At 44.7% G+C, this 144179-nt stretch overlaps 1 protein-coding gene across 1 annotated transcript; it reads right to left on the bottom strand.

Annotated features, from left to right (window-relative positions):
* Nucleotides 1–57978: 57978 nt before the first annotated feature.
* MFSD11 (major facilitator superfamily domain containing 11) lies at nucleotides 57979–126983 on the bottom strand. The gene is made up of 14 exons (XM_069752109.1): nucleotides 126881–126983; nucleotides 124987–125145; nucleotides 116683–116738; nucleotides 114537–114644; nucleotides 114302–114381; nucleotides 102179–102275; nucleotides 101430–101488; nucleotides 90119–90266; nucleotides 87404–87444; nucleotides 87256–87321; nucleotides 66509–66634; nucleotides 66251–66425; nucleotides 62671–62806; nucleotides 57979–58719 (listed from the first exon to the last, which is right to left on the bottom strand). The coding sequence occupies exons 2-14, from the start codon at nucleotides 125080–125082 to the stop codon at nucleotides 58555–58557; spliced, it is 1353 nt and encodes a 450-aa protein (XP_069608210.1). The 5' UTR covers nucleotides 125083–125145; nucleotides 126881–126983; the 3' UTR covers nucleotides 57979–58554.
* Between the last annotated feature and the right edge of the window lie 17196 nt (nucleotides 126984–144179).

The following is a 144179-nucleotide window of genomic DNA, read 5'->3' as shown; positions in this document are numbered from 1 at the left end:
TAAGTATGTACTGTTTGTTTTTTTTTACATTTACAATGGTAACCAGGGTAAACATCGGGTTACTAAGCGTGGCCCTGCGCTTAGTAACCCGATGTTTACCCTGATTACCCGGGGACTTCGCATAGTCTGTGTGACAGCTTTCCAGCGACCACACAGCGACGCTGCAGCGATCGGCATCGTTGTCTAGATCGCTGCAGCGTCGCTAAATGTGACGGTACCTTTACTGAATGGATTTACCTTTTCCTATAGTTCATCTTGGTGCCATGACGTTCCCAAGTAAGAAACGGACGTGCATTGATGTGTCCACCTGAAGGAAACAAGACATTGTTAATCAGATTAGGCCACCTTCATTTGCTTAATTGTCCAGTTCTGATGCTCATGTGCAACCGCTGTGCTTTACGGCCGGCCGGCGCTCACAGTCAGTGCGGGAAGCTGACAGCGAGGGGACAGACACTGGAATGTAAGTATGTACTGTTTGTTTTTTTTTACATTTACAGTGGTAACCAGGGTAAACATCGGGTTACTAAACGCGGCCCTGCGCTTAGTAACCTGATGTTTACCCTGGTTACCAGTGAAGACATCGCTGAATCGGCGTCACACACGCCGATTCAGCGATGTCTGCGGGAGATCCAGCGACAAAATAAAGTTCTGGATTTTCCCCAGCGACCAACGATCTCCCAGCAGGGGCCTGATCGTTGGTCGCTGTCACACATAACGATTTCGTTAACGATATCGTTGCTACGTCACAAAAAGCAACGATATCGTTAACGATATCGTTATGTGTGACGGTACCTTAAATCTTTCAGTAAGTCAACAAGTCGTAAACTTGGCCTTCAAATTTTCCATATCTCAGCCCATAGGAACATTATTTGAATGTGCTGAAGAAATAAAGCCAGATCCATAAAGGTGCAACATCGCAATGTACAGGACTTAAATAATTTGCTGCTATTGTCATGGTGCCTGATATCACAGGACATCTTCAGAGGTTTTGTAGAGTCTTTGACAAAGTTGTTTATATGGCAGAAGAAGGCCTTTTCTTAAGGAGAAAGTTGATTGGTTTATGTATAATATTTGCTGCTCTAACCCCACAAAGGGGACAATTGCAAACTTGTTTGTGTTCCCCTTCAATATCAGATGAACAGAATATCTCCTTGACAATAGAACTTCTTCAAATGTTTCACAAGACATGTCAGCATATTTCCTCCTGAAACAACCTGACAACCTAATGAAGACTTCTTGACAGTTCCGTTTATTTTTATTACCTAATGAGCCAGTGCCACCTCCATTTGCAGTTACCCCACCTCACCTGCCTTTATAGCGTTACCCTTCAGCAGCAGAACTGTGAAGATGTGCACGGTATTGGCTCTAGAGAATAGACTGGTACTTTCATCTAAACCTCAAGAGATTACCTTTTTTTTCTCCACACTTATAATTGTGAAGCATTTCAAACTCTCATAAATCAACATGATTGCAGCCTGTAACCTCAAAGGGAAAAAATGAGAGCGAATATGCCTTTCACAGTCGGGGGAAAAAAGATTCACTTATCACAACTGCTGCTTCAAGAAAACTATAGCCCACTCTCAGATCAAAATGATTAAACACAGAGATCACATTATTATTTACTTGACTAAGAAGTGACACAGATATGGATGAGTGTTTATATTGCATTATTAAAGAGCTTTACCCTTAAAAAAAAAAATCCCATCAAATTATGTTCCTTCAGTCGTAGCCTTCTGACAAGCTGTTACAAAAATCTCAGCTACAGAGTTGTCAACCAGCTTTCCAATACTTATTCACATGAGTCTCCACTACTTCTTGCATGCGTGTACTTTAGATACTTTAGTCCAGATTACAAAACAATTCTAGAGCATACAAATAAAAAATATTGAACAGGTCACCAATTTTCGAAGAAAATATATTTCTAAAAGTGCTACAAGTGTGAAATTATCACCAGATGTCGGTAACAACCCATCCATTCCATGCAGGAAAAAAAAGAAACATAGATGTCCATAAACTAAGTTATGTTTAATAATGAGAGAGGAGACAGGGAACAAGTATTGCACACGCTTACTGAAATGTAATTAATACTTCATACTTTGTTGGTAATGACAGCTTCAAGATGTATCCTGTATTGAGAAACTAGTAGCATGCATTGCTCAGGTGTGATTTTGGCCCATTCTTCTGCACAAACATTCTTCAAATCCTAAAGATTCCTTGGGCTCCTTCTTTCCATAAATGTTCTATTGGATTCAGGTCAGGTGACTGGCTGAACCTTTCTAGCAGTTTTATTTTCTTTCTTAGGCTGGTTTCACATTTGCGTTTTTTTTTTTTTTCGTTTTTGCGGTAAAAAAAACCCACAAACCCCAACCCTAAGGGATCCTAACCCTAACCCATAGGGTTAGGATCCCTAGGGTTAGGGTTAGGGTTAGGGCTTGTGTTAGGGTTTGTGTTAGGGTTTGTGTTAGGGTTTGTGTTAGGGTTTGTGTTAGGGTTTGTGTTAGGGTTTGTGTTAGGGTTTGTGTTAGGGTTTGTGTTAGGGTTTGTGTTAGGGTTTGTGTTAGGGTTTGTGTTAGGGTTTGTGTTAGGGTTTGTGTTAGGGTTTGTGTTAGGGTTTGTGTTAGGGTTTGGGATAGAGTTTGGGTTAGGGTTCGGGTTTGGGTTCGAGATTGGGTTAGAGTTTGGGTTAGAGATTGGGTTAGAGTTTGGGTTAGAGTTTGGGTTAGAGTTTGGGTTAGAGTTTGGGTTAGAGTTTGGGTTAGAGTTTGGGTTAGAGTTTGGGTTAGAGTTTGGGTTAGAGTTTGGGTTAGAGTTTGGGTTAGAGTTTGGGTTAGAGTTTGGGTTAGAGTTTGGGTTAGAGTTTGGGTTAGAGTTTGGGTTAGAGTTTGGGTTAGAGTTTGGGTTAGAGTTTGGGTTAGAGTTTGGGTTAGAGTTTGGGTTAGGGTTTGGGTTAGGGTTTGGGTTAGGGTTTGGGTTAGGGTTTGTGTTAGGGTTTGTGTTAGGGTTTGTGTTAGGGTTTGTGTTAGGGTTTGTGTTAGGGTTTGTGTTAGGGTTTGTGTTAGGGTTTGTGTTAGGGTTTGTGTTAGGGTTTGTGTTAGGGTTTGTGTTAGGGTTTGTGTTAGGGTTTGTGTTAGGGCTTGTGTTAGGGCTTGTGTTAGGGCTTGTGTTAGGGCTTGTGTTAGGGCTTGTGTTAGGGCTTGTGTTAGGGCTTGTGTTAGGGCTTGTGTTAGGGCTTGTGTTAGGGCTTGTGTTAGGGTTTGTGTTAGGGTTTGTGTTGTGTTAGGGTTTGGGTTAGGGTTTGGGTTAGGGTTTGGGTTAGGGTTTGGGTTAGGGTTTGGGTTAGGGTTTGGGTTAGGGTTTGGGTTAGGGTTTGGGTTAGGGTTTGGGTTAGGGTTTGGGTTAGGGTTTGTGTTGTGTTAGGGTTTGGGTTAGGGTTTGGGTTAGGGTTTGGGTTAGGGTTTGGGTTAGGGTTTGGGTTAGGGTTTGGGTTAGGGTTTGGGTTAGGGTTTGGGTTAGGGTTTGTGTTAGGGTTTGTGTTAGGGCTTGTGTTAGGGCTTGTGTTAGGGCTTGTGTTAGGGCTTGTGTTAGGGCTTGTGTTAGGGTTTGTGTTAGGGTTTGTGTTAGGGTTTGTGTTGGGTTAGGGTTTGGGTTAGGGTTTGGGTTAGGGTTTGGGTTAGGGTTTGGGTTAGGGTTTGGGTTAGGGTTTGGGTTAGGGTTTGGGTTAGGGTTTGGGTTAGGGTTTGGGTTAGGGTTTGGGTTAGGGTTTGGGTTAGGGTTTGGGTTAGGGTTTGGGTTAGGGTTTGGGTTAGGGTTTGGGTTAGGGTTTGTGTTAGGGTTTGTGTTAGGGTTTGTGTTAGGGTTTGTGTTAGGGTTTGTGTTAGGGTTTGTGTTAGGGTTTGTGTTAGGGTTTGTGTTAGGGTTTGTGTTAGGGTTTGTGTTAGGGTTTGTGTTAGGGTTTGTGTTAGGGTTTGTGTTAGGGTTTGTGTTAGGGTTTGTGTTAGGGTTTGTGTTAGGGCTTGTGTTAGGGCTTGTGTTAGGGCTTGTGTTAGGGCTTGTGTTAGGGCTTGTGTTAGGGCTTGTGTTAGGGCTTGTGTTAGGGCTTGTGTTAGGGCTTGTGTTAGGGCTTGTGTTAGGGCTTGTGTTAGGGCTTGTGTTAGGGCTTGTGTTAGGGCTTGTGTTAGGGTTTGTGTTAGGGTTTGTGTTAGGGCTTGTGTTAGGGCTTGTGTTAGGGCTTGTGTTAGGGCTTGTGTTAGGGCTTGTGTTAGGGCTTGTGTTAGGGCTTGTGTTAGGGCTTGTGTTAGGGCTTGTGTTAGGGCTTGTGTTAGGGCTTGTGTTAGGGCTTGTGTTAGGGCTTGTGTTAGGGCTTGTGTTAGGGTTTGTGTTAGGGTTTGTGTTAGGGTTTGTGTTAGGGTTTGTGTTAGGGTTTGTGTTAGGGTTTGTGTTAGGGCTTGTGTTAGAGCTTGGGTTAGAGTTTGGGTTAGAGTTTGGGTTAGAGTTTGGGTTAGGGTTTGGGTTAGGGTTAGGGTTTGTGTTAGGGTTTGTGTTAGGGTTAGGATCCCTAGGGTTACTAGGGATCCTAACCCTAACCCTAGGTATTTATGTTTATAGTGGGTTTTCTAGTTGATTTTGATGATTGGCAGCTGTCACACACTTCTCATCATGCGTTTCAAAAACGCAAACGCAGGAAAAAACGCTTGTAAACGCGTCAAAACGCCGCGTTTGCGTTAAAACATGCAAAAACGAATACGCCTAAAAAACGCAGCGTTTAAACGCGTTTTTGCACCAAATGCGTTTAAAACGCTGCAGATCAAAACGCAAGTGTGAAACCAGCCTTAGAAAACAATTGAGAGTTTCCTTGGCTGTGTGCTTGGGATCATTGTCTTGCTGAAATGTTCACACATTTCATCTCCATCAGTGTCTGTTCACTTGTCAGTATAATTTACAATCCATCCTTCCTTCAAGTATATGAAGTTTAAAAACAACACAAATTACAAGTACCAAATGGTGATGGATAAAATACTGGAGATGCACCCACTATAAATATGAATGCCCAACTAATCAAAAAGTACTGAACTGTCATAGAATGCCAGTTAAGTATGCATAGATTTACTAATATTATAATAATAGTTGGCCTGTGCAAAATTTTCGCACATTGGTTGTCGGGGGCGCAGGCAATTTCAGGAAAATCCAGCTGGTCAAATGTTAATGTATTTAATGAGATGATGAACACAGAGAGGTATTTATATAAGTAGATTAGTAATACAATAAATTGGTTTGATAAGTAGAAGCTAAAAAAAATGTCTTGAGGTTGTGGTGCCACCTGCAGGTTATTGTTTTTTTCCTGCAGGTTTCAGAAAATGAATGTTTAAACTGAATTTAGTGATCAAATCGTGAATGTGTGCTTTGTTTGTGTCTTTTCTTGCTGAAGGGGGCAAGTTTACCTTTCAAATCGTGTGTGTGGGGCAAAGAAATCACTGAAAAAGCAGTGCATGTTTACAAATGTGTTTGCATATGTGACTCACCTGCAGTGAAGTGTGCAATCCTCGAATTTGCCTGAAATAGGCTGGGCAAGCACTTTGGCAAGTTGGAAAGACCCCAAGGCAAATGCCATCTGCAGGTAATTTGACCTTTGAAATGATGTATCATTTGTGTGTGTTGGTGGAGTATAAATGGAGAAACTTGAGGTTGTGGTGCCACCTGCAGGTTGTTTCTTCTGCAGGTTTCTGAAAATAAATATTTAAACAGTATTTATTGATCAAATCGTGAATGTGTGGTTTGTCTGTGTCTTTTCTTGCTAAAGGGGGCAAGTTTACCTCTGAAATGGTGTATTATTTGTGTGTGTGGGGCGAAGTAATCACCGAAAAAGCAGTGCATGTGTACAAATGTGTTTGCATATGTGACTCACCTGCAGTGAAGTGTGCAATCCTCAAATTTGCCTGAAATAGGCTGGGCAAGCACTTCGGTAAGCTGGAAAGACCCCAAGGCAAATGCCACCTGCACATAATTTGACCTTTGAAATGGTATATCATTTGTGTGTGTCGGTGGAGTATAAACGGAGCAAGTGTGCAATTGAATGGGCAGTGCATGTTTACAAATGTGTTTGCATATGTGACTCACCTGCAGTGAAGTGTGCAATCCTCCAATGTGCCTGAAATCGTCTGGGCAAGGAGTTCGGCAAGCTGGAAAGCCCCTAAGGCAAATGTTAGGATTTGTTTGTGATGTCTGTAAGCAGCTTTGTGGTAGTGTGCTTTGAGGTAGTGTGGTGCCACCTGCAGGTCATTTTTCCTTACTGAAGATTTATGAAAAGTAATGTTTACACTGTATCTTGTGATCACATCATGGATGTGTGGTTTGTGTGGCTATTTTCTTTCTGAAGGGGGCAAGTTTACCTTTCAAATGGTGTATCATTTGTGTGTGTGGGTGCAGTATGAACGGAGATACAAAGTAATCACTGAAAAAGAGTGTTTAGAAATAATATATAAGGATTTATTTTTTTGTCTAGTGCTGCATGCTATATTTTTCACTGTGACTTGTTACTGCAGGCACTTGTTACACTGCCTTGTGCAGGCATGTACTACGGAGGACAGAGAATGAACTTCAATCCAATATTGCAGCCAGCGGGTAAGGAAAGGGTGAATCAAACACCCGAAAACCCCGCCTCCATGGCTGAAGATTGTTCCCTCCAAATTCAGGTGACAGTGTCCCTTTAAGCTCAGCCATTTGCAGTGACCCTGCAAAATATTGTCCTCCATTTAAAATGGGCAAGGTGCGTGGCAAGGGATGGGGAACTGGACGTGATGGTGATGGTGCATGCAAAGGCCGAGGCCGTGGGCAAGCTGAAATGGTGCCACAACAAACACCCATATTTTCTCGCTTGACTTACCTATCCCAAATACTAGGGGACCGCAGCAGTACACCACTATTGAACCCAGAACAGTGTCAAAAGGTTGTTCGTTGGATAGCAGATAATGCTTCCAGTCACTTTGCCACCATCAACCACCCTGTCTTCCACACGGTCAAGTCTGAGTAGCTGTGAGTCTGGACCACATATTCCTCACCCTGATCCTCCTTCCTCCCACCATGTCGAGTGCTTGGAGACAACTGATCCCACACTTGGACACTCCGAAGAGCTGTTCACTTTTCCATTTATAGATTCGGGACTCTCACCCGGTTCACTTGAAGTGGAGCAAGAGGAGAGGACATGTAGCCATGCTCAAATATTTGAGCAGTCATGGTCACATGAAGGCGACGGTGGGAACATGTCACGAGAGGTGGACGATGATGAGACACAATTGCCAGAAAGTCAGGAGGAGGACCAGGGTGTGGAAGTGTAAGACAAATTGGTGGATGATATAGTAACTGACCCAACCTAGCAGGAGGAAATGGCAAGCAAGGACAGCAGCACACAGGAGGAGAGAGGCACAGCCCCCAACATGCAGAAAGAAGCAGTGTGGTGGCTGCAGACAGAAGGCGGGCAACTGTTGCCCGTAACACCAACATGATGGAAGTTGCCCGTACAACTGTCAGGTCTTCCTGAGTCTGGTTGTTTTTTAAAGACTCTGCCGATAACCCCAAAAAGGCCATTTGCACCACCTGCCATGCCAGCAAAACTACCAGCCTGACCACCACCAGCATGATCAGGCACATGGCAGCAAAGCACCAGACTTTGTGGGCCGAATCCCATGGACCAGGAACAGTGTCTGCGGGTGACACCACTGCTTCTTCCGCTGTTGTGCATGCAAGCCAATCCCCTGTCCTTGCGAAGATTCCTCCTGCCCTGCAACTGTAGTTGCACACTCTCAAGTAGCACCATCATCAAGTACATTGTCACGATCCATTTTTGGATCTGTCTCAGATCTGGCATTTCATATTAAAACTTTTTTCCTTTCAGGCCACCGGGGGTTAATGTCTGTTCCCCCCCCCCTGGTGGCCACTGGTGTAATTACATTGCTGCATAGTCTGCTGATGTGGTTGGTCACCACTCCCACCATCCTTCAAAAGGTCACCTGATGCAACAGCTGACTGTTGGTTATACAGGTCCTTTTGGATACCAACCATGCTGAAGACTGGAGGTTGCTGGTACAGTGGTGCTTTAGTTGAATGCAGTAATTTGGTGCCTTACACTGCTGTGCGGTTCATTTCAGCACAGAAAAGCAAAGTGTTGTTTTGTGTTTCCTTTTTCCTGTGGTGTTTGTCTTACCTTACCTGGTGTTGTCTTAGTGCAGCAGTGGGACCAATGTTCTCACTTGCCAATTCCCTACTTAGGGATAGGAGCAGGGCAAGTGAGGGATTAGGTATCCTGCTTGGCGATGGGGGTGAAAGAACACGAATAGGAACACTAGTAACAGGAGGGCACATCCTCAGGTGAGTGCAGGTGGTGTCCATTCCCCTTTCCTTACCCACAGGACTCACCGTTGTTATTGTGTCCCTGGTGTACCCTTGTGTATTTCACCGTTTTGTGACTGCCCCCTCGTCGGGTCATGTCACACCATGACAGTCACTTCATGACATACGTCCCCGTCCTTGTCCCAGCACAGCATTCAATTGTCCATACCCCAGTCCTTAGAATGCAAGTGCAAATACGCAGCCAACATCCCACAGGCCATGCTACTGCTTGCGCTCAAAATGTGGCCTTTTAGGGAATTGCGTTGCTGAGAGTGAGAAACGAAGTCATAGAACAAGGAGAGGAATCCAGAGGGAGTTCTGCCCTGCAATAGGCTGCCTCCCTCTGAGGCACAGAAGCCGGTAGCCAAACACCAAGGGAATAAGGATGTCTATGCTTTACTTCAGAGACTGGCAGGACAGTTAATTCCACGTTGGCTGCCCGACCTTATACCCAGGAGGCACGGTGGCAACTTGTGGGGGCTGGGGCGTCATAGGGTCGCTGTAAAAAGCCTCAGGCCATCAATCATACGGGTTTGTCCTATCCTATCCATCAGGGGGACAGAGAGAAAGAGACATTACATCTACGATAGTTGTGAGGACCTCACCGAGAAGCTCAGTAGGGAGGAACTACAACACTCAGGCGCTAGAGGAAGGCTACTGATTTCCACCTGGATAAGGGGACTCTGGATTTGCCTTTGGACCGGCTGGACTCTGCCTGCCCTGTGGTCTGGTGCTCTGGACTGTGGACACTGAAGCCTTCAGTAAAGGTAAAGAGACTGCAATCTTGTGTCCTCGTTCTTTACTGCGCCTCACACCATCCATCATCTACACTCTGGGAAGCCCTGGGGACATAGTTCACCTGTGGGAAGGTATACCATCCAGCTGCCATAACATCACCCCAGCGGCCCCCTAAGCAGCGTCGGTCACCCTGACCGAACACCACAGGTGGCATCACAAACACTATCCCTTTAAAGACTTTTCCCACCCATTTATTAACGGATGTTCCCTAGGGCCACGGACCGGATCAGCCACCGTGACATCCCCGCTGAGAACCGAAGGACCCGGTACCGAGTACCCCACTGCCCTACTGGGGGTGCTCCACTGCATAAATGCCAAACATGTGGACAGTGACACTAAATTTGGTTTAGACATACTGTGAGGCTCAGAAGGGAGGGGGGCATTTAGATTTGAGAGCACAGAATTTGCTAGTATTGTTTTGTGGGCGAGGAGCCATAGTGCCCTTTAAAGAGCCTTTGTACTACCAGTAACATGGAAGGCCCCTATATTTCCGTTAACAGATAACAGACCTGAATTGTGTTTTTTTTAGTGGATTGAGTTGAAGCTTTTATTGGGAACATTTTATATAACATTTGGGATCACATTTAACCAGCGCTATACGCTAAGCACTTACATCAGGATTTCCATCTAAATCTCCAAAAGTAGTGATTCAGGGACAACCCAGAGGGATACGTTCAGTATAATGAGGCAGCAGAGTTACCCTGGACTCCGTCTGACCCTGTTCAGCTGTGTCATTCTTAACAGAGATGCTCAAAACTTTGGCCGACTACACTTTTATGCGATCCCAAAAAGACGGACATAGCCAGATCACAGGTCATTAATCCTGGTTAGTCTAAACTTTTTGTAAAAGACACCAAATTTATCACAACAGATCATGCTGGATGAAAAAAATATAGTTCTTACCGATAACGGTATTTCTCTGAGCCCATGACGGCACCACGGAGAGAGAGGGGATCCGCCCACCAAGGACAGGAAACCTACAGATAAAAAGGCGGTACCACTCTCCCACATCAGTTGTTTACTAGAGAACGATGGGAGACTATGGAACAGCTTATTAGTTTCAATATTACTTAACTTAATTGAGATACCGCGTGACCTGTCATAAATAAACTATGGCACTATATTAACGTGCACACCCATGAGTGAAGGGAGGGAATGTACGGGTGCCGTCATGGGCTCAGAGAAATACTGTTATCGGTAAGAACTATATTTTTCTCTGTCGCCCATGACGGCACCACGGAGAGATTTGCATAGATAGTACATTCAGGGAGGGACCACCGCTTCCAGAACCCTTTACCGAAAGTAAGGTCCGAAGAGGAGATAAGGTCCAATCTATAGTGCCTATAGAATGTGGAAGGTGATGACCAAATAGCAGCTCTACATATCTGGTCAATCGAAGCTCCGGCCTTCTCCGCCTAAGAAGCTGTCACTGCTCTCGTTGAGTGAGCCTTGACCTCCACTGGAACAGACATTCCACTCGATGAGTATGATAGGCTGATAGCATCTGTGATCCATCTCGCCAGAGTAGCTTTGGAGGCCTTTTTCCCCTTCCAGGGATCCTGAAAGCACATAAAAAGAGAGGCATCCTCCCTACTCTCTCTGGTGGCTTCTAAGTACTGTATGAAGCATCTCCTGACATCTAGTGTATGCAATGATTCCTCCTCCCAATTTTTAGGGTTAAGAGAAAAGGAGGGTAGAGATATCTCTTGAGTTCTGCGGAACCGGGATGCCACCTTCGGGAGGTATGCTGGATCTATTTTGAGAGTAACACTATCCTCTAAAAACCGTGTATAAGGAGGGTTAGCAGATAGTGCCTGTATGTTGCTTATTCTACGAGCAGATGAGAGGGCGATGAGCAGGGATGTTTTGAGGGATAGGAGTTTTAATGGGGTATCCTCTAAGGGTTCAAAGGCGGTTTAGACAGGGTTTTAAGGACCGAAAATAAATCCCATTGAAGGGAACTTTACTGGAAGTGGCCTCGAACTACCTGCTGCCCTGATGAACCTGGAAACCCACCGATTCATAAAGTGATGTTTTAAGGGACAGATTCCCAGAGAAGCCTCTGACCGGGGTTCAAAAGGAGGTTTGGATAGGGATATAATATCCAAGTTTAAATTCCAAGGAGGAGTAAACTGAGAGGGGATGGGTCTAGAGCTGGCCAACGCTTTGATGAACCTGGATATCCCAGATACCCAGCCGGGTCTTAATTGTACAGGGCCCTTAAAGCCAAGACCTGAACTTTTAAAGTATTTGTGGCTAGTCCCTGTTCCAATTCCTTGCAGAAACTCTAAGACAGTTGTTATTGGAAACTCCCTCTTCTAACTTGGAACCTGAAAGGAAGTTCCTCCAGGTATCCCCCCCCCCCCCCCCCGCCAGCAGTTTGGTGGTTCCTATATGGTCTTCTCTACTCCTGGAAACATTCACGATCAATATTATGGCTAATATTCTGAGGAGTTGCACCAGAGAAGTCTGGGTGACCAGCCTTTTGACCATTGCCATATATTAGGGCTCTGAGTACCGGCCCCCGACCACTTGCTCTATATTTCCACGAGGAGGGGACTTGGAGAAGCAACATGTGCCTGTTCAGACTGGATTACCCAGTCATGCACCGCGACGTCTGCTTGCGTCATAAGGGCGCGTTCTCACCCCGCGCATGCGCACTAGCCTCCGGTCCTGGACTGCGGGAAGATCAAACCAATAACAGTTAGTACATGGATAATGGCAGAGCATTAGGATGTACACACATTACTCATCCAGATCACGTCTATTCCGAATCCTTAGGTGTCTAAACCCTAAACAAGGGTTGGATGTTATTGCAACTAAGGAATACACAATCCGGCAGGTAATATTTCCTAACATCACCAGAGTTGGCCTTCTCATTAGAAATGTTGAAAGGGAAACGTGGATCATCACTCCTATTTTACTGACACTACACACATATACATATCCTAAGAGGCAAGCTTGTCAGTATTATAGACAGCCATGGAGGGAGTAGCCATACTCTATGGCTAGAGAAAAGCAAGATTCTTCCCACCAGAGAGATGCTGATTCGCCACAAGGTGCCAAAGGCAGACATGCCGTCCCTGGTAACCATAATGCAATGTACTTATGGGACGAGAATCTGTCTACTGGATGTTAATCAAGGAAACCAGCCCGATTGTCACATGTGGAATTGGGAAGGATTTTTTCCTTCCACCTCTTGGTATTTTCTGCTCCCAGGACAGTAGTCTGTCTCTTTATAGGTTGAGAAAAACTGTTTCATACGGAAGAACTGCTAATTTACTCAGACAATTAAAGCAAAGCTGCTTGCCAAGCCCTGTTGTAAAGAATGAATCAACAGAAGTTAGAACTGGGTACAAAACCACTAGGACTCTATAAGCCAGGGTTGGGGCCCAAGACAAAAAATGTGAAATGGTAGACCAAAGATATGCCTTGTGCGTGGCTACATGCCTAAATCAGAAGGTCTAACCCAGAGCCAACCGAAGTACTAGCATAGGGGCACTGAAGCAATATGATGCAATAAGATGACCGTAAGCACACATTTTGATGCATGGAGGCGCTATTGATGCAATGTGAAGCAAAAGCACAATGAAGCATCACGATGCAATATGATGCAATACAATGCATAAAGGCAATATGAAGCACTATGATGCGACATGATGCACAGAGGCACTGTCAACTATGATGCACAGAGGCAATAAGAAACACTATAACACGTGATGCACAGAGGCACTATGATGCAATATGATACACAGAGGCACTCGATATGATGTATAGAGGCACTAAGATGCAACATGATGCACAGAGGCACTCAATATGATGCATAAAAGCACAATGATGCAATATGAAGCAGAGGTACTCAATATGATGCATAGAGGCACTTAATAGGATGCATAAAGGTACTATGATGCAACATGATGCATAGAGGCTCTCAATATGATGCATAGAGGCACAATAATGCAATATGAAGCACAGAGGCACCCAGCAGGATGCACAGATGCACTATGGTACAATATGACGCACAGAGGCACCATGATGCAATACAACGCGCAGAGGCACTCAATACGATGCCTAGAGGTACTATGATGCAACAAGATACATAGAGGCATGCAATATAATGCATAAAAGCACTATGATGCAATATGATACACAGAGATATGCCATATAATGCATAGAAGCACCAAGATGCAATACTATGCACAGAGGCACCTAGAACAATGCATAGAGGCACTATGATGCCATAAGACACACAGAGGCACTCAGTAAGATGCACAGAGGCACCATGCTGCAACATGATGCAGGCACGCAACATAAGGCATAGAGGCACCATGATGCAATATGATACGTAGAGGTATGTAATATAATGCATAGAAGCACTATGATGTGACATGATACAGAGACACTCGATATAATGCATAGAAGCAATATGATACACAGACACGCAATATAATGCATAGAGGCACCGTGACACGCAGGGGCACTCGGTAAGATGCATAGAAGAATCATATTGCAAAGTGTTGCACTCAATATAATGCATAAAAGTATCAACATGCCATGTGATGTCCAGCCACACACCATATAAAGCATAGAGCTACAGTCATGCTTGAAGATGTCAAACCGGCCCATAGTTAAAAGCAAAAGAACAACCTCTCAGAGATACTGATAAGCCTCCACTGAATAGTATATCTCATTTGTCCGACTGACCCCACCCGAAGGAGCTAACTAATGAGCCTCAGCTGAAGGCAGTCTTCATGGAGACAAAGTGCTTCATTAACACTATATGTCCTCCCAAGGCATAGAGTAGTTAAGTTGCAAAGAAAAGTGAGACACCTGTTTATATTGAGTCCAATCATAAGGCTCTGCGCAGACAAGACATGCAACTAACTTAAGCCAAATCATGAGATGTAGCCTGGACATATGGCCTTATTATAGCCTAGAGGTCCAAGGTCTGGCTGTGTATATGTAAAAACATACCTCGCATATGAAGCTCTAGCACAGCTTAGCACAAAGGTATGAGCTATCAACAGAACATTCCGCCATGCACTTACCTGTGCTGGCTCCATATCTGCTAAAAAACAGGGGGAGCTGATAACACCGAGAGCCCATCATGAGGGGAAGCGGCGTCCCATCAGGAATGCTGTATTGCTGTCAATGATTTTCTCTCCCCCATGAGGTCCAGGCATGGCAACCGAAGTAGCGGTGGCTTGCCAGTCGGCGTTGGCGCAGAGTGCCTCCACTGCGGGCGGAAGCGCTCCATCCAGGAGTCTCTTCGCTGGGCTCTGTGGCTGAGGGACTCCCCCCCGGAGGGTTTCAGCCCTGGGCTCAGCTCCTGTGTTTCTCTGGAGAAGATTCTGGGAGAGGCAGCATGCGGCTTTTTTTTTTTTTTTTTTTTTCTGCACACCTGGGGCCCGGCTTTTGCAGATTGCAGGCTTACGCTTCAGGAGGGAGAGCGCCACTCTCCCCGTAACCACAGAGGGACCCCCCTGTATGTTTATCACTGTTGCGGCATCTTTTTTTTTTTTTTTTTTCTTGTGGCTAGTGCTGCGGTTTGCGCTGCGGCCTGTGCTGCGGCTCGCCCTTTAACAACTGATCACTGAAGCAGCTTCTTTTTATGCGGCGGCGATTACCGCCGCTTGATCCAATTATGCGCCTGCACAGAAGCGCCTCTTCCAGCGCCTGCGCAGGAACGCTGTCTGCCGGCGCCTGCGGAGTGTGCCATTATCGCTCTTTCCACGCAGTTTGCTCAAGATGGTGCCGCACATGACCCGCTGCCCACTGGAGCTCCCGGTCTCTCTGCAGCCTGCCCTAACACGCGGTTCCCTGCACGCCGGATGGCTATGCAGTGTGCAGGCTGACGCTTCCAAAGGGAGAGCCGCGCCGCTCCTCCCGCAACCACAGAGGGACCCCCCTGGATGTTGCCGCTGCTGCATCTTACCTGGGGAGGTGACCGCGAACTCCATGTCACCTCCCCCACACACCCTAAAGGCCTACTAGCCCCAGCGGTGGTGCCTCGGGTCACCACACCAGCCGAGGCAGAGGGACCCCAGCTGCCTGAGTCGGACTGATTGGCCCCGGAATCCCACGACGATCTTCCTTCTGGTAAGTCTGTAGGTCTCCCATCAAGGACAGGAAACCAACTGATGTGGGAGAGTGGTACCGCCTTTTTATCTGTAGGTTTCCTGTTCTTGGTGGGCGGATCCCCTCTCTCTCCGTGGTGCCGTCATGGGCGACAGAGAAATTTAATTCTTTGTGCCAAAAGTTTGGCATACATGGTCTCATTTTAATTAGCAGCCCCTCCTAGGGAGCCACACCCCTCTACCACTAAGCTAGCCCATGTCATCAAATAATTGTCTAAAACACATAACAAATGTGATACTAGGCAACTATGCCAATCAATTTTGGGGGGACAAATTTAACTAGAATTCACTTTATCCTAGTAAATCGTCCCTATGATCCGTTTAAATTAAGCAACTTCTTCGGTTTTTCAATGTCTACAGTAAACTCACTTCCAGAATCTGTTGACCGTAAAAGAAGCACTCCCAACTATATATTTTATTAATCAAATCTGTGCATATATGTACGAGGTGTAGTGAGTGTATTAATATACCCGCCTACCGCTGCCTTCTCCAGGATCCAGCTCCGTTCTTCTCCTCTTCTCAGTGACATCATTGGTCTGCAGAATCTCCGGGTCATGCCACTTTCTGCACGACCCAGAAGTGGCTTTTACAATGCAAGTCAATGGAACAAGGCTGCATAACCCTCATAGAACTGGGTTGTAATACCAGAAACTGCTCCTGAAAAGAAATAGATCCCCATTTCAAAAATTTAAAAATCATTCAATAAAAAAAAAATAAACCAAAAGCTCCAAGAAAGCCCTTTAAGATCCATTGAAATTATACATTCATTGGACCTGAGTCACATTTCACCTTTCAAAATAATTGCCAGAGGCTTAGCTATGGGGAGTGTGTTATTATAAGGTAATTCAGTACCACAATGGACATAGAGGTCAGAGCACATACAGTGACCTGACAATAACCCAAAAACATTGAACGAGCTCTGAGACGTGGGAACTCTGCTGACCGCAATCCCTAATCCTCTCCAACCACACTAGAGGCAGCCGTGGATTGCGCCTAACGCTCCCTATGCAACTCGGCACAGCCTGAGAAAATAGCTAGCCTGAAGATAGAAAATAAGCCTACCTTGCCTCAGAGAAATACCCCAAAGGAAAAGGCAGCCCCCACATATAATGACTGTGAGTTAAGATGAAAAGACAAACGTAGAGATGAAATAGATTTAGCAAAGTGAGGCCCGACTTTCTGAACAGAGCGAGGATAGGAAAGGTAACTTTGCGGTCAACACAAAACCCTACAAAAACCACGCAAAGGGGGCAAAAAGACCCTCCGTACCGAACTAACGGCACGGAGGTACACCCTCTGCATCCCAGAGCTTCCAGCAAGCAGGAAAAAACAAATAGACAAGCTGGACAGAAAAAACAGCAAACAAAATAGCAAAGCGGAACTTAGCTATGCAGAGCAGCAGGCAACAGGAACGATCCAGGAGGAAACAGGTCCAATACTAGAACATTGACTGGAGGCCAGGATCAAAGCACTAGGTGGAGTTAAATAGAGCAGCACCTAACGACTTCACCACATCACCTGAGGAAGGAAACTCAGAAGCCGCAGTACCACTTTCCTCCACCAACGGAAGCTCACAGAGAGAATCAGCCGAAGTACCACTTGTAACCACAGGAGGGAGCTCTGCCACAGAATTCACAACAGGAGTGCCAACACGCACAGGTCCTGGTGTCTGTGAGAGCCTAAAAGTGTTTCTCCCACATAAATCCCCAGTAATAAAAATGTCCCATTGCAATTTGGGGTAGCCTTACAAGAGCCACAGACAGTAAATGGCAACTCAACTCTACATACTAGGTAATTTGCTGAGTATATATATATATATATATATATATATATATATATATATATATATGTATATTTTTATATTTGTCCCTTTTCACATGTAAAACACCATGGAATAAATGGCGCTATAAAAATGTATAATAATAATACAGATTATCTGACAAGTTTAAAAGTTTTGATACTTTCATATAAAGTCGTGAAGTTTTTCCATAACCCCTGAGTATAGTTTCTGCACTGCCCCATGAAAGGTGGTACTGAATAAAATGCCTTGTCTGCCTGCATCATCTCTAATAATGTAAATTGTTAAAGAACAGAGAAAGGGAACTTGAAAAGCCATTGATCTTTAATAATTTATATTCTGCTGCTTCTCATTAACCACTGTATTCAGCAATCTGCAGGTCTGAATAATTTTCGAGATTTTAGCTTTGTGTGTAGTCAATTACGTTATCCTCTTCTGAGTGTTTGCTTTTCTTTGTGTAGACTTATGAAAACCTTGGTTTAGCTAAAAAGGAGATGAGCTTTGAAATGTATGACATTATGAACAAAGATCCTAAACCTTTATTTTTAAGTAAAAGCCTGAATCCCTGATGGTTTCAAATAGTCATGTAAAATGAAGCTCATGGGCCCCCAATTATCAGGGGGTTTTAATCGTATTGATCTTCTCAGATAAGCCAATAGGGACCTTCTGAGCCCACCTAAGCTCACCTTCTGAGCTCACCCCTGCACCCACTACAGTTATACTTACTCTACAGTATGGGTCTCAAACTAAACTAAGGTCTAAAGCCACTTCGAAACATCCTGTTAGGGTTTAGGTCACATTGTTAAATATAGGCTGGGGCAATATGGCAACTTTGGCTGCAACACAGACAAGTCCCTCCAGCCTACACCCCTGAATACAGATATGCATCACATCCTTAAATATATACGGTAATTAGGCACTGTGTAACGGACCATTGAAAATAAAAATTAATACTTAAGGAAGTTGTCCACTACTATAACTTTTTTTTTTTTCATAAATCTTGCTATTATGTGCTACTGAAAACATCTACTGTGTTTAGTTTAGCAATATTACCTTTTAGCATGCTGTAGCAGGACATCTTTAGTGCTGGGTCCAGCTCTCATGGGGTTAATCGACAACTTCCTTTCTCCTGACTTATTGTGCTCTAATACTACAAGTTCCATGATGCTTTGCACTGGCCACTAAGCCCGAACCTACCACACCCACTCCAAAACACACCCAAACCCCTCCCAATATCTTCAAAAACATTTGTGATGTCATTTCTGTCCAACTTCCTCTTTTACATTTGTCCAACCCAGACTCCATTACACATAGATAGATACAGTAGATAGCTAGCGCGCACTAGATAGATATGGGATGGATCGATAGATACATACAGAGATATATCTATCTATATATCTATATCTATTTCCATAGATATGTCCATATCCATGTTTCTTAACCCCTTCACCCCTGGAGCTTTTTTCCTTTTCGTTTTTCGCTCCCCTTCTTTCCAGAGCCATAATTTTTCCGTCAATATGGCCATGTGGGGGCTTATTTTTTGTGGGACAAGTTGTACTTTTGAACGATACCATTGGTTTTACCATGTCGTGTAACAGAAAACAAGGAAAAAATTCAAAGTTCGATGAAATTGCAAAAAAAGTGCAATCCCACACTTGTTTTTTGCTTGGCTTTTTTGCTAGGTTCACTAAATGCTAAAACTGACCTGCCATTATGAATATCCAGGTCATTATGAGTTCATAGACACCAAACATGTCTAGGTTCTTTTTTAAGTAAGTGATGAAAAAAAATTCCAAACTTTGCTAAAAAAAAATTAAAATAATTGCGCCATTTTCCGATACCTGCAACGTCTCCATTTTTCGTGATCTGGGGTGGGGTGAGGGCTAATTTTTGCTGACATTTTTAATGATACCACTTTTGTGCAGATATGTTCTTTTGATCGCCCGTTATTGCATTTTAATGCAATGTCGAGGCGACCAAACAAACATAATTTTGGCTTTTGATTTTTTTTTCTCGCTACGCCGTTTTAAGATCAGGTTAATTCTTTTTTTTTAATTGATAAACAGCTGACATGTTGCGTCTTTGAAGTGGGCTCACCGCCGGAGCCCACCTCAAAGCGGTGGATACTGCCAGCTGACGTACTATTCCGTCAGCTGGCAGAAAGGGGTTAATGAACAATATGTTTCAGTTAAAAAAAAAAAAAAAATATGTTGTGGGCTCCCGTGCAATTTTCTGCGCCAGAGGGGGAAAGCCGGCGGCCAGGGGCCAATATTTGTAGCCTGGGAAGGGGGTAATACCCATGGCCCCCTCCCAGGCTATGAATATCAGCCCGTAGCCTTTACTGGCTAACAAAATAGGGGGACCCCCCAAAAAATGAAGTGGGGCCCCCCTATATTTTATAGCCAAAAAGGCTATGCAGACAGTTGCGGGCTGATATTCATAGCCTAGAGAGGGGCCATATATATTGGCCCCCCTGGCTACAAATACCAGCCCGCAGCCGCCCCAGAAATGGCGCATCTGTAAGATGCGCCAATTTAGGTACTTAGCCCTTCTTCCCACTCCCCTGTAGTGGTGGGATATGGGGTAATAAGGGGTTAAGCTCACCTTGCTATTGTAAGGTGAAATTAAGCTGGGTTAATAATGGAGAGGCGTCAATAATAATTATTAATCCTAGAGTACTGAAAGGTTAAAAAAAAGACACAGCCTGAAAAAAGTATTTTAATATTCTTAATTTCACCATACTTTCCATACTCGATCACCTGCAAAAAATTTAAAATAATAAACCAACCGTATACTACCTGTCTGCTGTAGTCCAATTAATAACGAGTGTCCCATGACGATCTCCCCTATAGAACAGTGACATCGGGTGATGTCACTGCTCTATAGACCTTCAGTGACACACTGACAGGAGACAATAGCTCCTGCAGTGCATCACTGAGGTTACCTAAGTTCAGGGTCTCACTTAATGGCATTTCTGCATGGGAATTTTCCAACACAGCAGTGCCACAAGTGAGACTAGGGACTATTTCTCACAGGGGCGGAGGAATACAGTGTGGAAGGATACCTCCATCATTGTATTCCTGGAGCCCCTGGAGAGCGGTCGCATCAGCTGATGTGGCTGCTCTCCACGGGAGATCGTCGTGGGACACTCGTTTTAATTGGATATCTGCGGATCAGGGAGTATATTATTTGTTTATTGTTTTAATATTTTTTACAAGTGACACTGGCTTCGGGGATCAAGGTGACAAGGTGATGGTGAGTATGTACTCTATGTTGTATGTACTGTATGTCTATATGTATGTACTGTATGTATGTGTTGTATGTTTGCATGGTGTATGTTGCATGTCGTATGTCGCATTACGCATGTTGTATGTTGTATGTTGCATGTCGCATGCCACGTCGTATGTTGCATGTTTCATGTTGCACGTCGCATGTTGCATGTCTATGTTTAATGTCGCACGTTGCATGTTTCATGACGCATGCCGCATGTCATATGTTTCATGCCGCACGTTGCATGTCGTATGTTGCATGTCACACGTTGCATGCTGCATGTTGTATGTTGCATGTTTCATATCGCATGCCGCATGTCATAGGTTGCATGTTTCATGTTGCACGTTGCATGTCGTATGTTGCATGTCATATGTTGCATGTTTCATGTCGCACGTTGCATGTCATATGTCACATTGCATGTTGCATGTTGAATGACGCATGTGACATGTTGCATGTTGTATGGTGCATGGTGTATGTTGCATGGTGTATGTTGCATGGTGCATGTGGTATGTTGCATGTTGCATGTATGTTGTATGTCTGTATATGTGTATGTGTTTTTTTTTCTTTTTTACGTTCAACACATTAGCCAGATGATGGGACTACTACTGTCCCATCACTGGCTAATGTGTCACTCACTGTCACTGTAGCAGGCATAGCTCGATGGGACTTTTAGTCCCATCGGACGATGCCTGCACACAGACACACCAATTACCCCCCCGCCCGAAGCGGACCCACCGCACACACCCGCAGACCACAGCACCGCCCGACGCTCGCACATCCCAGCGCAGCCCCGCCTATCCCAGCACAGCCCCGCAGACCCCAGCACTGCCCAGTCACTCTTGATGAGTGACCGCTGTCTGTGGAGGCTGGGTCACTCCTACTGATGTTGTATGTCTGTATATGTGTTTTTTTTTTTTTTACATTCAACACATTAGCCGGATGATGGGACTACCACTGTCCCATCATTGGCTAATGTGTCACTCACTGTCACTGTAGCAGGCATAGCCTGATGGGACTTGTAGTCCCATCGGACAATGCCTGCACACAGAAACACACACCTATAACCCCCCCGCCCGAAGCAGACCCCAGCACGGCCAGTGGACCCACTGCACACACCCGCAGACCCCAGCACCTCCCGGCACCCACACATCCCAGCTCCACCGCACCGCCTGGCGCCCGCACATCCCAGTGCAGCCCCACTGCACGGCACCCGCACATCCCAGTGCAGCCCCACCGCACCGCTCAGCACCCGCACATACTGGCACAGCCCCCCCGCGCCACCCGGTGCCCGCTCATCCCAGCGCAGCCACGCAGAACCCCCCATGCCCGCACAGCCCCACCCATCCCAGCCTAGCCCTGCCCACATCCCAGCACAGCCCCGCAGACCCCAGTCACTCTTGATCAGTGACCGCTGTCTGTGTAGGCTGGGTCACTCCTACTGATGACATCACGTCAATTTCCAGACTCTGGAAATTGACGTGACGTCGGTGGAAATTAGCGGCGGTTGCAGCCTGGAAGTTACGTGATTCAGACTCACCGCCGGCATAGCGCCGCTCACAGGCTAAAACTTCAACGGAATGTATTTACAAAATTCATTAGGGGCCCTGGGGGTTACATTGGGGAGTTAATTGAAAGTAGTGGACAACCCCTTTAATACTTACTATTATTGCTGCTACTAGTTACTGTAGCAGGCAGCAGCTGCCAAGGCAGCAGCTGCCAAGGCAAACAGGATCATGGGGTGCATTAAAAGAGGTCTGGATACACATGATGAGAGCATTATACTGCCTCTGTACAAATCCCTAGTTAGACCGCACATGGAGTACTGTGTCCAGTTTTGGGCACCGGTGCTCAGGAAGGATATAATGGAACTAGAGAGAGTACAAAGGAGGGCAACAAAATTAATAAAGGGGATGGGAGAACTACAATACCCAGATAGATTAGCAAAATTAGGATTATTTAGTCTAGAAAAAAGACGACTGAGGGGCGATCTAATAACCATGTATAAGTATATAAGGGGACAATACAAATATCTCGCTGATGATCTGTTTATACCAAGGAAGGTGACGGGCACAAGGGGGCATTCTTTGCGTCTGGAGGATAGAAGGTTTTTCCACCAACATAGAAGAGGATTCTTTACTGTTAGGGCGGTGAGAATCTGGAATTGCTTGCCTGAGGAGGTGGTGATGGCGAACTCAGTCGAGGGGTTCAAGAGAGGCCTGGATGTCTTCCTGGAGCAGAACAATATTGTATCATACAATTATTAGGTTCTGTAGAAGGACGTAGATCTGGGGATTTATTATGATGGAATATAGGCTGAACTGGATGGACAAATGTCTTTTTTCGGCCTTACTAACTATGTTACTATTTTACTATGTTACTATGACACATTGCTGGGTGCAACTCTAATCACCACTTTAATTATTCCATTGTTTGCACTCTGTTAGATTTAGGCATATGAATGACACAAGTACTGATATATTGGTGGTCTCCTGAGCAACATAGTTATCGGTGTTCATTCTCTTTTTTAATATATGCTTTTATGTCTATTTCTGTCATTTAATAAAGGTTTTGATCTTATCTACTGGGCGTATGTTTTTTCTTTATAGGTTTTTATTGAAATTCCATGCCCACTCTTCAACCCACAATCCCAATTTATTCAAATTTCATGTTCTCTCTCCTACCCCAAATTCATTGCAATTACGTCTTCCTTTCTACCCCAAAACCACCTGCAGAGTGCTCTCCCAGTATAAAAAAAAAAGTAATCACTTACCTCTCCTGACAATCTCTCACAGCACCTCTTCCATCTTTTACTGGATGGGTAGCTAATAAATGATGCAGCCGGCATAACAAAGTCATCGTGCGAACTGCGCTATAGAGAAAACACAGGGCAGAAAGCAGAGAATGGCTTTCTGCAGATACTCTATGACTTGCTATTGCCAGCAGCGGACATACAAGAATGCTCTTTGCCCAGTGATGGGCACTGCCAATGGTGGAGTGAAAACTCTAATGAGGACAATCATGCCATGTACGCCTTTGGAATCCTGTGCATTAGCCCAGGTTGCCCTCATTATCCGTCCCTGCCTGAGGGCAATAATAGCTTTAAAGGCCACATGTTTGAGACCCTTGCCCTATAGGCTATAGTCCTCTATGAACACACTAGACTATTTAAATCTAAAAGCCTTTGTGAAGGAAACATGAAGGAGCCACACCTCGCCACCCCATCTGACGTCGATATTACGTCAGCGGGTTCATGTGGTAAGGTCTCCCCACTTGTACCAATGTGACATTCCACACCCCCTAGGGACACGCAAGGACAGCTTGGCAGTTTTACACAGACACCCCCCTGTCCATACAGGCCCAGGGAGGCACCAGGAGTGAGAGAAGGTGGCCCAAGCAGTCACTGACATGGCACCACACTTGCCCACAACCCTGACAACCAGAGAGGTCCCTTTCACTAGCCCCAGTGAAACAGAACATTATCAGCCCGGTAGGACTGTCACCAGTTCCTTGTTCAATACATGCCTGGTCCGTTAACAGGGTTATATCGGGCCACGGACCAGCCCCCAGTAGCATATGAGATTAGGTTCATGGATCGAGATAAAAGAGCAGCCCAAGGCTAAATGATATATTTAAGCGTCTTACGGGCACACTAGAGAATACACTATATATAGACAATGGTCATACATATATAATGGTCAGATATGCAAATACAATAGTGATAGGACAGGACAAAGGGTATGAACAGAATATATAGTCAGTTATAAGTTAGATCTAAGGCCTGGCTTGCGGGGGAGGGGCTGCCACATGGGAGGCCTGTGTTTCCTTCGGTGTGTGACTTGTCCTCACAGAATGCCCCTGTGACCTCCCAGAGAAAAAGCAATAGGAAATGCTGCACACAAGCATTTAATCCTCTGGGTCACTCCACTCGTGCCCTGTGGGCTGAACCTAAATCTCCTCCCTTGGAGGTTTGGGGATAAATCTCCCAAAACCTATGAAAGATCATAACTTATTTCTGAGTAGTCCTAGGGCAGTGGTTCTGGCGCCATCAGATCTGACTGGGCCACTGATACTCAGAGACTAAACACAATTTTGCTACCTAGCTGCTAGTGGCTGTTCTACATATTTCCCTTCCCGTGTGTGTTAGAATGACTCAAGACCCAGACAGGCTCTTGCTCTGGTCTGGGGATCTCAGACATATATACCATGTACAGCTAAAGGCCCCTTCACATTAAGCGACGCTGCAGCGATACCGACAATGATCCGGATCGCTGCAGCGTCGCTGTTTGGTCGCTGGAGAGCTGTCACACAGACCGCTCTCCAGCGACCAACGATGCCGGTAACCAGGGTAAACATCGGGTAACTAAGCGCAGGGCCGCGCTTAGTAACCCGATGTTTACCCTGGTTACCATCCTAAAAGTAAAAAAAAACAAACACTACATACTTACCTACAGCCGTCTGTCCTCCAGCGCTGTGCTCTGCTCTCCTCCTGTACTGTCTGTGAGCGCCGGTCAGCCGGAAAGCAGAGCGGTGACGTCACCGCTCTGCTTTCCGGCAACTGTGCTCACACAGACAGTACAGGAGGAGAGCAGAGCACAGCGCTGGAGGACAGACGGCTGTAGGTAAGTATGTAGTGTTTGTTTTTTTTTACTTTTAGGATGGTAACCAGGGTAAACATCGGGTTACTAAGCGCGGCCCTGCGCTTAGTTACCCGATGTTTACCCTGGTTACCAGTGAAGACATCGCTGGATCGGTGTCACACACGCCGATCCAGCGATGTCAGCAGGAGTCCAGCGACCAAATAAAGTTCTGGACTTTATTCAGCGACCAACGATCTCCCAGCAGGGGCCTGATCGTTGGTCGCTGTCACACATAACGATTTTATTAACGATATCGTTGCTATGTCACAAAAAGCAACGATATCGTTAACAATATCGTTATGTGTGAAAGTACCTTAAGACATTTAGTATTTCCATAACTCCTTTATGAAATCCTAGCTGGCTGAACAAAAAGACTCAGGCCACATGGCTTGGATCAACAGGGGGTAATCCTGTAGAAGGCTGCATACCAGCTAGCTAGGTGGGGTGTGAAACCTTTGTCTGAGCTGGCAAGGTGTCATGTTACCAGAGCATTTGCTGAAGGATTTTTTTTTATAATTCCATGCTCAATAGTATACAGATGATTGACATGGAATTATGTCTCCAATATTTTGGAGATTTGGACTCTGATTGAAAAACAGGAATTAAGAAATTCAGAAAACTGTGTGATTGCTCTCATAGTAATAGCTTCCATAAAGTGGACTTAAAGTGCATGCCAATAAATCTGCAAAGAAATCCATGCATAGGCTGAACTGGATGGACAAATGTCTTTTTTCGGCCTTACTAACTATGTTACTATGTTACTATAGTAAAACATTGTGCTCCTGAATGCTGCTGCTAGAATCTACAGCCGTGCTGCATTCTTTCCACTTTTGTATATTGTGTAATGCAAATGGGCAGCTTAAGGTTTCAACGATCATCACTGTTGCATTGTAGCACTGGAGTCTAGGATTTGAATCCGATCATGAACACCGCCATGGAGTTCGCATCTTTCTTCCCGACCTTATCAAAAGCCTCAGATAATAATTAGTCAAATTCATTCAAATGGGCCAATAACCTCATCAAAACTGAGAAATCATGACCAGAGGCGTATCTAGGGTTTCTGGCACCCGGGGCAAGAATTCATTTTGGCGCCCCCCCCAGGACATATGTGATTTGCACATTTAGTCAAGTACCGACGAGCCTCTCTCCCTAATGCTCTCAATATTCAGTGAAAAACTGAGAGAAGCAGAAGAGAAACTCGTTGTGACAGGACCATAAGTATGAAAGTCACATATGAGTGAAGTGTCCATGTGCAGACTACTTGAACCTACAGAGCTGAATCCTGATATCGCAGGCTTCTGTATTCTCACAACTAATGCACTGCACACTTTTAGGATTCTCCCTTGCCGGTGGACAGTTATGTCAGCACAAGCATGTGATTTGTATACTTCACCACATTCCGACTAGACGTGCCCAGCCTCACTCAGTTCATTTTCATTGAGTGAGGCCACATGTCTGGTCAGTGCGTGACCGCATGTATGTAAATCGCCAGCACAAGAATCCTGACAGCATGCAGTGCGCACTGTGAGAATTCAGAAGTCTGCAGTCACAAAGAATGACTGCAGACTCATCACAAACCTGGACATCCCCTAAATGCTCCTAACATAAATAAAAACATGAGAGTTAGTCAGTATCAGAAATAACATTTACATCCAGGTACCTGATAGATGACGTCGCCTCTGGAGCTGTTCTCCTTCTTTTCTTCATCTTGTCCAGACCCCATGATGAGTTTTCTCATCCACAGCCGTCTCTGCAGACTGCCATCTTCTCCGCTCTTTTGCAGAAAATCTCCACATGATGCCCTTAAAGATACAAGTGTCATTATAATGCTCTTGAATAAAAAATTGCCCCTCACTATATTGTCTGCACAAAACATGACCCCCACACTGTCCCTCTTATGGTACATGCTCTTCACACTGACCTCTCCTTTCCATACCGGCCCCCTCTTCACACTGTCCTCTCAAACTGTGTCCCCCCTACAGGGCCCAGTATTTATACTGTACTCATTATACTCCCCCTCCTTGGTATACTGTCCGCTCCTGGCTGTGCCCTCACACTGCCCCCCCATGCTACGAACCCACTACTCAGTTTCTATTCTGTGCCCACTCACTTCTCTCCCCCCATACCGTCTCCTCACACTATTCCCCTCCCTCCTCATACTGTCTCCTCTCACATCCCCCTGTTCATCATACTGTACCCTCATATATTCACCCCCTCACTTTCTATACTGCCTGCTCACCTGACTCCCCATACTGTGTCTGCACACATCACATCACCCTCACTCCCCGTACTCTGTCCACATACATTTTTCACATCGCTACTCATACTGTGTCCACATACATTCCCCCGTCGCTCCTCATGCTGTCTGCACCCATCCCCCATACTGTTTCCTCAGATATGCCCCCCATTCCCCAAACTGTTTCCTCAAACATGCCTCCAATTTCCCCATACTGTTTCCTCATACATGCCCCTATTCCCCAGTACTGTTTCCTCATACATGCCCCCAATTCCCCCGTACTGTTTCCTCATATATGTGTTATGACCTGGTGGTTAGGAGCACCCGGAATGACCTGATAGTTAAACCTCATACAGGACGAGCTCTGGGATGTGGGAGCTCTGCTGACCGCAAGCCCTAATCCTATCACACACACTAAAAATAGCCGTGGAGCGCTCCTGACGCTCCCTAGGCGCCTCGTCACAGCCTAAGGACTAGCTAGCCCTAGAGATAGAAAATAAAGCCTACCTTGCCTCAGAGAAATTTCCCAAAGGTAAAGGAAGCCCCCCACATATATTGACTGTGAGTAAAGATGAAAGTCACAAACGCAGAAATGAAACAGGTTTCAGCAAAGGGAGGCCAGACTTACTAAATAGACAGAGGATAGGAAAGGTAACTTTGCGATCAGCACAAAAACCTACAAAAGACCACGTAGAGTGTGCAAAAAAGACCTCCGCACCGACTCACGGTGCGGAGGGCCACTCTGCATCCCAGAGCTTCCAGCTAGCAAGACAAAATCATGATAACCAGCTGGACAAGAAAACAGTGAACAAATAATGACTATCAGGAACTTAGCTTCTGCAGGAGAAGGCAGGTCACCAGAAAGATCCAGGAGCGAACTGAACCAATGCAAAAACATTGACAGCTGGCATGGAGTAATGATCTGAGAGGAGTTAAATAGAGCAGCCAACCAAAGGATAAACCACGTCACCTGTGTAAGGAACCTCAGAAGCAGCAGCTTCACTCATAGCCACCAGAGGGAGCCCATAGACAGAACTCGCCGAAGTACCATTCACGACCACAGGAGGGAGTTCGACAACAGAATTCACAACAGTACCCCCCCTTGAGGAGGGGTCACCGAACCCTCACCAGAGCCCCCAGGCCGATCAGGATGAGCCAAATGAAAGGCACGAACAAGATCAGCAGCATGAACATCAGAGGCAAAAACACAGGAATTATCTTCCTGACCATAACCCTTCCACTTGAGCAGGTACTGGAGTTTCCGTCTCGAAACACGAGAATCCAAAATCTTCTCCACCACATACTCCAACTCCCCCTCGACCAACACCGGGGCAGGAGGATCAACGGAGGAAACCATAGGCGCCACGTATCTCCGCAACAACGACCTATGGAACACATTATGGATGGCAAAAGAAGCTGGAAAGTCCAAACGAAATGACACAGGATTAAGAACTTCAGAAATCTTATATGGCCCAATGAAACGAGGCTTAAACTTAGGAGAGGAAACCTTCATAGGAACGTGACGAGATGACAACCAAACCAAATCCCCAACATGAAGTCGGGGACAAACACAACGCCGGCGGTTAGCGAAACGTTGAGCCTTCTCCTGGGACAATGTCAAATTGTCCACCACATGAGTCCAAATCTGCTGCAACCTGTCCACCACCGCATCCACACCAGGACAGTCCGAAGAGAAACGAGGATGGAAACCAGAATTACAGAAAAAAGGAGAAACTAAAGTAGCCGAGCTGGCCCGATTATTAAGGGCGAACTCAGCCAAAGGCAAGAAGGACACCCAATCATCCTGATCAGCAGAAACAAAGCATCTCAGATATGTCTCCAAAGTCTAATTAGTTCATTCGGTTTGGCCATTAGTCTGAGGATGGAAAGCCGTAGAAAAAGACAAATCAATGCCCATCTTAGCGCAAAAGGACCGCCAAAACCTCGAAACAAACTGGGAACCTCTCTCCGAGACGATGTTCTCTGGAATGCCATGCAAACGAACCACATGCTGGAAAAACAATGGCACCAAATCAGAGGAGGAAGGCAATTTAGATAAGGGTACCAAATGGACCATCTTAGAGAAGCGATCACAAACCACCCAAATGACCGACATCCTTTGAGAAACAGGGAGATCAGAAATAAAATCCATGGAAATATGCGTCCAGGGCCTCTTCGGGATCGGCAAGGGCAAAAGCAACCCACTGGCACGAGAACAGCAGGGCTTAGCCCGAGCACAAATCCCACAGGACTGCACAAAAGAACGTACATCCCGCGACAAAGAAGGCCACCAAAAGGATCTAGCCACCAAATCTCTGGTACCAAAGATTCCAGGATGACCAGCCAACACTTAACAATGAATCTCAGAGATAACTCTACTAGTCCATCTATCAGGGACAAACAGTTTCTCCGTAGGACAACGGTCAGGTCTATCAGCCTGAAACTTTTGCAGCACACGCCGCAAATCAGGGGAAATGGCAGACAAAATTACCCCTTCTTTAAGAATACCCGCCGGCTCTGGAACACCCGGAGAGTCAGGCACAAAACTCCTTGACAGGGCGTCAGCCTTCACATTCTTAGATCCCGGAAGATATGAAACCACAAAATCAAAATGGGAGAAAAAGAGCGACCATCGAGCCTGTCTATTCAACCATTTGGCAGACTCGAGATAAGTCAAATTGTTGTGATCCATCAAGACCACCACGCGATGTTTAGCTCCTTCAAGCCAATGTCGCCACTCCTCGAATGCCCACGTCATGGCCAACAACTCCCGATTGCCCACATCATAATTGCGCTCAGCAGGCGAGAATTTTCTAGAAAAGAAGGCACAGGGTTTCATCCCCGAGCCATCAGAACTTCTTTGCGACAAAACAGCCCCTGCTCCAATTTCAGAAGCATCAACCTCAACCTGAAAAGGGAGCGAAACATCTGGCTGGCACAACACAGGGGCAGAAGCAAAACGACGCTTCAATTCCTGAAAAGCCTCTACAGCAGCAGAGGACCAATTGACCACATCAGCACCTTTCTTGGTCAAATCAGTCAACGGTTTAGCAATACTGGAAAAATTAGCGATGAAGCGACGATAAAAATTAGCAAAGCCCAGGAATTTCTGCAAGCTCTTCACAGATGTCAGCTGAGTCCAATAGTAAATGGCCTGAACCTTAACAGAGTCCATCTCGATAGTAGAAGGGGAAAAAATGAAACCCAAAAATGAAACCTTCTGAACTCCAAAGAGACACTTTGACCCCTTCACAAACAAGGAATTCGCACGAAGGACCTGGAACACCATTCTGACCTGCTTCACATGAGACTCCCAATCATCCGAAAAGACCAAAATGTCATCCAAATATACTATCATGAATCTATCCAGGTACTCGCGGAAGATGTCATGCATAAAGGATTGAAACACAGATGGAGCATTAGAAAGCCCGAATGGCATAACCAGGTACTCAAAATGGCCCTCGGGCGTATTAAATGACGTTTTCCATTCATCACCCTGTTTAATTCGCACAAGATTATACGCCCCACGAAGATCTATCTTGGTGAACCAACTAGCCCCCTTAATCCGAGCAAACAAATCAGACAGCAGCGGCAAAGGATACTGAAACTTGACTGTGATCTTATTAAGAAGGCGGTAATCAATACAAGGTCTCAAAGAACCATCCTTCTTGGCCACAAAAAAGAACCCTGCTCCCAATGGTGACGACGACGGACGAATATGACCCTTCTCCAAAGATTCCTTTATATAACTCCGCATAGCGGCGTGCTCTGGCACAGATAAATTAAACAGACGGCCCTTAGGAAACTTACTACCAGGAATCAAATTAATAGCACAGTCGCAATCCCTATGAGGAGGGACTTCGGCTCTTCAAATACATCCCGGTAATCTGATAAAAATTCAGGGACTTCAGAAGGAGTGGAAGGCGAAATTGACCGCAATGGAACATCACCATGTACCCCCTGACAACCCCAGCCGGACACAGACATAGATTTCCAATCCAACACTGGATTATGGACCTGTAGCCATGGCAACCCCAAAACGACCACATCATGCAGATTATGCAACACCAAAAAGCGAATATCCTCCTGATGTGCAGGAGCCATGCACATGGTCAATTGAGTCCAGTACTGAGGCTTATTCTTGGCCAAAGGAGTAGCATCAATTCCTCTCAATGAAATAGGATACGGCAAGGGCTCCAAGAAAAAACCACAGCGCCTGGCAAACTCCAAGTCCATCAAATTCAGGGCAGCGCCTGAATCCACAAATGCCATTACAGAATAGGACGACAGAGAGCAAATCAGAGTAACGGACAAAAGAAATTTAGACTGTACCGTACCAATGGTGGCAGACCTAGCGAACCGCTTAGTGCGCTTAGGACAATCGGAGATAGCATGAGTGGATTCACCACAGCAAAATCACAGCCCATTTCGACGTCTGTGTTCTTGCCGTTCAGCTCTGGTCAAAGTCCTATCGCACTGCATAGGCTCAGGCCTATGCTCAGAGAATACCGCCAGATGGTGCACAGCTTTGCACTCACGCATGCGCCGATCAATCTGAATGGCCAAAGACATAGACTCATTCAGACCAGCAGGCGTGGGAAATCCCACCATGACATCTGTTGTCAATTCTGTGGCCAAGCTCCCTCCTGTGGTCGAGAGTGGTACTGCGGCTTCTGAGTTTCCTTCCTCAGGTGTTGAGGTTAAGTCGTTAGGTGCTGCTCTATTTAACTCCACCTGGTGCTTTGATCCTGGCCTCCAGTCAATGTTCTAGTATTGGTCTTGCTTCCTCCTGGATCGTTCCTGTGGCCTGTCTATCCTGCATAAGCTAAGTTTTGCTTGTGTTATTTTTGTTTGCTATTTTTTCTGTCCAGCTTGCTATTTTGGTTTTTCTTGCTTGCTGGAAGCTCTGAGACGCAGAGGGAGCACCTCTGTACCGTTACTCGGTGCGGAGGGTCTTTTTGCCCCTCTGCGTGGTTGTTTGTAGGTTTTTGTGTTGACCGCAAAGCTATCTTTCCTATCCTCGGTCTATTCAGTAAGTCGGGCCTCACTTTGCTAAATCTATTTCATCTCTGTGTTTGTATTTTCATCTTACTCACAGTCATTATATGTGGGGGCTGCCTATTCCTTTGGGGAATTTCTCTGAGGCAAGGTAGGCTTATTTTTCTATCTTCAGGGCTAGTTAGTTTCTCAGGCTGTGCCGAGTTGCATAGGGAGTGTTAGGCGCAATCCACGGCTACCTCTAGTGTGGTGTGTTAGGATTAGGGATTGCGGTCAGCAGAGTTCCCACGTCTCAGAGCTCGTCCTTTGTTTTTGGTAATTGTCAGGTCACTTTGTGTGCTCTGAACTTCAATGTCCATTGTGGTTCTGAATTACCTGTTCATAACAGTACTGGAGGCCCAAAGTACTAATGCTTCTCAATAGAGGGAAAAGAGAAGTTCTGAGACCATTTTTTTTCTTTGCACTGTGTTCTGTCTTTCTTTTCCCCTTTACATCAGGGTGGTTCAGAACACAGGTGTGGACATGGACATTCAAGGTCTGTTCTCTTTGATGGATAATCTCGCTATAAATGTACAGAATATTCAAGATTTAGTGGTTCAGAATCCTATGTTAGAACCTAAAATTCCTATTCCTGAGTTATTTTCTGGAGATAGAGCTAAGTTTTTGAATTTTAATAATAATTGTAAACTATTTCTGGCTTTGAAACCCCGCTCCTCTGGTGACCCAGTTCAACAAGTTAAGATCATTATTTCTTTATTACGTGGCGACCCTCAAGACTGGGCATTTTCCCTTGCGCCAGGAGATCCTGTATTATGTAATATTGATGCGTTCTTTATGGCTCTCGGATTGCTGTACGACGAACCAAATTCAGTGGATCATGGCATTTGTGGATTCAGGCGCTGCCCTGAATTTGATGGACTTGGAGTTTGCTAGGCGCTGTGGGTTTGTCTTGGAGCCCTTGCAGTGTCCTATTCCATTGAGAGGAATTGATGCTACGCCTTTGGCCAAGAATAAGCCTCAGTATTGGACCCAGCTGACCATGTGCATGGCTCCTGCGCACCAGGAGGATATTCACTTTCTGGTGTTGCATAATCTGCATGATGTGGTTGTGTTGGGGTTGCCATGGCTACAAGTCCATAACCCAGTATTAGATTGTAAATCAATGTCTGTGTCCAGCTGGGGTTGTCAGGGGGTACATGGTGATGTTCCATTTCTGTCTATCTCATCATCCACCCCTTCTGAGGTCCCAGAGTTCTTGTCTGATTACCGGGATGTATTCGATGAGCCCAAGTCCAGTGCCCTACCTCTGCATAGGGATTGTGATTGTGCTATCGATTTGATTCCTGGTAGTAAGTTTCCTAAGGGTCGACTGTTTAATTTATCTGTACCTGAGCACGCCGTTATGCGGAGTTACGTGAAGGAGTCTTTGGAGAAGGGTCATATTCGCCCGTCATCGTCGCCATTGGGAGCGGGGTTCTTTTTTGTGGCCAAGAAGGATGGTTCGCTGAGACCTTGTATTGATTACCGCCTTCTAAATAAAATTACGGTCAAATTTCAGTACCCCTTGCCGCTGCTGTCTGATTTGTTTGCTCGGATTAAGGGGGCTAGTTGGTTCACCAAGATGGATCTTCGTGGTGCGTATAATCTTGTGCGTATTAAACGGGGCGATGAATGGAAAACAGCATTTAATACGCCCGAAGGCCATTTTGAGTACCTGGTTATGCCATTCGGACTTTCTAATGCTCCATCAGTGTTTCAGTCCTTTATGCATGACATCTTCCGAGAGTACCTGGATAAATTCCTGATTGTATACTTGGATGATATTTTGGTCTTCTCGGATGATTGGGAGTCTCACGTGAAGCAGGTCAGAATGGTGTTCCAGGTCCTTCGTGCTAATTCTTTATTTGTGAAGGGGTCAAAGTGTCTTTTTGGAGTTCAGAAGATTTCATTTTTGGGGTTCATTTTTTCTCCTTCTACTATCGAGATGGACCCTGTTAAAGTTCAGGCCATTTATGATTGGACTCAGCCAACATCTCTGAAGAGTCTGCAGAAGTTCCTGGGCTTTGCTAATTTTTATCGTCGCTTCATCGCTAATTTTTCTAGCATTGCTAAACCGTTGACTGATTTAACCAAGAAGGGTGCTGATGTGGTCAATTGGTCTTCTGCTGCTGTGGAAGCTTTTCAGGAGTTGAAGCGTCGTTTTTCTTCTGCCCCTGTGTTGTGCCAACCAGATGTTTCGCTTCCGTTCCAGGTCGAGGTTGATGCTTCTGAAATTGGAGCAGGGGCTGTTTTGTCGCAGAGAAGTTCTGATTGCTCGGTGATGAAACCATGCGCCTTCTTTTCCAGGAAATTTTCGCCTGCTGAGCGAAATTATGATGTTGGCAATCGAGAGTTGCTAGCCATGAAGTGGGCATTCGAGGAGTGGCGTCATTGGCTTGAAGGAGCTAAGCATCGCGTGGTGGTCTTGACTGAACACAAAAACTTGACTTATCTCGAGTCTGCCAAACGGTTGAATCCTAGACAGGCTCGTTGGTCGCTGTTTTTCTCCCGTTTTGACTTTGTGGTTTCGTACCTTCCGGGCTCTAAAAATGTGAAGGCGGATGCCCTGTCTAGGAGTTTTGTGCCCGATTCTCCGGGTTTGCCTGAGCCGGCGGGTATTCTCAAAGAGGGGGTAATTTTGTCTGCCATCTCCCCTGATTTGCGGCGGGTGCTGCAAAAATTTCAGGCTAATAGACCTGACCGTTGCCCAGCGGAGAAACTGTTTGTCCCTGATAGGTGGACGAATAAAGTTATCTCTGAGGTTCATTGTTCGGTGTTGGCTGGTCATCCTGGAATCTTTGGTACCAGAGATTTGGTGGCTAGATCCTTTTGGTGGCCGTCTCTGTCGCGGGATGTGCGTTCTTTTGTGCAGTCCTGTGGGATTTGTGCTCGGGCTAAGCCCTGCTGTTCTCGTGCAGGGGGGGTTGCTTTTGCCCTTGCCGGTCCCGAAGAGGCCCTGGACACATATCTCTATGGATTTTATTTCGGATCTCCCCGTCTCTCAAAGAATGTCGGTCATTTGGGTGGTTTGTGATCGCTTCTCTAAGATGGTCCATTTGGTGCCCTTGTCTAAATTGCCTTCCTCCTCTGATTTGGTGCCGTTGTTTTTCCAGCATGTGGTTCGTTTACATGGCATTCCAGAGAACATCGTTTCTGACAGAGGTTCCCAGTTTGTTTCGAGGTTTTGGCGAGCCTTTTGTGCTAGGATGGGCATTGATTTGTCTTTTTCCTCGGCTTTCCATCCTCAGACAAATGGCCAGACTGAACGAACCAATCAGACCTTGGAAACATATCTGAGATGTTTTGTTTCTGCTGATCAGGATGATTGGGTGTCCTTTTTGCCTTTGGCTGAGTTCGCCCTTAATAATCGGGCCAGCTCGGATACTTTGGTTTCGCCGTTTTTCTGCAATTCTGGGTTCCACCCTCGTTTCTCTTCAGGGCAGGTTGAGTCTTCGGACTGTCCTGGTGTGGATACTGTGGTGGATAGGTTGCAGCAGATTTGGACTCATGTAGTGGACAATCTGTCTTTGTCCCAGGAGAAGGCTCAACGTTTCGCTAACCGCAGGCACTGTGTGGGTCCCCGACTTCGTGTTGGGGATTTGGTTTGGTTGTCATCTCGTTATATTCCTATGAAGGTTTCCTCTCCTAAATTTAAGCCTCGTTTCATTGGTCCATATAGGATTTCTGAGGTTCTTAATACTGTGTCTTTTCGTTTGACTCTTCCAGCTTCTTTTTCCATCCATAACGTGTTCCATAGGTCATTGTTGCGGAGATATGTGGCACCTGTGGTTCCATCTATTGATCCTCCTGCTCCGGTTTTGGTTGAAGGGGAATTGGAGTATGTGGTGGAGAAGATTTTGGATTCTCGTGTTTCGAGACGGAAACTCCAGTATCTGGTTAAGTGGAAAGGTTATGGTCAGGAAGATAATTCCTGAGTCTTTGCCTCTGATGTCCATGCTGCCGATCTGGTTCGTGCCTTTCATGTGGCTCATCCTGGTCGGCCTGGGGGCTCTGGTGAGGGTTCGGTGACCCCTCCTCAAGGGGGGGTACTGTTGTGAATTCTGTGGCCAAGCTCCCTCCTGTGGTCGAGAGTGGTACTGCGGCTTCTGAGTTTCCTTCCTCAGGTGTTGAGGTTAAGTCGTTAGGTGCTGCTCTATTTAACTCCACCTGGTGCTTTGATCCTGGCCTCCAGTCAATGTTCTAGTATTGGTCTTGCTTCCTCCTGGATCGTTCCTGTGGCCTGTCTATCCTGCATAAGCTAAGTTTTGCTTGTGTTATTTTTGTTTGCTATTTTTTCTGTCCAGCTTGCTATTTTGGTTTTTCTTGCTTGCTGGAAGCTCTGAGACGCAGAGGGAGCACCTCCGTACCGTTAGTCGGTGCGGAGGGTCTTTTTGCCCCTCTGCGTGGTTGTTTGTAGGTTTTTGTGTTGACCGCAAAGCTATCTTTCCTATCCTCGGTCTATTCAGTAAGTCGGGCCTCACTTTGCTAAATCTATTTCATCTCTGTGTTTGTATTTTCATCTTACTCACAGTCATTATATGTGGGGGGCTGCCTTTTCCTTTGGGGAATTTCTCTGAGGCAAGGTAGGCTTATTTTTCTATCTTCAGGGCTAGTTAGTTTCTCAGGCTGTGCCGAGTTGCTTAGGGAGCGTTAGGCGCAATCCACGGCTACCTCTAGTGTGGTGTGTTAGGATTAGGGATTGCGGTCAGCAGAGTTCCCACATCTCAGAGCTCATCCTTTGTTTTTGGTAATTGTCAGGTCACTTTGTGTGCTCTGAACTTCAATGTCCATTGTGGTTCTGAATTACCTGTTTATAACAGACATCCTTAAGGGCTTCAGAAAGACCCTTTCTGAAAATTGCCGCCAGGGCACATTCATTCCACTGAGTAAGCACAGACCACTTTCTAAACTTCTGACAGTACACCTCCGCTTCATCCTGACCCTGACACAAAGCCAGCAAGATTTTCTCTGCCTGATCCACTGAATTTGGTTCATCATAAAGCAATCCAAGCACCAGAAAAAACGCATCAACATCACGGAATGCAGGATCTCCTGGCGCAAGGGAAAATGCCCAGTCTTGAGGGTCACCACACAACAAAGAAATTATGATTTTTACTTGTTCAGCGGGGTCACCAGAGGAGCGGGGTTTCAAAGCTAGAAATAGTTTACAATTATTTTTGAAATTCAAGAACCTAGATCTATCCCCAGAAAATAAGTCAGGAATAGGAATTCTAGGCTCTAACATAGGATTCTGAACCACAAAATCTTGAATGTTTTGTACCCTTGCAGTGAGATGATCCACACAAGAGGACAGACCTTGAATGTCCATATCTACACCTGTGTCCTGAACCACCCAAAGGTCTAGGGGAAAAGAAAGACAAAACACAGTGCAAAGAAAAAAAAATGGTCTCAGAAGTTCTCTTATCCCTCTATTGAGATGCATTAATACTTTGGGCCAGCTCTACTGTTATGACCTGGTGGTTAGGAGCACCCGGAATGACCTGATAGTTAAACCTCATACAGGGGTATGGGATGTGGGAGCTCTGCTGACCGCAATCCCTAATCCTATCACACACACTAAAAATAGCCGTGGAGCGCTCCTGATGCTCCCTAGGCGCCTCGTCACAGCCTAAGGACTAGCTAGCCCTAGAGATAGAAAATAAAGCCTACCTTGCCTCAGAGAAATTCCCCAAAGGTAAAGGAAGCCCCCCACATATATTGACTGTGAGTAAAGATGAAAGTCACAAACGCAGAAATGAAACAGGTTTCAGCAAAGGGAGGCCAGACTTACTAAATAGACAGAGGATAGGAAAGGTAACTTTGCGATCAGCACAAAAACCTACAAAAGACCACGCAGAGTGTGCAAAAAAGACCTCCGCACCGACTCACAGTGCGGAGGGCCACTCTGCATCCCAGAGCTTCCAGCTAGCAAGACAAAATCATGATAACCAGCTGGACAAGAAAACAGTGAACAAATAATGACTATCAGGAACTTAGCTTCTGCAGGAGAAGGCAGGTCACCAGAAAGATCCAGGAGCGAACTGAACCAATGCAAAAACATTGACAGCTGGCATGGAGTAACGATCTGAGAGGAGTTAAATAGAGCAGCCAACCAATGGATAAACCACGTCACCTGTGTAAGGAACCTCAGAAGCAGCAGCTTCACTCAGCCACCAGAGGGAGCCCATAGACAGAACTCGCCGAAGTACCATTCACGACCACAGGAGGGAGTTCGACAACAGAATTCACAACATATATGCCCCCATTCTCCTGTACTGTTTCCTCATATGCCCATTATTTTCCTCTACCCCATCCCATCATTGCTCTCTTCACCACCTCCATCTTTGCCTTCTCCACCGCCACTATCATTGCTTTCTCCCCCTCCACCCCATAATTTCCCATTCCACAACCTCCATCATTTCCTCCTTCCCCAGCACTCCCATCATTGCCCATTCCACCACCATCATCATAGTCCTTTCCGCCGCCATCACCATACCTGCCCATTCTACCACCTCCATCATTTTCTCCCCCTCCAATTTCATCAGTGTGCTTTCCACCACCACCATCCATGTCCATTCTACCACCTCCATCATTTCTTCCCCCCCTCATTATTGCCTTTTCCACCACCTCCATGATTTCCTCCTCCCTACCATCATTGCATTCTCCCCCCACCACCATCTTTGCCCATTCCAATTTCCACCTCCATCATTGCCTCCCCCACCCCCATCATTGCCCATTCCACCACCTCCATCATTTCCTCCCCCCACCCCCATCATAGCCCATTCCACCTCCATCATTGCCACCTCCATCATTGCCCATTCCACCACATCCATCATTTCCTCCTCCCCCTCATCCCAATTATTGCCCCCACCTCTCCTCCCCGTACATACACACAAAACCATTTATGTCTCTGCACATTCACCCGCAGCGCTACGCATGCACGCACACACAACACACACAGCACCTCTCACCTATATACACACGCACAACACACACACAGCACCTCTCACCTATATACACACGCACAACACCTCTCACCTATACACACACAGCACCTCTCACCTATATACACACGCACAACACACACACACACAACACCTCTCACCTATATACACACACGCACAACACACACAGCACCTCTGACCTATATACACACGCACAACACACACACACACAGCAGCTCTCACCTATATATATACACACATGCACAACACACACACACACAGCACCTCTCACCTCTATATATACACACACACAATTTACTACCGACCGTTGCCACTGGCCCCTGCTCCCTCCCTGGCTGCAGGCTCCATATAGCCAAAGGACCCCCCCCAACCCAACCAGCCCCCTTAAATATCAAATATTATCTGATTCTAAGTTTAGTAGGTATCTTCAGCTCCATTACCCAGCCACTCCCCGCGGTCTGGAGCTGGAGCACACTTACCACCGTCCAACAACACCGCAATGCAGCAGCCTGTGCTTCGCTTGCCCTGCTGTGTCTGTGAAGAGTGACGTCACCGCTGCTGGTGCTTCACTGATGCGGAAATGCCAGTGGCGCCTCACCTCAGCTGTTGTCAGGGCTGAAGAGATCACAGATTCACAGCAGGCAAGCCAAGGGTACTAGCGACAGCGTCAGCACAGCCGCGGCATCGCTATACACCTTGGGATTCGACGACGACGCTCAACACTTTCTCTGAGCCGGCTGTCAATTTGACAGCCGGCTCAGAGAACGGGATTATCCCAGACTGTGAGGCTGGCAGAATGCCGCCGATGAGGAGGCTCCTTGGACCGCCGCATCATCAGGCGGCCCGCTGGCGCCCCTTTGTCGGCTGCACCCGGGGCACATGCCTCGGCTGCCCCCCCTAGATACGCCTCTGATCATGACAGCAGATGTTAAGGATACAGTATGTCTGATCTTATGTGTCTATACAAAAGTGCTAAAAATGTATTTGCTAGTGAGTCACTGCAGGGCCAGGATTCGGTCCAAAAAACGGCACTCAATAAAACTTTTAAATACCTACTTAACCGAAGTACATGGGTCTGGCAGAAATACATTTTCTCCGGTGATGTATGTTAGGGCTAGCGGAATGCACCAAATAATAAGATAGATTAAGGTGCGTTCGCAGCCCGGGGTCCACCGTGCAGATATGGAACCTGCTGCCAAGTAATGATGGACTATATGGCGGTGGAAGCGAACCCTGTTAAGCCACAGGACCACAAAACTGCACTAAAGAGTGCAAGCAAGGAGTCAGCGAACTCAGTCCCAAGACTCAGGGTAGAAGTCCGTTCTGACTACTTGCGCACAACACTGCAACTGGGTGTAATAACAAATAGTTTGAGAGCACCGAAGTGCAAACTGTGCTGTGCTGGCAGACACCACCAGACACCCGGACGTGGGTAGGAAGCGCACTACTGGCGCGTGGCGCCGACCTGGCGCTCACAGCAATGGACGCTGATTCGTGTGTAAGACGTAGTGAGGTTAGTCGGGCGCTAGGTAGCAGCCATACACCTTACGCGAACAGTCATACAATAGGGTAGGGGTTTCCAAGGACGACTTGCACTCACAGCAAACACACGTATGCAATTGTACACTAGCGCATGGCCGTGCGGTCATGCGCAGCTTATATAGCTGCAGCACGTTCAGGACCTTCCAATAAAGGACCAATGGGAACCACTGCAGCATCTGAGCATGAGACCCTCGATCTCCAATGGGAGATCTCACCCTGGGCATGCTCAGAAGGGAAAAAGCAGGACTTAGTCCCAAAAGCGTCTGCTCGCCGCTGCCCAGCACTGGCTTCAATGTCAGAAGCAGGAAAAGCAGCAATAATCCTATGCACAGAGTGAGACTGAGCAAGACGCTGGGAACGACGTCTCCGCTGAGCAGACTCCACTGCGGCTGGAGAAGAATGGGAGACCGCAGCAGAGATGGTTCGAGATTACCCCTGTGAAGAGGCGGGAACTCGACACCTAACAATGTATATATCCCAGAAATGAACTCTGAGAGGAGATGATTCTTTATGACTTTGCTGGGAAATGGCCTGCCATTCATGCTCCACAACATTTATGGAAATTTTTGATTGAAATAAATAGTTAAACTTTTGTAGAACTGGGTCTTGAAATGCACAAAGTACATAAGAAATTACAGAATGAATGTTCTCAGAATTGGACAGTTTCAGAAAAGAAGTGGATAAGAACTGTGAAGAATAGGAAAAGGAAATATCAACAAAAAACAAAAAATTCCAAAGCCCTACAATACAAGAAACAAAATAACATGTTCAAAAGGAGTCACAAGAACCGGTCCAAGAAGGATATTGCCACCACAGAGTCGACTGATGCTTCAACCGGAGGAACATCAACAGCATCTTCCACAAATGGTGGAAGATATCACCTCAGATACAATCAGAGGAGAAAGGATGATTGATCCCAACAATATAATGTGAGGAGACACCTTGACCCTAAATCAAATACAGAGGGGGTACAGTCCAAGAACTCAATGAAGGTAATAAATCTGTTTAAAAGAACATTGCCTTCTGCCCAAATCTCAGTCCTTAGTAAAGGCCTTTCATTTTCTCTAGCCTCTAGATTTGATCATTTTTCTTCTGTCAAGGGTTTACATCTATTCACCCGGAAACTTGTATATAAGAAATTGCATCATCACCAATCTACTGACTCCTTGTTTCCAACAATGGCAGAAAAGGCAGCTCTTCAGATTAAACATTGGTGGATGAAAAACAACGGCAGCAAGTACCCACAACAACTTCTTCCCAGACCCTGAAAATTTCCACAAATCTCGACATTTCCAGAAGTAGATCTCTTTCTATGACTGGTCATACAAGACATCCAGACGATCCCAGAAACAATCAAGAGGGACAATCTAAATCAGAAAGAACGACAAGCCTTGAAGGACCTTCAAAAAATTAAGGGGGTAACTATCAAGCCATTAGATAAAGGTGGCAACATCGTAATATGGCCAACAGATGCATGTGAGAGGGAAATGATGAGACAACTAAAAAATCCAGAATGCTATCATAGACGGACATTCAACCCTCTGTCCAAATACAGGAACAAATTGCAGGAACTATTGATGGAAGCGGTATCACAGGGCATCCTAACCACGATGCAAATAGAAGGACTATGGATTGAGGATCCTAAAGTAGCTAGTATTTACTTGCAGCCAAAGATACATAAAGACCCAAAAACACCACCAGGTAGGCCCATAGTATCAGGTATCAACAATCTATGTAACCCCATTTCAGGACTTATTGATCACTATTTAAAACTGCTAGTGGAGACCCTCCCTTCGTATTTTAAAGATATCATTTGCACCCTTAAAAAACTGGACGGTATCCATCTGGAGGCTGACATGTATCTCGTTACATGCGATGTCGAATCATTATACACCTTTATCTGACATGAAGATGGCACTGAGACAGGCACCTTCTTCCTCAATTCAAGTCATTTGGATAGTAACTTGTGTGATTTCCTGATTAAGGCACTTACCTTTGTCCTCACACACACTTTTTTCATTTTCCAGGACTCTACCTACAGCTCCAGGGAATGGCAGTGGGTGCTTCCTGCGTGTTTCACATTCTCTGTGGCTGTGGGAACGTGAAACGTTCCAGACCACACCATCCGAATTGAGTGACAAAGTCATTACATGGTGGAGATACATAGATGACATTCTGAAGGATTTGACAGGGTACACAGGAGGAATAAAAAGCCTTTATAACAGAGCTAAACTTGAACAACCGTAATATCAAACTGACATATCAATGTGGCAAACATGAAATTGATTTGATAGGCATTACCATCAAGGTTGATGAAGACGGTTGCATACAAACTGATTTGTTTAAGAAAACTTCCTCTGCAAATACCCTGTTAAATGCAACTTCACAACATCTAAGACATCTGATCAAAACATCCCCAAGGGACAATTTCTCCATGCAAAGAGGATTAGCTCTAATGATGTCTGGCTGGGATAGGACGCGTGTGCAACAGATATTAAGTGCAACAGTATAAAGTGTTTGGCAGTTATACAATGGCATTGAAGCTGATGTTCCTCTCTTCTCTTCTTCACACAGGTATTTTAATCCATCATCCATTTGTGTGCTGACTGCAAGTGTGAACAGATTCATATCTAGCAAGCTTTGCTCAGGGTACTTTAATCCATCATCCATTTGTGTGCTGACTGCAAGTGTAAACAGATTCATATCTAGCAAGCTTTGCTCAGGGTATTTTAATCCATCACTCCTGTGTTGCTTTTTTTTTTTCCCCTCTGTTTTTGGTTTCTGATTTAAAGTGTTTTTTTTTCTCTTCTTTCTTCCTCTTTCCCACTGTTATGGCCTTGTTCGGCATTGGTTGGCTACCCTGCATAGTAACGCCTGCTAGGGCCGTATGCTAATTGGTTAATTGCTGATTGTGGCCATTTGGTTCCTGAAACTAGCAGTCATTTCATTTCATATATATTTAGTCTGGCTGGGATAGGACGCGTGCTGGTTCACGTGTGCAACAGATATTAAGTGCAACAGTATAAAGTGTTTGGCAGTTATACAATGGCATTGAAGCTGATGTTCCTCTCTTCTCCACACAGGTATTTTAATCCATCATCCATTTGTGTGCTGACTGCAAGTGTGAACAGATTCATATCTAGCAAGCTTTGCTCAGGGTATTTTAATCCATCACTCCTGTGTTGCTTTTTTTCGCGTGTGCAACAGTATAAAGTGCTTGGCAGTTATACTATGGCAGTTGGACAAGGCAGGAGACCGGTAAGGTGCATAAGTTTATCAAACAATCATGCTTCTTGGTCAGTCATACTACATTATGCATTTATCATATCAATCTGCTTCTTGTTTGTTTTTACTTCTGCTTTCTCACAACTCGCCCGCCCTTTAACACATTCTGGGCACTCTCTATATCCACCCCTCCCATGTATAACTCTAAAGGTACCATCACACTCAACGACGCTGCAGCGATATAGACGAGCCGACCTAAACTAGATCGCTGGAGCGTCGCTGTTTAGGTCGCTGTAGAGACGTCAAACACAGCAACTCCAGAACGATGCAAGAGCGATCCAGTGACGTAACGGCGACTTACTTCTCGTTCTCGCTGGTTGTTAGCTCCATGTCAAACAGCCGGAGTGTACCGATCCAACACACATCTAGGGGCCCTATGCTCATTGCTGGCATCGTTGCTTTTGATGTCAAACATGACGATACACGCCACCCTCATCACCTTACAATCCAACAACCCAAAATGACTTTTTGAAACCTTAAACTCCCTCCTGAAACCTAAAGTACAGGCCCCCATCTCCAATCTCAGTGGTGAGGATCTGGCCACTTACAGTGGGGCAAAAAAGTATTTAGTCAGTCAGCAATAGTGCAAGTTCCACCACTTAAAAAGATGAGAGGCGTCTGTAATTTACATCATAGGTAGACCTCAACTATGGGAGACAAACTTAGAAAAAAAAATCCAGAAAATCACATTGTCTGTTTTTTTATCATTTTTTTTGCATATTATGGTGGAAAATAAGTATTTGGTCAGAAACAAACAATCAAGATTTCTGGCTCTCACAGACCTGTAACTTCTTCTTTAAGAGTCTCCTCTTTCCTCCACTCATTACCTGTAGTAATGGCACCTGTTTAAACTTGTTATCAGTATAAAAAGACACCTGTGCACACCCTCAAACAGTCTGACTCCAAACTCCACTATGGTGAAGACCAAAGAGCTGTCAAAGGACACCAGAAACAAAATTGTAGCCCTGCACCAGGCTGGGAAGACTGAATCTGCAAGAGCCAACCAGCTTGGAGTGAAGAAATCAACAGTGGGAGCAATAATTAGAAAATGGAAGACATACAAGACCACTGATAATCTCCCTCGATCTGGGGCTCCACGCAAAATCCCACCCCGTGGGGTCAGAATGATCACAAGAACGGTGAGCAAAAATCCCAGAACCACGCGGGGGGACCTAGTGAATGAACTGTAGAGAGCTGGGACCAATGTAACAAGGCCTACCATAAGTAACACACTACGCCACCATGGACTCAGATCCTGCAGTGCCAGACGTGTCCCACTGCTTAAGCCAGTACATGTCCGGGCCCGTCTGAAGTTTGCTAGAGAGCATTTGGATGATCCAGAGGAGTTTTGGGAGAATGTCCTATGGTCTGATGAAACCAAACTGGAACTGTTTGGTAGAAACACAACTTGTCGTGTTTGGAGGAAAAAGAATACTGAGTTGCATCCATCAAACACCATACCTACTGTAAAGCATGGTGGTGGAAACATCATGCTTTGGGGCTGTTTCTCTGCAAAGGGGCCAGGACGACTGATCCGGGTACATGAAAGAATGAATGGGGCCATGTATCGTGAGATTTTGAGTGCAAACCTCCTTCCATCAGCAAGGGCATTGAAGATGAAACGTGGCTGGGTCTTTCAACATGACAATGATCCAAAGCACACCGCCAGGGCAACGAAGGAGTGGCTTCGTAACAAGCATTTCAAGGTCCTGGAGTGGCCTAGCCAGTCTCCAGATCTCAACCCTATAGAAAACCTTTGGAGGGAGTTGAAAGTCCGTGTTGCCAAGCGAAAAGCCAAAAACATCACTGCTCTAGAGGAGATCTGCATGGAGGAATGGGCCAACATACCAACAACAGTGTGTGGCAACCTTGTGAAGACTTACAGAAAACGTTTGACCTCTGTCATTGCCAACAAAGGATATATTACAAAGTATTGAGATGAAATTTTGTTTCTGACCAAATACTTATTTTCCACCATAATATGCAAATAAAATGTTAAAAAAACAGACAATGTGATTTTCTGGATTTTTTTTTCTCAGTTTGTCTCCCATAGTTGAGGTCTACCTATGATGTAAATTACAGACGCCACTCATCTTTAAAAGTGGTGGAACTTGCACTATTGCTGACTGACTAAATACTTTTTTGCCCCACTGTATTTCCTAGAAAAAATCAACCACATCCATCAGGATATCTCAGCCCAATCTCCTCAGTGCCTGGATCCCCTTCCCTGCCGCACCTCAGGCTCATTAGACATCTTTGAGTCTGTTTCAGAAGAAGATTCCAAGTTCCTCACTTCTGCTCGGCCTACAACCTGCAATAGTGACCCCATTCATTCACCTCTCCTGCAGTCTCTCTCACCAGTGGTCACCACTCAGCTGACTAAAATATTTAACATCTCTCTTTTTTCAGGTATCTTTTCCTCCTCATTTAAACATGCCATCATTACCCCTTTACTTAAAAAGCCATCCCTGGACCAGAACTGCACGGCTAACTACAGACCTGTCTCTAACCTTTCCTTCATCTCTAAACTCCTGGAACGCTTGGTCCACTCCCGTCTAATCCGCTATCTCTTGGATAACTCTCTTCTTGACCCCTTACAATCTGGTTTCCGCTCTTCTCACTCCACTGAAACTACCCTCACTAAATTCTCTAATGATCTAATAACAGCTAAATCCAAAGGCTCTCTGGTGATTCTCCTGGATCTATCTGCCACATTTGATACTGTGGATCACCAGCTCCTTCTCTCTTTGCTCCGCTCCATAGGCCTCAAGGACACAACCCTCTCCTGGTTCTCCTCCTACCTCTCTGACCGCTCCTTCACTGTATCTTTTGCCGGCTCCTCTTCCTCTCCTCTTCCCCTTACTATCGGGGTTTCGCAGGGCTCAGTCCTGGGCCCCCTCCTTTTCTCTCTATACACTGCCCCTATTGGACAAACAATCAGCAGATTTGGGTTCCAGTACCATCTCTATGCTGACGACACCCAATTATACACTTCTTCCCCTGACATCACCCCCACTCTAATTCAAAATACCAAGGATTGTATGTCTGCTGTCTCTAACATCATGTCCTCCCTCTATCTGAAACTAAATCTCTCCAAAACTGAACTACTTGTGTTTCTCCCTTCTACTAACCTCACTCCACCCAACATCGAAATTACCCTGGAGGGTTCAACCATAACTCCCAAGCAGCATGCCCGCTGTCTTGGGGTCATATTCGACACCAAACTTTCCTTTACTCCCTATATCCAATCACTCACTCACTCCTGTAACATGCATCTTAAAAACATCTCCAGAATCCAACCTTTTTTCACCTTTGAAACTGCTAAGACTCTTATTGTCGCTCTCATTCATTCTTGTTTGGACTACTGCAACTGTCTTCTGATCGGTCTCCCTCTTTCCAAACTTTCTCCTCTCCAATCCATCTTGAATGCGGCAGCCAGGGTCATATTTCTGTCCAGCCGCTTCACCGATGCCTCCATCTTGTGCCAGTTATTACACTGGCTACCCATCCGCTACAGGGTCCAGTATAAACTCATCTCTCTCACCCACAGAGCTCTCCACAGTTCTGCACCGCCTTATATCTCCTCTCTCATCTCCGTCTATCGCCCTAGACGTGTCCTCCGTTCTACAAATGACCTAAGGCTAACATCCCCCGTAATCCGAACCTCGCACCTCCGTCTCCAAGACTTCTCTCGTGCTGCGCCAGCTCTCTGGAATGCACTTCCCCAGACGATCAGACTGATACCTAGCCCCAACCTATTCAAGCGCGCTTTAAAAACCCATCTCTTCAAATAAGCCTACCACATCAACTACTCAGTAAACTAAATTTGTCCTGTTCCCTCCTTCCAAATATTATCTGCATGTGAATCTGCAGCCTACTATTCATCTGTCTCCACTCCCTCCATGCACACGATAACTGCACTTGATACTTGACTCTTGCACTTAAACACACGGGCTGATGACCGGATCATGCGCTTTATATGAAAATCCCTATTTATTATAATTGCCAGACCTGAAATAACAATCACTTTTCACCTATTGTGTCCACCCGTTTCCTTGTAGATTGTAAGCTTGCGAGCAGGGACCTCACCCCTAATGTCACTGTTTAAATTGTCTTAACTTGTACTGAATTTATTGTCTGTACATGTCCCCGCTTAATTGTAAAGTGCTGCGGAATATGATGGCGCTATATAAAAAAAAATTATTATTATTATTATTCACTTCTTTGAAAAACAGCCTAAAGACCTATGTACACGCTTCAAGGATCGGGGGTATGGAAAGAAAATGATTTGCTGGGCCTACTCTAGGGGACAACAAAGTGACCATTCTAAATTATTAATGAAGAGAAATCGGAATATGAACCAATGATCTAAAGTACGCTACATCTTAGATTTTAACTCGAGAAGTGACAAAATTAGACTAATTCTTGCCAAAAATTTACCCATTCTGCACCTGGAGAAAACTATTTTCAGATTTTCAGGACCATCACCAGCAGTCACATTTAGATGATCTAAAAAAAACCTCAAGGATTATATGGTTCACAGTCACCATAACGGTGAGAAGCCCAGATATATCTTTGGATCTAAGGGACCCACATGGGGATGCACAACTTGTGGGAAATGCGTGGCTTGCAAAACATTGATACTACCAAAGCCTTTTCTAGTTATAGCGCTGACAAGATGTAAAATGTCACACACAGTATCAACGGTACCACAAGGGGGGTCGTGTACCATGCCACATATCCTTGTGGTTTAATCTATGTCGGTATGACCACATGCGAATTTCGCAGAAGAGTCCACAAACATGTCGTTGACAAAAAGGGAGAAGAAAGACACTGCTACAAAAATTGCACACCACCCGGTATATGAACATGCAAAAAACACTTTATTGGCATAGACAATAAAAACAATTAAAAACATAGAACCACTGTAAACCACCTGGACATAAATACATGTGTATATACATAGCAATAATTATACAGCCTATCAATATGTCCATAGGGAATATACACCCTATATGGACATGTATATACACCCTATATGGACATGTATATACATGTCCATATAGGGTGTATATTCCCTATGGACATATTGATAGGCTGTATAATTATTGCTATGTATATACACATGTATTTATGTCCAGGTGGTTTACAGTGGTTCTATGTTTTTAATTGTTTTTATTGTCTATGCCAATAAAGTGTTTTTTGCATGTTCATATACCGGGTGGTGTGCAATTTTTGTAGCAGTGTCTTTCTTCTCCCTTTTTGTCATTTACTATGCTGCTACTTGCACCCCCCTTTTATGTGTATAGTTTATAGCTGTGCGCCAGTTCTTTTGGTATGTTCACAAACATGTCGTTGACATAAAGGGGGCAATTTGGGAAAACGACCTCCAAAGTCTAAAACTGCTTCCACGTCACTTCAAGGCTGCATACAACTGTGACCCCACAGGACTAAGAGTTACAAGGCACTGACAGAGTTTTCATTGGACCTCGGGGTGGCAATTGGAAACACCTATTGGCACAGAAAGAGGCCAGATGGATTTACACACGCAACACCATTGCACCCCTTGTCTCAATGAACAAAATAGTTATGTGCACTTTTTACTGGCATAGAACACCCTTCATTAAGGGTAATCCTCTTTATATTTGAAGGACTTTCAGCCCGAACAACCATATATCCCCTGAGTAGTCTTTTTTGTGTGTTGTTTTTTGGATCGATTGTTTTTATCCTGGGTTTTATCTACCCTGTTTGTGTTTTTCTTTTAATTCTTGTTGTATAGGACTCTTACAGAGGATGTCCCTTTATACCTCCAGTTTGTGCCTGAAACATTCCTATAGGTCCTGAATAAGGATTTGTCTGCTCTCCAAGATTACCATCATGAAAATACTTACTAGGTCCTTACCATTCTTGAACCTCCTGCTAATGTTATAATAATGGCACTTTAGCACTTTGGATTTTGCTTGTGTCTGATCCATCTTTTTATGGTCTGTATTGACCTACTAACCTGTTTATCTTCTCACTTAATCTACACTATTGCACTTTATCTAATTTATTATGATTCAAGAATACATGCTTTTAGTATGTTTACATTTTTCCAACAGTTCATTTTTACATACTCTATTTATTCACCATTGTTACTCATTAGACAAATTGCATTAGTGCACAGTGATTTTAGATATAGCTCTTATCTTCCTAATAACACTACTTTTTATCGACTTTCACATATGATACTATATATACATTATATAATAAGATTGTTATATACTCTGTATGGATCTTAATTTATTTTTATATTTACTTTTATTTATGTTTCTAATTTTTATTTCGACATGTATATTTCAATATATTTATTTATTAGTATTTGTGTTATTTTTATTTGCAGCTTGATCTATTAACCTTGATTGCACATATTTTTCATTTGACAGATCTAATATATTCAGTTTTTTTGGTTATTCTTCTTTAGGTATCTCACACTAGCTTTATCTCCCTATATACGAGGGGCGATCCAAAAGTAATGATAATCGGTTATTTCTATTGCACACAGAAATTAAAATAAAATGTTTTCTTCTACCAACTAGTCCAGGAAAAAAAAAATCACTTAAATAGACCACGATTCCCGGGAGCTACATTCATTTGAATATGAACTGCCGAGGAGTGAACATCAAAATGGAAAAAAACGAGCTCAGAGCTGTCATCAAATACCTCTGCTTGAAAAAAATGACTACCAAAGACATACACAGCGACTTGGTGGAAACATTGGGGGACTCTTCTCCTCCATATTCCACAGTTGCATGCTGGGCCAAGGAATTTAAGCTGGGAAGAACATCGACGGAAGATGAACATCATCAAGGACGCCCATCCACGTCCCTCAATGAAGAAAACGTGAAAAAAGTTGAAGAAGTTGTATTGTCAGATCAAAGAGTGACTATCAGGCATGTAGCTGAGGTCCCAGGGATCTCATATGGCAGTATTCAAAGAATCCTTGCAAAAGAATTGCATATGAGAAAGGTCTCCGTGCGTTGGGTGCCAAAAATGTTAACCGACGAGCAAGAGAAGAAACGAGTTGACATTTCAATAGCAAATCTCAAAAAGTTCCAAGCAGACAAGGAAAATTTTTATCACGTTTTTTGACCATGGACAAGACCTGGATCCACCACTTTGATCCCGAAACTAAACAACAATTGATGACGTGGAAACGAGCCGACGAACCAACGCCGAAGAAAATCAAAGTGTCAAGCTCAGCAGGGAAGGTTATGGCGTCCGTTTTTTGGGACGATGAAGGAATTATTATGGTGGACTATTTGGAGAAGGGAGCCACTATTACGGGCTCCTACTATGCAGAACAAATAAGAAGATTGTGGGAGGCTATCAAGGAAAAAAGGCGCGGCAAACTGCGGGCTGGAGTGCTGTTTCACCAACACCCCCCCTATTGGCCAGATCTAGCCCCCAGTGACTTCTTTCTCTTTCCTCGACTCAAGGAACACCTCTGGGGCAAGAAATTTGATGACAATAGCGACGTGATAACCGCTGTTGGAGATTTTTTTGAGGGTCAAGATCAATAATTTTTTTCTAAGGGAATTCTAAGTTTAGAAAAGAGATGGACTAAATGTATAGACTTGATAGGAGACTATGTAAAAAAATAAAAATTTTGACTATATTCATTGTGTTTAGTATTGATTATCATTACTTTTGGATCGCCCCTCGTATCTTAACATCAGCAGAGTTTTCCTTCGATTGGAGTATTGAGAATATACTACCTACCTATTCACACTGTGATACAAAGAATCCTTACGCAGCATCCACGGGCAGCCGATAAGAGTCGCCAGTATCCAGGAAGTGATGTAATAGGAACCTCGGGCGACCGAGAAGTGTCGCTAGTATCCAGGAAGTGATGTAAGGTGAACCTTGATGATCCGCTCACGTGGCAGCACATCAGACAACGGTGTCTCCTAGGTACATTGCAGTGACAGGTAATAGCGGCGTTGTCATGGTATTAGTAAACAATGCACTTTGTTCTTAGGTCTTTCCTTTAGCAGTACCACGTGAACCGGAAGTTACGGCATCCATGTCACACTATATGATCGAAAGTCACTAACACAATCGGTGCAAGGATTGTACGTTACACCAGGTGGCGGTAACTAGCAATCAGGCACACATTGGTCTCCGTTTTCATTTGTTGTCGACACCTTAAATAGTCTATCTGGCCAGCACCCAACCATCCCTGGACAAAGCATTTAATTCCGAAATGCGCATTGGGTGTAGTGCAGAGGTGTCAAACTGCATTCCTCAAGGGCCGCAAACAGGTCATGTTTTCAGGATTATAGGATAATCAGTTGGTGTATCTTTTGTGTCCATAAGACAAGCCCTTATTCTCCACTCCCCATTAACAGAAAACGTACAAGTACGCTGGAGTTGGCAGAAATAGATGATATCTCCTGTCACCAGGTTTGACCAATACAAGTTATGGCCACCACCTTTCAGGGCTTATCTACAAAATTCTATATGGTGTAGATAAGCCCCCGATCCGACCTGCAAGAGAATAAAAATATCTTTTATTATACTCACCTAAGGTCCCGGTCCAATGGGTATCGCTCTTCTTGGTCCGGCACCTCCCATCTTCTTGCGTTGCCACCCTCCTGCTTTCTTCGTGGCTCCCGGCATTGCGCTCCTGTGCAGGTGTACTTATCTGTCCTGTTGAGGGCAGAGCAAAGTACTGCAGTGCGCAGGCGCTGGGCCTAACCATTCCCAGCACCTGCGCACTGCAGTACTTTGCTCTGCCCTCAACAGGGCAGAGAAGTACGCCTGCGCAGGAGCGCGATATATTTGTTTTATGAGAATCCTCGTTTTGTAGTGGAGACTTTACCAATTTGAGTCTCTTGATATCTTATTAATAATGCTTTTTGAAAGTAAATATAGGTGAACAATTTATTTAGGCAAAGCATATTTAACCCATATGAAATGATCATCTCTTATTGGGAAGAAAGGGTGTACTGGGCCAGCGGAATTGCATTTGTTAATGCAGATACTAATACAATATCATTGGACATACCCCAGTGTGATACCAACATGTGCTTTAGAGCCCCCTTTACATGGGTTTTTAGGTAGCAGATTGTAATGGGGCTGAACTGAAAACACAGAAATCCTGGACACAAGGAAAAAAGTACTCATTAAAGTGGTTTATAAGAAAAGTCATTGGCTAGATTGTGCCCAAATTTGGTTTGTTTGGCTGCGGTTTTAGCAGCAATTCTGTTTCTCTGACTTTGTTTAGGATTATTGTGCTACAATTTAGGAAAGATCTGGAATTAAACTTAATCTAGTCCAAGTTGTGACTAGACTCTTAAAAATAAAATCACAGGTCTGGACAATCAGATGTTCCTCACAATACAGCCAGTACCCAATTGGATCCTTAAGGTTTTGGCAATAGGACAACTAGGAACGGAACTATGAAATTCACTGCAGTTGTCCCACTTGGCACTACCACAAAATACTGGCACCATTGATGGATGATGTACCACCATGATAAACAGTCCTTGACTTAACATATATTCGCTAATAATGCCAACATAATACTTGCAGTGCCAGGGACAGAAAAAAAGTATCTTGCATGCTCCAGATCCTCAAAGTCAGCCATTGTGTTACACGTAAACCTGAAAAATTCTTCCACTACAGTAAATCTGATGTCAATTATCTTTTCATTTTGTTAAGGACTCTTAAAATTTTAATTACCTGATGTTGTTGTCGCGGTGAAGTGTGCGTCTTACTGTGCAGAGTAAATGATCTCCGCGGAGAGGTTACATAAGACAATAGTTTACTTCCGAGTAAATAAAAATAGGTTTTAATTATTCTAATCGTGATAAAGATGACAGACAGGAATTTTATTTCATACAGATTAATACAAAACAATCTTGTACATGGTTTCAATAGCCATTACCAAGTCTTATTTCCCTGTCACATCCCAGAGATGATGGCTTCAAGAAAGAAAAGATTGATCTCCTCAGGTGTTGAGCTGTTTTCTGTATTTTGCCCATGGCACAGATAGGAGATAAGCGGTGATATGGATCCGATGAGGCTTTCAAAAGAAGCACCTCAAGCAAGGAATATGGACGAGAGGGAAACAATTGTCACATGACTTGGGGAGCCTACAGGGCATCATGAAGCTTTTTACCCCTACATCTACTTGCGTGACCATGTCATTGGCTATTTAAGTCAGAAATCGCACACAGCTTAACTGTGCTTAACAGTGGAAACATGGACTCTGTCCCAATACATGGAAAGAGACAAAACAAGCACCTGCAGATTAAAAAGACCTGAGTGCATACAAAAGGCTGAATACATGGACACTACATCAATACAGTACTTTGTCTAAAGCCAAGGAATAGTCCCAGCAAAAGTGATTGGTTATGCCTACTGAAGGGCCTGAGGTGCGAGACTTATTTTTGGTATTCTTTCCCCTCCTTCCTTGGGCACTGCTCTGCCCCCTCAAGCCCTGCATTAGTCATAACACATTGCTCTTTGTGGAGTGTCGCTTTAACGTCACGCTTTTGTTTTGTTTTATTTTTTTATATACTTCCCCTTCCCCCAAAGAAACATAACTTTTAAAAAAAAATTCCAAAAAAAAAACTATTTAACCATTTTTTTTGCTTTGTAAGTTCTAGCTTTGAATGGCTGCATCAACATAACCAAATGTACTGAAAAATATTCACCGTGGGGTAAAAACAACCGAGCAACGTGATTCTCCAGGTCATTACATCAATATCAAATCTATAGTGTGGTTTTTTTTTCAATCTTTTTTTCTTTATGTGGTAGAAAAAAAAATTAAGAAATGGTATTTAAAAAAAAAAAAGAGAGCCAAAAAGAGAGCAACTCTGGAATTATTTAATTTTTTTAATTCTTTTTTACACAATTTATCACATGGGTAATTTTATATTTTGATAAAGTGGACTTTTTAAAATTATTTCATTATTTCTCATAGTATAGCGTTTATTTCAAATACTTTTAAAAACTTTTTTTTTTTTCACTTTATTTTTTGTCTGCTTTGGACACTTGAACCTGCAATCATCTGACCCTCAGAGCTTGTTCTAAATACTGCAAAGATGGGGTTGCTATCCATGTGGCTCCTGTAAGGTATGTAGTAATATTCTTAGAGCTACCACTTTCTCGGCGGCGGGAGGGAGTAGGGACTACCGGATCACAAGCTATATATCATGTAGCACTGCCTATGTAGTATATTACGCTACTCGTGCTTGTAATTTGATCTACATCGGCCTCACCTCTCGTGAGCTTCGTATCGGGGTCCGAGAACATGTCAGAGATATTGTAGCGGCTAGGGATGCCATCAATGTCTCGGAACTTAAGACCATTCCGAGACATTTTAGATTGCATCATGACTGTAACCCGGATACATTCAAGGTACGGGGAATTGATCGGGTCCACTCTGGTATCAGAGGTGACCTTAAACGCACTTTGGCACAAATAGAGTGCTGGTGGATCGTGGCATTGGGGACTATGGTCCCAAATGGCCTCAATGAGAAATTATCCTTTGGTCCATTCCTGTAGACGTGTTTTGGGTTCCATTTTCTTTTCTTTTTTTGTTTCTCGCATTTTATTTTACTGTTATTGTGGTTTTAATTATTGTTTTGTCTTTCTTTGGTTTTAGCTGTTTTATTTCGTATTTACATTCACCTTGCGGTGATGAAATCTCAATTATTCACCTAGAACAGACTTCTTCTGCTGCTGGGACGGTTTTCTGAATACATAGTTAGGAAAGTAGACGAGGTACTATCTGTCGCTATAGTGATTTCGATAGCACGACGGGACACACACATGAAGATGCGGACACTAAGAAGATATTGCATGTAATACTCTGGGCAAATTTATTTTGGTCCTTTGGATCCAATATATGTATCTGTATATGTCCCTGTTATTCTTTGTAGAATTGATTTGTATTCTGCCTCTTTTTTCATATATTACCTGCATCTTCATGTTGCCAATACATTTTCCCTGATCCAAAATGGCTGCCGTAGTAGTGCGCATGCGCGATGGACTCCCGGCCAAGCCGCGCCCCCAATGGCATCTGCAAACAGCGATGCTCAGACTTCTGACGTCACGGGTAGTTTTTTCCCTCTCTGTGCATCGCTGTGATGGCCGGAAGGAGCGCGGTGTCGGTGAGAGGATCCGCCCACATGCGCCACATTACTCGTGCGCTAATTAGCAGCTGCTGTAATAATAGTATATAAAACCCTTCATTTACTAGTATCCACACAGCCCCCCCGAGGAAGCTCAGTACGCGAAACGCGCGTCGGGGCTATCTATTGGACACCCAGGCAGGAGATCACACATATGGGTAAGCGCAATACATGATCTGTGGTCCAGTTATATTTGCACTTTTTGGGCAGGTTGCAATACGGGTGGATTTTAGGAAGGAAAGGGTAGATTTTGCTAATGAGTAATTGGCTATTCAGCCTAAAATCAGTTTTCCTTCCCCACCGTAAAATATCTATTTACTTTTTGCATTCCTGTAGTTTGATACGATATATTATTTATTGCACACAGACCTGTCAGTGCACGCTTACAATTTTGTATGTGTGTATCTCCATGTTTTGGGGTGCCTTTTTAGTCATTCACCTTATCCTCAATATTGATAGTATTTGATGTTTCACTTTTGTGTTTTGGTACTCTATTAATAAAATGTATGTTTCACATGAAACTCATGATGTTACGTACTATTTTTCTGGGGCATTATGCTCTTGGTTGTTTGTAGGTGTAAATACATCAGTATTGTAGTATATAGAGAAAATGGCTTGGCCTCACATGAGTACTAAGATGGTGGTGACGAGGGCTTTAAACACGCCCGCAGCAGCTGCCATGATAACCCACCTGCACCCTGCAATCACATTCCGGTAGGCTAATGGGAGCTTGTATGCACTGCCAATCATATCGTTTACAGTAAATGCTGCGGTTAATGATTGACAGTTGCATTCAAATGGTTAATCGGTTAAAGACCAGTGACCAGAGCAAGCTCTGGTAGATGCTGGTTGTTACACAGGAGGGATCTGCCGGGTATTGCGCAGGTTCAGCTCCTGAGCCCGCTCAATACATTGAGACTTATTTAATCTTATATCAGGAAGGGGTGAAGGAATATTTACATATGAAAGAATGACAATCCATATGGATCCTTACTAGTGATGAGCTCGCGAAATATATTCAAAGTCTGCATGACATGTGACTGCTCGACAGCCGCAACTCATGCAGGGATTGCCTAACAAACATGCAATCCCTGCATGTGTTATGGCTGTCGAGCAGTTGAGAGACAAGGAGACATGGCCCCAGCTGGGGCTCACACATATTTTTCAAGCACGCCGAAGTCACTCAGTTAGCACCTAAGCGTGCTTGGATAAAACCTTATCCCAGCACGTTTGCTCATCACTAATCCTTACACAACCACTTCTAGAAAGAACATTCAGTTCAGTCATAGATTCTGGGGAAAATAACTGATGTATAAAGCAACAGATATAATATAGATCAGGGGTGGATATATCATTAGTGCAACCTGTGCAGTCGCACTGGGATCCAAGACATAAGGGGTCCAATTTCCATATGCAGGTGAAAATGTTCATGATGATGAGCTATTGTACTGTAAAGGGCCCACGTACTGGTATTGCACAGGGGCCATTTTAGGCCTGTGTCTGCCAGTGATCTAGATATAGCTTAATGTATCATGAAGCTCCTAGGCCCACCACCCTGTAACAGCGATCAGCATCCGCCATTTTCAATACGGTGTCTTTATGGCAGAGGGCCCCTAAAGCCGGCGAGTTTGGATGAGACCGCTATGTCTGCACTCTATATAGCTTCACCCCATGAGATACTTGTAAGCTTGACAGGAGAGGACAAGTGAAGGCGATAAATGCCTCAGACTGGAGTGTATTTGGCATCAACACAAATTTTTCTGCGCACTGTATTTGACATTTGTCACCAGTAAATTATAGACCCTGTAAAATAATTCTCTTGTTAAAACAAATGACATTTGTATTCTTAAAAACTAAAAAAAAAAAAAAAAAAATATTTAAAATGTAAGATTTCAACATAACGGGCTGGGAGTGTGTGAAGATGTGACTTGCAGTCAGCGGCCAGAGAATTGTAATCAGGATGTCTAGTGAACCTTCCAGATTCTGTAATTGTCATGCAATGGTAATGAACTCCGAGGAATGCAGGCCGAAGAATTTAGCAGCTATTTTACTGGCAATGTCTAGCAAGCACTGCCATGGGGTTTCCTCTTAGCCCCAAATGTCCGTTGGGAGATTGCATTGTGGTCAAGTTGTCTTAAATTTCACGTTGAACATGATCGGGCACCGAGGAATGCCCTGCGGCCAGCGCAGATCTCATTGTTCCTTTCTGAACCTCTGGCACCAGATGGATATTGGTCTTGGCACCTTGTGATACCAGCAGCTGTAGAACAGGATTGGCATAATCAAATGCTGCCATAGCGAGTCTCTTGAGCATCTAAACTGACCACTCCCCATTCCACAAAGAAAAAGGAGATGGTGCCAAAGAATCCAAATATCACCATGATTAACAGCTGCCACTGCAGGAGGAGGTAGTTACTGTAGAAGAAGGCGACAGCTGCGCAGATGGACTGAAGAGAGGGAGAGAAGAGCAGATTATACACACGGTTTATTAAAAGGCATCTGTTTTGTCATGAATCACTTACAAAGTCTATAAATACGAGCGCTCTGCAGCAAAAAAATCCTCAGCAGATACATGATGATCAGAATTAAAGAGCAACTTGCTGATTACCAAGTTCACAATGGAATGTCTGCGTATATACCAGCCTGATGCAGTCCATCCCCTGGCATAAAATTAACTCCTGCAGCTGATGGCACCATTATAAGACTGGTAAGCTTTGCTTGTTCCTTTTGGAGAAAGCAGTGGCCACAAATACGTAAGGCAATCAGAAGTCACATTCTGGCCAACTGGGATGATCGGTTCTGAGCTATTCAGGGTGAAGTATGCTTGGATTCACCAACAATCCACCCAGCAGTCCGAGGCATCTCCCATCAGTAGAAACCAGGAATGGATGGTTTATTCTTTTTATGAAAAATGGGTAAAATTGTGGTCGATCAACAGCGATCTTACATTTACACCCAGCTAAATGAATATCTTTTACACATGAGCCTAAATGATATTGCAGGCCCCTTTCGGCACTGTAAAATGTTCAAATATCACATTTCAATAATTGAAAGCATGTCTTCATTAACGAATAATGCAGAGAAGGGATTAGCAAGGGGAATCTTTTTGTTAACCATCTTGAAGGGAATTTGTGAGCAGGTTTTAGATCTTTAGTGCAGCATGATGTAGGGGCAGATAGCTGGATTCCAGCAATGAATCACTTACTCGACTGCTTGGTGCAGTTTTGACAATATCCCCATTTTCTCAGCTTTAGATGTAGCAGTTCAAATGCTGAGCTCGGTATAACCCCGCCCACACCCCCGATTGGCAGCTTTCTGTGTACACTGCACTTTATCAGCAAGCTACCAAACAGTGGTGAGGGCGGGGTTACACAGATTAGCTGGCCTGCTTTGTATGCAGATCCTAGTCCTGCACTGATAATCTCCTGCTGATAAAAGATTGTGAAAAGGGAAAGGGAGCACCTAAGTTAACTATAGAAAATGAACATTTACATAAATTATGGAAATTAAGGAAAAAGCCTAAAATGCACTGCTCAAAAAAATAAAGGGAACACTAAAATCCCACATCCTAGATATCACTGAATGAAATATTTCAGCTGTAAATCTTTATTCATTACATAGTGGAATGTGTTGAGAACAATAAAACCTAAAAATTATCAACATAAATCACAACTAATATCCCACGGAGGTCTGGAGTTGTAATTATGCTCAAAATCAAAGTGGAAAATGAAGTTGCAGGCTGATCCAACTTCAGTGGAAATGCCTCAAGACAAGGAAATGATGCTCAGTAGTGTGTGGCCACCAAGTGTCTGTATGACCTCCCTACAACCCCTAAGCATGCTCCTGATGAGGCGGCGGATGGTCTCCTGAGGGATCTCCTCCCAGACCTGGACAAAAGCATCCGCCAACTCCTGGACAGTCTGTGGTGCAACGTGACGTTGGTGGATGGTGCGAGACATGATGTCCCAGATGTGTTCAATCGGATTCAGGTCTGGGGAACGGGCGGGCCAGTCCACAGCTTCAATGCCTTCATCTTGCAGGAACTGCTGACACACTCCAGCCATATGAGGTCTGGCATTGTCCTGCATTAGGAGGAACCCAGGGCCAACCACACCAGCATATGGTCTCACAAGAGGTCTGATGATCTCATCTTGGTACCTAATGGCAGTCAGGCTATCTGTGGCGAGCACATGGAGGGCTGTGCGGCCCTCAAAAGAAATGCCACCCCACACCATTACTGACCCACTGCCATGCTAAAGGATGTGGCGGGCAGCAGATCGCTCTCCATGGCGTCTCCAGACTCTGTCACATGTGCTCAGTGTGAACCTGCTTTCATCTGTGAAGAGCATAGGGCGCCAGTGGTGAATTTGTCAATCCTGGTGTTCTGTGGCAAATGCCAAGTGTCCTGCACGGTGTTGGGCTGTGAGCACAACCCCCATCTGTGGACATCGGGCACTCAGATCATCCTCATGGAGTCGATTTCTAACCGTTTGTGCAGACACATGCACATTTATGGCCTGCTGGAGGTCATTTTGCAGGGCTCTGGCAGTGCTCCTCCTGTTTCTCCTTGCACAGAGGCTGAGGTAACGGTCCTGCTGCTGGGTTGTTGCCCTCCTACGGCCCCTTCCATGTCTCTTGGTGTACAGGCCTGTCTCCTGGTAGCACCTCCAGCCTCTGGACACTACGCTGACAGACACAGCAAACCTTCTTGCCACAGCTCGCATTGATGTGCCATCCTGGATGAGCTGCACATCCTGAGCCACTTGTGTGGGTTGTAGAGTCCGTCTCATGCTACCACGAGTGTGAAAGTACAACCGACATTCAAAAGTGACCAAAACATCAGCCAAAAAGCATTGGTACATGTGAAACTGATTATCAAACAGCGTTTTTTCCTAAGTGGACAGTTTGATTTCACAGAAGTTTTATTTACTTGGAGTTATATTCTGTTGTTTAAGTGTTCCCTTTATTTTTCTCAGCAGTGTATGTATGTATGTATGTATGTATGTATGTATGTATGTATGTATGTATATATATATATATATATATTATACACATATACATACATACACACAATTGTAGCTGCAGTGCATCTGACAACTGCCTAATGCATTCTTGGATTTTTTTTTTATTAATAGCAATAATTTAGAAGCATTCCCAGATTTATGCTTCTCAGTCTCAGTGCAGTATAAATTAGGGACAGACACCCTGTGTTTAGCAGTGTATCATTTACTGGGCTCCTTGCTGTAGTTTTTATATCACCATTGACAGCATTCTTCTTACATATACATAGGAGGCAAGTTGCCAGTCATTGGTAGGGGATGGGGGACAGTATAATATTGATGACTACACTAGTAGCACATGACTGAGAAGACTAGACAAGCTGCAACAGAAAAAAAACATTTTATGAAAAGTTCAGCAAAAACTATAGTAAGTGACACACTGACAATATCAGAAATCTCTGTCCCCACTCTATGCTTTTCTCAGATAGGGCAGCATAAAGCTGGTGACAGTCCCTTTAAGACTACAGATAAAAGGCAGAGGTTCAACCATTTCAAGGTATCTGCATTCTTTTTTTTTTTATCTTGAACATGCCAATGAAAGCATTGAGGATAGGACAACAAATGTCATAGACAACCCATTAGTTTAATCAATAAGGCTAAGGATGAGATGAACATACTTTATTTTCCAAAGTCCACTGACTGTCCTACAGCTGGCCCTGCCGAACCAGAAGCTAAGGAAAAACCCAGGTGATCTATGAACCAGCGTAGGGATTTGGTCTCCGTCTTAATTTTCCTTACCAGCCAAGACCTAAACCAAGTTATGTTAATATTGAAAATCACTGTTTTCAAGTGGACTTAAGGATACCTTACGCCGTCTTTCTCCCCCACTGCAATCTACATGCTGGAATACGAGTACAAGTTAGCCCCCACTAATGACCTCACCTAACGAAGCACAATATATGTAGCTGAGGTACATCCACTGGTACCAGGAATCATCCAGCATATTCATGAGCGTCTCATGTGTCCCTCCAGCCCACCGATTGACAAGCCAGATTCTCGTACCAGTCAGTTGGGTACACTCTTACGTCAACCAACCAGAATTGCATGCGAGACTCAAACGCGCCAAATTCTTACTGGTCCTGAAACGCCCAGTGACAACGTCTCATATCATTTACACATGAATTATTGGATGGATTGTAAGCTGCATGGATTTCAGCAACTACATGACACTAGGACTGGTTTGGAGGAAGAATGTAGGTAACAGGTCCACTTTAAAGATCCATGAATATTTGTGTTTTACTGTATATGTAAAATCTTCTGTTAGCTCATACAAGTGAAAGGATGTAATAAATTAGAAGATGGATATGTACTAACTCAAATTATCTTGTAGATTTTTACCTGTACAAATCTGAAGATTGCAAAAGCAGGTGCACTGTCATCTGCATATAAGGTCCCCAAGATGCTGAGGAGCTGGGTATTGAAACAGCTATCCCCGAAGCCCAGGAGAAAGCTGCAGAAGATGGCCAGGGCTTTACTGGAAGATAAGAAGGGATGCAACATTGACATGTGCAGTCACACCATGACATAGAACCTTGCTCATCCGCTAAATTAAAAGGCAAAGGAACCCTTTTATGATATAGTGTTTAAGAGTTTGCACAGTTTGGAGCTTTTATAGCTTCATTACAGACACAGCTATAATTATATTGTTTTGCTGCCTGTTCTATTCAGGATCTGGCGGAAAGCCTATGTTGTCATTGTCTTCCTAGAGAGGTCTATGAAAGCCAGCCTCAGACATTCGCAGGAAAGAGAAATAGTGACCCCTGCAGCCTGCGCGGCATTGATGCACAGCGTCCTATCAAATCCATAACAAATGGACAAAGTAGAAAAGTTCTCCAACATCGACCAACTTTTTACCTTATCGCTTTTGATAAAAAACCAAACAAGAAACCATAAGAGCCGCACACGAATCCTATACAGTCTGTGTGCGACAACAAAAGTCCATTGAGTCAATTTTAGAACTAGTATTACGCAATTTAACCCCTATAGGGCCACATATTTTACACCTTCAAGACCCTAATTTTTTTTTTTTTAATTTTTATTTAGTTTTCACTGTTAAATTCCAAAAGCTGTAACAGTTTAGTCAATATGGCCATATAAAGGCATGTTTTTTTTTTCTGCACGAGGTGTATTTTTTTTTATGGAGCCATTTTGGAGTACCTATAATTTATTGATTAGATTTTATTTTATTTTTGGTAAGCGAGGGGATGTGGTAAATAAGACAGCAATTTTTGGGCTTGTTTTTTTTAGATTTTGACAGTATAAATGGTATGGAATTTATTCTGCAGCTGAGCACAATTAAGGAGTGATCACATTTTTACAGTTTCTTTTCTACTACTTTTGCATAACGAAAATATTTTTCTAAAAAATAAAATTTATTTTTTCTGTGCCTCCATTTCCTAAGAGCAATAACTTTTTTTCTTTTGTTCTGAGAATGGAGCAGTGCAAGGGTTGATTTTTGTGGGACAAGTTGTTTTTTTTTTATTGGTATGCATGTGACTTCGACCACCTTTTATTCCATCCTTTGTGACACCGAAAGAGGGAAAGACAACAATTTTGCCATTGGGTTTTGTTTTTAAGTTCATTACTTCTACGGGTAAAATAGCCTGATTATCATATTTTTTTTTTACAAAATAAAAATATTTATATTATTAAGAGGAAATCATTATGGGATTTGCACCGTTTTATTATTTATTTTTAAAAACTTTTCTTTTTTAAACTTTGGTCCCACTTCAAGGGGACTGATCACTCATGTTACACAGTGGATTACGTCAACTAAAGTATTCTTTTAGACGCAAAGGTTGCAGCCAGTAGTCTCATTAAGACATCCCCTTAGCGGTTATCAGCCATTTGCTGCGGTCTATTGGCTCGACAGTTATTCTTATACCGAACACAATACTGGCGCTATGGTTGTTACACACTGCCTCAATTGCAAATTTGAATTTACATACAGTCATGGCTGAAAATGTTGGCATGTATGAAATTGTTCCATAAAATAAGTATTTCTCCCAGAAAATTATAGCAATTACACATGTTTTGTTATACACGTTTAGTTCCAGTGTGTTGGAACACACGCAGAAAAAAAAACAACAAAAAGAAAAAAAAAGGCAAATTGGACATAATTTCACACAAAACGCCTAACTTAATTATTGGTACCTTTCCAAAAATGTGGGTAAACAACTGTTTGAAGCATGTGATGCTCGTTAAAACTCACTTGCGTAAAGTAACAGATATGGACAATATGAAAATCATACCTGCAACCAGATAAAAAGGGGAGAAGTTGACTCAAGCTTTGCATTGTGTTTTTGTGTGTGCCATACTAAGCATGGAGAACAGAAAGAACTGTCTAAGGATTTGAGAACCAAAATTGTTGAAATATATCAACAATCTCAAGGTTACAAGTCAATCTGCAGAGTTCTTGATGGTCTTTTGTCAATGGTGGCAACATAATTAAGAAGTTTACAACCCATGGCACTGTAGCTAATCACCCTGGATGTGGACGGCAGAGAAAATTTGATGATAGGTTACAATGCATGATAGTACGGATGATGTATAAGCAACCTCAATGAAGTTCCAAAGAAATTCAAGCTCTCCTGCAGGCTCAGGGTGCATCAGTATCAGCGCAAACTATCTGTCGACATTTGAATGAAATAAAATGCTATAGCAGGGGACCCCCCTGTTGACACAGACATAAAAAAAGCTATACTACAGTTTGCCAAAATGTACGCGAGTAAGCCAAAATCCTTCTGGGAAAGAGTCTTGTAGACAGATGAGAGCAAGAGAGAGCGTTTTGGTAAAGCACATCATTCTACTGTTTAACGAAAACAGAATGAGGCCTAAAAGAAAAGAACACAGTACCTAAAGTCAAATATGGTGGAGGTTCAAAGATGGCTTGGGGTTGTTTTGCTGCCTCTGGCACTGGATGCCTTGACTGTGTGCAATATACAAAAAAAAGGTTGCACTCTATCCTGCTACAGCATGTCAATGTGAAATATATGAAACATGAATAGCAATACGACTTTTGAATATTAGGAAAAAATGAATGAGACACTGCACAAAATTTGACCAAATAGTATCTGCCCATCAACAAACGTCAAGGTGGTTTCATAAAACTGATGGGTCCCTAACCAGTGTGAATACCTCTCTTAGGCTGATGTCTGAATTCCTGGGTGAATGTGGACACCTCTTACAGAAAAGAGTGCATTTCTGGGTATGTGTGCAAAGCATTATGAAATCTGAAGATTACCAAAGGATTTTGGGTCGCCATAAAGTGCCCAGCGTCAGAAAGCGGAGATTAGGTCCTAGGCCGTCTTTCAGCAGGAAAATGACCCCAAAACATACTTCAAGAAGCACCCATAACTGAATTGAAACAAAGCGCTGGAGAGTTCTGAAGTGGCCAGCAATGAGCCTGCATCTAAATCCCATCGAACACCTGTGGAGGGATCCTAAAATTGCTGATGGAAGAAGGCACCCTTCAAAAATGAGAGACCTGGAGCAGTTTGCAAAAGAAGAGTGGCCAAAAATTCCAGTGGAGAGGTGCAAGAAGCTTGTTGTGGTTATAGGAAGCGACTGATTGCAGTTATTTATTCCAAAGGGTCTGCAACCAAATATTAATTTAAAGGTGCCAACAATTTAGTCCGGCCCAATTTTGGGGTTTAGTTTGAAATTATGTCCAATTTGCCTTTTTTTCATCTGTTTTTTTTTTCTGTTGTTCAAATACATACAAAGGAAATAAACACGAGTAGAACAAAACATGTGTAATTAAATAATTTTCTTGATAAAATGCTTAATTTTCTGGAACAATTTTAAAGGCGCCAACACGTTCAGTCATGAGTGCATCCAGGTGTAAGAACCGTATAGAAATTTTTGCATACCATTTTCAACCATTTTAATTTTCACTCAACAGTTAGCTTTATTATACCTTGGGTCTACAAACGCACGACTGTATGTTCCATCACCAGAGGAAACAGGGGCATCATTTGGAACACTGAGGAATATCAAGTAGAATGCCAAAAAGTGAACTACAAGGCCCAGGAGGAACACTGGATTTCTGCCAAAACGACCATTTTTACTGAGCAATCCAAAGATTGTTCCACCTGGAAATAAATGGACAATTTTAAACGAGATAGAATATGCAGTGAGATATGCAATCAATGAGGAATATAGATGAGAAACAAACCTAAAACCTCCCCAAGTCCAACAAATATTCCCGATAGTCCAATGAGACTCTTGGCATCAGTTCCAAACCAGTTAATGGCTCCTATACAAGTTCCAAACACACCGGAGTAAAAAGTGAGCTCAAAACCTGAAATGGTAAGAGAGACAGGACTTATTAAAAATGAAACATGGCATCCTTTGGACTGTATCAATATTTACTTAATTTTTTAAATTATTATATTGCACTCAATTTAGGTCGGCAATAAATAATTTTTATTTTTAAATAAACCTAAGAATTTATTTTTTTTTAAAATATTCTTTTCGTTCAAAAATTTTTTTTGAGTATTTCCGCATTACATGTTGTGAAAAAGTATGTCTATTCCACTCCCAGATTAAGTATTTCTAGCGAAACGCACATCAGGAGCAGAGAGTTCCTGGTTTCCTGCGTGGTAATACTTACAATTTCTTTTTTTGGTTAAACCCAGTAATGGAGTTTTGTATTATGGCTACAATCTTTATGTAGTCCCATACATTGCTTCTATTAGTGGGTGGTGTATCTGGCTCTTGAATCCCCCTAGCGTTTCATTCTCCTCCTGGACTGGATTTATTCACAAAATTCTCAATTTACAGGAAAAATCTGTACTCAGTGAAGACAGAACTTTCCATTACTGAGATAGAAGATGACAGGTGGTGCTCATAGGATTCTATGTACAGGAAAGAGAGAAGGAGAAAGGAGCAAGAAACAGAGCTCCTCCCTCCTCCTCCTCTCTAAATAGAAACCTATACAAAAAAGTCATCTCCTAAGATTCAATATAGAACAGAGGAGAAATGAGGAGCTATCTCTTGCTCCACCCTCCTCCTCCTCCTCCTCTCTCCCCCTTTACAGAGAATGTTATCAGAACCAACAGTCATCTCTTGTTTTTAGTTTTGCTTTCTTACTATGTTCACTAGATGCTAAAACTGACCTGCGATTATGATTCACCAGGACATTTCGAGTTTATAGACACCAAACATGTCTAGGTTCTTTTTTAAATCCAAGCAGGGAAAAATTATTCCAAAGTTTGTAAAAAAAAAAAATTGTGCCATTTTCCAATACCCGTAGTGTCTCCATTTTTCGGGATCTTGGGCTGGGTGGGGGCTTATTTTTTGTGTGCAGAGCTGGCGTTTTTAATGATACCATTTTGGTGCAGATACGCTCTTTTGATCACCCGTTATTGCATTATAATGCAATATTGTAGCGACCAAAAAACAATTCTGGCATTCTGACTTTTTTTCTTGTTACGTCGTTTAGCGATCAGGTTAATTCTTTTTTTATATTAATAGGTCGGGCGATTCTGAGCGTGGCGCTACCAAATATGTGTATGCTTTTTTTCCTTTTATTTTGAATGGGGCAAAAGTGGGGTGATTTATGTTTTTATTTTTAAAAACTTTTTTTCACTTTTTTTTTTATTTACTTTTGGCACACTTCAATAGTCTCCTCCATGGGAGCCTAGAAGCTGCCATAACCTGATCGCCTCTGCTACACACAGATGATGATCAGATCGCCTGTATGCAGCAGAATTGCTGACTTGCTATAAGCACCGACCACCAGGCAGCGCTCATAGCAATCCAGCAGTGACAACTATAGAGGTCTGCTGGAGACCTCTGGTTGTCTCATGTCAACCCATCGGCAACCCGCGGTCATATGACACGGGCGCTGATGGGCGGTATTTCCGGCGTGCTTGCCGGAAGCGTGTGTTAAAAGCAGCCGGTGGATCGCAATTCCTCCCGCAACTGTTAGCGGCACATGTCAGCTGTTAAAAACAACTGACATGTGCCGGAAAAGATGTGGACTCACCGCTGGAGCCCAAATCAAAGTGAGGGTGTCCGGCACTGGCGTATTATTATGACTGATGTAGGAAAGGGGTTAAAAAAAAAAAAGATAATAATAATAATGCTCCTGCGCTGAGATAATCTTATAACTATGTCCCTGTTGTGTACTGTGTAATGGTTGTGTCTGACAGTACAGGTACATGGTCTGATCATAGCACAGCTTCTGCGCAGGGGAGGAAGCAAAAGAGTATACAGGCAGGACAACAAGGGATCACAAATGATTCCTTTCTTTGAGATAAAACATTGCTTAAAAACAAGGAGTGAAATGTTTTATTTACCTCACAAAAAGAATAAATTGCAATCCCATGCAGTTTTGTCAGTATACTCTATTGCGTCCTCCCACCATTTAAGGTACCTTCACACATAACGATATCGTTAACGATATCGTTGCAACGTCACGCTTTTTGTGACGTAGCAACGATCTCGCTAACGATCTCCTTATGTGTGACAGCGACCAACGATCAGGCCCCTGCTGGGAGATCGTTGGTCGTGGGGAATGATCAGGACCTTTTTTTGGTCGCTGATCACCCGCTGTCATCACTGGATCGGCGTGTGCGACGCCGATCCAGCGATGTGTTCACTTGTAACCAGGGTAAATATCGGGTTACTAAGCGCAGGGCCGCGCTTAGTAACCCGATATTTCAGGGGTCCCCAACTCCAGGCCTCGAGGGCCGCCAACAGTGCAGGTTTTCAGGATTTCTTTAGTATTGCATCGGTGGTAATGTGATCATCTGCACAGGTGATGATTCCAATCCCTGTGCAATACTAAGGAAATCCTGAAAACCTGCACTGCCGACGGCCCTCGAGGCCTGGAGTTGGGGACCGCTGCGATATTTACCCTGGTTACCATTGTAAAAGTAAAAAAAAAACAAACTACATACTTACATTCCGATGTCTGTCACGTCCCCCGCCGTCAGCTTCCCTGCACTGACTGTCAGCGCTGGTCGTAAAGCAGAGCACAGCGGTGACGTCACCGCTGTGCTCTGCTTTACGGTCGGCGCCGCTGACACAGTCAGTGCGGGAAGCTGACGGCGGGGGACGTGACAGACATCGGAATGCAAGTATGTAGTGGTTTTTTTTTTTACTTTTACAGTGGTAACCAGGGTAAATACCGGGTTACTAAGCGCGGCCCTGCGCTTAGTAACCCGATATTTACCGTGGTTACAAGAGGCTTCACAAATAAAGAAAGAGGCTTTATTTAGATAAGCAAGAGGCTTCACAAACCAAACACCATGAAGACCAACGAGATCTCCAAACAAGTCAGGAACAAAGTGGTTGAGAAATACAAGTCGGGATTGGATTATAGAAAAATCCCAATCTTTGGTGATGCCCCAGAGAAACATCAAATCCATTATCATCAAATTGGAAGAACATGGCACCACAATAAACCTGCTAAAAACTTTCATCCCGGCCATTAATCTAGAGAGGCAGCACAGAGAAAAAAAAAAGATAACCCAGAAGCAGCTGTAGAGTTTCCAAGACAAGAGTATCTGTCCATACGACCACAATAAGCCGTACACGCCATAGAGGTGGACTTTATGGAAGAGTGAGCAAAAAAACGCATTTCCTTATACCCCAAAATTGTAAGACTCATTTTGAGTTTGCCAAGAGACAAGTGGGAGACTCCCCAAAAGTATGAAGGAAGGTGCTGCGGTGAGATGAGGCCAAAATTGAACTTTTTGGCCACCAAGGTAAATGCTATATCTGGCGCCAAACCAACACAGCTCATCATCTCAAGAACATCAACTCCGCAGTGACAGCATCATGCTATGGTGATGTCTTTCTGCAGCAGGGATTGGGAAAATGGTCAGAGTCAAGGGGAAGATGGATGGTGAAAAATACATGGATATTCTTGGGCAAAACCTGTTTCAGTCTGTCAGTGATTTGAGACTGCGACAGAGGTTCACCGTCCAACAAGACAATGACCTAAAGCATACTGCTCAAGCGACACGCGAGTGGTTTAAGGTGAAACGTGTAAACGTTTTGGAGTGGCCTAGTCAAAGCCCAGACCCAGTAGCGTAGCTACCGGCTGGGCAGAGGGGCGGTTGCCTCAGGCGCCATGCTCTGAGGAGCTCACCGGAGCTACGTTATTGTTAACTGTATCGGCGTGTGCAGCGCTCATACAGTTTTATTATGCAGCACAGCAGGGAGACTTGTTCTCCTTGCAGTGCCACAAATGAGCCCATGAGTGAGGTGGGGGGCCTGATTATCTGAGTCCCCCGCCTGTTATCGCAAGATCATTACACCTCTGCGTCTGACATCACTGGAGCAGACAGTGATGTCATTACTTGGCGCCCACTGTCCTGAGATGTGCGGGCGCACGGAGCAGCTGGGAAACGGAGAGGAGGGGCGAGTATTGGATTAAATTATTTTGGGGAGCACAAAATATTACATAGAGACGGCCTATGGGGAGCGCATTATGCTATATATGGTCTGCCTATGTGAAGCGCATTATACTATATAGAGTCTGCCTATGAGGGCACATTATACTACAGAGGCCTATGGAGATTGAATTATACTATAGACGCCTATAGGGAGTAAATTATACTATATAGAGTATGCCTATGGGGCGTACATTATACTATACAGAGTCTGCCTATGGGGAGTGTATTATACTATATAGAGTCAACTATGGGGAGCGCATTACACTATACAGAGTCTGCCTATGGGGAGCCCATTATACTATACTAGATGGTGGCCCGATTCTAACGCATCTAGAATATGCATGTCCACATAGTATATTGCCCAGCCACGTAGTATATTGCCCAGCTACATAGTATATTCCCCAGCTATGTAGTATATTGCCCAGCTACGTAATATATTGCCCAGTGACGTAGTATATTGCCCAACCACGTAGTATATTGCCCAGTGAGGTAGTATATTGCCCAGTCACGTAGTATATTGCGCAGCAACGCGGTATATTGCCCAGTTACGTAGTATATTGCCTAGTGACGTAGTATGTTGCGCAGCCACGTAGTATATTGCCCAGTGACGTAGTATATTGCCCAGTGACGTATACAGCACAGAGCCACGTAGTATATTGCCTAGTGACGTAGTATATTGCACAGCGACGTAGTATACAGCACAGAGCCACGTAGTATATTGCACAGCAAAGTAGTATACTGCACAGAGCCACGTAGTATATTGGCCAGTCACGTAATATATTGCCCAGTGATGTAGTATACAGCACAGAGCCACGTAGTATATTGCACAGCGAAGTAGTATACAGCACAGAGCCACGTAGTATATTGGCCAGTCACGTCGTATATTGCCCAGCTTAGTAGTATATTGCCCAGCCAGGTTTGTCACAGGTTAAAAAATAAACATATACTCAACCTTTCCGAGGGCCCCTTGTAGTCCACGGCAGCTTCCGGTCCCAGGGTTGGTATGAGCGCAGGACCTGTGATGACGACGCGGTCACATGACCATGACGTCATGGCAGGTCTTTCTGCCATACCATCTTTGCCACCGGCACCTGCAACGGAAGATGGCGGCCGGCGCGAGCGACTACGGAGGGCGAGTACAGCAGGTTTTTTATTATTATTTTTAACATTACATTTTTTACTATTGATGCCGCATAGGCAGCGTCAATAGTAAAAAGTTGGGGACACACAGGGTTAATAGCGGCGGTAACGGAGTGCGTTACCCGCGGCATAATGCGGTCTGTTACCGCCGGCATTAACCCTGTGTTAGCGGTGACCGGAGGGGAGTATGCGGGCGACAGGCACTGACTGAGGGGAGTAAGGAGTGGCCATTTTCTTCCGGACTGTGCCCGTCGCTGATTGGTCGCGGCAGCCATGACAGGCAGCTGGCGAGACCAATCAGCGAATGAATAACCGTGACAGAAGGACAGACAGACGGAAGTGACCCTTAGACAATTATATATAAGATAGAGTCTGCCTATGGGGAGCGCATTATGCTATGCAGAATTATAAGGCAAGTTGTATTTTAGAGGATTATTTTTATTATTGATCAACAACTATGTTCTCAATCAGCCCAAAAGACTCGAAAATATCAAAGCTTAATATTTTTGGAAATTGGAGTGTTTTTTTTTTTTTTAGATTTGGCTATCTTAGGAGGATATCTGTTTGTGCAGGTAACTATTACTGTGCAGAATTATTAGGCAACTTAATAAAAACCAAATATATTCCCATCTCACTTGTTTATTTTCACCAGGTAATCCAATATCACTGTACAAAATTTAGACAAACATTTCTGGCATGCAAAAACAAAACCCCCAAAAATTAGTGACCGATATAGCCACCTTTCTTTGATGACACTCAATAGCCTTCCAGATTCTGTCAGTTGCTTGATCTGTTTACGATCAACATTGTGTGCAGCAGTCACCACAGCCTCCCAAGACATTGTTCCGAGAGGTGGACTGTTTTCCCTCCCTGTAGATCTCACATTTTATGAGGGACCACAGGTTCTCTATGGGGATCAGATCAGGTGGACAAGGGAGCCATGTCATTATTTTTTCTTCTTTGAGACCTTTACTGGCCAGCCACGCTGTAGAGTAGTTGGAGGCATCTGATGGAGCATTGTCAAATCATGTTTTTCTTGAATGATACTGACTTCTTCTTGTACCACTGCTTGAAGAAGTTGTCTTCCAGAAACTGGCAGTAGGTCTGGGAGTTGAGCTTCACTCCATCCTCAACCCGTAAAGGTCCCACAAGTTCATCTTTAATGATACCAGCCAATACCAGTACCCCACCTCCACCTTGCTGGCGTCGGAGTGGAGATCTCTGCCCTTTACTGATCCAGCCTCTGGCCCATCCATCTGGCCCATATCAAGAGTCACTCATTCCATCAGTCCATAAAACCTTTGAAAAGTCAGCCTTAAGATATTTCTTGGCCCAGCCTTGACGTTTTATCTTATGTTTCTTGTTCAAAGGTGGTCGTTTTTCAGCCTTCCTTACCTTGGCCATGTCCCTGAGTATCGCACACCTTGTGCTTTTTGTTACTCTAGTAACATTGCAGCTCTGAAATATGGCAAAACTGGTGGCAAATGGCATCTTGGCAGCTTCATGCTTGATTTTCCTCAATTCATGGGCAGTTATTTTGCCCCTTTTTTGCCCTACACGCTTCTTGCGACCCTGTTGGCTATTTGCCATGAAACGCTTGATTGTTCGGTGATCACGCTTCAAAAGTTTGGCAATTTCAAGACTGCTGCATCCCGCTGCAAGACATCTCACTATTTTGGACTTTTCAGAGCCCGTCAAATCTCTCTTCTGACCCATTTTGCCAAAGGAAAGGAAGTTGCCTAATAATTAAGCACACCTTATATAGGGTTTTGAGGTCATTAGACAACACCCCTCCTCATTACAGAGATGCACATCACCTGATTTACTTAATTGGTAGTTGGCTCTCAAGCCTGAACAGCTTGGAGTAGGACAACATGTATAAAAAGTATCATGTTCTCAAAATTCAACTTGCCTAATAATTCTGCATACAGTGTATATAGTCTGCCTATGGGAAGTGCATTATACCATATAGAGTCTGCCTATGGGGAGCGCATTATACCATATAGAGTCTGCCTATGGGGAGCGCATTATACCATATAGAGTCTGCCTATTGGGAGCGCATTATACTATATAGAGTCTGCCTATTGGGAGCGCATTATACTATATAGAGTCTGCCTATTGGGAGCGCATTATGCTATATAGAGTCTGCCTATTGGGAGCGCATTATACTATATAGAGTCTGCCTATGGGGAGCGCTTTATACTATACAGAATCTGCCTATGGGGAGCAGATTATACTATATTGAGGACTATTTGGTCAAGTGTTTTTAAAGTGCCCTTTCCTTATGTATTGTTGTTATTCTAGTAATGCCCTTATTTTACCCTACTTCAAATCTAGTTAATTTGTCTAGTTCTGGATATTTTAGATTTCCCCTATATTAGAGAAAAGTTAGTAGTGCCCACTATTTTTAGTAATTCCTTAGCTTTATTCCAGATTTTATCACAGGGGCAGGTTTAATTTATTGAAAAATCTCCCAGAATCTATCATTTCAGTTAGATTACCGGTATATCCTTTTAGCACATCTAGACATAAATATTAGGAAGGGTCTGCATCTTCCACAACCCAGCCTATTAAATGCTGTAGTTGTGAAGAAATACAGATGAGGCATCGCTAATCCTCTATTAATCTTAGGTTTATGCAAGATTTCTAATTTATTCCTACGGGACTGCTTTTTTTCCCATATCAGATCACGGAATATACCATTAACCTTATTGAAGATACACAGGGGCAGCCATATTGGTGCATTTTGTAACACATAAAAAGCTTGCAGCATACAAATCAATTTGATTAAATTGTCCCTTCCAATTGCTGAGAGTGAGCGTTTGCAACATGCTTCAGTTTTTTGTGATTACTGGCTAAGCGTCTAAAAAAATTAGCACTTCAAAGTCCACTATTTTTTCACCGATTTGAAAGACGTCAACAAGAGATTCATATTTAGGTGGGAAGACTTGTCCCAGTTAATAGAAAGTTTGAATTTGTTTATTATGGACATTGATTAATTATGATATTTTTTGCTATTCATACGGCATACCTCCAGGGTATGTAATAATTATGCTGGGCACTTTTATCTCTTTCCAGGTGTCCCCATCCAGTCTCTCCTGATTCCTTACTTGTGTTGTGTCCCATTTTTAATGTGTTTCTATAATATGATTCAATAGTGATTAATATATATTTTTTTACTTGCCTTGCACCCCTTAATTATATTAGCGTTTCTTAAAGAAGCACTCCCATCAAAATCTTAAAATATTGCAGTCATCATATTATATAGCACTGTACACTTATAATTGCTAATTTTGCCTTTCTTCTCTTTTCACTGCTTTATGTAGAAACAGGAAGTCACTTTTCCCAGCAGGAGTCTTTCCCTGTGATCAAATCCTAACCCAGGCGCTCAGCTCCTCCCCTGCAATAGGCTTCTGCAGTGATGAATCATGCCCGGAAGAGAGACATCCTGTTTCTACAGGGAGTTTAGAAGGGTTCCGCTAGTCAGTTTCTAATCACCTAATGGAAAGGAGAAGAATTAAGTGGGTAGAAAGGTAAATGAGCAACTGTAAGTCCACAGTGCTATACAGTATGACTGTAATATATTGAGAAAATACAATTTTTGATGGCAGTGCTTCTTTAATAGTGACACTTTTGGACTTTCATAAATGGATTGTGGTTATAGGTATTTCATAAAGTCACATGGTAAGAGTTGCTTATGATTGCCCATGACAGCACATGCCAGGGCACCATTTTTAAAAACAGATGTGGGTCATGGTGATGGGACCTATTAGTATGTTATGAATGACCAAGATGGAAATGCCAGTTAATCCTTTCCCAACATGTGACTCAAAAGTATGTCACTTGTGGGATCTCAGTGTATATAGCAGGCTGAGAAGCTGAGCTCACAACATACCGCTGTTTACCATAGCCTGCGTCTTCCTGTAACAGCAGCAGCTGGAGCTGGCTCCATTCACTGCTATTTAAACGCCTTTGTCAATCACTGACAGCGGCATTTAAATAGTGAGATCACAGGCGTGCATGTGCACCAACTCCCATTCGCCTTACTAAAGGCCCCCATTTACTGCTCCTAAATTCAATCCACTAAGGGGACTAAAAAAAATACATTGTAAAATTCAAATCACAGCCTCCCTTCAGAAGCCCCGCTTTGAGGTGGGCTCTGGCGGCGAGCCCACCTCAAAGCCGCGACATGTCAGCTGTACAAAACAGCTGACATGTGCCCAAAATAGGCGTGGGCGGCATGACAACCAGAGGTCTCCTTGAGACCTCTATGGTTGTTGATACCAGCTTGCTATGAGCGCCACCCTGTGGTCGGGGCTCATAGCAATGCAGTAGTTCTACTACATAGGGGCAATCTGAGCATCGCCTCTATGTAGCAGAGGTGATCGAGTTATGGCAGCATCTAGCCTCCCATGGAGGCTATTGAAACATGCCAAAAGTAAAAAAAAAAAAAAAAAAAAAAAAAAGTTCAAATCACCCCCCTTTCGCCCCATTCAAAATAAAATAATGAAAATAAAAATCAAAACACACACATATTTGGTAATGCCGCGTTTAGAATTGCCCAATCCATCAATAAAAAAAAGGATTAACCTGATCGCTAAACGGTGTAGCGAGGGGAAAAAAAAAAAAAAAAATCGAAACTCCAGAATTACGTTTTTTTTGGTTGCCGCGACATTGCATTAAAATGCAATAAATGGCGATCAAAATAACGTATCTGCACAAGAGTGGTATCATTATAAACATCAGCTCAGTGCGCAAAACATAAGCCCTCACCCAACACCAGATCACGAAAAATGGAGATGCTACAGGTATTGGAAAATTGCGCAATTTTTTTAAAGCAAACTTTGGAACTTTTTTTCACCACTTAGATAAAAAAAAGAACCTAGACATGTTTGGTGTCTATGAACTCGTAATTACCTGGAGAATCATAATAGCAGGTCACTTTTAGCATTTAGTGAACCTAGCAAAAAAGCCAAAAGTATGGGATTGCACTTTTTTTTTTGCAATTTCGCCGTTTTTGAGTACACGACATGCTAAAACCAATGATGTTGTTCAAAAGTACAACTCGTCCCACAAAAAAATTAGCCCTCACATTGCTTTATTTTGCCATCACTATGGCCATCAAAACATTGTGTACTCCAAAATGGAATCAATAAAAACATCAAATCCCCATGCAGAATGAAAGACCTCATACAGCTTCTTCAACAAAAAAAATAAAGATACTAGTGACAAATCACATTTTTTTCTCCCCATTTAACAATTTTCACAATTTATCACTTAAAAAAAGACAAACAAAAAAAGAAAAGAAAACTACACAAGTTTTAGCTGTAATTGTACCGATATAAAAAATATGTTTCCAGGTAATTTTTGCCACACAATTAACACTGTAAAAACAGCACCTGTAAAATCAAAAAGCTGTGGTGGAATCGCGTGTTTTTCACCATTTCACAGCACTTGGATTTTTTGCCTGCTTATTAGCACATTGTATGATAAAATGAATGACATCAGTCAAAACCATTTCGATCCGCAAAAACAAACCCTTATATGGCTATATACACATACAAAACAAAAAAGTTATGGAGAAGAAAAAAAACAGAAGTCCAAAAGTGATAAACCTCCACGTCAGGAAGGGATCAAATGGGTTGTCTGCTTTAGAAAACTCTTTATCAAGTACCAATATCCATGAGCATCTGTATCCATCATTCAGTTTAACCATTTACAAGCCCTCATGGGCAGGGTCCTCTCTCCCTATTTATCGTTTGTTACTCAAGTAGTTTTTACACTTAGGTCTGGACCATTTAAACAAATGAATATGCTTTGTTCTAAACAGTTCCATTGTAACTCTGGCAGTATATTTAGGGTTGTAGTCCTGCTGGAATGTGACTATATCCCAGTCTCAAGTCGTTTGCATCCACTAACAGGTTTTCCTCCAGAATTGCCCTGTGTTTAGCTCCATCCATCTTGCCATCAGCTCTGACCAACTTCCCTGTCCCTGTTGTAGAAAACCATCCCCATAGCATGTTGCTGCCACTACAATGCTTGACGGTGGGGATGATGTTTTCAGGGTGATGTGCAGTGTTGTGAATTAGCGTTGTGAATTTAGCCCGAAAAGTTCTATTTTGATCTCATCTGACCAGAGCACCTTCTTTCACATACTAGCTTTGTCCCCTACATGGCTTTTTCAAAACTGCAAATATCACTTTTCATGGCTTGAAATCAAACATATCTTTCTTCTTGCCATTCTGCTATAAAGGTCAGATTTGTGGAGTATACGATTATTAGTGGTTCTGTGGTTAGATTCTCCCACCTGAGCTGGGGATCTCTGCAGCTCCTCCAGAGTGACCATAGGCTTCTTGGCTGCTTCTCTAATTAATGCTCTCCTTGCTTGGGATCTCAGTTTAGGAGAAGAGCCATGTCTTTGTAAGTTTGAAGCTGTGCCACACTCCTTGATGGACTGATCAGTGCTCCGTAAACAGTTCAGAGCTTGGGCTACTTTTTTTTGTTTTGTTTTATAAACTAACCCTGCTTTAGTCTTCTCCGCAACGTTATCCCTGACTTGTTGGGTATGTGACTTGGATTATATGATGATGTTTGTCTCTAAATGTTCTCAAACAAACCTCTGAGGCTTTTACAGAACAGCTGTAGGTTATACCAAAAATAAATTACACACAGCTGGGCTCAATTTACTGTGACTTTTTGAGGTAAGTGGTTACTCAGGATTTTATTTAGGGATAACCGACTACAAAGGACTGAATACAAATGCACGTCACAATTTTCAAATTTGATTTTTTTTTTTAAATAATTAGAAAAACATAATTTCCTTTACACTTCACAAATGAGTAAGGCCATGTTCACACGTTGCAGATTTCCCTGCGGATTTTTCTGCACTAAAAACCGCAGCTCTTGGCAGAAAACGCAGGTGCGGTTTTTGGTGCGTTTTTTTATGCGGTTTTTAGTGCGGTTTTTTATGCAGTTTTCTCTGCAGATTGTCTATGTGTTTGCTAGGAAGTTTTTTTGCTAGGAAGTAAGGGTTAAAATGGCTGAAAATACCCTAACCTTACCCCTACCCCTAACCCTACCCCTAACTGTAGTGGGGGAAAAAAAAAAATTCTTTATTTTATTATTGTTACTACCTATGGGGGTGATAAAGGGGGGGGTCATTTACTTTTTTTTTTTTTTTTTTGATCACTGTGAGGTTATCACAGTGATCAAAATATGCCTGGAACGAATCTGCCGGCCGGCAGATTCGGCGGGCGCACAGTATATGCGCCCGCCATTTTGGAAGATGGCGGCGCCCAGGGAGAAGACAGACGGACACCGGGAGGCCCGGTAAGTATAAGGGGGGGGAAATGAGGGCACGGGGGTTGGTTGGGGGTGTCGGAGCACGGGGGGGTGGCATCGGAGCATGGGGGGGTGGGATTGGAGCACGGGGGTGACAGCCACACTCCGCCCACGCACTTCCTGCTGCAGCGGTTTCTGCACCACAAACCGCAGAAAACCCGCAGATATTTTTTCGTCTGCGGGTTTTACTGCAGGTTTGACCTCACAATGGAGGTCAATGGGTGCAGAACCGCTGCAGTTCCGCACAAAGAAGTGACATGGTCCTTCTTTTTTCCCGCAGCAATTCAGCGCGGGTTTTTTTCGGGATTTTCCGCAATGTGGGCACAGCGGTTCTTGTTTTCCATAGGGTAACATTGTACTGTACCCTGCATGGAAAACAGCTGCGGACCCACAGCGGCAAAATCGCGGCGGTTCCGCAGTTAAAAACGCATAGTGTGAACATGGCCTAAGACTGCTTAGTGCAGTCGAAACGCGTCGACCGCCTCACGTCGACCATTTACATTTTTCTTTTGTATGCGCTATAATTTCTTTTGAAAAAGAAAAATCCAGTCCTGTTGAGCCGGACTCCAATTTTTCCTATTATCCATTTCACAAATATGCTACTTTCTGTTGGCACATCACATAAAATCCCAATAAAATACATTTCAGTTTGTGGGTGCAATGTGGAAAAGTTCACGGGTTAGGAATACTTTAACGCACTGCATATTTATTATACAAATTAATTTCTGTTCACTTCGTACAAAAATTTTGATGAAAAATGAAAGGCCAAGTTGATAAAAACCATTATAACACATAAAATCTGAATTCCCAGTCTTCTGTTCCCACTGTTTTTCTAGATAAGGAAATAGATGTGGATACCACTTTTAATTACCGTACATATCTATATTCTCAACCAATAAAGAGGAGCCGTGTAATGTATTTTCAGCATCTAGACAGAGCACTTGTCATAATGGAACAGTAAGCAAAAAAAGATAAAACCTCCAAGAAATAACTAATAAAAAAATGAATTTCATGAGAGGCGAATGCAACATCCAGAAGTATAACTATTTGGGGAGAAAATACAATTTTAGCCTGGCCGTATTAGATGCTTCAATGGCAAGAACATTTTCTGTCTTCCTTGTACTCTTCCTCCTCATTATAAGCGGTGAGTAATGGATTGTGAAGATGACCATTTTCCACAAAGAAGTCTGCCCTCCCATCTTACCGGCTGTGACGCTTTTTCTATTAGCCTAGTGGCCTCTGTCTGTTACATTAAATATCTTGTTAGCTGCTTGCGCTGGGAAAAAAGTTCCTTCTAAAACCTAACATAACCTGACAGGTATCCATTATGACATAGCAATGTGAGAACCAGGGTTACGGACTCTTCAGCCTTTTAGTGATGCTCCTTTTGCAGAGAGCTAATCTCTAGCCGGCTTGGTGCTTACAACCCTTGGAGTAGGTGGAGGTTGCCCTGTAGGTGGCGATAATCAATATCTGGCCGCCTGCTGTGCCATTCTCTACAATCATTTGAAGGAAAGAAAGAGCATTAAAAAGCAATTGTACAGCAAGTCTGTGCTTTTTCCCTTTCATTGATGTTATACCAAGATAAACGTCCGACAGTAATTACAGATGCACTGAAGTTGCATTCGCATCCGATTACCGCCTGCCCTATGACAGCTGGGATTTATATTCACACAGGATGAAAGAAGGGGACAAGAAATGACACAGAAAACACAATTGGGGACAAAGAGCAAACGGCAACAAAATGGCCACCAATGAGGCTGGTGCCATTATTTTCCAAGTCTGATTGGTTGCAAAAAGCAACTGCTTTACTTTATCTTGCACTCATTTGATAACCCTTTCCCTTTGCAGTGGAGATGGCAAGGGTCTCCCGAGCTGTCAAAGCACCAATTCCCTGGCCACATTGGTGGGAGCCCAGTCCACTCTGGGAGTAATGATCTTGCTTCATTAGGTTTCTATGAAGAGGTAGAAAAACATGTGCAATGATCACCATTTAAAGGAATGGAGGATGGGGCAGACGGCCGAGCGGAGGAAGGGGCAGACGGCCGAGCGGAGGAAGGGGCAGACGGCCGAGCGGAGGAAGGGGCAGACGGCCGAGCGGAGGAAGGGGCAGACGACGGAGGGAGTGGCGATTAAAAGGAAAGGAGGTCTTACTCATGGTCATAGTTTCGAGCTCCACAATGGACAGCTTCTCACGGCTTTCTCTTTCTGGTTGTACCTTGTCAACATACTAAACATTTGCAAAATGCCCTATTTTGCTCCATAAGGTGAGTAATTACATAGCCCTGGTGGATAAAAAGCGGGGGAAGGCTCAAGAATATGGGGAGTGAAAGCAAAGCAACAACAGTCCAAAGATTTAGCAAGGTTTGGTGAAGCAAACAAGTAGAAGAGCTGTGCTGCGTTGGCAAGGAATCGAGGAATCGAACCAGATCTCCGCATAGCAGACAAGAATTCTTCAACTGAACCATCAATGCTCCGATGTGTCTGTGTCTCTAATGCCATCTGATCCTGCTGGACTTAGATCCGATGGCACCACACCGGACACACAGTTCTGCAGTGATGGGCACCTATGTGAATCACAAGACCGTATAATTCAGTCGTAGAGAAGAATCTTAATGTAATAGTTATGGAATCCAATACCACATTTGGCTACTACTTATTGCTTTCCTTTTCTAGTTGTGCTAACCCTCATCAACTCAGCAGACCGTTTGCCAAAGACACCCATCTATATATATAATTGTCTAAGGGGTAGTTCCGCCTTTCTGTCTGCAACTTCCGTAACGGAAATCCCGCGTTGCTGATTGGTCTCGTCAGCTGCCTGTCATGGCTGCTGCAACCAATCAGCGATGGGCCCAGTCCAATTAGTCCCTCCCTACTCCCCTGCAGTCAGTGCCGGGCGCCCGCATACTCCCCTCCAGTCACCGCTCACACAGGGTTAATGCCAGCAGTAACGGACCGCGTTATGCTGCGGGTAACACACTCCGTAACCGCTGCTATTAACCCTGTGTGTCCCCAACTTTTTACTATTGATGCTGCCTATACAGCATCAAGAGTAAAAAGATGTAATGTTAAAAATAAAAAAACCTGCTATACTCACCCTCCGTAGTCCGCCAAGCCACGCGCGGCCTCCGCCATCTTCCGTTTCCAGAGATGCATTGCGAAATTACCCAGAAGACTTAGCGGTCTTGCGAGACTGCTAAGTCATCTGGGTAATTTTGCAATGCATCTCTGGAAACGGAAGATGGCGGCAGCGGCGCGCTCATCGCCTGCGCACAGCTTCGCTGGATTGGATCCCGGCAGGTGAGTATATAACTTTTATTTATTTATTTATTTATTTTTAACAGGGATATGGTGCCCACACTGCTATATACTACGTGGGCTGTGTAATATACCGCGTGGCTGCTATATACTACCTGGCCAGTGTTAGATGCTATGTGGGCTGTGTTATGTACTGCGTGGGCTGTGCTATATATTACGTGGCCAGTGTTATATACTACGTCGCCTGTGTTATATACTGCGTGGCTGCTATATACTGCGTGGGCTGTGTTATATAGTATGTGGGCTGTGTTATATACAGCGTGGCCACTGTTCTATATTGCGTGGCCTGTATTAACGCATCGGGTATTCTACAATATGTATGTATGTTTGTATATAGCAGCCAAATAGTATATAACACAGGCCACATCGTATTTGTCTGCTATATACTACGTGGCCTGTGCTATATACTATGTGGCTGCTATATACATACATACATATTCTAGAATACCCGATGCGTTCGAATCGGGCCACCATCTAGTCCTCTATAAAATATAAAAGTTGTAGACCTGGAGGAAAGTCTAGCTAGCTCAGTTGGAACAACATGAGACTTAATTCTCACCAATTGGTTTCTATGAAGACACAGACAAACGTGCAATCATCACCCTCTAGATAAAATGTCTGTCTTTGCACCCATTTAAAAAAAAAAAATACACAAAGAGAAGGGAATTCATCATCACTTTTCTTTATCCAGGAATTATTGCCAAGACATTCAGTAGGTTAGCAAGAGGCAAGGGAAAGAAGAAAGAGAGTTTAACTGCAAGCTCCAAAGAAAAAAAAAGGATTTGTTATAGTGTGTTACTATGGATACACATTGGTCTGCAAAGGAGCTATATAGACACAAAATGTGTGCCTTTTCAGAAGTTCACTCTTGCCCGCACAGAACTTTGCACATACCTGGTTTGCAGTGAAAATGACATTTCCATAGATAGACTAACTCATTAACCTCTAGATAAGACGTCATGAATAAGGAGATTTTCAGCCTTATTAAGTTATATTGGTACTGTGGGAAAGAACAGCAGCGCCTGTAACTGTGAGGCTCAGCGGTATACTCACTAGAATGTCAAAACATCAAATCAAATTGGATGAACAAACTGCTTTGTGCTTCTGCGCTATTGTTTTTTGTAATAGAAAAAAATCCTTACGCATAGTGGAAGAAAACATTACCTATTGTGTAAACTACAATAACGTTCTCCTTCCACCCACATCTAGCAATCATCACAAATTAGCTGCTGTATATTGCACAGATTGCTGGGTACATTAACCAAACAACAACCAGGCTGCATATTCTGCTACATGTTAAAACCAAGCGAATGTTTCAGAAGTAACATAATAAACTGATCTGTATGGGGTCTTAACTCCTTAGAGGGTTTGTCTGGAACTTTAACATACACTGATGGTCTATCCTTAGTACAGGTCATCAATGTATGATCAGTAGGGTGCGACACACTGCACACCCTCCGATTAAGGCCTCTTTCACACTTCCGTCGGCAGTGTCCCGTCGTCTTGTGAGAAATCATGATCCTGAAAAAAAATTTGCAGGATCCTGCATTTTCCCATAGACTTGTATTAGCGACGGATGGCCATCCGTTTCATCCGTCGCGCACTGGATCTGTCGCAAAACAGCGGTCCGTCAGGAACAAAAAATGTTCAGAGGAACGTTTTTTGTCCACGTCGGAAAATCGTTCAGCGACTGGTCCTGTGTTGTCTGTCGTCTGCTACACCGGAAGCAGGATCCGTCGCTGACCATCACTCGCAGGAATCCAGCGGTGGATCCCGTTTTTTCATTGTGAGCATGAAATTGTGCCAACGACGCATCCGTCATAACACTAGATGCGTCACAAACGTTTTTCACTATTTTCATAACGTCCGTCGATGCGTCATTTTACTACATAACGACGCACACCAGAAGATGGAAGTGTGAAAGAGGCCTTAGGATTCTTTCACACTTCCATCGTTCGGGGTGCGTCATAATGCAGTGAAGTGACGTATCGAAGGATGTTGTGAAAATAGTGGAAAACGTGTGTGACGCATCCAGTGTAACGATGGATACGTCGAAGGAGTTCCAGCCTGCATTTTCAGGTATAAAAAAATCCTTCTGGGCATGCTCAGAATGAAAAAACAGGATACGTCGCTGGATTCCTGTGTTTCACTGTCAGCGACGGATCCTGCGTCCATAGGCTTCCATTAGGCAACAACAGACAGCGCAGGACCCGTCGCTGAGCGATTTTCCGACGTGCCGTTTACAAATCCCCCTTCTCGCCGCACCACTAATTGATCGACAAGTCTCTGTCATTTGTGCAAAGCATCCTCCCTTATTAGTATAGTGCCGTTCTGTTATTAAAGAGCATTGTTCCTTATGCACAGAACTGTCCCACTCTTACATCGCGTCTTAATTATCTATAGCGCCCTCCTATTACATAGCATCCTCCATTATAATGCAAAGCACTGTCATTTATTACATAATGTGTTCTCTTATTATGTCCTCCCTTATTAGAATTTTCTCGTTATGTATAATGCAGTCCGTTATTACACAGCTTCCCTTATTATACATAGCACCCTCCCTTATTATAGTGTCCTCTCATTATGCATAGGGCTCAGCCTTATTTCATAGCATCCTCCTTTATTAGGTATAGCGTTTTCCCAAAGTTACATTGCGTCCTCATTGTGTATAGCTCAGTCCTGCTATTATATAGTGTTCTCCCTTGTGTATAGCGTTTTCCTTTACTACAGAATGTATTCTTTTATTACACACGGAACCTTCTCTTATTATTGTGTCCTGTCTTGTTATGTATAGTGCAGTACCTTATTAAATAGTTTCCTACCCGATTATGTATGGCATCTAAGACTTACGCACACATACATGAGGTGACAAAATATTTAATGGCGCCAAGTACAGGGCTCGTGATTCACATTCTGAGAACAGACAAAACAAGACATTCTTCAAAGATATAAATGAGTTTGGGAAAACGATGCAATAAAAGATTACATGATAATAATTGAAAAGGAAACACTGTTAGCTCAAAGGGAGATTGCACAAGGGTGGTTATTTCCTTGGACGATGCCAAAGCTTTTGACAGTGGAGGATTTAATTACCTGTGGGCGGTTTTGAAAAAGATGAGCTTCTGTCCAAACTACACTGATTTAACCCAGCTGTTATTAATCATTCCCAGGTTCCTAAACTTCAAATGAATCGCCGACTTTCTGAGGCTTTCAAATTATAGAGAGGCACTGGACAGGGCTTGCCATTGTCCCTCTTCCTCTTTGACTTGGCCATTGAATCCCTGGCGTGTCGCTTAAGAAAGTCACAGGATTTTACTGGGTTTAGATGTGCAGAAATAAAGGAGTGAGTGAGCCTCTAATGCTTATTTTTATAGATCACGCAACATCTCAATCAGTCCAATAATGTCAATTATAACGGACATTGATTACTGCAACCTCCTGCTCTGTGGCCTCCCCCTAACACTCTCGCACCCCTCCAATCTATTCTTAAACTCTGCTGCCCAACTAATCCACCTGTCCCCCCGCTATTCCCCGGCCTCTCCCCTCTGTCAATCCTTTCACTGGCTTCCCATTACCCAGAGACTCCAGTACAAAACCCTAACCATGACATACAAAGCCATCCACAACCTGTCTCCTCCATACATCTGTGACCTCGTCTCCCGGTACTTTCCTGCACGCAACCTCCGATCCTCGCAAGATCTCCTTCTCTACTCCCCTCTTATCTCCTCTTCCCACAATCGTATACAAGATTTCTCTCGTGTATCACCCCTACTCTGTAACCCTCTACCACAAGACATCAGACTCTCGCCTACCATCGAAACCTTCAAAAAGAGCCTGAAGACCTACCTCTTCTGACAAGCCTACAACCTGCAGTAACCACCGATCGACCAAACCACTGCATGACCAGCTCTACCCTCACCTACTGTATCCTCACCCATCCCTTGTAGATTGTGAGCCCTCGCGGGCAGGGTCCTCTCTCCTCCTGTACCAATTGTGACTTGTATTGTTTAAGATTATGGTACTTGTTTTTATTATGTATACCCCTCCTCACATGTAAAGCGCCATGGAATAAATGGCGCTATAACAATAAATAATAATAATAACATTGAAAAGTGGGCAGGTTTACCAATTAATTGGAACATATCTGTCCTGATGCCAGTAGATCCACTGCTCTATACTTTAATAGTGGAACAATCTCACAAATTTGACAAATTGTAAATCCTTTGTTAGATAAATGTAGAACTAAGGCGAATGCATGGTCCAGACTGCCACTATCAGTTAGTCCTCTTTCACACGTTCTGATATTTCCAGGACTGGAAAAACCAGTACTGGCGCTATCCATGTCTGTGTGTTACATACATGTGCCACATCAGTGTGAAAAGTACCAGCACCTGGGAAAAGCCATACAGTTTGCGATGGCGTACTCAATGATTTAAAAAAAAAAAAAAAAAAAGGAATCACTGTTGCTGTGGGAGTTACACAATGGCCAATGAAAGACCCAGAGAAAGAAGATGGATGGTCTGCTTATTCCGACAGCGCAATCAAGCAATGCAAGAAATATTTATCCAAGAGATGCACGACAACTGGAGAACAATTGGTGTTACAAAGAGAACAGGCGCTAAATAGAAATTAACACCTCTTCTAGTATAATTAGCATGCAATCAAAATTTATAGTAAAGTAGCGCATCAATTTCAACATAAACCATGTTGTTACCTGTATAAGCCATGGATACGCTAAGCAGCAACATTTCCTTGGTTATAGACAGCTTCAATGATTTTGCTGTAAGAAGAACACAAGTAATGGTGAATGAAGAAAAGCAGGCGAGTGCAAAAAAATACTCAAAGGCTCTGTACATACTTACTGAAGGCATCCACAGCTTTAGTCATGTTGCTTTGTGAAGACCTGTGTTAGAAATAAAAAAAAAAAATTATTTTGCGAGTAACATGGAAAGAATGAGGCAACAAATGGTATTTCTCGTTTGCAAACTTAACATTTTTCTAAACTTTAGTGTCCTTTTCATAGAGTTATTCTTGCACTATGATGGAATAGAGCTAGAATAATGCCATCCCCTTACAATAGAAGGCATAGGTTCCCTGGGATGAGAAACACACAGATTCGTAAAGCTGTAGTGCTGCATCCCCTTCAATGGTCTCAAAATCTCCTACTGATCGAGCACCTTTCCTCAAAATTTCTTTACCTTGAAATGGACACGTACTAGTGGCTGCAAAGCAGATTTTTTTGTTTTTTAATTTCTCATTTTTGGGTGAAGATTTAGACTGCTTTTACACTTACCGGGTTTCTTGCAGCCCGTTATTGAGGGCCTTTTTTGCGGGCCGTATAGACACAATTTTCAAGGTCTGCCGCAATATCGGACAGCAAAAAACAAGCAGATCACCATTTTTCTGGTTCCCAATACTATAGCAAAGGTATTGGGAAAAAAATGTCGGTCCCCAAAACTGTTGTATTTCCGGCCTCACTGATTTACAATGGGGGCCGTGTCCGTAAGCCGTGAAAATATCGAGCAAGCTCGATATTTGTTCACGGCCGTACATGCGGCGCACCATGAAATTATTGCGGCCCGTTTTTGCAGCCCCATAGAAATCTAATGGGGCCGCAAAATCATGGCATGTGTAAAAGCAGCCTTAAACACAGTTAAAAAAAAATACAAAGGGTTGTTATCAGACAGTTTTCACTGGGGGCGGGTACTTCTCCCTGTTTGATGCTGACCAATCATAACCAGGCAGCAACACGAAGAACAACAGACCCCCACCATAGCCTAGAGCAGGTTTCTCAATTTGTGAGACCAATTATATAGCCCTGAGATCCCAGTCTAAACTTCCTGCATAAGTCAGTGTTGTGGACTGCCTATCTCTGTCACACTACAAACTCTTCTATCAGGTCTCCTGATTACTGAATGTGTCAGTAATCACACCTATGTCTGCAAAGAGATCAGGGCAGTCACCACATCACAAGGAGTAACCTGCATGTTCTTGACTACTCCTGTGAGACGTAATCACTCTGCACGGAGAGCAGAACATGGCGTTTTTATAAGTTGTGAACAACAGACATAACAGTGATATTGACACTTTGAGCTTTCATCTCTGGACAAGAAGGTGGTGGTGGTGGTGGAATAGTACAGCAGAGGTGACTTTGGTAGGAGAGCTGACAAAGTTTTGAAATGTAACATAGCTAAACTCAGCTGCACTGCTCCTCACACCTCAGGAACTTTATCTGAAAGATGTTAGTCATTTGTGCTTTCTAATCATGCAGGAGGTTAGACCAAGAGATCACCACACACACACACACTGAGAAATCTGCTCTAAGTTATGGTGGGTGCATATTCTTTTCTTTGAGTGTTGCTGCCTGCTTACGATGGGTCAAAATCATACAGGTGGAAGAAGTATTTGCACTTGATCAAAACTCTCGGATAAAAATATCTAAATTATGTCACTTGTATGTGGTTTTTTTTTTTACATGTTTTATTGTGCTCTCTCAGACATGGTTTTGTTGTTTCTTTTTCGTCTGTCATGTATTAAATACAATTAATTTATTTTGGATACTTCCTGTTACTTTGCTTTGATTGCCTTGATAAAACTTTATTGATAAAAGTCATGCGTCTATTATATTTGTTTTTACTATGTTTCCACTGAAAAAAAACAAAACACAGTGGGCATGAGGTTTATATAAATCTCATACACTTTGCTGCATAAAAGGACGAAGCAGAAAAAAAAGCGCACCAAGTGCTTCTCATGGGAACATAGCCTTAAAGGGGTGATCAAACATACAATATAACTTTCATCCTAAATCATTATCGATTTAATGCCAGAATCTAAACAAAGTTCTAATATACTACACTAACTGCCTTTTTTTCCTTAACTACTTCCTGACATCACTTGTAGGGGCCGCGCTGGTCTATGCACTATAGGTAGTCTTAGAAGACACACTAACAGGGTGCACTCGTTACTGCTGATCTGAGCGAGCAACAGACAGTGTGCTATCATAGTGCACAATGCGCAGAGACTAGCCCAGCCCCTGAAACGAGTGTCACTGAGGACGCTTCGTTTCAAGCAGTGGGGCAGAGTCTATGACGCGTCATTTGAGTATCCCAGCATGCACTGGGTTTCTGAAATGATGCATTCTCAAAAAAGGAAGCAGTTAAATTAAAAAAAAAAAAAAAAATTTAAAAAAGCAGTTAGAGGGTGTACAGTAGATAGTTTTTAATTCAAGTATATTAAAAATTAGCTTAGATTTTGGCACTATATAAGATAGGGATTTAGGATGAAAATGTCTTTGTATATCAGACGGCCCTTTTAAAGCGCAAAACCTGTGTCTCTACATGACTACAGGAACAATGTATCAATTCTGTACTAAAAACACATTGATGAAGTGTGAAAAAGAAAACAGCAAAAATACAACAATCCGAGCAGATTGCCATTACATCTTTTAGTGCAGACACTTGCATGAAAAAAAAATCTAGAATTTCTTGCAAGTGGAAACTTACCCTAAAGGGTAAAAATAGGGGTGAATTTTACCCTAACAATTGTCTGTATAGAGCATTAAAGTATGATACACTCACGCGCTTTCTTCCAAAACATCAGAACTACCATCATCCTCTTCATTCAGCTTGGATACATTTGGCTTTGGTGTCCTAATCAGAAAAAAGAGGACGGTCCCAACCAAGCTGATCACAGTAAGAGCGATGAATACCGTCCTGCGGGCTCTTTCTGGTTCGGAAAAATACATACATGATAAATAATGACAAGACAAGGTCTTTATTACAGATACGGATGACACCTAGTGGTATAAGATGTATACATGCACAAGTAATAACCTGGGGCCTCAATAGTGGAAACGGTCTGAACAGCCTATTTTGACCTTAAAGACCTTGCCGTTTTTTGCAATTCTGACCAGTGTCCCTTTATGAGGTAATAACTCAGGAACGCTTCAACGGATCCTAGCGGTTCTGAGATTGTTTTTTCGTGACATACTGGGCTTCATGTTAGTGGTAAATTTAGGTCAATAAATTCTGCGTTTATTTGTGATAAAAACGGAAATTTGGCGAAAATTTTGAAAATTTCGCAATTTTCACATTTTGAATTTTTATTCTGTTAAACCAGAGAGATATGTGACACAAAATAGTTAATAAATAACATTTCCCACATGTTTACTTTACATCAGCACAATTTTGGAAACAAAACTTTTTTTTTGTTAGGAAGTTATAAGGGTTAAAATTTGACCAGCGATTTGTCATTTTTACAACGAAATTTACAAAACCATTTTTTTTAGGGACCACCTCACATTTGAAGTCAGTTTGAGGGGTCTACATGGCTGAAAATACCCAAAAGTGACACCATTCTAAAAACTGCACCCCTCAAGGTACTCAAAACCACATTCAAGAAGTTTATTAACCCTTCAGGTGCTTCACAGCAACATGGAAGGAAAAAATGAACATTTAACTTTTTAGTCACAAAAATTATCTTTTAGCAACAATTTTTTTATTTTCCCAATGGTAAAAGGAGAAACTGAACCACGAAAGTTGTTGTGCAATTTGTCCTGAGTACGCTGATACCTCATATGTGGGGGTAAACCACTGTTTGGGCGCACGGCAGGGCTTGGAAGGGAAGGAGCGCCATTTGACTTTTTGAATCAAAAATTGGCTCCACTCTTTAGCGGACACCATGTCACGTTTGGAGAGCCCCCGTGTGCCTAAAAATTGGAGCTCCCCCTCAAGTGACCCCATTTTGGAAACTAGACGCCCCAGGGAACTTATCTAGATGCATAGTGAGCACTTTAAACCCTCAGGTGCTTCACAAATTGATCCGTAAAAATGAAAAAGTACTTTTTTTTCACAAAAAAAATTTTTTCAGCCTCAATTTTTTCATTTTCACATGGGCAACAGGATAAAATGGATCCTAAAATGTGTTGGGCAATTTCTCCTGAGTACACCAATACCTCACATGTGGGGGTAAACCACTGTTTGGGCACATGGTAAGGCTCGGAAGGGAAGGAGCGCCATTTGACTTTTTGAATGAAAAATTATTTCCATCGTTAGCGGACACCATGTCGCGTTTGGATAGCTCCTGTGTGCCTAAACATTGGCGCTCCCCCACAAGTGACCCCATTTTGAAAACTAGACCCCCCAAGGAACTTATTTAGATGCCTAGTGAGCACTTTAAACCCTCAGGTGCTTCACAAATTGATCTGTAAAAATGAAAAAGTACTTTTTTTTCACAAAAAAATTCTTTTCGCCTCAATTTTTTCATTTTCACATGGGCAGTAGGATAAAATGGATCATAAAATTTGTTGGGCAATTTCTCCCGAGTACGTCGATACCTCATATGTGGGGGTAAACCACTGTTTGGGCACTCGGCAGGGCTCGGAAGGGAAGGCGCGCCATTTGACTTTTTGAATGGAAAATTAGCTCCAATTGTTAGCGGACACCATGTCGCGTTTGGAGAGCCCCTGTGTGCCTAAACATTGGAGCTCCCCCACAAGTTACCCCATTTTGGAAACTAGACCCCCCAAGGAACTTATCTAGATGCATATTGAGCACTTTAAACCCCCAGGTGCTTCACAGAAGTTTATAACGCAAAGCCATGAAAATAAAAAATAATTTTTCTTTCCTCAAAAATGATTTTTTAGCCTGGAATTTCCTATTTTGCCAAGGATAATAGGAGAAATTGGACCCCAAATATTGTTGTCCAGTTTGTCCCGAGTACGCTGATACCCCATAAGTGGGGGTAAACCACTGTTTGGGCGCACGGCAGGGCTCGGAAGGGATGGCACGCCATTTGGCTTTTTAAATGGAAAATTAGCTCCAATCATTAGCGGACACCATGTCACGTTTGGAGAGCCCCTGTGTGCCTAAACATTGGAGATCCCCCAGAAATGACACCATTTTGGAAACTAGACCCCCAAAGGAACTAATCTAGATGTGTGGTGAGGACTTTGAACCCCCAAGTGCTTCACAGAAGTTTATAACGCAGAGCCATGAAAATAAAAAAAAAAATTATTTTCTCAAAAATGATCTTTTAGCCTGCAATTTTTTATTTTCCCAAGGGTAACAGGAGAAATTTGACCCCAAAAGTTGTTGTCCAGTTTCTCCTGAGTACGGTGATACCCCATATGTGGGGGTAAACTACTGTTTGGGCACATGCCGGGGCTTGGAATTGAAGTAGTGACGTTTTGAAATGCAGACTTTGATGGAATGCTCTGCGGCCGTCACGTTGCGTTTGCAGAGCCCCTGATGTGCCTAAACAGTAGAAACCCCCCACAAGTGACCCCATTTTGGAAACTAGACCCCGAAAGGAACTTATCTAGATGTGTGGTGAGCACTTTGAACCCCCAAGTGCTTCATAGAAGTTTATAATGCAGAGCCGTGAAAATAATAAATACGTTTTCTTTCCTCAAAAATAATTATTTAGCCCAGAATTTTTTATTTTCCCAAGGGTTACAGGAGAAATTGGATCCCAAAAGTTGTTGTCCAGTTTCTCCTGAGTACGCTGATACCCCATGAGTGGGGGTAAACCACTGTTTGGGCACACGTCGGGGCTCAGAAGGGAAGTAGTGACTTTTGAAATGCAGACTTTGATGGAATGGTCTGCGGGTGTCACGTTGCGTTTGCAGAGCCCCTGGTGTGCCTAAACAGTAGAAACCCCCACAAGTGACCCCATTTTAGAAACTAGACCCCCCAAGGAACTTATCTAGATATGTGGTGAGCACTTTGAACCCCCAAGCGCTTCACAGACGTTTACATCGCAGAGCCGTGAAAATAAAAAATCATTTTTCTTTCCTCAAAAATAATGTTTTAGCAAGCATTTTTTTAGATTCACAAGGGTAACAGGAGAAATTGGACCCCAGTAATTGTTGCGCAGTTTGTCCTGAGTATGCTGGTACCCCATATGTGGGGGTAAACCACTGTTTGGGCACACGTCAGGGCTCGGAAGTGAGGGAGCACCATTTGACTTTTTGAATACGAGATTGGCTGGAATCAATGGTGGCGCCATGTTGCGTTTGGAGACCCCTGATGTGCCTAAACAGTGGTAACTCCTCAATTCTAACCCCAACACACCCCTAACCCTAATCCCAACTGTAGCCATAACCCTAATCACAACCCTAACCACAACCCTAATTCCAACCCTAACCCTAAGGCTATGTGCCCACGTTGCGGATTCGTGTGAGATATTTCCGCACCATTTTTCAAAAATCCGCGGGTAAAAGGCACTGCGTTTTACCTGCGGATTTTCCGCGGATTTCCAGTGTTTTTTGTGCGGATTTCACCTGCGGATTCCTATTGAGGAACAGGTGTAAAACGCTGCGGAATCCGCACAAAGAATTGACATGCTGCGGAAAATACAACGCAGCGTTTGCGTGCGGTATTTTCCACACCATGGGCACAGCGGATTTGGTTTTTCATATGTTTACATGGTACTGTAAACCTGATGGAACTCTGCTGCGGATCCGCAGCGGCCAATCCGCTGCGGATCCGCAGCCAAATCCGCACCGTGTGCACATAGCCTAATTCTAAAGGTATGTGCACACGCTGCGGAAAACGCTGCGGATCCGCAGCAGTTTCCCATGAGTTTACAGTTCAATGTAAACCTACGGAAAACAAAAATTGCTGTACACATGCTGCGGAAAATGATAATTACTTACGGGTAATTTGATTTTCCAGAACCATGACAGCGCCGCACGTGAGAGATGGCATCCGCTCCCAGGAACAGGAAACCTGTAGCAGAGATATAAGAATGGGGCGGCCCCTCTCTCCTCAGTTTGTTTCCAGAGTATGGAAGATGACCGCTTTGTTAGTACACAGTTATGTATCATATTTACATTTGTATAATCTTTCGTTAGCTTCTGTCTACACATATATTTTGCATATATACATTTACTTATATACAATAAGTTTTTTTTTTTTTTTTTGTGAATCACACAACCATCACCAAGATAGGGCGGGAATTAATGCGACGCTGTCATGGTTCTGGAAAATCAAATTACCCGTAAGTAATTATCATTTTTCCCTTCACCATGACAGCGCCGCACGTGAGAGGAAGAAATAGAAGATTCCTAGGGTGGGACGACAGCAGACAACACCTTTCTCCCAAAAGACAAGTCTGATTGACCTAAGTCTAACCTATAATGTCGGAAGAAGGTAGAGGGTGATGACCATACTGCCGCTTTACAAATCTGTTCTATCGAGGCGTTAGCCCTTTCCGCCCAGGAAGTGGCTATAGCACGCGTGGAGTGAGCCGTAACACCCTGTGGGGGAACTTGACCAGAAAAAGAATACGAAAGTGAAATAGCCGTACGCAACCACCGTGCAATAGTTGCCTTTGAGGCCTTTTTTCCCCTGTTTGTCCCCTGAAAGGTGACAAAAAGGGCCGATGACTGACGCCAAGATTTTGTGGCCTCTAAGTATTGAAGGAGGCAGCGTCTGACATCGAGACAATGGAAGGTTTTCTCCCCCTGGGATTTTGGTTGGGAACAAAAAGAGGGCAGAATAATTTCCTGGTCTCTATGAAATTTAGAATTGACCTTCGGAAGAAAGGCAGGGTCGGCTTTAATAACTACTCTGTCATCATGGAAAGTAGTGTAAGGAGGGTTCACCGACATAGCTTGTAACTCACAAGTACGGCGGGCAGACGTTAAGGCAACTAGGAGAACCGTTTTTAGAGTCAAGGATTTTATTGATATAGAATCAAGAGGTTCAAAGGGGGAAACGGTTAGAGCCTTTAAAACTAAATTTAAATCCCAGGGAGCTACCTTAGGTATTAATTTTGAGGGTCTGGAAGTAAAGGAGGCTCGAATGAACCTATAGACCCAAGGGTGGTCAGCCAGTTTATGATCAAACAGTGCACCAAGGGCAGAGACTTGCACCTTTAAGGTGCTAGTAGACAGACCTTTTTCCAACCTTTTTTGGAGAAATTCAAGAATTTCCTTTACCGGGACCTGTTGACCAGAGTTAGACAACTGTCGCCCCAAGAAATCTAGGAATTTTTGCCAGATTTTCTGGTATTTGTCTGAGGTGACTTTTTTCCTGCTAGCGAGCAATGTGGTCACCAAAGGGCTTGAGAATCCTTTTGCTAACAGAAGTCCCCTTTCAAGTTCCAGGCGGTGAGATGCAACCTGTGAACTTGGGGATGTTGAACTGGCCCTTGGTATAGGAGATCCGGGGCATCCGGAAAGATCCACGGGTCCGAGATAGACATGCGCCTGAGCCACGTGAACCATGCTCTTTTCGGCCAAAAGGGAGCTATGAGGATTACTCGTGCTTTGTCTTCCCGAATTTTCCTGAGGACTGTTGGGATTAATGGTATTGGGGGGAATGCGTATGCTAGATGGAAGTTCCACCGATATAGGAACGCGTCTACCCCCTCCGGGTGTTCTCTTGGGTTCAGAGAATAGAACCTCTTCACCTTCCGATTTTGTTTTGTGGCGAACAGGTCTATGTCTGGAACGCCCCAGCTGGCACATATTTTCCCAAATACTCGCTGGTTCAGGGACCACTCCCCCTGATGTAACGTGTGACGGCTTAAGTAGTCGGCTACTTGATTCTCTGATCCTTTCAAGTATGTTCCGGTTAGTGAAAGAAGGTTGTTTTCGGCCCATATAAAAAGTTCTTTGGCCTCTGCCATAAGGGATGTTGATCTTGTGCCCCCTTGGCGGTTTATATAAGCTATCGTTGTGTTGTTGTCGGACAACACCACCACATGTCTTCCCAGAATCCTTTTTCCTATATGAAGAAGTGCTAGTCTTACCGCAGACAATTCTTTTAGATTGGAGGACGCTGTTATCATTGGGCTCCCCCATTGACCCTGTAGGACCTGATCTCCTAAGTGTGCCCCCCAACCCCACGGACTCGCATCGGTAGTAATGACTACTGGATCTCGTACTGACCATGGCACTGCGTTGGTTAGATTTTCTGTTTTCAGCCACCACTCTAGTGAGTTTTGAACCTTTGGTGATAGAAGAATCTTCCGATTCAGATTGTATGGATTTCTTTCTTGTTCGGCTAGTATCTGCCATTGTAACTCTCGTGTGTGGCTTTGTGCCCATCGCGTTGCTGGAATTGTTGCCGTTAGGACTCCTAAGAGTGACATTGCATTCCTCAGAGAGATAGTCTGTTGTAGTTGGAATGACTGTACTCTCTGCTGAATAGATTGAACTTTCCTCTGTGGGAGGACACACTCCTGCTTGACTGAATCTAACACGATTCCGAGGAATTCTTGAGTTTGAGTTGGGACAAGCCTTGATTTTTTCAGGTTTATCATCCATCCTAAACTGGTCAGCACCTCCAGTACTCTTGCAGCCGCTTTTTCGCAACTTTCTTTGTTTTTTGCTATTATCAAAAAATCGTCCAAATAGGGTACCAACATTATGTCTTCTTTTCTGACGAAAGATGCTACTTCGGAAATAATTTTTGTGAATATACGGGGCGCTATGGCTACCCCAAAAGGAAGACATTGATATTGTAGATGGACAGGGGTTTCCCCCAGATTTACCACTAATCTTAGATATTGTTGGTGTTGGACAGCGATTGGCACATGGTAGTAAGCGTCTGTAAGATCGATCACCACCATGTAACAGTTTGGGTCGAGTACTTTTACTGCAGTCTTTAAAGTTTCCATCTTGAATTTGTCTATTTGAATGTAATTGTTTAGGGCCTTTAGGTTGAATATTACTCTCAGCGAGCCGTCTGGTTTTGGTGTTAGAAATAAAGTGCTGTAGAACCCTTTTCCTATCTCTTGATGGGGTACTTCTACTAACACCTCTTTTTGCATGAGGAGATAAATTTCTCTTTCTAATATGGCCTGATTTTTTCCCGCCACCTGGGTCATTTTTACACGATTTGGTGGGAGGTTGGAGAACTTGAACCTCAGACCCTCTGACAACAAATTTGTTATCCACTGAGAAGCCGGCAGCGCTGCCCAGTGATGGACAAACCGCCGGAGTCTTCCCCCCACCGGAATGCTGGCGTCACTGACTTTTGGGATCAGGCTTGGGGGGAGGCTTGTTGAAAAGGAATCCCCTTTCCTTTCGCTCTCTCCAGGGTCTGCCTCGACTAGACCTGTCATCTGATCGGTCGCGGGTCCCTCTGTATCCACCACGAAAGGACGAACGAGAGGTATCCCATCGGCGCCTGGGAAAGGAAGGAGGTGGAAACCGCTTCTTTTTGTCCGACGCTTTCTCAAGGATCTCGTCTAGAGCTTTTCCAAAAAGGTATTGCCCTTCACAGGGTACTCCACAGAGTTTGACCTTTGATTGGAAGTCAGCTGTCCAATTTTTTAGCCATAATGTTCTCCTTCCTGAATTGGATAACGCACACACACGTGCGGCACTTCTAACCGAATCTATCGAGGCGTCTGCTAGGAATCTTGCGGCGCCTTGCAGAGAGGGCAATGCTTCCAGAAGCCTCTCTCTCGGGCATTTGTTTTTGATTTGGTCACTTAACTCCTCTAACCACTTGACCATAGCACGTGCCGTGCAAGTGGCAGCAACCCCGGGTTTAAATGACCATGTCGCTGCTTCCCAAGCCGACTTTAGAAAAGCATCTGCTTTTTTGTCGAGGGGGTCCCTTAGGGCTCCCATGTCTTCAAATGGTAACGCAACCCCTTTAGAGGTGCTAGCGATGGCTGCATCTAGTTTAGGAGCCTTATCCCACTTTTCACAGACTTCCTCATCAAAGGGGTATTTGCGTTTTAATGCCTGAGGGACGGACATCTTTTTATTAGGCTTTTTCCACTCACGTTTTATTAATTTGATTATGTTATCATGGAAGGGAAAAAAACTTTCGCTTCTTCTCCTCCAAGTTGCTAAACATGGTGTCTTGGATTGTCCGTGGTTCTCTAGGGGTCTCTACCCCCATAGTCGTTCTGACAAGTTTGAGCAGCTTCCCAATGTCCTCCGACTGAAAACATGGGTGGCCATACTCCTCATCTGAGGAGTCTAAATCTGAGGCATCAGAGGGGGTTAAGGCTCCCGGCTCATCCCCTGAATCTATGTCCGACCCTTGCTCACTTGTTGGGGGAGGGGGGTCTCCTTTGTATGATGTTTCAACTGTTCTTTAACTGTAGATTTAACTTCCTCCCGTATAATTGTTTTAATGTTTTGTAATAGGGAAGAAGATTCCTCCGCAACTGTTCTGTCGATACAGGGCTGGCAGATCTTTTTACTGTATAGCCTAGGGAGTTTTTCTTTACATAGTGGACAGACCCTATTCTTTTGCTTGGAGGTGGCTTTCCCTTCCTATAAAACATAGTGCACAGGGTATCAGTGTGTGTAGCTTGCCTTACAAAGGCACTCACCCCTCCAGGACCCTGGGTACCGCTGCAGCTTGAGTGTCTTCCGACATTCTGGGCGCAGGCATCAGCAGCTCCGGATCTACCGCTGGTTCGGTCATCTCCGTCTGAAGAGCAGGACCAGCGACTCCTCTCTGCTGCTGTATCTTATAGAGGAGCGGTGTGCGCGCCACTGGATCAGCTTCCGCCCGGAAGTGTCCAGCACACCGGCTCCCTCGGCGTGTGACGTCACTTCCTGCGACCGGAAGTCGTCATCCTTCACTTCGGCGCCAGCGTCAGTGAAGGACACGCCCTCATATCCCCGGACCGGCCTCCTGCACAGAGCGGTCGCCGGGGAGTCCAGCGAGGGAAAGGGATGGCGCGGACCCAACAGCCCGACACCGGACAGCACCGCACGCGATGCCGCCGACTACGGCTGGCCCCCCCGCGGACCTCGGCCTCCGGACCGGAATCATCAGAGGGAGATCCCTCCGGAGGTAGGAGCTCTGCGACAGGCGTCCACCTGCAGGAACAGGAAACCAAACTGAGGAGAGAGGGGCTGCCCCATTCTTATATCTCTGCTACAGGTTTCCTGTTCCTGGGGGCGGATGCCATCTCTCACGTGCGGCGCTGTCATGGTGAAGGGAAAAAACTGCACGGAAACGCAGCGGTTTACATTCCGCAGCATGTCACTTCTTTGTGCGGATTCCGCAGCGGTTTTACAACTGCTCCAATAGAAAATCGCAGTTGTAAAACCGCAGTGAAATGCGCAGAAAAAAACGCGGTAAATACGCCATAAATCCGCAGCTGTTTAGCACTGCGGATTTATCAAATCAGCAGCGGAAAAATCCGCAGAGGACCAGAATACGTGTGCACATACCGAAACCCTAACCCTAGCCCTAACCCTATCCCTAACCCTAGCCCTAACCCTATTCTAACATTAGTGGAAAAAAAAAAATTCTTTATTTTTTTATTGTCCCTACCTATGGGGGTGACAAAGGGGGGGGGGGGGGGTCATTTATTATTTTTTTTATTTTGATCACTGAGATATAATCTATCTCAGTGATCAAAATGCACTTTGGAACGAATCTGCCGACCGGCAGATTCGGCGGGCGCACTGCGCATGCGCCCGCCATTTTGGAAGATGGCGGCGCCCAGGGAGAAGACGGACGGGACCCCGGCTGGATCGGTAAGTATGATGGGGTGGGGGGGAATCGGAGTGCGGGAGGGGTGGAACGGAGCACGGGGGGGCGTGGAACGGAGCACGGGGGGCTGGAATGGAGCACGGGGGGTGGAACGGAGCACCGGGGGGGGGGGGGGGGGGTGGATCGGAGTGCAGGGGGGGTGATTGGAGCACGGGGGGGTGATTGGAGCACGGGGGGAGCGGACAAGAGCACGGGGGGGAGCGGAGCACTGGACGGAGGGGAGCCGGAGCAGTGTACCGGCCAGATAGGGGGGCGATTGGTGGGGTGGGGGCACATTAGTATTTCCAGCCATTGCCGATGATATTTCAGCATCGGCCATGGCTGGATTGTAATATTTCACCAGTTATAATAGGTGAAATATTACAAATCGCTCTGATTGGCAGTTTCACTTTCAACAGCCAATCAGAGCGATCGTAGCCATGAGGGGGTGAAGCCACCCCCCCTGGGCTAAACTACCACTCCCCCTGTCCCTGCAGATCGGGTGAAATGGGAGTTAACCCTTTCACCGGATCTGCAGGGACGCGATCTTTCCATGACGCCACATAGGCGTCATGGGTCGGATTGGCACAGACTTTCATGACGCCTACGTGGCGTCATGGGTCGGGAAGGGGTTAATGAGAAAGGTTTTGTACACACCAGCGTTTTCACAAGAGCTCTAATGGATATGACAAATACATTATGTTCAATCTTGCTGTGGGACTTAATGGGTCTATCTGGTTTTATTAATTTTACTGGCGAGAATAGAGCAGTGCTGCCCTCTGCCAAGGAGCATTGCAAACAAATTGAAAAGAAGTAATGGAAGGGCAAATGGACACTAGCTTCTGATCATCAGTTGCACATTCCCAAAGTAGGCTGGCACTTGGTAGAAGCATCTATATTGGGAATAAGATTATTGTCTGATCAGACTATTCTATCCCTGCTGCTAGACATCATATATATCTCACTTTACACAGTGGTCGCCGCAGGGTATTACACATCCGCCTCCTATTGATTTGAATAGGATGTGTAGTACCATGCCTCGGCCACAGTCAGAAGACGGCCAGCTCCGCAAGGGAGTAATTCGGGCTGGCAACACCGATAATAGCTGATCAGCTAGAGCGCCGGGTGTCGGACCCCAGCCAATCAAGACATTGATGACATATCCTAAGGATAGCTAATCAATCAAAAAGTAGTGGACACGCTCTTTAAAACAATGATCTCCAATCTATGGCTTTCAAGTAGGTGTGGGACTACAAATCTCAGCCTAAGGCTGTCAAAATATTCTAGGAATTCAACAGCTGGAGAGCCATAGGTCCCATCTAGCATGCAGAGTGACCTTGGTGCAGCAAATAAACTGAAAACTAAAGCGTGTTAGTTTCACAGACCCCCCCCCCCCCCAAAAAAAAAAAATCAATATACAATGTACCCGATATAGTGTTCTCTCCTTTCCAAGCAATGTAGATGTAGAGGTTTCCAAAAAGCATGCTACAGGAATGAAAGGAAATAATGAGTATAATTCATTGGTAGAAACAATTATAATATATTTATTACACAAACACACACACACACACACTCTATAAACAAACTTAAAAAAAAGGAATATAATCTCCATCTACCACTATCAAATAGCACTTTTTTTTTTTTAGCAAGGAAAAATTCTCCTGCTAAAAAGGTAAGAGCATCTTATAATGAAAATGAAGGTATCCAGCTCAGGAAATAAAATCAAAAGTCTTTATTTGGACAAATTTAAAAAGTAAGCTGCTTGACAAACCAGTGCATACTGGGGGAAGGAATGTCTTGAATAACTGGACACGTTTCGAACACGTGTAGTGCTCTTAGTCCTCAGTTTTTTTTCATATACACACACACATCTGTGCACGCAGCAGTGATGTGGGTATGTATACTGTTCGTGCTAAAGAGCTGTGTGCGGACCTAATATGAATGATGCAGGAGCTGTTTCTTAACCCACTATATTACCTCTGTCTAGGAGGTCCGAAGAGCCGTTCATTGACCCCAGGTGTTATTGGCCCCTGTACCCATTTACACCACCAGGTAAGTTTTAATTGGCAGACAATACATTATTCCTATGTTCTGATGTTTACAGCTGTGATGTGTCTAATAGTAAGGTCTGTTCTACAGTATAATCCAAAAACTACGATTACACCAATTGCATACCTGAACTGTAACAGTGCCCAGAAGATGCCACTGTTTCTTCCAATAGACTTGTCATCAGAATTCAGAGTCAAACACGTCCCCTGAGCCGTCCAAAGAACTAACGAAAAGCACAGGCAGTTTGGTTAATTAAGTGAAATGCATAATAATCTTCGGTCGTATTAACCTGCACTGCTTATTTTACCACAAGACTCCAAAAAATGGGGTAAAGGCGCTATGATTTCACAATGTATTTTTTTTGAGGGAGGGGGTGGCAGTTGAGGAATGAAAAGGCATGGTTTGCATGTCCCTCCATTAATTGTCTATGCAGCGGCCAGATATCGCTGAGCACTGTACTCGGAAGTCTCCCTCTATCCTACAACAATGAATGGAAGGATAGTGCGCAATATTGGACTGCTCAATCTCTAATAAAAGAAGGGAGGAACGGGCACTTAGCAGCCTGCAATGTAGTGATCAGTGACAGGAGGAAACAAACAGTGATCAGGAACATGTTATTCATCCAGTGGAAAAGTGAAAAACCACATTCCTGAGAAAACTTCTTTAGAAATAATTTGTCATCAGGTTTTGGCTACCCTATCTGAAGGCAGCATGCTGTATGAGCAGAGATCCCTATGTCAGCGATGTGTCACTTACCGGGTGCTACAGTTTTGATCAACTGAGTTCTGTATAACCCTGCCCTCCACTGATTGGCAGCTTTCCCTGCACACTGCGTACAGGCAGAAAGCCTCCCATTAATGGTGGAGCTGGGGTTGGCCTACTTGAAAGCAGGTTTACTAGTCTTCTAGTGAACATCTCCTGCTGATTTAACTTAAAAAAATAAAAAATAAAATAAACTTTGCCTAGTAAGTGACACATCACTGGGGTCAGGGTCTCTGTTTCTACATTATGCTGCTGGAACCTGGTGACAGATTCCCTTTAAAACACAATGCACATCAGCACCTAATGTCCCTAGTGGCTTTGTGGAACCCAACACAAAACACAGGACGTACTCTAGGGTTGTTCTTGTGCTACTGTGCTGCCTTGACAGCTATAAGATAAAAGAATAATAAAAAAATCTGATCTTGTCCAGTTGGTTCTATGTTAGCAACCTTCAAATTACTATGTAATTAGTTCCATAGTTGTCAGTGTTTGCTTGCAATCGTAGTTCCACAATAGATACCTCAGCTAAAAAAAATAAACAAACAAATAAAGCAGATCGATGTGTCTTGATGGTACCTCCACACGGATTGCACGTGATCGGTCTATTACTGGTCACTGGGAAACGTAATCGAAAGTGAAAGTGACTACACTTACTGCTATCAATAAGCAACAGTAAGGCTATGTGCACACGTTCAGGATTTTTTACGCTTTTTTCTTTTATTTGCTATAAAAACGCATAAAAAATGCATACATATGCATCCTATCATTTAGAATGCATTCTGCAATTTTTGTGCACATGATGCGTTTTTTTCCGCGAAAAAAAAAAGCATTGCGGTAAAAAAAGCAGCATGTTCATTAATTTTGCGGATTTTTTGCGTTTTTCCCGCTATTTAATGCATTGGGAAAGCCCCGGAAAAAAAACAGCGAAAAAAACGCATGCGAATTTCTGGCAGGAATGTCCGGTTTTTGTCAGGAAATTTCTGCAAGAAATCCTGAACGTGTGCACATACCCTAAAGGCGCTAACAAAGCCGAGTATGTCTGACATGCATCGCACTCCCCAAAACATTAAAGAGCTGCCAAGCCCTGCTGAAAACGGAGGCTTCAGACAACTTCTAAGGGAACGTGTCAGTAAGTTTGGCCCCCTAACCCATTTATATGTGTATGACGCTCAGTGAAAGATTAAATGTAATCTGTCAGCAGGTTTTTGCTACCTCATCTGAGAGCAGCATAATGTAGGAACAGAAACCCTGATTCCATCTGCTGACCTCATTTAGTTTACTGGGGCAGAGGTTGTGACTAGAATTGAGCGAATTTGTTTGGGTTTCCTCTTATTCGGCAAGCTACAGCGCTTACCGAATTAGCTGCAGAGGGAACCCGGCTTCCTGGATTGTGTCAGCTGATCAGGGCCACAGCTGCATTTGTCGCGGTTGTGTCACAAGCACGACACATGCATGGCGAACCCAACAAACAGGTTCTCCATGCATGTGCTGTGGCGCTGATCAGCAGGAGCGATCCAGGAAGCCAGGCTCCTCTGCAGCTTATTCAGCGAGTGCTATAGCTTGCCAAATAAGGCTGGTTTCACATTTGCGGTTGTGTCCGCAGCGTTTCGGACACATACGTCCGCATGTGTCTTGATTTCCGATCTTTAATATTGTAGAAGCAGGTGCATGCGTTCACCCACATTTGCTTACACATGCGTATTTTCGCGGTGTGCGGCTGGGCACGGCTGACGCATCAGGTTAGAATATTTTGGGCGTCAAATTTCCGCCACCATACGCATGTGGACGCTTGCGGAAGGAGTGCGTCAACCAATTACAGTCTATGGGAACGCATAGGAACGCAAGGACATGCGTTCGCACAAGGGTCTACATACAGAAATCCCATGAGCGTGGCTTGTGTCAAGGAAATTCTCCTTGAAAAAGGTTTTCATAACAAACGCATGCGCATAAACAGCGCGAACGCATGCAATAACGCATGCAAACGTTGCTTTTTTTTATCCGTCATGTGTAAGTTGATGCGGATAAAAAACGCAGTGTTATCATGCGTTTTTCCATGCGGTTGCGTATGAAACGCTGCGGACTCAACCGCAAATGTGAACCTAGCCTAAGAGGGAACCTGAACAAATTCGCTCAACTCTAGTTGTGACACAACTAGTGTCCTTGGGCCTCTCTCCCACTTGTGTACCAATGCGGCGAGTACAATGCGAGGAAAAACATTTATTTATTTTTTTTTAAATCAATTGTATAACACTCATACCAATATTATTCAATGAGGCAGTGTTCATCTGAGAGATTTTCCTCTACTCGAATTAAGCGGAGGAAGATAAAACGCAGCATGCCGGTATTGAACTCAGATTGGTGTGAGAAAAATAAATCAAAAGGCATATAAAAAAAAAAAAAAAAAAGGGGCTGGTTTCCCATTCATTCCTGCCTCCTCTGATATGATCTAGCATACCAGAGGAGAGAGAAATTGGGTCCCCCAAGCCCCCCCGGTACCTCCAGCTCGGTCCCCCAGCGTCTTCTGCCGGGAAGAAAATGGCAGGCACATGCGCAGTGTGCCCGCCAAATATGCCAGCCGGCACCTGGCAACAATAGGAGATTTTTCCTATTGGTTCATTCTGATCACTGTGATAGACCCTGTCACAGTGATCCCAAAAAAAAAATTGTAAATCAAACCCCCCTTTACAACCCACTTAGTTAGGTAAAAAATAATAAAATAAAAAAAGTATTTTCATTAGGGTAAAGGCTGGGGCTAGGGTTGGGTATAGAGCTAGGGTTATGGTTGTGGTGTGGGGGATACGGCTGTGGTTATGGTTAGGATTAGGGTCAGGAGTAGGGCTGTGTTAGGTTTAAAGTTAGAATTGAGGGTTTTCCACTGTTTAGGTACATCAGGGGGTCTCCAAACACGACATGGCGCCCGCCATTGATTCCAGCCAATTTTGGGTTAAAAAAGTCAAACAGTGCTGCCTCCCTTTTGAGCACCTGCAATGCGCCCAAACAGTGGCTTTCCCCCTACATACGGTGTATCTGGGTACTCAGGAGAAGTTGTACAACAAATTTTGTTGTCCATTTTCTCTTGGTTCCCTAGTGAAAATAAAAAAAGTGTGGGTCTAGCGTAAATGTAAATTTTTTCCTTCCACATTGTCTTAGTTCTTGTGAAGCACCTGAAGGGTTAATAAACTTCATGCATGTGGTTTTGAGCACCATGAGGGGTGTAGTTTTTAGAATGGTGTCACTTTTGGGTATTTTCTGTCATATTGACACCCCCCGCCCCCAACTCACTTCAAATGTGAGGTGGTCCCTAAAAAAAATGGTTTTGTAAATTTTGTTGGAAAAATAAAATCGCTGGTCAACTTTTAACCCTTATAACATTCTAACTAAAAAAACATATATATATGTTTCTAAAATTGTGCTGATGTAAAGTAGACATGTGGGAAATCTTATTTATTAATATTTTGTGTGACATATCTCCCTGATTTAAGGGCACAAAAATTAAGTTTGAAAATTGCAAAATTTTGGCCAAATTTCAGTTTTTTTCATAAATAAACGCAAGTCATACTGAAGAAATTTTTACCAGTAACATGAAGTACAATAAGCATGAAAAAAAACAATCTCAGAATCAGAGGGATCCGTTAAAGGCTCCAGAGAACCTCAAAGTGACAGAGGTCAAAATTGTAAACATTGGCTTGGTCACTAACGCCGTAACCCCCAAGGGTGGTTTGCATGTTAATGACCGGGCCAATTTTTACATTTCTGAACACTGTCCCTTTATGAGGTTATAACTCTGGAACGCTTCAACGGATCCCAGTGATTCTGACAAGGTTTCTCATGATATATTGTACTTCATGATAGTGGTAACATTTCTTTGATATGACTTGCGTTTATTTGAGAAAAGAAACAGGAAATTTGGCGAAAATGTTTAAAATTTCGCAATTTTCCAACTTTGAATTTTTATGCCCTTAAAGGGACTCTGTCACCTGAATTTGGAGGGAACAATTTTCAGCCATGGAGGCGGGGTTTTTGATTCACCCTTTCCTTACCCGCTGGCTGCATGCTGGCTGCAATATTGGATTGAAGTTCATTCTCTGTCCTCCGTAGTACACGCCTGCACCAGGCAATCTTGCCTTTGCGCAGGCGTGTACTATGGAGGACAGAGAATGAACTTCAATCCAATATTGCAGCCAGCATGCAGCCAGCGGTTAAGGAAAGGGTGAATCAAACACCCGAAAACCCTGCCTCCATGGCTGAAGATTGTTCCCTCCAAATTCAGGTGACAGTGTCCCTTTAAATCACAGAGATATGTCACACAAAATACTTAATAAGTAACATTTCCCACATGTCTACTTTAAATTAGCACAATTTTGGAACCAAACTTTTTCTTTGTTAGGGAGTTATAAGGGTTAAAAGTTGACCAGCAATTTCTTATTTTTACAACATTTTTTTTTTTTTAGGGACCACATCACATTTGAAGTCACTTTGAGGGGTCTATATGATAGAAAATACCCCCCAAAAAATGAACATTTAACTTTTTTCACAAAAAATTTACTTCAGCTCCAATTTGTTTTATTTTACCAAGGGTAACAGGAGAAAATGGACCCCAAAAGTTGTTGTCCAATTTGTCCTGAGTACGCTGATACCCCATATGTTGGGGTAAACCCCTGTTTGGGCACACGGGAGAGCTCGGAAGGGAAGGAGCACTGTTTTACTTTTTCAACGCAGAATTGGCTGGAAAGGAGATCGGACGCCATGTTGCGTTTGGAGAGCCCCTGATGTGTCTAAACAGTGGAAACCCCCCAATTATAACTGAAACTTTAAGGGTATGTGTCCACTTTCAGGATGGCAGGCGGTATCGTCGGAGCGGCTTTGCCGCTCTGCGGTAAGCTCCGCCCCCTTCTGGGACGCGATGATGCCGGATGTGTTCACAGCACACATCCGGCATCATCGCACCCATCGCATAGGGCCCTTTGCTATATCTTGCGGCGACGCAGCGTCGCCGCAAGATATACGGACATGCTGCGATCTGAAAAGACGCGCAGCATGTCCGAAGTCGCAGGGCCGCCGCGTGCGTGTTACCACGCATAGTGGAGACGGGATTTCATTCAATCCCCTCCACTATGCTGTAACATCTGGACGCTGCGTGTCTGACGCTGCGGCTCTATGCAGCGTCAGACACGCAGCGTTTCCTGCATGTGGAAACATACCCTAACCCAAACACACTCCTAACCCAAACACACTCCTAACCCTAATCCCAACCATAACCCTAACCACACCCCTAACCCGAAAATGCCCCTAACCCTAATCCCAATCAGACCCCTAACCCCAACCCTAACCACACCCTTAACTTCAACACACCCCTAATCCCAATCATAACCCTAACCACACCCCTAACCCTAATCCCAACCCTAATTCCAACCGTAAATGTAATCCAAACCCTAACATTAGCCACAACCCTGACCCTAACTGTAGCCCCGACCCTAACAAGAAAATGGAAATAAATACATTTTTTAAATTTTATTATTTTTCCCTAACTAAAGGGGGTGATGAAGGGGGGTTTGATTTACTTTTATAGCGGGTTTTTTTAGCGGACTTTTATGATTGGCAGCTGTCACACACTAAAAAACGCTTTTTATTGCAAAAAATAGCTTTTGCATCTCCATATTTTGAGAGCTATAATTTTTCCATGTTTTGGTCCCCAGAGTCATGTGAGGTCTTGTTTTTTGCAGGATGGGGTGACGTTTTTATTGGTACCATTTTTGGGCACATGACATTTTTTGATCGCTTTTTATTCCGATTTTCTATTCATGAATTTCTTTTGGGGGAGGCGTTTATACCGTTTCACGTTTGATAAAATTGATAAAGCAGTTTTATTCTTCGGGTCAGTACGATTACAGCGATACCTCATTTATATCATTTTTTTATGTTTTGGCACGCTTATACGATTATTATTTTATATCAAAAATTATTATTTTTGCATTGCTTTATTCTGAGGACTATAACTTTTTTATTTTTTCTCTGATGATGCTGTATGGCGGCTAGTTTACAAGACAAGATGACGCTTTCAACGGTACCATGGTTATTTATATCCGTCTTTTTGGTCGCGTGTTATTCCACTTTTTGCTCGGCGGTATGACAATAAAGCGTTGTTTTTTGCCTTTTTTTTTTTATGGTGTTCACTGAAGGGGTTAACTATTGGGACAGTTTTATAGGTCGGGTCGTTAGAGACGCAGCAATACTAAATATGTGTACTTTTATCGTTTTGTTATTTAAACAAAAATGTATTTATTGGAACAATATATTTTTTTTTTTACACACAGTGTAGAACTTGGAGAGAAATTGGAGAATGTGCTCCAAATAACTTATTTTCTGCAGAGGCGTGTCCTATAATGGTAGTCTACACAGGATGAAGAAGCAAAGCGAAGATGAATATCTTCCACTAGAGATGTCACTGGTGAGTCAGTCTGTTACTTGTACACTTACACTATATAGTATATACAGAGCTCTTGTGTATAATGTCACTGGTGAGTCACTATTACCTGTACACGGACACTATACACTGTATACTATGTACAGTGCTACTGTGCATTATGGCACTAATGGTAATATTAGTACTGTGGCTTTTTTTTTTTTTTTTGTATTAATGAGTAGTATTGTAGTATTCAGTCACAATGTGGTGGTAATATGTGGTCCGGCAATGGTGCGGCGGTATTTGTCCCTGTATGTGGTATTATTCGGTCACTATGTGGTGGTAATATGTGGTCTGGTCATGGTGTGGCGGAATTTATCCTTTGTATGTGGTAGTATTGGTCATTTTAAAAAATGTATGTGACACATTTCCTAAAAAAACACAAAAAATTAAAATACACCAAAAAAAAGAGTATTCGGTATATTGAAAAATGTTTAATAGAATAGAGTAGGGTTCTGCCAGAAGAGTCTACCTTAGAGGCAGGGATAAAAAGGAATTTAACCCCTTCATGACCCAGCCTATTTTGAGCTTAATGACCTGGCCGTTTTTTGCAATTCTGACCAGTGTCCCTTTATGAGGTAATAACTCAGGAACGCTTCAACGGATCCTAGCGGTTCTGAGAATGTTTTTTCGTGACATATTGGGCTTCATGTTAGTGGTAAATTTAGGTCAATAAATTCTGCGTTTATTTGTGATAAAAAAGGAAATTTGGTGAAAATTTTGAAAATTTCGCAATTTTCACATTTTGAATTTTTATTCTGTTAAACCAGAGAGTTATGTGACACAAAATAGTTAATAAATAACATTTCCCACATGTATACTTTACATCAGCACAATTTTGGAAACAAAATTTTTTTTTTGCTAGGAAGTTAAAGGGTTAAAATTTGACCAGCGATTTCTCATTTTTACAACAAAATTTACAAAACCATTTTTTTTAGGGACCACCTCACATTTGAAGTCAGTTTGAGGGGTCTATATGGCTGAAAATACCCAAAAGTGACACCATTCTAAAAAATGCACCCCTCAAGGTGCTCAAAACCACATTCAAGAAGTTTATTAACCCTTCAGGTGCTTCACAGCAGCAGAAGCAACATGGAAGGAAAAAAATGAACATTTAACTTTTTAGTCACAAAAATTATCTTTTAGCAACAATTTTTTTATTTTCCCAATGGTAAAAGGAGAAACTGAACCACGAAAGTTGTTGTCCAATTTGTCCTGAGTACGCTGATACCTCATAAGTGGGGGTAAACCACTGTTTGGGCGCACGGCAGGGCTTGGAAGGGAAGGAGCGCCATTTGACTTTTTGAATGAAAAATTGGCTCCACTCTTTAGCGGACACCATGTCACGTTTGGAGAGCCCCCGTGTGCCTAAAAATTGGAGCTCCCCCCCATGTGACCCCATTTTGGAAACTAGACGCCCCAAGGAACTAATCTAGATGCATAGTGAGCACTTTGAACCCCCAGGTGCTTCACAAATTGATCCGTAAAAATGAAAAAGTACTTTTTTTTTCACAAAAAAATTCTTTTAGCCTCAATTTTTTCATTTTCACATGGACAACAGGATAAAATGGATCCTAAAATTTGTTGGGCAATTTCTCCTGAATACACCGATACCTCACAGGTGGGGGTAAACCACTGTTTGGGCACATGGTAAGGCTCAGAAGGGAAGGAGCGCCATTTGACTTTTTGAATGAAAAATTATCTCCATCATTAGCGGACACCATGTCACGTTTGGAGAGCCCCTGTGTGCCTAAACATTGGAGATCCCCCACAAATGACCCCATTTTGGAAACTAGACCCCCAAAGGAACTAATCTAGATGTGTAGTGAGGACTTTGAACCCCAAGTGCTTCACAGAAGTTTATAACGCAGAGCCATGAAAATAAAATAAAATAAATATTTTCTCAAAAATGATCTTTTAGCCTGCAATTTTTTTATTTTCCCAAGGGTAACAGGAGAAATTTGACCCCAAAAGTTGATGTCCAGTTTCTCCTGAGTACGCCGATACCCCATATGTGGGGGTAAACCACTGTTTGGGCACATGTCGGGGCTCGGAAGTGAAGTAGTGACGTTTTGAAATGCAGACTTTGATGGAATGGTCTGCGGGCATCACGTAGCGTTTGCAGAGACCCTGATGTGGCTAAACAGTAGAAACCCCCCATAAGTGACCCCATTTTGGAAACTAGACCCCGAAAGGAACTTATCTAGATGTGTGGTGAGCACTTTGAACCCCCAAGTGCTTCACAGAAGTTTGTAACGCAGAGCCGTGAAAATAATAAATACGTTTTCTTTCCTCAAAAATAATTATTTAGCCCAGAATTTTTTAATTTTCCCAAGGGTAACAGGAGAAATTTGACCCCAATATTTGTTGTCCAGTTTCTCCTGAGTACGGTGATACCCCATATGTGGGGGTAAACCACTGTTTGGGCACACGTCGGGGCTCAGAAGGGAAGTAGTGACGTTTTGAAATGCAGACTTTGATGGAATGGTCTGCGGGCGTCACGTTGCGTTTGCAGAGCCCCTGGTGTGCCTAAACAGTAGAAACCCCACACAAGTGACCTCATTTTAGAAACTAGACCCCCCAAGGAACTTATCTAGATATGTGGTGAGCACTTTAAACCCCCAAGTGCTTCACAGACGTTTACAACGCAGAGCCGTGAAAATAAAAAATCATTTTTCTTTCCTCAAAAATGTTTTAGCAAGCAATTTTTTATTTTCACAAGGGTAACAGGAGAAATTGGACCCCAATAATTGTTGCGCAGTTTGTCCTGAGTATGCTGGTACCCCATATGTGGGGGTAAACCACTGTTTGGGCGCACGTCGAGGCTCGGAAGTGAGGGAGCACCATTTGACTTTTTGAATACAAGATTGGCTGGAATCAATGGTGGCGCCATGTTGCGTTTGGAGACCCCTGATGTGCCTAAACAGTGGAAACCCCTCAATTCTACCTCCAACACTAACCCCAACACACTCCTAACCCTTATCCCAACTGTAGCCATAACCCTAATCACAACCCTAACCACAACCCTAATTCCAACCCTAACCCTAAGGCTATGTGCCCACGTTGCGGATTCGTGTGAGATTTTTTCAGCATCATTTTTGAAAAATCCGCGGGTAAAAGGCACTGCGTTTTACCTGCGGATTTACCGCGGATTTCCAGGGTTTTTTTTGCGGATTTCACCTGCAGATTCCTATTGAGGAACAGGTGTAAAACGCTGCGGAATCCGCACAAAGAATTGACATGCTGCGGAAAATACAACGCAGCGTTTCCGCGCTGTATTTTCCGCACCATGGGCACAGCGGATTTTGTTTTCCATATGTTTACATGGTACTGTAAACCTGATGGAACACTGCTGCGAATCCGCAGCGGCCAATCCGCACCGTGTGCACATAGCCTAATTCTAAAGGTATGTGCACACACTGCGGAAAACGCTGCGGATCCGCAGCAGTTTCCCATGAGCTTACAGTTCAATGTAAACCTATGGGAAACAAAAAAAAAAAAAAATCGCTGTACACATGCTGCAGAAAAACTACACGGAAACGCAGCGGTTTACATTCCGCAGCATGTCACTTCTTTCTGCGGATTCCGCATCGGTTTTACAACTGCTCCAATAGAAAATCGCAGTTGTAAAACTGCAGTGAAATGTGCAGAAAAACCGCGGTAAATCCGCCATAAATCCGCAGCGGTTTAGCACTGCGGATTTATGAAATCCGCAGCAGAAAAATCCGCAGAGGACCAGAATACATGTGCACATATCGAAACACTAACACTAACCCTATTCTAACCTTAGTGGAAAAAAAAAAAATCTTTTTTTTTTTATTGTCCCTACCTATGGGGGTGACAAAGGGGGGCGGGGGTCATTTATTATTTTTTTTATTTTGATCACTGAGATAGATTATATCTCAGTGATCAAAATGCACTTTGGAACGAATCTGCCGGTCGGCAGATTCGGCGGGCGCACTGCGCATGCGCCCGCCATTTTGGTAGATGGCGGCGCCCAGGGAGAAGACGGACGGACCCCGGGAGGATCGGTAAGTATGATGGGGTGGGGGGGGAGCACAGGGGGGGGGGGGAAATCGGAGCATGGGGGCGTGGATCAGAGCGCGGGGGGGGGGGGGGGTGGATCGGAGCACGGAGGGGGTGGATCGCAGCACGGGGGGGTGGATCGGAACGCGGGGGGGTTGGATCAGAGCACGGGGGGGGTAATTCGAGCACGGGGGGAACGGACAAGAGCACGGGGGGGAGCGGTGCACAGGACGGAGGGGAGCCGGAGCAGTGTACCGGACAGATCGGTGGCTTGGGGGGGGCGATCGGTGGGGTGGGGTGGGGGCACATTAGTGTTTCCAGCCATGGCCGATGATATTGCAGCATCGGCCATGGCTGGATTGTAATATTTCACCAGTTTTAATAGGTGAAATATTACAAATCGCTCTGATTGGCTGTTGAAAGTGAAACTGCCAATCAGAGCAATCGTAGCCACGGGGGGGGTGAAGCCACCCCCCCTGGGCTAAACTACCACTCCCCCTGTCCCTGCAGATCGGGTGAAATGGGAGTTAACCCTTTCACCCGATCTGCAGGGACGCGATCTTTCCATGACGCCACATAGGCGTCATAGGTCGGATTGGCACCGACTTTCATGACGCCTACGTGGCGTCAAAGGTCGGGAAGGGGTTAAAAAAAAAACCAAAACACACTGGATTGATGCTTTAATGAAACCCTGTGTCTTCGGCTAGTAACATTCTTGGTGCTACCCTCTTGCTGCGAGAACTGAAGCCTGTGCCCTCAGAAGGGCCACTAAATGCACAGAAGCGAGACCACTGCTGTTCTGCGCAACATTCAGTCTTCCTGACAGGTGCCTGCCTTCAGAGAGGGAGACACCAAGAACGTTAATAACCGGAGGATACAGTATCAGTTAGTGCATACAGCTAGAAACGTGGATTTCTCATGGACTACATGAGCGCATAAATGGCTACTGGATCAAACGTACTGACAGATTCTAAGGATGTAGAACATGCACCACTCACCAGCGGCAGCAATCCCGATTAAAACGGATAAAGTGTAAAATGACCAAGTGAATGGCTGGATAAACATTGCGATATAAGCACTGAAAAACAGAAAAGTTAAACAATGATTGTACACAAGATACAATAAGATATAGTACGGATCTCATCATAGTGTGGCAATAGCGGTCTAATCCTGCGATAGCACTCTCCCCAGACAAGTCCTTAATTATACAGCCCCCCCATAGCCATCACTTACCTGTAAAATATTCCACTGAAGAACATGGACAGCTGAGTACCAATCAATGCGACCACAGAAGGAGCGATAAGATTGGAGGTAGAGAACACTCCGTATATAATAGCCATGCTGGAAACCAGAGGGGGGAAAAAACATGTGTCATAAATTACTACTGCTAAATTCTGAGATGTAGAGAAATATTATATATACACAACTCAAGATATATAAGAGATCATAGTCCAGCAACATCCCTGTCGCAGGATCACCATCAGTCCCTCCATGGAGGAACATTATTGTCAGTCTCGCCCCAGCCACAATAGCTGGACATTCGACTGCACAGAAACATTAGGCCAGGTATTGTGAGGGTTTAGAATCCGTATGATCTCTGGTTAATATCATTTGCAAGACAAAAATTTGGTGAATGAGAGTCAACCCCCATTATTGGCTTTTGTAAATAGGCCAGCAATCACATGATAAACGAAAAAAAAAGTTTGTCAGTTAAATGGATTTATATTGCAGTATTAAATCGTCATTATCGTCAGCTCATCGCGCTATGGCAACTGGGGATGTGTTGCCCATAACATGCTGGTAAACAGGTGCCGAACAACTTCAATACAGTCGATCACTGAAAGCCCTATATACAATATATAGCTGTCAACGGAACGTTGGTTCGGTCAACAACTATCCCGACTCATCTGCACAGGAGCACTCCGTCTTCTCGAACATTATCTCCTCTGACATTATCTGAAGAGTCTGGAACCCTACTTACAAGATCATGCTTTTGGCCATGCCCCCCAATAGTTGGTTCAACGTTAATGAGTAGAATGTGAATGGGCCCTTACTGCCCTGAAACCTGACAGTGTAAAGGGGCCACTAAAGTAAAACTCCTATTATGCAGCACATAATGTTCCTGAATGTATGAAAATATGGCAAATGATGCCAGCAAAGAACTGCAACAATGTGAACTTCAATTAAAGGATACCAACATAGAAAGTGTTCCGAAATTTAAAAAAGGAGATTAGATCAGACAACATACATCCAATAGCCTCACTGGTGAAAGGGGACTAAAAGGTAAAAGGTGCCCCTACACCTTACATATAGCTGCCAGCCAAATGACAAAGTAAGCAGATGCAAGGATAGGGCACCTGCCTGTATCCCGAGAGTCAAGAAATGCCATTCCATGATAAAGAACCTACTCGGCCAACTTTAATGTGCTAGAACTGTAGGGAAGAAAAAAAAAAAATTAAAGGACATGGACCGCATATCCACAAATCATACATTGATCTAATGCGATAGGCAAAAATGTATAAAACTGAACATGAGGTTTCTAACTCAGACTGTATGAAGCCCACTGCCACGTCACAGTGAACCTCTCAGTGGGTCCCTAGCCTAAAAGGTGCAACACCATGTGCCGACAGCCGCCAGAGGAATAGGGCACCAGTAGGGGGAGAGACCTGGTGTCCCAAGGCACACATGCCGCAAGACAAAGTCCTGCTAATTTGAGAACAGTTGAGATAGGAGTGCAGGTCCAAGTACAACAATGCTACTGTGCCTGTGAGGTGGTGTGGCCTGGAGCCATAGGGGCTTTGCCCCACCTGCCCTGCAGGACTGCGGGGGTAAGTGCATGGTGCCACACCTTTTAGGCTAGGGACTCACTGAGAGGTTCGCCATGAAGTGGTAGTCTGAGCAGAATGGTAAACTAAGAACCTCATGTTCAGTTTTAGACATTTTTTCCTAGCAGCATTAGATCAATGTATGATTTTTGGATGTGAGGTCCATGTCTTTTTTCTAGTTATAGTTTAATCTAATGTGTATTGGGGCCCTGAGCAGTATTTCCAGCTCATGGCCTAGTTTTGGAATCTGTGGGGTGTGACACCTGGGAACGCCAAAATAAGCTGAACACACAGGGCGGTGGAGCGTCACAGCACAGCAGTCTATAGCAGCGTGGCTCCACCTGGATCTATGGCCGCAGCACAAACATAGACGTCACTGTTGGGGGTGCTGCAGGAAGCCCCCGCACACTACTGTGACACATATTTCAGGATTATTTCCTCTTTTATAAATATTCTTAACCTTGCTAATGAATTATATTACAACAATGTTATTAGAAATACACATACATTGTAACATTACAAAAGAAAAAGTCGGTATCCATTAAGTTTTGTACCTTGTATATCCACTGCCATGGAAGTCTGTGTTATTCAGGCTGGAGAGCACAGTTTGCTGGAGGAAGAACAGCACACACATTATACAAGATCTGTCTCTCATACTGCCCATGTGATTATTCTGAGCCTTCATGTTTCTTAGTAATAAAAGATATTAATACATTTTTATGGTGGATCATTGACTCTTCCCTGCTTGCGGCAACAGTAATAGGATTGGTATATCCACAATATATACAGGCAGTACTTGTGGTGCCATTATTGGGATCTTCATCTATCTCACTATTCAGCTCTGATCTGAGCCTCGGTCAGTGGAGAGGTGGGTAAAAATTCCTAATCATTTCTATGGGAATCCCGACCACCTTTTCACTGACTGTATCATGATAGGACCCTGTTCTAGAGTTAGATGTGGGTCCCATTGGTAGGACCTGTATCTACTATACGTTTAAAGCCCATCCTGAGGATATGTTGAATGAATGAAATGGAATACCCCTTTAACTGACTAGATCCTCAACGTTCTCCTGAGCTTGATGTGTTTCAAGCAGCAGGACTTTAATCGATCAAGCTATGAATAAATATTATATTATATACCGTATTATTATACACACATGATGTCTATAATTATTAAAAGCACCTTTCACCCCCGTGATTTTCCTCAATAAGCATACAAGCATTACATGGATGTATGTCAGGTCACTAGACTAGTCCAATGACCTGTGTGATGCTCTTAGTTTGGGTCATAAGACCTGTGGTTGGGTCAGGACTTGCGGCTGTAGTAATGCGCCCGTGTTACACTTCTGTGAAATTGGCCTTGTTCAACAGCAATAGAGGGGCCATGTGACTATAGGTGAAGGCGATTTTTGTAAAAGTAAGAGATTTCTTGAGTCATAGGGCTCACCCACTAAACAAAATCATGACCACACACTGAAATGCAATGGGAAGTGAGGCCACTGAACAACTTTACCATTTGTGCAGCTGTCTTATGGCAGCTGGACTCCTATCCATAAGGCTATGGGCACACGTTCAGGATTTTTCGCGTTTTTTTCGCTATAAAAACGCAATAAAACCGTGAAAAACAGAAGACATTAAGCATCCTATTATTAGAATGCAATCTGCAATTTTTGTGCACATGTTGCGTTTTTGTACACGGCGCAATTGCATTCCGGAAAAAAAACGCAGCATGTTCATTCTTTGTGCGGAATCGTGGGGATTCCGCACACATAGGAATGCATTGATTTGCTTACTTTCAGCATGGGGCTCTGCCCACCATGCGGGAAGTAAGCGGATCATGTGCGGTTGGTACCCAGGGTGGAGGAAAGGAGACTCTCCTCCAGGCCCTGGGAACCATATAATTGTTAAAAAAAAAAAAAAAAAAAAGTTAAAATAAAAAATCGTGATATTCTCACCTTCCGGCATCCCCAGCAGTCTTCCTGCTCCTCGCAATGTTCCCGTTCCCAGTAATGCATTGCGGCAATGACCTGTGATGACATAGCAGTCTCGTGAGACCGCTACGTCATCACAGGTCATTCTCGCAATGCATTACTGGGAACGGGAGCATCAGGAAAGCTGTGGGCGACACCAGAAGGTGAGAATATCACAATTTTTTAAATTATTTTTAACATTATAACTTTTTACTATTAATGCGGCATAGGCAGCATCAATAGTAAAAGGTTGGTCACACTTGTCAAACACTATGTTTGACAAGTGTGTGCAACCTGTCAATCGGTTTTCCAAGCGATGCTACAGATCGCTTGGAAAACGCTAGCATTCTGCAAGCTACCAATTAGGCTTGTAAAACGCTGGTGTTTAGCGGGAAAACGCATGCCACAGCCTTATAAACGTTCTTCTAACTGGAGAGCTTTAAAGTGACAGATAAGAGATAAACGCATGGCTTTGCTGGGGCCTCAGTGTCCACTCTGAGTTGAGCAGTTGTGCGCATTCGTACACATGGGACAGGCAGAGATAACCAACAGTCAGTCCTACAGCAGAAAATGAGGCAACGGTCATCCGTGTGCTCTACTGCTCCAATACCTCATCCACATCACCACCACAGATTAGCTGTGATCAGCTCCGGTGGCAACTGGCTAGAAACAATCAGGAGAGCAGCACTGCACAGCTCTGCACAACCTTTAGTGTCCTCCATTGAGTTCTGCATGTTGGCCGCTACACACTGAAGAGACTGGCAATGCACAGCTCTGTACAGTTATATGTGGCCACCACTGGAGTTGATAGTTAATCAATGGTGGACCAGAGTATTAAATGCTCATTTTCTTTCCTATCATAAGGATCGGTTTGCGGAAAAACACGGATCATGTGCACAAAAATTGCGGAATTCATTCTAAATGATGGGATGCATAATGTATGCTGTTTTTTTGCGGTTTTATGGCGTAATATATATATATATATATATATATTCTCTATAATTTAACGCTGGGAGCGTCACTCTGTCCGGAGCCTTTATAGACTGCGCAAGCGCAGGCGCAGTCTGGGCCTCACAGAGTGACGCTCCCAGGAGATCGCGGTATACGTAAACACTGAACGCACACCGCGATCTCCACCGGAGAGTCAGGGACCGCCAGGAGAGTAAGTATATTCACCTGTCCCCTGTTCCAGCGCTGCGTGCGGCTCCGTCTCCCAGGTCCTCTGCTGTGACGTTCCCAGTTCAGAGGGCGCGATGACGCGCTTAATGCGCGCCGCCCTCTGACTGAACAGTCACAGCCAGAGGAGCCGGAAGATGGCGGCGCGCAGCGCTGGAACGGGACAGACAGGCGAGTATAGCAAGTGCTGGGGGCCTGAGCTAGCGGTGACTCCGGCACCTGACCCCCACAGCGCGCCGGTGTCCCCGCCTGCTCAGGCCCCCAGCGACGATAGGTGAGTATGGTAATATATATATATATATATATATATATATATATATATATATATATATATATATATCTGCAGCATACGGGGCACATATAATGGAGCATCTTATAGGGGGCATATAATGCAATGGTGGCGCAGGATGGGAGCAGCACATGACAGAACGGGGGCGCAGGATGGGAGCAGCACATGACAGAACTGGCGCAGGATGGTAGCAGCACATGACAGAACGGGGGCGCAAAATGGCAGCAGCACATGACAGAACGGGGGTGCAGGATGGGAGCAGCACATGACAGAACAGGGGCGCAGGATGGGAGCAGCACATGAAAGAACGGGGGCGCAGGATGGGAGCAGCACAGATATATATATCTGCAGCATACGGGGCACATATAATGGAGCATCTTATGGGGGGCATATAATACAATGGTGGCGCAGGATGGGAGCAGCACATGACAGAACGGGGGCGCAGGATGGGAGCAGCACATGAAAGAACGGGGGCACAGGATGGGAGCAGCACATGAAAGAACGGGGGCGCAGGATGGGAGCAGCACATGAAAGAACGGGGGCACAGGATGGGAGCAGCACATGAAAGAACGGGGGCACAGGATGGGAGCAGCACATGAAAGAACGGGGGCGCAGGATGGGAACAGCACATGACAGAACGGGGGCAAAGGATGGGAGCAGCACATGACAGGATGGGAGCAGCAAATGACAGAATGGAGGCGCAGGATGGGTGCAGAACATGTCAGAATGGAGGCGCAGGATGGGTGCAGCACATGTCAAAATGGGGGTGCAGGATGGGTGCAGCACATGTCAGGATGGGGAAGCAGGATGGAGCAGCTCATGACAGGATGGGGACGCAGGATGGAGCAGCACATGACAGGATGGGGATGCAGGATGGAGCAGCACATACCAGGATGGAGACCATATACCAATATAGATGCTAGCCACCCGGGCGTAGAACGGGTTCAATAGCTAGTGAATATAATTATATATATAGATTCAAGATTCAAAGAAGCTTTATTGGCAGGACCAAATACACATCAGTTTTGCCAAAGCAAGTGTATAGAGGCAATAGGGATAGGGACTGTGGAGATGTTGGGTAGGAGCTGTGGGGGAGGTGGATGGGGCAGATCCAGGTTGGGGGCTATAGTCCATGGCATAGGGGAGGTGGATGGGGCAGATCCAGGTTGGGGGCTATAGTCCATGGCATAGGGGAGGTAGATGGGGCAGGTCCAGGTTGGGGGCTATAGTCCATGGCATCATACTTCTCTTTCTCGCAGTCTATGACATTCGCTCACATACCGCGCTGCTATCTCCATTGCTCTCTCTTCTTCTCCCAGCAGGATATATGTTTTCTCTTCCTCTTTCATGGTGATGAAGTCTGGGAAGAGATGTGAGAGTCTCCTGAAGTGAGTGTCCCTCACTGCTGAGTATTTGGAGCAGTGTAGCAGGAAGTGGGTTTCGTCCTCTATGGCCTCCTGGTCACAGTGTTGGCACAGTCTTTCCTCCCTGGGCTTGTAGTTCTGCCTGTGTCGGCCACATTCGATGGCCAGACTGTGGGCACTGAGTCTATATCAGCTCAGGATCTGGCGGTCTCTGGGGTCCGGGAGTTTCTCCAGATATGGGGCCAGTCTGTAGTCTCTCTGTAGGCTCCGGTACATGGTCAGTTTCTGTGAGCTGATGATATCATTCTTCCAGTCACTGACATACCTCTCCTGGCCTTCATCTGCCATCTTCCTGATTCCGGCTGTTGTCAGGTTGTTGTGATTGGTGTTCTGCTCTGGTTGGGTTTGGCTGGGCTGTTCCGGGGGTTCTGGTTTTTCTGTTTCACCTTCATGTATCAGGGCTTTATGGTGATGGGAGCTTGGATTGCTCCTATGCAGGTGAGTATATATATATATATATATATATATATATCTATATCTATATCTATATCTATATCACACATATACACCGGTATACAATATGCTAAGGGAAGAGCATCAGCTGTCTAAATGGGGAGAAAGGGAAAGGGGAATCTTTTCAAAGGCCCTGTATTGTTGTAAAATGTTTATTGTGATTTTATACTTAATAAAAATCTATCTGAGTTAAAAAGCTGTTTGCCAAGGAAGAATGGGCAAGAATTTCAGTCTCTCGATGTACAAAACTGAGACATACCCCATGCTGAATATGAATGTTGCTGAACAACCTGTTCAGCCAGAGGCGCTGCTTTCCTTCTGCCTGACAAGCATTTGCCCTAAACAAACATGATCCAGTCTACGCACCACAGCGGCCTACACTGTGAAATCACTGTGAGACATTATAGACTCTCTTTTTTATGCCATCTCTTACTTTATAGTGACATTAATCATGCACAATTTCATTTTGGATCAAAAATCGGTCACGTTTTACAACTTCACTTAGCCACATCTTTTAAAAACTGGCTACTGAGGAGCAAAGATGGTCAAAAATATAACCTGTCCTATTCATATTAAAGGGAACCCGTCAGGTCCCTCATGGCCTCCAACCCAGCAGCATTCACCTTTGTGTAAGTAAATTGCCTGCCTAACCAGCCCTGTCTAATGTTATTGAGTGAAAACAAGGTATAAAAAGGCATTTATATGGTCTGCTTTTCCTATGCTAATGAGGGCTTTGACTAGTCAGTGGGGCGTTATAAGCCACTCACTCCCACAGTCTCTGAAGCGTGTACACTTCCGGGCCTCAGACAGAGGAACCGCGCATGTCCGGAAGTGTAGAAGGTAGCTTCCAGACATGCGAAGAGCGCGCCTCTGAGGCCAGGAAGTGTACACCTGGCTTCATTCGCTGCCGGAATTAGCGTGTGCGCTAGAATTACATGAATGGTGACGCCGCTCATGCAAATTATGTTATAATGCTCATATTGGTGTGGTAACATGGAAAGAGGACTGACTAGCCAGGGCAACTAACGCCCCATCGACTAGTCAGAGCCACCATTAGCATAGGAAACGGGGAGAATATAAATGATTTTTTTATACCTCATTTTCACTCACTTATACAGGGCTGGTTAGACATACAGGGCGGCCTTCGTGTACACTATGTGACTGCAGACTTGTGAATCCTGACAGCGCATACACTGTGAGGCCGGTTTCACACGTCAGTGGCTCCGGTACGTGAGGCGACAGTTTCCTCACGTACCGGAGACACTGACTCACATAGACACATTAAAATAAATGTGTCTCTGCACATGTCAGCGTGTTTTCACGGAACGTGTGTCCGTTTGCAAAACACGGAGACATGTCAGTGTTCGTGGGAGCGCGCGGATCACACGGACCCATTAAAGTCAACGGGTCCGTGTAAACACGTACCGCACACGGATGCCGTCCGTGTGCTGCCCGTGTGCGTTTTTCCTGTCATAGGGTTAAAATTGAAAAAATTGTTGCAATACACGGACAGCACACAGACCCTAAAAACGTACTCACGGACATCACACGGATCCCACACGGAGGGCCTACGTGAGCACACGGACACGGATAACTCCGGTACCAGAATTATCTGGACGTGTGAGACTGGCCTGAGGACTCTCCAGTGTCAGGACTGGCGAATGCATGACCGCAAGCATGTGATTTGCACTGCATACATGCGGCCATGTGTCAACTAGACATGCACAGCCTCCTCAATGCAAGTGCTGGGCGAAGCCCGACACGTCTAGTTGAAATGTGACCAGGATTATGCACATTGCATACTTGCAGTCACATGATTGCGCTCTCTAAAGGTACCGTCACACTTAGCGACGCTGCAGCGATACCGACAACGATCCGGATCGCTGCAGCGTCGCTGTTTGGTCGCTGGAGAGCTGTCACACAGACCGCTCTCCAGCGACCAACGATGCCGGTAACCAGGGTAAACATCGGGTAACTAAGCGCAGGGCCGCGCTTAGTAACCCGATGTTTACCCTGGTTACCATCCTAAAAGTAAAAAAAACAAACACTACATACTTACCTACAGCCGTCTGTCCTCCAGCGCTGTGCTCTGCACTCCTCCTGTACTGGCTGTGTGAGCACAGCGGCCGGAAAGCAGAGCGGTGACGTCACCGCTCTGCTTTCCGGCTGAACGACGCTCACAGCCAGTACAGGAGGAGTGCAGAGCACAGCGCTGGAGGACAGACGGCTGTAGGTAAGTATGTAGTGTTTGTTTTTTTTACTTTTAGGATGGTAACCAGGGTAAACATCGGGTTACTAAGCGCGGCCCTGCGCTTAGTTACCTGATGTTTACCCTGGTTACCAGTGAAGACATCGCTGAATCGGTGTCACACACGCCGATTCAGCGATGTCTGCGGGGAGTCCAGCGACAAAATAAAGTTCTGGACTTTCTTCCCCGACCAGCGACAGCACAGCAGGGGCCTGATCGCTGCTGCCTGTCACACTGGACGATATCGCTAGCGAGGACGCTGCAACGTCACGGATCGCTAGCGATATCGTCTAGTGTGACGGTACCTTAAGCCCAGAAGATCCTCACAGAGCGCAGTATGCACACTGTGAGGATTAACAAGTCTGCAGTCACACAGAGTGACTGCAGGCTTGTAACCCCGGAGAACCCCTTTAATCATAATAGTCAAATGTCTTTTATTTTGTTAGAATGTTTAATTATTTAGCAGCAACTTTTCACTTTTGTCAGGAAAAGTTACAAATCATGTTATTTTTATAGGGACCTATTTAGTTTTAGAGTGACTTTGCAGAACCTATATAAAAAAAATAAAATGCCATTTTGAAAACAGAGCTTAAATTCATAACTGGTGTCAGGTAGTTTTTTTTTAATTCTTCGGGTGCTTTTCAGAAAGTAACAAAAGTGTAATCATAAGAATGAAAAATTATATTTTTACTAATAAAATATTAACATCTGAACAGGGGAGTATGGAAGGCAGACGCAGACCATCACTTGGCTTTGGATTGCCTTGGCAACCATCAGGACCACCCATTCATGATTTCAGGGGTCACAGAAGGAGCTATCAAGCCCTATTAACCATCTAGATGCCATAGTCACTATTGACAGCAGCAGCTTGGGGGGTTAAACAGCGACGATCAGTACCAATACTGATTGTGACTGATGCAGAAGGATGTCCACTATAGTGTACAGCCGATAGCTGCGGCATTGTCACCCATCAGGGGGTGCTATTCTCTTGTTATCGCCAGTCAGTAAAATGGTTCATTTGGTGACTATTAGGGATAATAAAAAGGAGTTTATGACTGATCTTTGTGAAGCTCATTTACCAGCACTGGAAACTCTCCCTAAACAATTTTCTGCCTATATGGTGTCTCTAATAGCATTTCTCTTTTTAGATAACCAGTAAAGAGCAGCCATTGTAGTCGAGGAGACGGTCACAAATAGGGTCCTGTGACTATAGTGTGGGTGAGGGGGTGCGTGGCCATCTTTCTAATCACTATACATGCGGGAATACAGAGTTACCTTGCCAGTGGCGGGACACTTACCGCTACGTTGCCACATGTCTGGAAGGCCGTGAACATAAACATAAAAGCAATGCCCAGGATGAAGATGTTCAACAGTTTCTTCTGTTCCGGAGTCATTTTTCCCAAGATTTATCAGAATGAGAGAATGAATAAAACTGGATGGAATCTTGTGGCCAGCAGCTGGAGAAAGAAGCAGAGAATTGAAGTATCCTACCATTATACACATATTACATGGATTAATATTGGTCTATGGGCTGCAGCAATGATTATCCTGATGTGCAGCGTAGGCTGCGTTACCAGCCAATGCCTGCGGAGCCTCAGTCACAGATCCGGCCAAAAATCCCGGGCTCCCAACACAGGTTTGTGCTGTTTTGCTACAGTCTCGACTTCAAGCCGCTGACTATTAGTGATGAGCGAGCGTGCTGGGATAAGGTGTTATCTGAGCATGCTCAGGTGCTAACCAAGTGTCTTCTGGGAGCTTGAATACTATGTTCGAGTCCTGGCTGCTGCATGTCTCGCGGCTGTTAGACAGCTGTAACACATTCACGAATTGCCTGTTTGTTAAGGAATCCTTGCATGTGTTGCCGCTGCCTACCAGCCATGAGACAAGCAACCTCGGGGACTCGAACATATTATTCAAGTACCCCGAAGACAGAGTGTGTGTACAGCTGAAGATCAAGGTACATCTATACGTATATTAAACATACTTAAAGCTGAATAACAGGAGCATATGATTTATCAACTCTGTAAAATGATATGGTGTTGATTAGCTGCTACAGGTAAGAATACAGGTGACAATAACTCCTATCATAACATGCAGTCGCTGCTGCTCGACATGCTTAATTCTGCTCAATATTAACGGATAACAAAAATATATTTAAGAAAAATATTAATTACTATATAAGAAGAATTAAGTTCAACCGGCTGGTTCAGCCCTGTCATGTGACCCCTTGGAAAAATTAATTGCCCATCCCTCAAGTAGATAAGTCTACTGTGTATGGGGGGGTCTCCAATCTGTCTCCTAACACATGGAGTCAGGGGAAAACAGGATCCAGCCGGACGCTTTTTTTTGCTCTTCTTGGACATAAGATGCTGTGAGAGGAATCAATGGGGGAGTCAGCGGACAGCTGCTTACTGTCTATGGGGGTCATTACGGCCATACATTGTTAGACCCTTATATGTTTGCAGCCATCTCTACCATACACATACGTTTTCTACGAGACAGCCGCTGGCAATCACCAGCAGCTTCTGATGACTTTAGTGTGATGTGTAGGGGCCCATTACACAGTATGGTGGCCGCTTATCTGAGAATGACAATACAATCAGAACCTACCATCTAAATTACCATTTGTTCTCCAAAATCTAGGGAGGGTTTGGCAGCCCCATGTAGTATCATACTGAGGGAGGGCAGATTTGGGTAGAATACACCCTATAGGAGTGAATATATATATATATATACACACACACACACCTCATATGGGGCTGGGGCCTAACTCAGGAGCCCCCATTAGCCCCGGCAGAGCAGTTCCCGCTCCGGAGGGCATAGTCAGATGACTGATGCAGGGTCCCATACTCACAATTCGGGGGGCTGCTGTAAGGAAATCTCCATATGTGACTGTTAATAGAGTTCTCTGGACTAGCTGGCTAATTACTAATGTATGAACAGAATATAGCCTCCATTGTCCCGAAATCAGAGGCCTGCTTGTAAACTACAGCACATCTGACAACCACAATTATATGTTCCTAGAAAACATCAATAGTCCTACTCTGCATAGGCTGGAGAACTACAGCTCCCATCATGCGCGCACAATCCCGGGGCTGGGGATGCATGCTGGGGGTTGTAGTTTTCCCACCACCTGCCGGGTCAGGGACGGCTCCTCAGGACACGGCACTGCGTCACCCCGGCACCTCTTACCTTGCTGACATCAGTGGGAGAAGTTTGCCGGGCAGCAGACAAGGAACGAGAGCCGGTCACCTGACCTGTGCAGTCAGCAGCTGTTTCCTCGCAGGAGTCAGCTGACTAAGGCGGAGACGCGCTGGTCATGCTGGGAAATGCAGTACAATGGTGACCAGCAGCTCCCTGCACCAGAGCGGGCTGTAGTGTATATGACCAAGGACACATCATACAGTACTTGTATCTGGCTATCAGGGGGTCACCTCTGTACACACCTGTGCCTGCTGCAGGAGACTATGCGGCAAAGGAGCAACCGCTATCACAGGAAGTGCGCATTGTACTACACTTCCCAGAATCCTCCTCTGCCTGCCCCTGCGAGACACGATTAACCCATTCATCTCTGGCGCTTTATCAGCTACTAGATGGTGGTCCGATTCTAACGCATCGGGTATTCCAGAATATGCATGTCCACATAGTATATTGCCCAGCCACGTAGTATATTGTCCAGCCACGTAGTATATTGCCCAGCCACGTAGTATATTGCCCAGCCACGTAGTATATTGCCCAGCGACGTAGTATATTGCCCAGCCACGTAGTATATTGCCCAGCGACGTAGTATATTGCCCAGCCACGTAGTATATTGCCCAGCCACGTAGTATATTGCCCAGCCACGTAGTATATTGCCCAGCTACGTAGTATATTGCCCAGCCACGTAGAATATTGCCCAGCCACATAGTATATTGCCCAGCCACGTAGTATATTGTCCAGCCACGTAGTATATTGCCCAGCCACGTAGTATATTGCCCAGCCACGTAGTATATTGCCCAGCCACGTAGTATATTGCCCAGCGACGTAGTACATTGCCCAGCCACGTAGTATATTGTCCAGCCACACAGTATATTGCCCAGCCACGTAGTATATTGCCCAGCCACGTAGTATATTGCCCAGCGACGTAGTATATTGCCCAGCCACGTAGTATATTGCCCAGCCACGTAGTATATTGCCCAGCCACGTAGTATATTGCCCAGCCACGTAGTATATTGCCCAGCCACGTAGTATATTGCCCAGCTACGTAGTATATTGCCCAGCCACGTAGAATATTGCCCAGCCACATAGTATATTGCCCAGCCACGTAGTATATTGTCCAGCCACGTAGTATATTGCCCAGCGACGTAGTACATTGCTCAGCCACGTAGTATATTGTCCAGCCACACAGTATATTGCCCAGCGACGTAGTACATTGCCCAGCCACGTAGTATATTGCCCAGCCACGTAGTATATTGCCCAGCCACATACTATATTGCCCAGCCACGTAGTATATTGCCCAGCCACGTAGTATATTGCCCAGCTACGTAGTATATTGCCCAGCCACGTAGTATATTGCCCAGCCACGTAGTATATTGCCCAGCTACGTAGTATATTGCCCAGCCACGTAGTATATTGCCCAGCCACGTAGTATATTGCCCAGCCACGTAGTATATTGCCCAGCCACGTAGTATATTGCCCAGCCACGTAGTATATTGCCCAGCCACGTAGTATATTGCCCAGCCACGTAGTATATTGCCCAGCGACGTAGTACATTGCCCAGTCACGTAGTATATTGCCCAGTGATGTAGTATATTGCCCAGCCACGTAGTATATTGCCCAGCCACGTAGTATAATGCCCAGTCACGTAGTATATTGCCCAGCCACGTAGTATATTGCCCAGCCACGTAGTATATTGCTCAGCCACGTAGTATATTGCCCAGCCACGTAGTATAATGCCCAGTCACGTAGTATATTGCCCAGCCACGTAGTATATTGCCCAGCCATGTAGTATATTGCCCAGCCACGTAGTATATTGCCCAGCCACGTAGTATATTGCTCAGCCACGTAGTATATTGCTCAGCCACGTAGTATATTGCCCAGCCACGTAGTATATTGCCCAGCCACGTAGTATATTGCTCAGCCACGTAGTATATTGCCCAGTCACGTAGTATATTGCCCAGTGATGTAGTATATTGCCCAGCCACGTAGTATAATGCCCAGTCACGTAGTATATTGCCCAGCCACGTAGTATATTGCCCAGCCACGTAGTATATTGCCCAGTCACGTAGTATATTGCCCAGCCACGTAGTATATTGCTCAGCCACGTAGTATATTGCCCAGTCACGTAGTATATTGCCCAGCCACGTAGTATATTGCCCAGCCACGTAGTATATTGCCCAGTCACGTAGTATATTGCCCAGCCACGTAGTATATTGCTCAGCCACGTAGTATATTGCCCAGTCACGTAGTATATTGCCCAGTCACGTAGTATATTGCCCAGTCACGTAGTATATTGCCCAGCCACGTAGTATATTGCCCAGTCACGTAGTATATTGCCCGTCACGTAGTATATTGCCCAGTCACGTAGTATATTGCCCAGCCACGTAGTATATTGCCCAGCCACGTAGTATATTGCCCAGCCACGTAGTATATTGCCCAGTGATGTAGTATATTGCCCAGCCACGTAGTATATTGCCCAGCCACGTAGTATAATGCCCAGTAACGTAGTATATTGCCCGTCACGTAGTATATTGCCCAGTCACGTAGTATATTGCCCAGCGACGTAGTATATTGCCCAGTCACGTAGTATATTGCCCGTCACGTAGTATATTGCCCAGCCACGTAGTATATTGCCCGTCACGTAGTATATTGCCCAGCCACGTAGTATATTGCCCAGTCACGTAGTATATTGCCCAGCCACGTAGTATATTGCCCGTCACGTAGTATATTGCCCAGCCACGTAGTATATTGCCCAGTCACGTAGTATATTGCCCAGCCACGTAGTATATTGCCCAGCCACGTAGTATATTGCCCAGCCACGTAGTATATTGCTCAGCCACGTAGTATATTGCCCAGTGACGTAGTATATTGCCCAGCGACATAGTATATTGCTCAGCCACATAGTATATTGCCCAGCCACGTAGTATATTGCCCGTCATGTAGTATATTGCCCAGTCACGTAGTATATTGCCCAGCGACGTATATTGCCCAGTCACGTAGTATATTGCCCAGTCACGTAGTATATTGCCCAGTCACATAGTATATTGCCCAGCCACATAGTATATTGCCCAGTCACATAGTATATTGCCCAGCTACGTAGTATATTACCCAGTCACATAGTATATTGCCCAGTCACGTAGTATATTGCCCAGTCACGTAGTATTTTGCCCAGCTACGTAGTATATTGCCCAGCACAGAGCCACGTAGTATAGAGACTTAAAAAAAAAATAAACATATACTCACCTTCCAAAGGCCCATTGGAAGTCCTGCTATACTTACCGTCCGCCGCCTTTGCCGCTCCTCACCACGCTCCTGGGATCGCTCCATTGCAAGTGGCAGCTTCCGGTCCCAGGGCTGGTGTGAGCAGGACCTATGATGACGTCGCAGTCACATGACTGTGACGTCACGGCAGGTCCTTGTGGCACACCAGCCCTGGGAGCGGAAGCTGCCGCTTGCAATGAAGCGGTCCCGGGAGCGTGGTGAGGAGCGGCAAAGGCGGCGGAGGGTGAGTATAAGCAGGTTTTTTGTTTTTTTTTTATTATTTTTAACATGACCTATTTTTACTATTGATGCTGCATAGGCAGCATCAATAGTAAATAGTTGGGGACACACAGGGTTAATAGCAGCGGTAACGGAGTGCGTTACACCGCGGGCCGTTACCGCTGCCATTAACCCTGTGTGAACGGTGAGTGGAGGGGATTACGGAGCGGGCGCTGGGCAGTGAGTGCAGGGGAGCACGGGAGGGACTAATCGGACTGTGCCCGTCGCTGATTGGTCGCGGAAGCCATGACAGGCAGCTGCCGAGACCAATCAGCGAACGAATAACCGTGACAGAAGGACAGACAGACAGACGGAAGTGACCTTTAGACAATTATGTATATAGATGTATGAGGAGTGTGTAGTAATTGCCCCAGTAAGAATACTTCATTAACCCTTTTTATGTGTAGACGAGGGGGCACTGGCCCCTGAGGTGCCGGGGCCCTTACACATTCCTAGCAGTGACAGAATAGCATAGTACTAAAAAGCATGAAGAAAAGGAATAAATATAAAGAATGAAAAGTAGTCTCAAAAATATTGAAATAGGGAAGCTACATCCGAAATCATAAGAAGAAGCCCTAACTCTAAAAACACTTTTATTATTAAAATCCAAGGCAAACAAAAGTGACAACAAAAAAACGCACACAAGTGCTCAAAACCTACCCACAAAACTAATGGGGAATACTAGACCACCCTAGCTCCAAAACCTATCATTGCCCCTTCCTAACTGCGGAGGTTGGCACCCTAGGGGGGAACGTTATGGTGCCCCCGCTCCACGATGGCTCACCCTAGAAGCCCTGCTATACCCTATTACCGCTATCGAGAACCACTACCCATAGGCTAAAGGGTCCTCTATCTCTATACAAGGAGCCAACTATGCTAGGGAGAACCTAGATTCCCATAAAGTATAAAAACACATAAATAAATGAACACATGGCATAAATATGGTGACTCAGATATCAAAGTACCGCTATCACCATAGATAGCCATAGAAGCTATCTATCACCATACGTGACACAGGATATCTATGTATCAGGCCTCCTGAAGAGCCTGCTTAGGCAAAACGCGTTGAGGCGCATAGCAACAATGGCGAATGGTGCAGTACCGCGGATGTAACCAAAGATGAGTACTTGTATATACCGCATGGTGTAACTGTGTATCTGGTGGATTTTTGCCATCAATATCGGATCCACCTATGATCCCTTTGTATCTATATATATCTATGGTTGGGATAGGTGGTCGGTTTATGATTGCCTTGTGGGGTCTTTATACCCTTATTCTGGAGTTACTGTATACTACACACAGAGCGGTACTTTGATATCTGAGTCACCATATTTATGCCATGTGTTCATTTATTTATGTGTTTTTATACTTTATGGGGATCTAGGTTCTCCCTAGCATAGTTGGCTCCTTGTATAGAGATAGAGGACCCTTTAGCCTATGGGTAGTGGTTCTCGATAGCGGTAATAGGGTATAGCAGGGCTTCTAGGGTGAGCCATCGTGGAGCGGGGGCGCCATAACGTTCCCCCCTAGGGTGCCAACCTCCGCAGTTAGGAAGGGGCAATGATAGGTTTTGGAGCTAGGGTGGTCTAGTATTCCCCATTAGTTTTGTGGGTAGGTTTTGAGCACTTGTGTGCGTTTTTTTGTTGTCACTTTTGTTTGCCTTGGATTTTAATAATAAAAGTGTTTTTAGAGTTAGGGCTTCTTCTTATGATTTCGAATAAATATAAAGAATGAACATAATAACTTATAGGTCCAAAAATATGGAGAGGTGTTATAGATTTCTTATGCATCTTGGATATGGAATGAACATGAATTATATGTAGATAATAGTGGAATGAACACATATCCCATATAAACAGGTGTATATCATATTCCCTGAGCTTGATAGGTGAGGAATGAACATACAGCTCTGGTAAAAAATTAAGAGACCAGTGCAAAATGTTCAGTTTGTCTGATTTTTCTCTTTATAGGTATATTTTTTAGTAAAATGTAAATTGTTCTTCTATTCTATAAACTTCTGACAACATGTCTCCCAAATTCAAGTTAAAAATTTTGTATTTGCAGCAAATGAGAAATTGTCAAAACAATAAAAAATAAACAGTGCTTTCAGACCTCAAATTATGAGCTTGTTTTCTTTGCATTATCATTTAGGCTATGTGCACACGCAGCGGATTTTGCTGCGGATCCGCAGCGTTTCCCATGAGTTTACAGTACCATGTTAACCTATGGGAAACAAAATCCGCAGTGCACATGCTGCGGAAAAAAACGTGCGGAAACGCAGCGGTTTACATTCCGCAGCATGTCAGTTCTTTGTGCGGATTCCGCTGCGGTTTTACACCCGCTCCAATAGAAAACTGCAGGTGTAAAGCCGCAGCGGAATCTGCAGTAGAACCCGTGATGAATCCGCAGGAAAAACTGCAGCGGTTTTGCATTGCGGCTTTTCCAAATCCACTGCGGACAAATCCGCAGTCCTCCAGAATATGTGTGCACATACCCTTACAAACAACAATACTAATGGAATACTCAATACTCAGGAAGAGTTCAGAAATCAATATTTTGTGGAATAACCATGATTTTTAATCACAGCTTTCATGCGCCTTGGCATGCTTTCCAGCATTCTTTCACACTTCTTTTGGGGCAAAAATGTAAGCAGTTCTTCTTTGTTTGATGGCTTGTGACTATCCATCATCCTTCTGATTACATTCCAGAGGTTTTCAATGGGGTTCAGGTCTGGAGATTGGGTTGGCCATGACAGGGTCTTGATGTAGTGGTCCTCCATCCACACCTTGATTGACCTAGCTGTGTGGCATGGCGCATTGTCCTGATGGAAAAACCAGCCCTCAGAGTTGGGGAACATTACCTGAGCAGAAGGAATCAACCGTTTTTCCAGGATAACCTTGCATGTGGCTTGATTCATACATCCTTCGCAAAGATTACCCTGCCCAATTCCAGCCTTGCTGAAACATCCCCAGATCATCACTGATCCTCCACCAAATTTCATAGTGGGTGCAAGACATTGTGGCTTGTACGCCTCTCCAGGACTCTGTCTAACCATTAGATGAACAGGTGTTGGGCAAAGCTGAAAATTAGACCCATCAGAGAAGATTACCTTACTCCAGTCCTCTATGGTCCAATCCTTATGGTCTATGGCAAACTTCAGCCTGGCTCTCCTTTGCTTCTCATTGATGAAAGGCTTTTTTCTAGGTTTACATGACTTGAGTCCTGCCTCTAGGAGCCTGTTCCGAACTGTTCTTGCTGTGCACTTCACCCCAGCTTCCATTTGCCGTTCCTTTTGTAGGTCACTTGATATGATCCTGCGGTTGCTGAGTGACATTCGAATAAGATGATGGTCATCCGGTCAGTGGAGAGTTGTTTTCGCCCTCTACCAGTCTGTAGCTTTGTTGTCCCCAATATCTGCTGCTTGACCTTGTTGTAATGGACAGCCATCTTCGAAATTTTAAGGATGGAGGCAACATGAAGCTCACTGTGTCCCTCTGCTAGTAAAGCCAGAATTAAGCCCTTCTTTTCCTCTCTCAAGACTTTTCTTTTCAACACCTTTGGCATGGTTAAAAGTTATTTTTTCATTCCTATTACTTTTGGGCTATTCCTATCACTTGTTTTGCCATCCAGCTTGTCCTATTAGGCTACTTTCACACTTGCGTTGCGTGACGTACGTCGCAATGCGTCGTTTTGGGGAAAAAACGCATCCTGCAAAGTTGCCCGCAGGATGCGTTTTTTCTCCATAGACTTGCATTAGCGACTCATTGCGACGTATGGCCACACGTCGCATCCGTCGTGCGACACACAAAAAAAATGTTCAATGTAACTTTTTTTGTGCGTCAAGTCCGCCCATTTCGACCACGCATGCGCGACTGAAACTCCGCTCCCTCCTTCCCGGAACTCACAATGGGCAGTGGATGCATTGTAAAACTGCATCCGCTGCCCGCGTTGTGCTAAATTTAACACACTGTCCGTCGGTACGTCGGGCCGACGCAAGTGTGAAAGTAGCCTTAAAAGAGGATTGTGACCACCACAGCAGTGTTTTTTATACTTTCCTTTGTTAAATAATATTTGGTTCAGGTGATCTCCTAATCAGAAGCACATGTATAGAAGCTGATTTTTATAAAACTGTGCAGTGGTCTCTTAATTTTTGCCAGAGCTGTATACACATCAGTATTATCTAATATATACACACACATCAGTAGCAGTATCGCCAGTGGCGTAGGAAGGGGGGTGCGGGGGGGGCGGTCCGCCCCGGGCGGCACAATGCTGGGGGCGGCCGGCGCTGCAGGAGAAGAAGATAAAAAAAAAAAAAAAAAAAGACGCCCCTTTAAATCTTCGGGCGGCGCCGTCCGCCGCCACGACCAGGGCCAGCTCCCCCCACCCCCGGGTCCCGCCCCCGCCCCCGCCCCCCGCTCTAATACTCACCTCTCCTGGTTCCTGCGGCTTCAGCGTCCTCTGACTCTGCGACGTCTCAGAGCAGAGGGCGCGATGACGCCACTACTGTGCGCGCCGCTCTGCCTCTCTGTCCTGAGCGTCGCAGAGCCGGAGAGACGCTGACTGCACCGGACCTGCGCTGGGAACGGGAGAGGTGAGGATTTTACTTTTTTTTTTTTTTTCTTTATTTCTGACTGTCTGGGGCTGGGGCAATGCTGGAGACCATGGGGCAGAATGCTGGACACACTGGGGCAATACAGGAGACCATGGGGCAGATTGCTGGACACACTGGGGCAATACAGGAGACTATGGGGCAGATTGCTGGACACACTGGGGCAATACAGGAGACCATGGGGCAGATTGCTGGACACACTGGGGCAATACAGGAGACTATGGGGCAGATTGCTGGACACACTGGGGCAATACTGGAGACCATGGGGCAGAATGCTGGACACACTGGGGCAATACTGGAGACCATGGGGCAGAATGCTGGACACACTGGGGCAATACTGGAGACCATGGGGCAGAATGCTGGACACACTGGGGCAATACTGGAGACCATGGGGCAGAATGCTGGACACACTGGGGCAATACTGGAGACCATGGGGCAGAATGCTGGACACACTGGGGCAGTACAGGAGACTATGGGGCAGAATGCTGGACACACTGAATACTGGAGACCATGGGGCAGAGCTCAGGACACATTGAGGCAATGCTGGAGACCCTGGGGCAGACTTCTGGACATACTGGGGCAATACTGGAGACCATGGGGCAGATTGCTGGACACACCGGGGCAATACTGGAGACCATGGGGCAGAATGCTGGACACACTGGGGCAATACAGGAGACCATGGGGCAGATTGCTGGAGACCATGGGGCAGAATGCTGGACACACTGGGGCAGTACAGGAGACTATGGGGCAGAATGCTGGACACACTGGGGCAATACTGGAGACCCTGGGGCAGATTGCTGGACACACTGGGGCAATACTGGAGACCCTGGGGCAGATTTCTGGACACATTGAGGCAATGCTGGAGACCCTGGGGCAGACTTCTGGACACACTGGGGCAATGCTGGACACTGGGGCAGATTGCTGGACACACTGGGGGTAATATACTGGACACACTGGGGCAATGCTGGACACTGGGGGTAATATGCTGGACACACTGGGGGCAGGACTTGAGGCATGGGCAGAATGTAGATACGGGGCAGGATTGGATCATGGGGCAGGACGGATACGATGGAGGCTGGTGGGGCAGGATGGGGAGATCATATGGGGTAGAATGGATACTCATGAGGGCAGGATACGACAACATATGGCTGGAGCCAGGAATGAGATAAACGGGGCCAGGGTGGGGAATATTATTACCATAGGGGATAATTAAGGGATATTGTTACTGCAGTGATGTATTTATTTTATTTTTTGAGTATACTGTTTTAAATGGGGAGGCGGTCCTGTTACTGTGCAGAGTGACACTATATCACCTTTTTTTCTTCATGTGGTGTAATGTAGAAGTTGTGAAAAATTAAGTAATGTGTTCTGCAAGCGGAGCTCGAGATAACTGTGTTATTTCCTGCAGAAACGAGTCCTGGCTGGAAGGAATGATGGCGGTCTGTGCTGGATGAAAGATGAAGGACTTCACCTAGAGACGTCACTGGTGAGTCAGTGTTACCTATACACTGACACTATACACTGTATACTATATAGAGGTCCTGTGTATAATGTCACCAGTGATCTCTGTATTACCTCTACACAGACACTGCATACTAAGTACAGATCTCCTGTGAATACTGGCACTTATGGTGATAGTATTGTGGTTTTTTTTTTATTACTGATCAGTATTGTAGTATTCAGTCACTATGTGGTGGTAATATGTGGTCTGGAAATGGTGCGGTGGTATTTGTCCCTTGTATGTAGTATTATTCGGTCACTATGTGGCCTGGTCATGGTGTGGTGGTATTAAGTCACAGGTGTGGCATGTGGGGGTGACACCATTAGGCCCAGTTTAAGTTCTACAAAACAGGAAAACCATTTTTGGTAACCTTTGTGTGTATTGAGCTGGGGGGGGTGATGGGGGGGGGGGGCGCCAAACTCGGGAACAGCCCCGGGCGGCAAAAGCTCTAGCTACGCCTCTGAGTATCGCAATGTATATAGACTGCTGTATGTACATTATATAGATGATAGTGATTATACACAGCAGTATCACTTATACATGTATATTGCATATACAGCAGTCTATATACATTGCGATATAGGTGCAACTGCTGTATATAAATTAAAAAAAAAGTTTTCATCTTTGGACTCACCCAGGTCCCTGAGATAGGGGTGGATGAAGAGATGAGGTGGGTCCACTCTCCAGCGTTGGAAGTAAAGAGGAGAGAATCCTGCTGGAATTGGTGAGTGTTCTCTGAAACTGGTACAGGCAGGCCAGCCTCAGACACAGATGGAGGAGTGTTATGCGCATCGCGGCGGTGGTGGCCTTTTCAAATTTCTAACTTGGCCCGGCCTCTGTGCATGCGTGGTCTCCTGCTTGTCCACGCTGACAAGGGTGTTAGCTGTGTGTATGCACGAATGTCCCTTGTCACCGCGTGCAACTAGATAGCCGGCGCACAGGACCTTCACTCAGACGTTTTAAAGGGCTGGCGGGCCACTTTGTGGTGGAGACCTGCCTGTCCACCGGGCATCTGCCCAATCTATGTGGACTAGCTGCATACTTCAAGTAGTATGGGCTGTCAAAAAGTGTCATTTCAGAATATGCAGGAACAGGGCTGTCATCAGGGCATTAGTGCCCCTACTGGTGTATGGGGCCCATTGAGCAGAAGCAAAGAGGGGGGTCCGTACACATTGGCAGCCCGGGCCCCCCCTTCTTTGCTTTTGCACACTGGACCCAAGAGACAACAATTCAGGGCCGCTGCACATAGTTGCATAATAACACTGCACAGTTAAATGCTAAATCACCTGCAGTGAGTCACTGAGCCGAAATCTTGATCTGTTGATGCGCACAGGCCTGAAGCAGACCACTATGGTTGTCACTGCCAGATTGCTATGAGCGCCTCCCCGTGGGACCTGTTATTGTGTGATTGGTGAGGACTTGGTGCAGAAGTGTAGTTTTTCCAAGAATGGGCAGTGGGACTGTGGATCTTGGGTGGAGTCAGAACTGAGTTGCAGCCAGGGCAAAGTGTCAAGGGGGCCCTAAAATTTGGCTAGTATGGGGCCCTGAAATTCCTAATGGCAGCCATGCGGGGAATATAATATACACCTGTTTGTATGGAAAATGTGTTCCTTCCCCTATGATCTACAAATATTTCACGTTCATGCCCCATCTATCAACCTTAGGGAATATAATATACACCTATTTGTATGGGATATGTGTTCATTCCCCTATTCTCTACTGTAAGACTCATGCTGGTGTGGTAGATGGAGGCAGGTATATCTCGCCCAGGTGTTTGTCCTATGTGAATTAGGCCACTCAGTATCTTCAGGGTGCTAATGGGTTAATGATTGCAGGAATAAAAGATGACCAGCTGGGTGTTTCCAGTGTCTGCCTGGGGCACACAGATTGCCTGCCTGTGTGAGACAAACGTGAGTGAAGAGCTCTGCTCAAGATCTGTGTGATGTTAGCTGGGTGGGAGAAGCCCCCCCAGTTGTTGAGATAGCAACGTATTTGTTTAGTTAGTGCCGGACAGGCTAGGATTTATTTTTATGTTTTGTTTTTTGTGTTGCTTTCACGTTAATAAATCTGGCCTGAGGTCAGCCTGCTCAGAAACCTGCTGTACGCCTCAGATTCAATGCACAAACCACGTGTCCTTTGACCCCAGCAAAGGCGATCCCAGAGTGTTTTGTCACATTGTGGTGGAGAACGCGGGCATACCGTGGCACAGGCGACAGCATGGAAGACGTGGTGAAAGCCTTAGTACAGTCCACTGCCGTACAGCAGCAGGCCACTGCCGCACAGCACGAAGCTAATCGCTTGATGGCCGCACAGCTGAAGGAGTTACTGGACATGACGGTTGCAGACCGCCAACTTCTCCAACAGGTGGCGCAGCGCCTGGTGAGCATGCCTGACGCTGACCCGGAAGCAGAGTCCAGAAGGATCCATGTGAGTCGATACTGGCAAAAGCTGACTGCAGAAGATGACGTCGAGGCATACCTGACAATGTTTGAGCGGACGGCGTTGAGAGAGAAGTGGCCGAAGGCACGATGGGCCGACTTGATTGCCCCGTTTCTCTCCGGCGAGGCCCAAAAAGCTTACCATGATTTGGACCCGGAGGTCGCTCAGGACTTTGAGAAACTGAAAGCTGAGATCCTGGCCCGGCTGGGTGTGACGACGGCTGTCCGGGCACAGAGGGTACATCAGTGGACATACCAGCAAGATAAACCGGCGCGGTCTCAGATGTTCGACCTGATCTACTTAACAAAGAAATGGCTGCAACCCGAGGTACTGACAATACTCGAAATAATCCAGCGGGTTGTCCTGGACAAGTACCTGAGAGTACTAACCCCAGCGCTGAAAAGGTGGGTAAGCCAAGGAAATCCCACGACAGCGGATCAACTTGTGGAGTTGGTCGAGCGTTATTCCGTGGCAGAAGGACTTCCCGACGACACCGCCAACCCCCGGTCTGTGCCTCCTCCTCGTGGAACCGGTAAGACTGTTCCAAGGGACCACGGGTGAAGGAAAATCGCTTAAAACTGTGGGGGAGGAGTCCGGGACTGCTCGCACTCCGAGACCAAGAGTATTGGACGGTGGTCTCAGTAGGGGACCTGTTAGGTGTTTCCGCTGCCATGAGAAGGGTCATGTTTCTGCGAACTGTCCTGTTACCGCTGAACCCATGCAGTGCGACGTTATAGACTCTAGAAAACGCATGTCTTTGGTTACACAGCTAGTGAGTGTGAATGCGGGTCAAAATGATACAGTGAAACACCTGTGTGAATTATCTGTTGATGGGAAAAATGTTGTGGCATTACTAGACTCTGGAAGTGTGGTGACTCTGGTGAAAGCTAGTCTGGTGGCACTTCCGTCTGGTCCGTCTGACAAGTTTTCTGTGACGTGTGTGCATGGTGACACCCGCTCGTACATAACAGCGGTCATATGGATTTCTACTCCCTATGGGTCAGTGCAGCACAAAGTGGGACTCGTTCCCGCATTGTTACAGAATGTAATCCTGGGAAGGGATTTTCCCTATTTCTGGCAGTTGTGGGAGAATCAGTTGCTCCTTCACGGTAGCTGTACCCGTGAATCTTCTCCCATGCCATCTGGAGGTCCCGAGTCCCTAGAGGAGACCCCACAGGAAGATGTTGCTGGGGAGGTTAGTGAATCTAACCTTCAGTACCCCTTCACCGTCATGGCGGGGGAAACAGAGGAAACTGAGAAACCTCAGCGAGAGGCGGAGGCAGACAGCCATCCGGCACCCTGCCTGCCAGATTTGGGAGTCCAGGTGGATGACTTCCACAGCGAGCAAATGAAAGATCCTACCCTGACTCCGGCTAGGAAAAATGTAAAAATGATAGATGGGGTACCCGTAGAACCTGACACTAGGCTAGCGTACCCGTATATGGTTCTTGAAAATGATTTGCTCTACCAGGTAGAAAAAAAAGGGGAAGACACAGTGCAACGGTTAGTGGTACCCAAACCTTATCGGCGGAAGGTACTGGATTTGGCCCACGGACATATAATGGGGGGACATCTGGGGGTACAGAAAACCACAGAAAGGATATTGCATTGTTTTGTGTGGCCTGGAATACATTGTGATGTGCGTAACTATTGTGAGTCCTGTCCAGAGTGCCAAATCGCGGCCCCTAAATCTCAGTTCCGTAGCCCTTTGGTACCCCTTCCTATCATCGGGGTCCCTTTTGAGAGAATTGGGATGGATTTGGTTGGGCCCCTTCCCCGATCCGCACGTGGGCACCAACATATCCTCGTCATCGTGGACTATGCCACTCGTTACCCGGAAGCCGTCCCTTTGCGTAACACAGCTACCAAGACGATCGCCAAGGAATTGGTACAAGTGTTTAGTCGGGTGGGAATTCCAAAACAGATACTCACCGACCAGGGGACTCCCTTTATGTCGAGGGTAATGAAGGAGCTCTGCAGGCTCTTACAAATAGACCCGTTGCGTACGTCTGTCTATCACCCTCAAACAGATGGCCTGGTTGAGCGCTTCAACAAAACCTTAAAACAGATGCTCCGGAAGGCGATAGACAAAGATGGGAAGAACTGGGATTACTTGTTACCCTATTTGCTGTTTGCCATTAGGGAAGTTCCCCAGTCTTCCACAGGGTTTTCACCTTTCGAACTGTTGTACGCCCGTCGTCCCCGGGGACTGCTGGACGTCGCAAAAGAAACCTGGGAAGGTCAAGTCACTCCCTTTAAAACGGTGATCGACCATGTAACACAAATGCAGGATCGTATTGCCGCTGTCATGCCCATTGTTAGGGACCATATGTTACAGGCCCAGGGAGCCCAGAGGCAAAGTTATGATAGAGGCGCTAAGGTCCGTACATTTGCACCCGGCGATAGGGTGTTGGTCCTAATCCCTACGGTGGATAGTAAATTCCTGGCGAAATGGCAGGGCCCATTTGAGGTCCGAGAAAGAGTTGGTGAAGTGAACTATAAAGTGTACCAGCCGGGTAAGAGAAAACCGGAACAGATTTATCATGTGAATCTGATAAAATCCTGGAAAGACCGCTCTGCCCTAACGGCGGATCTGCCCCGTCCGGTTTGTTCACCTACTGTACCAGAGGTGCAGGTTGCTGAGACTCTCTCAGAACGACAAAAATCTGAGGTTAAGCAATTTTTGTTACAGAACCTACAGTTTTTCTCCGAAAAACCTGGCCGGACTAAGTTGGTGAAACATGAGATTGTCACAGAGCCTGGCGTCACTGTTCATGTGAAGCCCTACCGGATTCCGGAAGCCCGCCGTGAAGCCGTCTCCCGGGAAGTGATGGCAATGTTGGACTTAGGAGTCATTGAGGAGTCACACAGCGCCTGGTCCAGTCCAATTGTGTTGATATCTAAACCGGATGGCTCCATCCGGTTTTGTAATGACTTTAGGAAACTGAATGCAGTTTCTAAATTTGATGCGTACCCTATGCCCCGGGTCGATGAGTTGATCGACCGGCTTGGTAAAGCCCGATACATTACGACCCTGGATTTAACAAAGGGGTACTGGCAGATTCCTCTGGCCGAGGCGGCCAGAGAGAAGACGGCATTTGCTACACCGGAAGGTCTGTTCCAGTATGTCTATATGCCGTTTGGACTTCACGGAGCTCCCGCAACGTTCCAGAGATTGATGGATCGAGTCTTGAGGGCTCACAGACAGTACGCTTCTGCCTACCTGGATGACATCGTAATTTACAGCATGGACTGGGAAACTCATCTCCAGAAGGTACAAGCGGTGATTGATGACCTGCGAGATGCAGGTTTAACGGCAAACCCCAAGAAATGCCACATCGGGCTTGAAGAAGCCCGATACTTGGGCTACGTGATTGGCCGAGGAGTGGTTAAACCCCAGATCGACAAAATACAGGCAATTCAGGGCTGGCCACAACCAGTGAACAAGAAACAAGTGCAGGCTTTCCTGGGGATTGCCGGCTATTATCGCCGGTTCATACCCAATTTTGCAGCCATGGCTACTCCCTTGACGGATCTTACCAAGGGGAAGGGTTCCGTCATGGTAAAATGGACCTCAGCTGCTGAAGAGGCCTTCCACAGCCTGAAACGGGCTTTGTGCTCTCAGCCCGTACTAGTGACTCCTGATTTCAGCAGCGAGTTTGTGGTACAAACTGATGCCTCTGATACTGGTGTCGGAGCTGTACTTTCCCAGGTGAGGGACGGAGTCGAACACCCAGTCCTCTATCTCAGTCGGAAACTGAATGTACATAAGCAGAGGTATGCGGTGGTTGAAAAAGAGTGCCTAGCCATTAAATGGGCTCTCGACTCCCTCAAGTATTACCTGGCTGGTAGGAAGTTTAGGCTGGTCACAGACCATGCCCCTCTCAAGTGGATGCACCTCCACAAGGACCGTAATAGTCGGGTAACCCGGTGGTTCCTTGCCCTGCAGGCTTACTCTTTTACGGTGGAGCACCGACCTGGGGTGCAGATGGGGAACGCCGATGCCCTATCCCGAGTGCACTGTTTCAAAAGTGTTCTTGCTCGACCGGAGTGGTCTGAGCAAGGGGGGGGGATATGTAAGACTCATGCTGGTGTGGTAGATGGAGGCAGGTATATCTCGCCCAGGTGTTTGTCCTATGTGAATTAGGCCACTCAGTATCTTCAGGGTGCTAATGGGTTAATGATTGCAGGAATAAAAGATGACCAGCTGGGTGTTTCCAGTGTCTGCCTGGGGCACACAGATTGCCTGCCTGTGTGAGACAAACGTGAGTGAAGAGCTCTGCTCAAGATCTGTGTGATGTTAGCTGGGTGGGAGAAGCCCCCCCAGTTGTTGAGATAGCAACGTATTTGTTTAGTTAGTGCCGGACAGGCTAGGATTTATTTTTATGTTTTGTTTTTTGTGTTGCTTTCACGTTAATAAATCTGGCCTGAGGTCAGCCTGCTCAGAAACCTGCTGTACGCCTCAGATTCAATGCACAAACCACGTGTCCTTTGACCCCAGCAAAGGCGATCCCAGAGTGTTTTGTCACACTACATATATTTCATGTTCATTCTCCCTCTATAAAGCTCAGGGAATATAATATGCACCTGTTTATATGGGATATGTGTTCATTCTCCTATTTTCTGCATATATTTTTTTCATTTTTTGACTAGCACTTGCTTATTTGCTGTGACTATATTACAACTGAGTATTTTTGACCTCTGTGCGTTTTTATGTCTTCAAGTTCTTTGGTGGTGTGAACAGGTTTCTACACACTTGTTCACTATGCAAGTAGCCCTCTGTTTTTGGTTCACCTCCAGAGAGCTGCAGCATCAACTTGCTGCAGATGGTGTCACTGTGCATCGGTCAACTATACAACGCACTTTGCACAAGGAGAAGCTGTATGGGAGAGTGATGTGAAAGAAGCCGTTTCTGCAAGCACGCCACAAACAGAGTCGGCTGAGGTATGTAAAAGCACATTTGGAGAAGCCAATTTCTTTTTGGAAGAAGGTCCTGTGGACTGATGAAACCAAGATTGAGTTGTTTGGTCATTAAAAAAGGCGTTATGCATGGCGGCCAAAAAACACAGCATTCCAAGAAAAACACTTGCTACCCACAGTAAAATTTGGTGGAGGTTCCATCATGCTTTGGGGCTGTGTGGCCAATGCCGGCACCGGGAATCTTGTTAAAGTTGAGGGACACATGGATTCCGCTCAGTATCAGC

Source organism: Ranitomeya imitator, chromosome 2 (assembly GCF_032444005.1).
Source record: "Ranitomeya imitator isolate aRanImi1 chromosome 2, aRanImi1.pri, whole genome shotgun sequence".
Lineage (NCBI taxonomy): Eukaryota > Metazoa > Chordata > Amphibia > Anura > Dendrobatidae > Ranitomeya > Ranitomeya imitator.
The sequence above is the reverse complement of the archived record's forward strand: the minus strand, read 5'-3'. Positions and strand labels throughout refer to the sequence as shown.

What these genes read in the sequence shown, in the direction of transcription:
- MFSD11 (XM_069752109.1), bottom strand. Translation starts at nt 125,082, where the DNA reads ATGACTCCGGAACAGAAGAAACTGTTGAACATCTTCATCCTGGGCATT. An exon ending in TTCAGTGGAATATTTTACAG is followed by an intron (nt 114,382 to 114,536) that starts GTAAGTGATGGC and finishes TCTGTTTTTCAG; the next exon opens with TGCTTATATCGCAATGTTTA. An exon ending in AGGAGAGAACACTATATCGG is followed by an intron (nt 90,267 to 101,429) that starts GTACATTGTATA and finishes TTTCCGAACCAG; the next exon opens with AAAGAGCCCGCAGGACGGTA.